Raw genomic sequence first — 144,179 nt, 5'->3', positions numbered from 1 at the left:
TAATTTTATTTACATACATTTATACAAATTGTATTAAAAAGCTAATGTTATAAAATTGTGTATTAAGAAGTAGCCTAATGTTTGTCAAAATAAAAATTTCTAAGGTAAATCTGTTCTTTCTAAATATTAAATTTAATATGAGTGTCTTCACAACAGTATCAATGTCAAGAATTGAGTTGTTTGTTTTAGTCTTTAAGCGGAAGGAGGTTTATCTTAATTTCAAAAACGTCTTAGTATGTCAATTTTTATACATTTATTTGTTAAAATCGATCTGGTTTATATGTCTTTGTTAAAAGATATCTATTATGTTATTGACTATACAAATTAACAAGATACTTCTTTAATAAAAATTTTGATTTGTCTATAATTTATAGGAAATGTATTATCTGTTTTTTTTTTTGTATGATTATTGAACATGTGAACACCAAATGCAAAGACGAAAGCATTTATAAAGTTACGCTTTGAGAAAATAATATATTATATTTTATTAAGTTATAGATATTTCATAGAGATTTTTTTATATGTTTATATTTATAACAGTTAATCAAATATGTTAACTTTTAGAGTTGTGTAAATGTTGAATTGTTGTATTTATTTCTTACATAAACTATTTAACATGAGTAAGTCTATTTTGTTATTTGTAATTATTTATAACACCAAATAGTACCTTTTAATATTAGTAATATGTGAAAATGTAAGCAGTGTGTAGAGGTTTTGTTGAATAAATGTCATGTTTAAAATAATTTGACTTTTTTATTTTTAAACCATTATTTTGCCTGTCTATATTCTATACTGTTATTATATTTAAATAATGGTAGCTAGCAGAGCATACAATGAAAATTATCCAACACGTACGTACATTTGTTTCATGAGATAATTGCCGCTCTAATTATAAGCAACACTGCATTCAATATGCATATAATACAACGACTAACAAAAACTTGAAAATGAAAACTAGCAAAAATTACAATGACAATTCATATAATTGAGGATTAACTTAAAGATTAAAGATTATTATTAACCAAGTTAAAAAAGAAAACGAGTGTGCTTTAGAGCACACGACTGAAGTAAAACTTCTTTAGTTGCCCCCACAGTAATATACGAAACGTAACTCATATCTCCTTCTTAACTTTCGTCCGATCACAATTTTTGTAACACTCCCATCTCGCGTTTATCAGCCTAAACCCCAAGTTAAACGTGCGTAAAGAAGTTGTACTTCAAAAAAATTAGATTAATATTTGACAAACCAAAGTAACAAGAAATTATAAATCTGAAGAGTTTGTTTCATTTAATTATTTATTTTATTAAAAAAAAAATATACGCGTCGACTTGAGAACCGCCTCCCTTTTTTCGTCGGTTAAAAATTGTCACAACTGTTCTAGGTCTCCTGACTTCTCTGCTATTAGTCACACAAATATTTTCGAGCCAGTTAAAAGATCGCATTAAACAATGTGTTGTTGTTACCCTTTATCTGCAAATCTCACAGAAAAACTATATACGACATTTTTATAGCTTGGAAGAATACTTTAAGTGTATTATAAGTATTTTAATAGATCAATAGATTTATGGTCTAAGAGTGTATAAGTAGTATTGTTTAATTAAGTTAAAGGAAACCCACTAACGAAAATTATAAAATACGAGAAGACCTTTCATTTTATAAATGTTTAAATCAGATTTAAATTAGTATAAAAATCTAAAACTTGAAATTTATTTATGTAACGATAATTTGAATGAGATATTCTTCATGATTGTTGTTGATTATTTTGAGTATTGTTTTGGCACCACTGGTTATGGAAGCTTTATAGTATTAGTGACCATAAAAGCTAAAATTTTATATCGGAAACGCACACAACACATTATCAGATGCGGTTATCGAACTCGCGACCACTAGCGTATCTGTCTGTTACTGTGACCACTGTGTCAACGTGTCGTCTTAGTTCATATATATCTGTTTATGGACTATAAAAATAAAATTAAGATGAGTAAATCTTCTAACAGCCGGAAAAAAATAGCAAACATCAGAAAGTATGTGGCTATAAGTCCTCACAGAATGTTATGTGAAGTTATAACGGCCATTATCGTCATAATATCTCGCACTAACAACACGGCTCGTAAACTTGTATTTAATGACGATAGCCGACATCTCGAACTATTGTGGCTAACCTTTTAATGTCTATTATATAATATACACTAAAAATAATATTTTTTCCTAGCCGTTTTCCTGAGTTTTATTTATATGGATTTAATTTATTTGTTTTTCCCTTTCAGTATTCTTGGCAGCATGCTATAATTTATACCATTATTATCTTTAAATATTTAGTTTGTAAGTTTCGCGGTAATAATATGTAATTGTATGTAAAATTCATAGTCATATTTCGAAATAAAGTATATATATATATATATATATATATATATATATATATATATATATATATATATATATATATATCTTCTATTTTCTTAATACATTTTATTTATTGTTTTCTAATTTTTACGCGAATTTTACTCATTTAAATGAAACAACTTTTTTGGACCTTCCGAAATGTCGGGAATCTAAAAAGTTAATAAACCGCGATAAAATCCGAAAAAGTTGTTACATTTTATTTATTTATACGAAATAGGTTGGCAAACAATCGTACAGCTCACCTGATGGTAAATGATTATCGTAGCCTATAGACGCCTACAACACCACAAGCATCGCAAGCACCTTGTCGACCCTAGCCCCAAGCCCCAGGAGCTCTGGTCACCTTACTTACCACAGGAACACAACACTGCTTGAAAGCAGTATTATTTCATTGTGATCTTCTGTAAGGTCAAGGTACTTCCCCAGTCGAGCTGCTCCAGATTTTGAGTAGAATAATTCCTGCTGTGCCCTACCTCAGTTAAAGGTACGATTACAAAATTGTGAAAAGTTTGAAAGCATTAGTACATTTTGACTGGCGACGGTATAGCATTAACACTTATAGTAATAAAACAGTAACGTTTTGTTACTCGATACTTTACGATTGTAGTAATATTAGGCTCAAAGCAAATTATGACAAGTAAAACTACCAGTAAAAGAGGTTACATATGTTTATGAACACTTAGAATCTTTTTGATTGTTTTCTTTAAAGTAGTTTTAAAATTTAATATAATTTTAAATAATTTAGCACACATTCCAGATTATAGTCTGCAACTATTTGTTTATAGAACAAAGCCTAAAATGTATTCAAACTGTAATGGGCAAGAGAGCGTTAATTTCATGATCTCTCATCAAGGGTTAATGGAGGGGAATGGCGGGAAACGCGACCTGTTGCGTCACTCCTCACAAGTCGCTTTATCAAATCCCAACGTCAGTTTATCACACGCCTGTTAGGATATCGCACGCTTTTCCGCCACTCGAGAATACAGGCGCGAAATCTCATATTAACTAGTTCCATGATACTGAAATTTTAAAAGTTATGACTTACACAAACTCTTAATTTCCTTAATATTGGTTATAATTATAACACTTTAATATATGTAACTTAAATCTATCACTTCAATATTTTCTTTGTAAATAATTTAAGACTATAATAAAGTTAAGAAAATGCATATCACAAAGTCTCGCCTATTATTAATGTTGCATATCTTGACAGTTTGCTCCTGTGAGCGGAAAGTGTACAAAATTGGAGTACTTATGGCCTCCAGATTAGATTCTCCATTTGATTTGGAACGTTGCGGTCCAGCGGTGGACCTGGCCCTGGATAAAGTTAACGAGAAGTTTCTGGCTCACCATAATGTGGAGCTGCAGAAAGTGCAGGGCAGGTAAGTTTGTGTTCCTTACTTGTAGAATATTTCTGTCTTCTGTTTGAAAAACTTCACGTGCTTATATTTTGTTTAATATGTCCTACCATGCAGTTTCTTGTTGATGAAACAAAGCTGATGATATGGCAAAAAGTTTATAATTTCTGAGTTGTTCGTAAGTACTTGAACTTGAAAAAATCAATATGTTTGTCTTGGGATTTAAATATTTATGTGTATAAAAGCAGCATACGACTATAAAATGAAATATTTTTTTAAAGATATATAAGAGTATTAAACAGATATCTAAAACTTTCATAAAATAGCCCGTCATTTAAATAGCGATCAAAATTTTAACTGCTTTAGGAGATTATTCTCTTTATAATTATTTTTTTGGATTTTTAGGATGAATAAAGGTTTCTTAAGCCACCAGCATAAGAAATATTTTAAAACTATCTTAATTCGAAAATTATTTTCTTATTGGTCGTTTTTTGTTAAAAGATATTTGTAATTTCTTTCAACAAGATGATATTTTTTTTTATATTATACTATTTTATATTTTATGACCGTCACATTCTTTAATTAAATCGATTTTAAATCGCTTTTATCGTAATATACATATTATTTCTACTTTATACAACAACTAGCTGTTGCCCGCGACTTCGTCTGCGTCGTTTTCTGTTATTATGATCGTAATTAAGAAGTTTTTAAAAGCATATATTTTAAAGTACTTCTGCGTAAATGATATTTTTAGTTTTATTTTTTTGTGGCAGAAGAACAAACTGATTTTCCCCGCAACCCGATCTTGACTACGTGACATATAGCTGGCCGTGTCAGTCTTGATGTAAATCGATTCCTACATATTTAAACGTTTGCCCCTGTGATTTATTAATTGTTACAGCAAAAGATAACTTAACGGGAAATTGGATTCTTTTAACATTAAAAGGTGAATTTTTGAATTTCATTTGGAATCATTGGGATGCGAGGTATAAGCACTGTTTGACCAACTGCTGGTCCAGTCTAAACTATTGCTACGATCACGTTGTTGCTCAGAAATTTGACTTGAAGTCGGGGCCCGTTACATAAATTTGGTGGTTTAAGATTTCTAAGTAAAATTATTAGGGCACCTAAGGGGTTCAAAGAGTTAATAAACTCCTTTGGGTAATGGACCGCATCTTCTTGATCCATTACATTATCGATAAATGTGTAGGTAACTATATATATATATATATATATATATATATATATATATATATATATATATATATATATATATATATATATATATATTTTAATATCTATACAATACACACACGATATATCTCCTGGAAGGGACCTAATATCTCTAAGAGTTCTATCTAGAGCCTCTACATGAACTCTATGGATCATGGTACATTCGTCCCAGACTATCAAAGTGACGTCTTGCAAAACTTTTCCCATTGGGCCATTTTTATGAATAGAGCACACGCTATCTTTCTGTAAAGAAACAGAGGCAGTTTAAAAGTGGAATGATGTTCGTCCACCTGTTAATAAAGTTGCAGCGATTCATGACGACGTTACTGCCAAAGCTAGTTTTCCCTGAAACCTTACTTCTGCTATCAATATCATACCCTTAATCGACAATACATTTTTTTGGATAAGGATTAATAATATTGATAAAATTCTGTGGCTAATAATTGGCATTAATGCATTAATTTCGACCAAATTTGATTACTATAAAAAGGTTAGGTATAGTGAGTAAATCTTAAAAAATAGATATACTATCACGGACATTTTTGTAGATCATTTAAAGAGTTTTTGCTACATTTTCCACTTATTCTTCGCTCCTATTGGTCGAAGCTTTTCATATCTTCAATCTATCTTGGTAAATAGACTATCGAACACAAAAATAATTTTTCAATTCGAATTAGTAGTTCCTGAGATAAGCGCGTTCAAACAAATAAACAAACAAACAAACAAACTCTTCAGCTTTATAATATTAGTTTAGATTAAATACTTGTGAAGAATAACGTATTTATTTAGATAAGGATTAATATCATGTTTATAAAAACACCTTCGCAAATAATGCAATATTTTAAAACAAATTTGGTTAGTATAATAAAGGTTATAGTGAGCCAACCTTTAAAGATAGACATACTGTTGCGGACTTTTTTTTAGGACTTTTAAACGGGAATAATTCTGTCATACATGATTTTTGCGAAACTTTGACTGTTTCCGCAGCGCACGCAGCGAATGCTCTCAAAAGAACCCCCAATTTTGAAACATTCTTCATTGGTGCTCCGCTCCTATTGGGTTTAGCGTGATGATATATGCCTATAACCTTTCTCGATAAATGAGCTATCTAATACTAAAAGAATTTTTCAAATCGGACCAATAGTTTCTGAGATAAGCGCGTTCAAACAAACAAACAAACTCTTCACCTTTATAATCTATCTATATCTATATATTATATAAAAGCGAAAGGTCACTCATCACGAAATCTCCGAAATTATAACAGTTACAAACTTGAAATTTGGCAGGTAGGCTCCTTATAAGACGTAGGCATCCGCTAAGATCGAATTTTACGAAACTCGACCCCTAAGGAGGTGAAACGGGGTTTGGAAGTTTGTATGAAAGTCCTATGTTTTTGAAGTAAGCGACTTGAAATTTAAAATGTATGATCTATAGATGGTGAGGAGGTGTCCAAATAATGCATCGTAATCTATATATATTAAAGAGAAAGGTCATTGACTCACTCATCACGAGAACTCAAAAACCGCTGGAGGGTCCATCCACCCAGGATGGACAAAGATGAAATTTGGCAGGGAGGTAGATTATAGATAGTAGACGTCCGCTAAGAACGGATTTTGCGATATTCCACGGCTAAGAGGGTTTAATTGGGGTTGATAGTTTGTATGGAACATATACAGCAGCTATAAGTTCGCCTGCTAGGTTATTTATACTGCAGACTGAAGATAAAACTAAAAATGTGGTGTATAGAGAGGTTTTATAAAAATAACTAATAAATTATACTAAATTGTGCCTTTTAAAAAATTATTCAGCATGATAAGCATTTCAAGTGACTGAAATAAAAAAATAATTTGCTTAAACATCTTGATAGTAATGCATATCTTCATAACCACGCGAACGTAGTCGCGGGCAACAGTTAGTGTATTATAACAATAAGTCCCCAAAAGTGTATGTGATCGATTCCCTCAAAATTTACTGAACGGCTTTTCATGCGGTTTTACCAATGGAGAGAGGGCTTCAAGAGAAAGGTTTACGGAACGACTAAGCCGATTTTGATGACATTTTGAGTTTCACTGGAACTTTGCCGGGAAAACTTTGTGACTCACTGATTTAAACGCGGGCGAAGCCGTGGGCACAGCTAGTTATATATAAATATATTGTTATATTGTGGAAAACAATAAAACAACAAAAAGCAGTGGACTGACTGACTGACTTGATATAACGCTTAAACAGATAGTCGATTCCGTGTTCATCATCATTATCATCTTCACTTTAGTTTGATACAATCTACTGCTGGACATAGGCCTCCGCAAGTTCAAGCTCCTCATGTGTGTTTGCCATAGTCACCACGGTGGACAGGCGGATTGGTGACCGCAGGGCTGGCTTTGTCGCACCGAAAACACTGCTGTCCGTCTTCAGCCTGTGTATTTCAAATCCAGTAGTTGGATGGTTATCCCGCCACCGGTCGGCTTTTTAAGTTCCAAGGTGGTCGTGGAACTGTGTTATCTCTTAGTCGCCTCTTACGACACCCGCGGGAAGATAGGGGGCGGCTATATATTTTATTGTCGTAACAACACAGAGATTTTGCCCAAATGAAAGTCAAGTAATAAATTAAAAAATAAAAAATAAATAAAACAACTACCGCAGGTTAGCTGGAAGAGACTTCTTCTAGAGTTATCTCTACCGGCTTTCTACATATAAATTATATAATGTGTATAACGCCTGACTGAGCGCAGTAGTCAGTGGTCATCGTCCGGGCTACATCTGACGCCCGTTAGCAATAGTTTTCATTCATTAGTTTTGTTTCATTGCATATTGGAAAATTACTAAAATCGGAAACATTGACATTTTTTTTATTGTCCGCTTAACTTAAACACGCCAATACGCCAACACGCCAACATGCCAAAACTCCAACACGCCAACACGCCAACACTCCAACATGTCAACACGTCAACACGCCAATGCGTCAATACGCCAACACGCCAACACGCCAATGTGCCAATACGCCAACACGCTAACACGCCAACACGCCAAAACGCCAACACGCCAATGCGCCAACACACCAACACGCCAATACACCAATGCGCCAACACGCCAACACGCCAATGTGCCAATACGCCAACACGCCAACAGTCCAACACGTCAACATGCCAACACGCCAAAACGTCAACACGCCAACCCGCCAATGCGCCAACACGCCAACACGCCAATGTGCCAATACGTCAACACGCCAACCCGCCAACACGCCAACATGCCAATACGCCAATACGCCATACGCCAGCATGTCAAAACGCCAACACGCCAACACGCCAATGCGCCAACACGTCAACACTCCAACACGCCAACACGCCAACACGCCAACACGCCAACACGCCAACACGCCAACACGCCAACACGCCACACGCCAACACGCCAACACGCCAACACGCCAACACGCCAACACGCCAATGCGCCAATGCGCCAACGTGCCAACGCGCCAATGCGCCAACACTTTTTCTTAAGTTTACACATTTATATATTACCTTACGTGTTTAAGCACGGCGGCATATAATTAATTTAATATCTTCCACCTTCTGTAACAAACTCTAAAATTCATTGTTGTTTTAAGTTTTTTAGGGTTCCGTACCTAAAAAGGTAAAAACGGACCCTTATAGGATCGCTTTATTGTCCGTCTGTCTGTCAAGACACTTTTTCTCAAAAACGCGTAGAGGGATCAAGCTGAAATTCATATAAAATACTCAGGCCTCCTGACCTTTGAAGCTGTGGAAAAATTAAACCTTTAAGTCAACTCAATTAAGAGATACAGTTGTTTATGCTGTAAATTTTCGACACTCGCAAGGAAATCAAAACCTGCAGAGTACTTCCCGTGAACCCAGAATCTTGAAATTTGGTACAAAGCAACATCTTATAGGCATCGCTCAAAAAAGGGAAAATTGCGAAAAGCATAAATTTCTAGTTAAATCATTTAATAAAAAATATTTTTGCTAATTTTTGTACGGAACCCTCGGTAAGCGAGTTCGATTCGCACTTGGACACTTTGTGGTTTTTTTTAACCGACTTCCAAAAAAGGAGGAGGTTCTCAATTCGACTGTATTTTTTTTTATGTATGTTACATCAGAACTTTTGACCGCGTGGACCGATTTCGACAAATGTTTTTTTAATCGAAAGGTGGTGTGTGCCAATTGGTCCCATTTAAATTTATTTGAGATCTAACAACTACTTTTCGAGTTATATCTAATAATGCGTTTTTACTTGACGCTTTTTTCGTCGACCTACGTTGTATTATACCGCATAACTTTCTATTGGATGTACCGATTTTGATAATTCTTTTTTTGTTGGAAAAGAGATATCTCTAGTTTAGTACCATGATAAGAAAACCAGGATCTGATGATGGGATCCCAGAGAAATCGAGGGAAACTCTTGAAAATCCGCAATAACTTTTTACTGGGTGTACCGATTTTGATAATTCTTTTTTTGTGGGAAAGAAGATATCCCTAGTTTAGTACCATGATAAGAAAACAAACAAAACCGCAAAAATCCGCAATAACTTTTTACTGGGTGTACCGATTTTGATAATTTTTAATTTAATCGAAAGCTGATGTTTGTCATGTGGTCACATATAAATTTTATTGAGATCTGATCACTACTTTTTGAGTAATCTTTGATAACGCGTAGTTACTTAAATATTTTTTCGTCGATCTACGTTGTATTACTCGTCGATGTAATTGAAGTCGGTTTTTTTTCGTTTGCGAGCAAACACAATTATTTCTTTGTAATGGAAAACGATTGCTGCTTAATATTTCAGCGTGGATTGAGATATACCCTTTCTTGTATCGGAATTTTTTATACACACTGGCTTAACAATTTACCAATCACAAAATAAAATTTTAAAAAAGATTTATTAGAAATTTTATTCATACTTGTACAAAATTTGAAATCGTAACTAAGCGTAAAACCTTGGTTTTACTTCTAAAATGTATAAGATAGAATATAATATAGCAGAAAAATGGTCTAATTAATAAGAGTTCCTCATTTGTATCACGTACACAGTAGTCTTAACTTCTCATTTACAATTTTTATGTAATAAAACTCTATATGAATAAAGCAGATTCCTACTTTAATTAATCACGATTTTTTCTTAGTTTAATCATAGGTACTGGTACTACGGTATGTAATTTAAAAAAATGTTAAGGTTTATGTACGCAGCAGTATTTTTATTTCATACTAGCTGACCCGGCGAACTTCGTATCGCCTAACAGTGACTTTTAAGTATTATCACAAATCTTTTGTATGGGAGTATAGAAAAGTGTTGTTTTTAGACTTTTTCAGGAAATTTTAAATTTTTTTTTTAGAATTTTTCTCTCCGTAAGAACCATCCTCGTACTTCAAGGAATATTTAAAAAAAAATTAGCGAAATCGGTCCAACCGTTCTCGAGTTTTGCGCTTAGCAACACATTCAGCGACTCATTTTTATATTATAGAAGATATTACTCCATTTTCCTTTCAATATAAAAATATAACATTAGGTATAAAAGATGATACGATGATAATACTTTTACTCGTAATTTTCTAGACGTAACATTTTCCATGAAAGCCTCAAACTTCACGACACCTATAAAACGTTACTATAAACGTATACAATTTTTTTACTTATTAGGCATTCCACTCACGAAAACCTTGGCTCTATCCTTAAAATAACTTCTGAAATAACTTTGTTTATAATCTGAGATAACTTTGAGAAAAGTTTCTTTGTTATGTGAAGTCATCAATATTGTTTCAAGTTTATTTTAAATAAATAGTGGGTACTAGTAGTTTATTTTAAAAATAACACAAGATGATCAGCGAGTTTTTAAAATTTGTATGTTTGTTAAATAATTTCATATACAAGTATATACTAATATGTGAAGCAAAAACTTTGTACTCTTTTTTAAGAAAATTGCGCGGACGGCGGAGTATGAAATTTTGACATCACACTCACGTGGCTTATATAGAGAAGGAGTGTAGTATGCTTTTAAATTATGCATAAAAAATACATTAAATCAGTAAAAAAACACACACTACCATGTATTTGACATACACGCAAATACACTATTTTATTATTACATAAGTAATGTCTTTGACAACAGAACCTTAACCCTTAATTAGGCGCATTAAGAAAATCACCCAATTAGTCGCATGGGGTCTCGAGTGACCCCAAAAACAAAATTGAAAAAGGAGTGTATGAAATAAATAAAACAAAGATTGGATTATATTAATAATGTTCAGCTTATACTCGTAATTTAAATTAATTATGGTCGAATTTCGACCACTAGGTAACCATTAGTTTAATCAAATTGTCACAATTATTCAATACATGGTTCCGTTGCCTTGTTATTTTTTTTTTGTTAAACAATTAAAGAAGCGTCAAAAGTGACCTAGTTTGCTATAATTTTCATTCATTCGTATTTCAATAGTGTCAACAGAGTGTTATATGATTTCATCTGCTACAAAGGCTGGTAAATACACGGAGGAGATTTATGGTGTGGACTAGATACGATAGATTATAATACTTTCATACATTTTGAATATTTTTTTATTTTTTTTTAATTTAACAGGTTTACCTACAGCTATTTACATTAATATAACTTAAAATTAATGACAAATATTACAAAATTAAATGCAATAACTAATTAAAGGTAAACACCACATGCATAACAATAAAGACATTACACAAAAATTACACAAAAAATTACAATCAGCAAACTTACTAGTTAAACTTGGTTATCTAAAAATATTCAAAACTAGAAAAAGAAAAGTTATCCGCTGATGGTACCAGAATATAATAAAATTACAAAGACATTGTCAAATACTGTACATATATTTTAACACATTTTTACGGTAGGAATAGATGGAATCAGCGTGAAGGTCAACCAAACCACTACAGCCGTTTATAAATTTAGAGATTCGTGGCACAAGGGAACTAGAACCTAGAACAGTTCTTCTAAGAGGGGGGCATAGAGGGGTAATTGGTCTCCTAGGAGTACGCTTGGGAACACGGAGGTTAAAAGAGTGTAACAAATGTGGACAATCAACTTTGTTGTTAAAAATTTTGTAGACAAACATTGCGTCTAATAGTTCTCTACGTTTTTCTAATGATAGTAGACCAAAATACTGAAGTCTACTACTGTAAGAAGTAACTTTTTTTGTCTTTCCTTCGGAGAACGCAAGATGCCACAAAAATCGTTTTTGTATTCGCTCTAAACGTAAAGAGTGTACACAGTAATGCGGACGCCACACCACACTGCAATATTCCAAGATACTGCGAACCAAAGAGTTAAATAATAATATTTTAGAATTTCTATGTTTGAGGTCTTTAGTGTACCTGATCACAAATCCCAACATTTTAGAAGCTTTGTTGCAAATATTCTCAATATGAGGAACAAAAGTAATTTTCCTATCAAACAAAATACCTAGATCTTTAATAGTGTCCACCTCCTGAATCAAATTGTCGTGAATATGGTATTCAAATGTATGATTATATTGCTTTCTAGAGAACGACAAGAAGAAACATTTTTTATAATTCAGTTGCATATTATTTAACCTGCACCATTCGATGAGCTTGTCAATATCGCTTTGCAACAACGTAGCGTCAGAAACTGATTCTATAATTCTCAAAAATTTTAAATCGTCAGCAAACAAATAGGGTACAGAAAACTGAAGGTAATTAGGTAGATCATTTATAAATATGTTAAACAAGACAGGCCCCAAATGAGAACCCTGAGGCACACCTGAAGCTATACTACGAGTGCTAGAGCTAAATCCGTTCACTACTACATAGAAACCTCTGTTCGATAAGTAAGATGATATCCAAGACAAAAATGTCCCTGTGATCCCGTAATGTGACAACTTATCGATTAATATTTCATGTTGAACTCTGTCGAAGGCTTTACTGAAATCTGTATAGATAACGTCAACTTGTTTACCAGCATCGACAGCCTCCACTAAATATTCAGTGAACGTACTAAGATTAGTGCAAGTAGATCTAGAACTTACAAATCCGTGTTGGTGTTTACTAATATACATACGAAAATGTCTCTGAAGGACAGGACAAACAAGTGATTCAAATATTTTGCCAAATGCAGAAAGTATTGAAATAGGCCTATAATTTGAAACACTTTCCTCACTTCCATTCTTGTAAACTGGAACTACTTTTGCTGTTTTCCATACTGAAGGAAAAACACCTGTAGAAAGAGAGGTATTAAAGATTGTTAGTAACGGATTAACTAATTCACCCGCTAATGTTTTAATAAAAGAAGGAGGCACATCGTCTGGACCTGCTCCTTTATTATCATCCAAAGTTACTAATTTAGCTAGAACACTTTCTTTATCCAATAATGGCGCTTTAAGGGACATTGAATTTAATTTTAAGGATAAAAGGAAATCTGAACGGACAACGTTTGTTTTTGTGTTATGATTCTGTTCATAAACAGAGGAAAAATTACTTGCAAACATATCGCATATGATCTTCGTATCAGACGTAGTTATATTCCCATCAGACATACTAGCTGGATATCGACTAGAACCACCTCTTTTACTTTTAACTAGAGACCAAAACAACTTAGGATTCTTGGTTAATCCAACTTCTAGCTTCCCCATGTAATCATTGTAACAACATGTAGCCAGCCTTTCACACCTGCTACCAACAATATTCAATTCAATTCGATCACGAGGGTTCTTATATTTTTTATATCGAAGTCTTATTTTATTTTTTTCTTTGAGATTTTTAATTAATTTTTTACTAAACCACGGCGGATAAGAACTAGTTTTAACTTTCTTTAATGGAACGAATTGCTCTATTGCCTTGTTTAGAACTTCATAAATCTGCCAACCTTCTCATCAACATCATTATTCCTACCAAGCAGTTGTTTCCAGTCCAGTTGATTGAAATATTCACGAATGGAATCATAGTCGGCCCTTTTGAAATTGTGTTCTATAGTAAGTAATATAGAGGAACCTTTTCCAAGAAAGCCTTAACCCGTTAACAAAAAGAAAATCATTAAGGCTGAATAATATTATCCACATTTAGTAAGACCAATGACGAGAATATTGACTGTAGTTTCTTTAATGCTACTGAGTGTACCAATATAATTATAAAAAGAATATTTTCTGTATTATTTAATTATTTTAGGAAACATCACACTGAAGCTTGATTCCATTAAAATTTCAAGTAACATTCTACCTCCTACAGTAAAAGAAAAATGAAGGGATGAAAGATTAAATTTACGTTAAAACTTTTTAAGATGTTTCGTTCCTAACAATAAATGAATTACTTTTTCCTATGAAACGGTTCTATTGTTTTTGTTCATATATTATTTTATATATTATAATATTTGAATTAATAAATTTTGCCGTTTATAATTTTAATTCATATCACCTCTTACCATTTTGTTCTTTAATATATAAAGTAAAACTTTGTACGCAGTTACCCGTCCTGCTCGGGCGCGATAGCCCCCGGCTTGGCTGCGGACATGCATTTTAAAGATGATGTAATCGCCTTCGTTGGGCCCGCCTGTGCCTTCGCGCTGGAACCTGTCGCGAGGCTGGCTGCTTATTGGAATACGCCTATCATCACTGGAATGGGAGATCAGGTAATATTATATACTTATGAATATTAGAAAGCGAATATTTTTATTATTTATCGTATTTCCAGATATTCGAAAGAATACGTTTCATACAGCTTACTACCAAAAATTTGGTACTATATGGTGATACATACATAATATCTACGCAATATCTGCATTTTAAAATGTTAAAGGCCTTAAAAATAAACTTTTTTCTTTTAGAAAACATTCATAACATAAAAACTTTTACTTTGCGACTGATCAAAGCATCATTTTGTGCTAAAAAAAATTAAAAGATGAGAATTTAAACACTATATCAACAATGTTAGTGATATTTCAAATAAACTGACACAAATTGTCCTGAATAATTGTGTTAAGCCGTATTTATATACACTAATAAATCTTATTTTCCTTCCTTGATAAGGGATGAAAACTAATTTTAATTACCGTGGCCGAAAACGTTAGAAATTTATTCATTATTCATATTTCTATATAAACTTTCTTTTTTTAAGCTCAACATATAACACGTTTGTGTTTTCTTTTATATGATAAAAGTAACTTGAACATTAGTGAATTACGTTTAGCGACAGCCGGAGGGCTTTAAAAACCAATACTTTTCAGTACTTTATTTAAAATTAATTAAAATTACAATTAACTTAAGAGAACAAATAGCTAGATCACAATGGAAACGGATAGTTCAAGACCGCGAAAAGTGGCAATCTTTGGAAGAGGACTTCACCTGAGAGGTGTTCCTAAGTAAATAGTTATCTGCAAATAAACATAAAGTGCAGCGTACTACCAGTTAAATAAACTAAACTAAGCAATCTAAAATAAATATAAAAGAGTAACATGTGCAATAATTGTATATAATCTTTAAAAACAATTAATAGTAGTAGTAGAGTAGGTACTTATAAGAAAATTGTAACATTAGGAAATAAATTTTCGTTTTTATTATATTTATTTATAGCTGTACCCGCGATTCGTCCGCGTGGTATTTAACAAAAAAGTTATTGTTTAGTTCGCAGAGCTATAAAATAAATAAATTTCTAAAATACAAATAGCCTAAATTACTCCTTACTATATCAGCTATCTGCCAGTGTAAGTTCCGTCAAAATCGGTCTAGCCGTTTCAGAGATTAGCCGGAACAAACAGACACACAGACAATTTTTTTAAAATGTTATCTTGGTATATGTATCGTGTATATGTCCATATGAATTAAGTAAAAAGCGGTTCTTTTAATATTACAAACAGACACTCCAATTTTATTTGTTTGTATAGATTTAATGAGACTATACCTACTGATCGATGCTTGTATTAGATATTGAATGAAAAATTTAATTAAATATAATTATTAAAGAAAATTTAAGAATGTTAAAATGTAATTAATAATGGGATCACACGTTGCAACAAAACTAGTGGCGGCGCGAGGCGTCAGTACTTCACTTGTAGGTATCGTGTGTAACAAGTCATTTTATTTAAACTTGTTTAGTTTAGTATTAGATTATTTCGGAATCATATATTAATAGTAATTAATTGTCAACAATGTACCTACTGGAGCTTATAACATACGTACAAAAATTAAAAGGTCGGACTTTTATTCATTGGGTAACAAAAGAGACGCGTCTGTTCTATTAGTCCTAAGTTTTTGACATTTCCATTCATCTCGGTGCCTAAAGTATCATATACCTTTTGACTGCGACTTTTTAAAAAAATTTTTATCCATCAAACTTTGTGTGACTGAGTTGGAAGGATGTCCACTTACTGTTCACTTACTTTTGTATGTTTTTAGATATTGTGAAGTATATTTTACCCTACTCACTATGGTACGTCTCATTTGACAAAATCGAGAACTGCGACAATTGTAGTTGATCTCTTATTAATATAGAAAATGTATAAACATCTATAGAAATATGTATAAACTAGTATTGCTCTGCAGTTTCACCCGTTAAGTACGGGTGCTACCTAAAATTGCAATTTTTCTAGGAATTTTATACCGAATAAATTTTATTTCAAACAGTTGTTTAATGGTCAGAAATCGGTAAATTGAGCGTCTGTTGTCGCACTGGGGGTGGAGCAAAAGGAGACAGCATGAAAAAGCCATTAGAAAAAAATCTGCTCCGATGAATTTTATACCGAGCAAAAATGTATTAGGATAGGTATGTTACAGTAGTGAGACTTTTACTGCTTGAAATTCCTTGATACTACAGTACATATTGATATAATTTAAAACTAACACAAAATTAGTAAATAAAATGTGGTGCTTTTTATATTAAATTGATATTATACTTATTGAATTTAAACATAATATAGTTTAAATGTTGAAAAAACAAACAAACAATCATCGTCAGCTGATTGTTTATGGGTGTAAAGATCGTCAGTTTATTTTCCAAATAGACTACAACGCTTAAACGCATTCACACCCCCTTCAAAAATCAACGGCTATAAAAGCTCGTCGCAAGATTTACCTAAGTAGGGCTTTCACTGAGGCAAGTCATTGGCAGGTTTTTTAAAACGTCGTTTTAAATATTTATTTTTAACTTTTTAATTGACGCGACACGTTTCTAAATCCGGTATTCTCAGCAACTTCTTACATTTGATATCCATTTTGTAGGAAAGCGTAAAAGACTTAGCCCGCAATTTTAGAAGCCCGTCATATTGAATTTAGAGTAAAGTCACTTTATTTTTCGAGTTAATCTCAGTGAGTCCTTTTATTTGATACTCATATTGTTGGAATGCATTAAAACTAACTAGTCCGCCACATTGAGTATTCCACTATATTGCATTTGGAATTACATCACATAGCTTACCATACATTGTCATTTCAATTTCGGCTCAGTCAGTTGAAAATACATTAATCAAAATTTAGTTGCAAGATAACCCTAAAAAACATACCGCTTTTACTCAAAGCTTTTAAAATTGACAAAATTCTAAACTTTTGTATCTCAGTAATGGATTATCATAGAGAGTTGGCTCAAATTACAATAAAAAGGATTAGACTTATACTTTACAACATATTTATTGCAAAATGTTTTCTTCGCTTCAGCTTATCGCAGTCCACAGTAGGACACATTTCTCCCCCAGTTTACGCCAAACATCCTAGTTTTCTGCAATCCTCATCTAGACTCCGTTGGCAATCTTATCTACATATAATCTTAACGTCGATCCAGCGGACTCGAGTTCCTGACATGTCCTGACATATTTGCTCCAACGGATATCAAACCGGTGACACACTTGACCAGCGCACCGCCACTTGCACACAACTTGCGGGTTCCATAGGCTATGTCGGTTACTTTCGTCGATCTTCGAAGTGAGCACTCGTCGAAACCTGTTTAATCAAGCAAGCTCAATAGAATTCTATTGCTGGTTTATTTTTGCCTAGTAAGATTGTAAGGTCTTGATAGACATAGTACTAGGGTGCTGTATCAGTGTCCTCTTCCTAGTGCACCCTGAGTAACGTATCCAGCAGCAGTCGCTACTGCGTAAGGCTACCGAATGAGGCGTAGAGGCCGTATGTGGTTCGCTCCGGTTTCATGGCATACTAGCGGAGAAACTTCGGTGTCATTGCACTCAAACGTCGTGAGCTGCGGTGGTTAGATGGGTCTTACCTACACTCACCCAGCAGTCAGACAGATCTTTGGCTTGTCTTACTTGTTTATCGTATTTTCGTTTTTTTTTTTTTTATATCACTAGGTCTTATCTTAACCTTAACCGGTCGAAACGCGAGAACGAAAACCTCTAACACCAACCATCCCTAAACCCAAGCGGCGACGTAGCATCAGAGAATGCATGGCTAAGGTTCACTCTCGACTGCAAAGTCAAATTATCGGTCGATACCTTTTTTTAATGCTGGGAAATGCTTTTATTTGCATGAAAAGAAAGTGCCAAATACCCTCTTCAACCCAGTGGTGCCCTCATTATCGTAGTGAGGCACCACGGGATCACTTGCGCATGCTACCGCGAGGACTTAACTATTGGTCCGCCTGACTGGTCGACACCAGCAACAGGTCACGCTAAGCTTATCCAATTACAGGGAATACTTATATCGAGGCTGTTGCGTCGATTAAGGCAGTTTTGTATGTGTTCGATAAATGGGTGCCATCTGAAGAAATGGTGAGACTCTAAGCAGAAATTCCGCGCTGGGAAGAAGATATCGCGGCTCTACGAGCGGAAGTTGCTGAATGCCGGGAATCCGTGCGTTCTTAATTTGAGTGATTAGAAGTGAAATATATTTAAAAAAAAATATGTCGTTATGCACGAAAAACATCGACACAGATTTTGAATAACATAATAAAACTACGTCATTATTATCAAAGTGCATAGTTTTTTAAATAAAGATAGTCTTAATCTTGAGTTGCTGGTAAATATAAACAGAGCCAACATTTTTTAAATTTTTGTTAGTCAAATTATATAAGTACAAGATTCATCTAATTTTATTTTCAAAAAGGCAATTCCAATTATTTAGACATAAAAAAGCAGATTTGTTTCTAAATAAAATTTGTGGAGAGATAAACCTCTAAATAAATTACAAGCCAAAGTTCTAAGATACACAATTATTTTAAATGTGTGATTAGTAGTCACTCATTCCTAAGTATTATAATTAAGCCAAAATACATCGTAAATTGGTCCCCGCTGGTTAAATCTTGAGTTAAAAAGGCTTTATCTTTCAGTTGTCAGTAATTACTTAACTACGTTCAGTAGAGGTCAAGGTAATTACAATTGGAAACTTTCATTAAATGAAACAAAAACAATTAAGAGTTTACTTTTTTGCTTAATTACTTCGAACAGAGAAATTACAGACTTGAAACAAAAGGCAAACTTTTATATCTCTACAAACATTTCGTTCAAACAGATGGAATGTTGGAACTTATGGTACTTGTTTAAACATGTTTATGTATGTTTAGTAAATAATTAATTTCTCTTTAACAATGTTACGTTCCCTATTTTTTTTAAACAGTATAGAATTACTTTATTAGCCAATAAGAGATTTTTTTATTATTAAGAAATAGAACTACCTACTGTATTTTATGTTACAGTAGATTGACTGTAACATAAAATATTTAAATTATTTTTTGAGAAAAACATCGAAGGTTATTCGCATAGTGACTACGTCACTTATTACGATGCTTTGTACAGGTTACTCTTCCAAAGAGGGTGAGAGTAAACACTTCCTTCCTCATAATTTTCCCTCACATTTTTGTCAAATTCTTGAACTTGTTATGTAAAGGTTATAATATTTATCAAATTTTTTATTAATGTTCTATCTGATAACAGCAGAACGGCAGCCACAAATATCAACATAGTTGAATATTTTTTTTGTAAAACAAACTTTTATTTTTTATATAACAAAATACTCGTGTATTGTTTGCAAACGAATCAGCAAAATAGTGTTAGAGAAAAGCCTCTGGGAGCAGTGATTACGCGCTCGATTCGCCAAGTACCCCGTGGTCAAGGGTACAAACAAATCAGTTTGAGAGCCGGTGGGAATGTTGCCCGCGAACTTGGCATTGAGGTGATGGTAATGGGATTGGATTTAAGTGTAATGGACCGAGAGAACATCTCTGAGGTATTAGGGACAAATAGATTGTCGGCTTCAATAAATAGGATGTTTCGAAAACAAATGAGATAGGTAACTTGTGCTTCGATTGCTTCGGAAACTTTTTTATTTTTAGTTGCTAATCCTTAAGTTTTAATAAAAATTTATTATAATAGTATATAAATTTATTTACTTTAGATCGTCCATATTATTTTAGCGTATTTTAGGCATACACTTACTTTTTTTCATAGTTAAGTTACATTAGAAACCGTTATCGTAATTATTGTGTGGAAATTCACATGCGACAAAAGTTTTTAGTATAATCTTTTTTGCATATATTGTTGATGTTTTGTAACTAATAAATAAAAAAAGTTCGCTTACTTTTCGATACTGTACCGTTTCAGTAGAAAACAATATAGGTAACTTTTGGCGCCAAAAATAAATGTATTGGACGAGCATCATTACAAGTACCCAAGTATGTTTTGACCTACTTAAAATTCGCTCTGTATTTGACATAGACCGAGAAACTGAGATGTTTTCAAATCACTTTTGTTTCTGCATCAGCCTCCATCTGAAGGAGAATTAGCAGCGCCTGCCAGTGTCGTTAGTCGAATGCATAGACTGAGGAACCTACGCAAAGGGACAAGGGTGAGCGTAATGTAAAAATCTATAATAATTAGCTAGGATTTTTCTTGTAAGTGTAACCTTGTAACCGATGTAATATTTTTGAGAGGGAAAGGCCGTCAACACAATACCATCTCCTTTGTCCTTAGGTTGCCTGGAAGAGATCGCTTTTCAGCGATAAGGCTGTCCTTTGTACTTTATGATACTTTGTTAAATCTATTTTGCTGTGTAATTTTTGTTTTTGGTGTACAATAAAGTGTATTATTATTAAAAAGGTGGCCTTATAAGTATCTCATTTTGCAAACCGAATGAATAAACAACTAAAGTAATGAAATATCCCATCATATTTAAAAAAAAAGTAAAATTTATTTTTTATCTGTCACTGTTCGTTAACATTTTTGGATTTCGAATGTACTAGAAAAATATTATTTAGGGATAACATCGTATTAATTGTAAAATTACAAATAAAAAAATCTCTGGCAGCTACAGCAGAAGCTAAAATAATGCTCAAGTAAATATTTTGTTTACAATTACAGCCTCAAACGTTGTTTAATGACAAAGGCAAGTATCCAACTCTGACACGCATGTCGTACTGCCAGTGTCGCCTGCCGCGAGTTTTCACGAGCGTATTCGAGCGCTTCGGCTGGGCACACGTCGCCTTACTACTGGATAAATCTGATCTATTCTCACTCACTGTTGGTGAGCATTTTGTGTGATATATATGTTTTGGATATATTAAGTATTATATAGTTCCTAAATTTATGTGATTGCAATCTTTTTCTGCAATATATGATTTGGACGTATTTTGAAAAAGATTAGAATTATTTACGTCTATATACAGTTACCAATAGTTTTATTTTTAATTAATGAATTTTAACCCTCAATACCCCTTCAATGGTTTCATTATTTAATAACATATTATAATGTCTAATATTGTAAAATAAATAATTTATTTATATATTTTTGTTATGGACTTTACGTTGCTTTATACTGTTGATTGAATAACATTGTACACGTGTATATTCGAATATTTTACAAAGTACATTTCATTTAAATCATTATTTCTTATCTTCTTTTTACCTATCAAACAGGAAAAAGCCTTGAATGGGGCTTGAGGAAAGAGGGCTTACTGAAAGCTGTAAGAGAATTAGACGGCAATGAAAGGGAGTCTTGCGAAGCACTTCTGAAGGATGTCAGTATGTACGCTAGAGGTAAGGTCATTTTATATTATTGTAGACCTAACAGACGGTCTTGAGAGTTGTCAAACGCGTAAAGTATTAGGTAAAAAAAGAAATTCCGTATAACGGACACTCGAATCACCTCACATGAAATAATAATACTATTTAATAAATTTTATAATCTTTTTTCATACCTACCAAAAATACACAACAAAAGATTATAAATATCAGTCGAATCATTTCGGACCGTGACCACAAACACTGTAACACGATTTTTTTTTTATATCTATACTAATATTATAAAGCTGAAGAGTTTGCTTGTTTGTTTGATTGCTTGAACGCGCTAATCTCGGGAAATACTGGTCCGATTTGAAAAATTATTTTAGTTTTAGAAAGCCCATTTATCGAAGAAGACTATTTTTTTTTTCAAATTAACGCATGTGAATTTGCGAGGCACAGGTAGTATAAGATATATATCGAAGTAGTTTCATTAATTAGTAACTTCATTAACCCTTTGTGTTTCTCGAGTCTTAAAAACAAGTTGCACTTTCGAACTAACTGAAAACAAAAACTTGTTTTCTTAAACCTTACTAACAAGTGTTAATATATATAACATTAAACTATCACTGCCAAGCGTTCATATTAGTATTTAACAAGTGTTAATATAGTCGACGGTATAATAATACGTATTTAATATTCCATTTTTAATATACGTGTTAGGCCGAGGGTAGATGTCTTAAATTAAATTATATTCGTACAAGCACGTTCTATGTAAATTTTATAAACCTTAAAAGGGACGTTATATTTATGTTTGGAAAATAGGAATATTTTTGCAAATATTCATGTGTAAGCTAAACTGAATTAGACTGTACAGTTCTACTAATTGGCCTTTTTCTCCATACAGGAAATGGGTCGAAGATTTATACATATATTTGATTGCTTTTTATTATTTAAACACATATAAATAGCTAGTTAAGAATATAAGTACAAAGAAGAAGTATTAACGTTTTATTTCGGTAAAATTCCCTCAATATTACATGATTTTTAAATTAAACATTTAACTACGAGTAATTTATTTATTACTAGCGACCCGCCATGGCTTCGCACGGGTGCAATGCTGATACTAAATATACTACATAATGTCTTTATTTATAGTGTGAAGCTAACTTATAGCATGGTTATTAACATAATAACAACAACATTCAAATATGCGTCGTTAGATTACACGTTGTTACAGAATGCGTTGAAGAAATAAAGGTTCACTGCTCGTTCCCCGTAGGTGATAGCGTGATAATATGTAGCCTATATGTTTTACCCGACTTCTTAATAATATTCGTGCCAAATTTGAAGTAAATCTATGCGATACTTTTTGAGTTTATCCCGGACATACATACAGACAAACAGACAAACAGATAAAAATTCTAAAAACTATATTTTTGGCTTCGGTATCGATTGTAGACCACACCCCAAGTATTCTTTTTAAAAAATATTCAATGTACAGTTTTGACTTTCCTACCATTTTATTATATTTATTTATTATAAAATTTTAATAATAGCTTGCCTTATTGCCATAAAATTGCCTGTACAATAGAAATCACGATATTATTTTTTGAAAGTATACTTTAATAAATTGTTAAAAAACTAAGAACTAAAGTTCTTAAGAAAACGCTTCTAGTGTAGAATCATCTTTCTGACCTCGCAATCTGGAAAGTTCTGAGCATAGTTCAAAGTCAATACGTTCATTGGTTCAAGACTAATTTGGTACGTGTTATGTTTGACGTTAACAGATTTCATTCTTTGCTTCTCTAGGCTTCGATGGCCTTGTATCAGAAATTATTACGGTTGTGTTCGACTTCTAATTTATTTATAATTTTGTTTACTAGATATATTATCTTAATATGGATTCTGTTAGAAATCTGTCGCTATAGTAATCAAAAATAGACAATATCAACGACAAATAATCAGAAATAGACAGATCACCGAAACATACTTCTAGTCCGTATAATAGGTACCTACGCTCTTGGATTTTTGATATTTTACAATGAAGGTTTAATTAAAAGCCGAAAACGATTTAAGCAGGAATGAAAGACGAAATATGTAACAAATTTTGTTTTGTAATAATTTAAGGAACTTATTAGAAATATGTCATTTGAATAAGAGGATGCTGGTACATTTTTATCGTGTATTTGTATGTAGGAAAATGCAAATATATAACTAGCTATACTATTCTTAGCTTAAATTAGTTATGATATGATGTTCTTCGCTGTAGTGGTAATTCTGAGCGTCCGCGGATCACTGGTGCGCGAGTTCCTCCTTGCTGCACACTCCCTCGGCATGACTAGGGGTGACTGGGCTTTTTTGGACGTGGAAATTTTTCAGGTGATTACCTATTTTACTAAGGTTTTCGTAAAAATACACTGCAGAGTGCGTAGCATAATAAGTAATATAACCAAGAAACAAAAATAATATAGTTTGTACATAATATGGTATGTTGTTGGCCTCAAACTAGATCTAAGGCAAAAGAGGAATTAATCAGCGAGTAATAGCTATATACTTGTTTAATGTAACTCTATCTTGTTGGTCCTTAATATTTTGGGACAACTAATTTGTGTTACTAATTGAAACGAAAGCAATTTAATTATGTAACTTGGTAACAACAATATTAGTGTTTTGGTCTGCGAAATCAGATTGTTTTAGTAACATACATTTATTTAAGTTAGTACTAAAGATGAAAAAAGTATTTAAAAAAGTTTGTTTTTAACGCTGTATTAAGAGGTATTATTACAACTATACAGTGTTGTAAATTTTAATAGATATATGAGCATTTGCGCTTTTGTTATGTCTGTCCTCGATACAGCTGTCCATTCAAGTGAAGCCGTTGAGCGTATGGTGTTTATTGCTTATGTATTTGATATTTGCTGGTCAGGGTGGTTACTGGGGGGAGACGGGGTGGGCGGCGGGAGATGAGCGGGACGCGGCTGCACGTGCCGCCTACGAGGCCTTGTTGCGTGTATCTCTGAAGCTGCCCACTGGCGACCGTTTTGACGAATTCGCGGACACAGTACGAGCTCGCGCCAAACTACACTATAACTACACATTCTCCGACGGCGAAGAGGTTTGAATACAAATTGTTGTAAAATAAAATAAATAGCTATAACATACACACATAGTCGTTTATTCCTAAGATAAGCAATATAATGCTTGTGTTATAAGGTCACAGCCGGCTGATATAATTATATTTTTATTTCTATAAATATATAAAAATAATATTTATATAAATAAAAACATATATTACACCCAGACTCAAGACGGGAATCAAATTCACAAACCCCGGTCGAACCCACAAAGCAGCATCATTGCAAATTGCGCCAACGGGCTAATCATTGTACAGTACATTGAACTATTGTGTCAGTAAGGAAAAACAAAAGTAAACTTTCGTATGTAAAACCAGAGGTTTTATTTACTTAAATATTTTTTTACTATTTATTACGTGTATTAATCGTATCGCGGCTAGTGACAACTCTGAGATTATCGAAACTTAATCTATCAATAAAAATTATACATGCACATATAGAAAGTAACTCACGGAACTTCGTACATTTTCATATAATTTTATTTTTAATTCCTAAATCCCTGTAATCTGAAGGCAATTAAAATGTTTATATTCGCGTTTCGTATTTAGGTCATTGGATCTAAATTGCTGGAAGCTTAATATTTCAATGTTGAGCTGACATTAATTGCCTTATTTTATGTATTTTTTCACAGTATTGTTACCATATTGTTTATTTAATACACATACTGGTCAGCAGGTAAACTTCTTCATAGGCGCGTTCTACGACGGTGTGTATTTGTTGGGTATGGCCTTGAATGAGACACTAACTGAGGGGGGGAATATCAGAGACGGACGGAATATAACGCGGAGAATGTGGGGAAGAGATTTTTATGGTAAGAAAGATTTGTAATATTATATTATAGCTCTATATATTTGTAATATCATTTGAATGCTATAACTTATGTGAGGTTATATTTATATTGCATAATACTGTAATAGTCTGTCACCTTCTATTTGCACCACGCAGTTCCAACACGTCTTAGCGGATATTTTCCCTACCAAGAATTTATAATAAAACCCATCGTAAGGAGGTCCACATAGGAAAACACACCCGTAAAACTTACACCCATGGTCATCTATTCCTAATCAATGTTAATGCTGTTCTAGTTAGCAACGACTCTGTTTTATGATCCAATTCATAATTTCACTATTACCACTAAACAATATGGATATATGGACATGTTTGGGAAATATTACGACTTTTTGTTTTCGACAGGTATCACAGGTCACGTGCGTATCGACCCAGTCGGCGACAGGGATGCTGACTACGCTATTCTCGATCTTGACCCTGTTACCGGAAAATTTGAGGTTCGCTCTTACACACTGAAGTTTCTTATTAACAAGTACATTTCAAGAATTGCCAGATATGCCACTTTTGTTATTAGCATTTACTTAATAGGTACTTAAATACAAAGATATTACCCGAAGAAGTAATTTGGGTTATTAATTTTGCCTCACATCTCTATATATAAAATTATAGAGATCGTATTTTCAGCACATCATGAAAAAACTCCTCAATAGATTTTTTTGGAAATTATGTCCACTTTCCTGCGAACCGTCAAAGAGGACTCCTCAATAGATTTTAACCAAATCAAAGAAGATTTATTACTAAGTTTTATTGTATTGTTGTTTTTAAACATTTCCTAACATGTGCGTGCGATCTTTTTGATGTTTTTTCTCTACACATAAATTATACTGTTATAAGAATTGCAGTCTAAGGCACGGGTTTCTCGTTTACGTGATAACTATTGCGTCACTATTACGTCGTAGGTGGTAGCCTTCTACCACGGCTTGAACAGCAGCTACAAGCCGGTAGCGGGCAAGGCGATCCACTGGCCGGGCGGGCGGAGAGCGCCGCCTCCAGACAAGCCTCGCTGCGGATTCCTCGGCACTGACCCTGTCTGTCAGGGGGGTGGGTATTGTTTGTTATTTACTAGACGGCTACGATCCGCTCGATTCGACACGTACTTCTGTTTACTACGACGCTTCGATTTTTCGTCTTCTAACGATAGTACAGCGTGTTTGTTAAACGTAAACTAATATGAAACTTTTAAACCGCACTAAATCTTTTTGGAATTGAAAGTTTAAAGCAAACAAAGTTTTATAATATGTATATTGGTATAGATCTGTTAATGGTAAGTACCTGGGTGACCGAGCTTAGCTCGGTATTTTTAGTAAATCGTGTTTTTTGGAAATCATATTTAAATACGAATTACACATTTAAAATATGAATAATATTTTTTTTTACCGACAACAATAAAAAATATAAACAAATATAAAAATCATAAATAAAAAAATTATTAAAAAATAATAAAGATAAAATATGAAAAATATTTTTAGATTTTACCGACATAATAATAAAAAAATAAGAATTGGCTATTTAAATAAAAATTAACGAGTGCAATTAGAAAAAAAAAGAAAAAATAATTATCGATCTGGAAATTTGAGGATTTGAACCGTGGTACTATTTTCTGTCGCTCGCATCCGGTCGATTTCGCACCTGAGCTATAACAACTTTATTGACGATTGCGAAATTTACCTTCGTATTCTAACGATATTGTAGCCATTTTTTTTCATTGTCTAAAAACTGGGATAAAATGACATGTTCTAAAAATGAATCCTAACTAGATTTATTTTTCTCCTCCGAAATTCTCTGCATACTAAATTTCATGAAAATCGTTGGAGCCGTTTCCGAGATTCAGATTCTATATATATATATATATACAAGAATTGCTCGTTTAATAGTATAAGATAAGATACTGTATTGACAGATTTGGATATGCACATTAGCCCTTAGGTTGTTTCTCTAAAGCACAATTACGAAATTTGTGTAAAACTTTTCATTATAACGCAAAAGAAAAAAACTTACTTTCATTGCTTTTAAATTATATTTAACGAAAACAGCTCAATGATTTTTGCGAAAGTCATTATTTTATAGAAGGTTATAGCAAAATCTAATTCGAATTTCTTACAAACTTTTATACTTAAGAGCTTAAAAACTTTTGATGGGAGATCAAAGATTACACAATTTAGCAATCAACCATTTCGTAGGAAATCCTTAATTTCTTTTATCGAGTTTCAGTGTCTAACAAAAAAAAAAACAAAGTAAGGATGCGTAAGAAAATGTTTACGGAGGCGTTCTCGGTACTCACGTGACTTAATTTACTACCTGCTTTCATGGTGGTAAGAACAAAGTTAAATGTAAATACCTAATTAAAATCTATTTTAAACATTTTTTACGTATTTACAAAACACACACAATCTATCTTGTACACTATAAATATAATAAATTTAACAAATTAACGATGCGGATATACTCAACGCTTTTCATAATATAAAAGTAGCTAGCTGTATAGAGTGCTTCAGAAGCGGCAAATTGTAATTTATTGTCCGTTTTCACGCTGCTCAGAGGCGCAGGCAGTTTTGATATATTGCTTTATCGGCCTGGCTGTGTTCTTAACGCTCGCGGTTACGGCCGCTTGCGTGGCCTACAAGTAAGTATTGAGTATAAATATAGTATAAAAAGAAAAAGCAAGAAAAATGGAGTCTAAAACTCTAAATATCATTATTTGAGTTTAAAATCTTATACATTTTTTAAATTAAGAATTATATTAAAATATTATATTACAATTGACACAATTTAAATAGATGAAAAATTGTAATGTATTTTCTTATGATTGTTTGTTTTATACAACTAGGCGGCAAACAACGCAGCTATTTAGAGATTACTTAAACTGAAACTTTTGTTAAATATTAGAAAGTACTGAGACAGGACCAGTTTTATCAGTTATGGATAGCGCTATTTGACAGACAATGGTATCCAACGGATAAAAGTTTTATTTTTATTTTTATATAATTAGGTCGGCAAACAAGCGTACGAATCACCTGATGGTAAGCGAATCTTACCTTACCTTATAGACGCCTGCAACACCAGAAGCATCGCAAGCGCATTACCGACCCAATCCCCAATCCCTTTAGGAGCTCTGGTCACCTTACTCACGAACAGGAACACAACACTGCTTGAAAACAGTATTATTTAGCTGTGATCTTCTGTAAAGTCGAGGTACTACCCCAGTCGGACTGTGCTATATTTTGAGAAGGAAATATCCTGCCGTGCCCTACCTCAAATATTATGATATTATTCTTTATCACCATCGAATACCACTAGGCATATCTATGGCATACCTATTACCATTCGCAATTGTGGATATAAGAGTTGTAATTTCTTAATTCTAGCGAAACAGGTCCCAATGGCCTATTCTACCTTCTGCTGTTAAAGTCTATTCGTAGCTTATTTGTAGTATAAAATGTATCCACAACGGGTGAAATGGTGCCCATGATTTCAGAATAAGGTAATTATTCTTTTAGTCTGAGGAACGAACAGTGAGTGCCGATGTGTTTTAAAATTTCAGATGCTGATTTTAAAACAATGTTAAAATTAGAATTCACAAATCTTTATTATAATAACATTTTGAAATCTAAAACAATATGTTTATAATTTATTCAGTAGTTTACATTTAAGTTTTCGTTAAGTTTTAGACTCCGTTATTGTGAACATAATTAGTTGTTATTTATTATTGTTTAATAGGATCAGAATATTGCAATTTTAAAGAAAACAACCAAAGCAACATAAATCTTGTGATGTTACGTTGCTAATTTTAAGTGTTTCATTGGTTTAAAATTTAATTTCTTGTAAGATATTATGTATCCGCCAATTAACAGTGACGTCGAGCTACGTTTAATTAGGCTTCTTTTCCTTAAAAGGACATGATGAACGTAACGAAGTATTAGTATTATACTATACCATACTGTATATTTCTGTTGTGTGTGCGTATGTATGTGTTTGTATATATGTTCGTGTGTGTGTGTGTGTGTGTGTGTGTGTGTGTGTGTGTGTGTATGCGCGTGTATATTAGTCTGTTTTTTTAATGATTCAACTTATACTTGAAAATGTTTCACAGGCAAGTTCGTATCGACGCTGAGTTAAACAATACTTCGTGGCGTGTCCGTCCTGAAGAGGTGTTGGTGGAAGTCGGAACGGGTCTAGGTTCAAGTCCTGCCTTGCACAGCATCAATGAAGTTCTCAAGGTAATGTTTATCAAACTATAAATTTACACTTTAGCTAATTATTACATACTACTAGTCTGTAGATCCCGGAATAAATGATTACATAACTTTTCACTTTTAATGTGTAATTACATAAAATATATTTTTACTAAAAACCAATTAACATTCCCTTACAATATCTCTCCATATGTCGAGTAAAATACTGGGAAAACAATGGATTTGATATATGATTTTTATGAAGTTGTTTAAAAATTAAATTATATGCAAATAACCCATGTCATTTGTGTGTACATAGTTTGTGTTAGGTGTGTGTGTATTCCGACTTCGATCAGTTCCAGCAAACAGACGGACAATTAAAAGCCGGAAATTGCAATAGCGACAGCATTTTGTGATTCATTTACTGCATAACTAGCTAATGCTGACACTTCACTTGCGGCCAATAAGTATATTGAGTAGTTTTTATTTTATTTTATAAATCCTAGAATTCTTTTTATCTTACTGTGTAAATAATAATAATTATACCATGTAATAGGATTAATAAGTAATGTCATATTCTAAAATTGAAAAATTAGATCTCCAATAAAACCTAAGCCTTCCATGGATTTAACTTAAAGCCATAATAAAAGAATAATTCACACTAAATAAGTAAAAAAATTACCGACCGTCATTCATGTTGACGTTATTTCAAAATTAAAGCCGTCGTATATATAATTTTAATAATTAATTGATATACAAAAACAGAAGTAATAATAATTTTTTTAGTGGTAGATGCCGGTAGAGCAATTATCTATAAAATGATATGTAATTTATGTGGAGTAATTGGGAGGTTTTTTCTAATAATTGTGTTTGCTCGCAATCGAAAGAAAAACCGACTTCAATTACATACAACGTAAGTTGGCGAAAAAAATTAACAATTGCACGATTTTCGAGGGTTCCCCTCGATTTCTCTAGGATTTCATCATCAGATCCTGGTTTCCTTATCATGATACCACCCTTCTTTTCAACAAAAAAAAAAAAAGAATTATCAAAATCGGTTCATAAACAACGTTGAACATGCATTAAAAAAATATATATATACGGTCGAATTGAGTAACCTCCTCCTTTTTTGAAGTCAGTTAAAAAGCGACGAGATTTTTTGTCAAGAAACCTAGGTAACATTCAAATACTAGGTATAATAAAATAGTATGATATTTTGTTGTGACATTCTGTTTAATAACAAATACAATATTATTTTTTAAATATAAATGTTTTTGGTTCATCGTGTCCTGTTTCATCCACAAATAGCCTTCGACACTTAATTAATGTTATGTAATTATTGTTCTCAGTAATTAGCGTAATTGTTTCCAGTTTGCCATCGCTCTGTTTTACTCATTGTTTCATTTCGAACTAATTAAAGTCAACAGGCTTCGATAAATCGAATTGAAAATACATTTTATTCAACATTATTTAAATATTGCTTTGTTTCATTGGCAACTGTTGAAGTTTCTTAGCATTATTTCTTTTATGGGGAAAGTTGTGTTGCCAAAACTGCCTGGAATTTGAGGTTGGGTTTCATGGTTTCATTTTCAGTTAAAAGTACATCATTGCTCATTTACTTTTTTGTGACTTCGTCTAGAATTTTGTTTTTATTTTATTTTAACATCCAAGGGCTCTTAAGTGCCCATGCCTTTTTTAGTTACATTTTTATTGTATTATTTTCAACACTGACCTCCAGAATTTTGTTACTTGTATAAAGGTTTGCTTTGTATTTTTTTTTTATTTGGATAGTTTAAAGCTTGTTATAACTATATCTATATGAGGATATTCTAGTACGCAAAAATTAGTAAGGTTATTAACAAATTAAGTTACAAAAAAATATTTTCGATTTTTGTTACTAACTCCTAAACTATTAACATTTAGGAGTTTTAAAAAGATTTTTTTAAAGAGGAGAAAATTTTCAACAAAAAAGTTTTACCCTTGGAGTTCTATCTCTATTATTTATAATTTTAGTTTAACGCTGAAAATCTCCGCGTGACCGCTGAGTATTCATATTAATTGAAAACAAAAACATATTAGTGTTTTCTAAACACTTAAATTAATAAATTCGTGGTGGAAAAAAGTTTTAAAGTCCATTTTCCAACAAATATGGCTACTGTTCATTAACATTTTCCCAACCTTAGTCTTCATTACAGATAATAAAAAAATGTTTAAATTATGGCTTAATTTATTTTTCGCTTCTTGGAGCCTTTCATATATATGTATACCTACTCAATAGGACCACATTGCTTAAGTTTTTAAAAATCGTGTATTTTGCTTATAATATATATTTTTAAGTTTTTATGTTTTTGCCTAGACTAAATAGTGTTAATATTTTACTTTAACGATGTTTAGGGGCTAAGAAAAATAATATTGGACGGTTATGAAGAAGTACGTCATCAGAATAGATAGTATATTAAGACAGTAAAAAAAGGATTAGGATTTTTTTTCACATAGGACTTGATCTATAACACCTATAGGAACCCCATTTGAAGGAACGTAGTTAGGAATCAAAATCTATACTAATATTATAAAGCTGAAGAGTTTGTTTGTTTGTTTGTTTAAACGCGCTAATCTCAGAATTCAAAAATTCTTTTTGTGTTAGATAGCCCATTTATCGAGGAAGGTTATAGGCTATATATCATCACGCTAAGACCAAAAGGAGCGGAACACTAATTAAGAATGTTTCAAAATCGGGGTCTTTTTTCCTTTTGAGAGCTTCCGCTGCGTGCGCTGTGAAAACAGTTAAAGTTTCGCAAAAATCATGTATGACAGAATTGATCCTCCTAGAAAGTTCTAAAAAAAAGATCGCGCCAGTATATATTTATCTTTTAAGGTTGGCTCACTATAACCTTTTTTATGCTAACCAAGTTTGTTCTAAAATAATTCATTATTTGCGAAGATGTTTTTATAAACATGATATTAATCCTTATCTAAATAAATACGTTATTTATCACAAGTATTTAATTTAAAATTAATAGCCCACACACATAATTCGATTTCAATGAGTATCTCCGGAGATATTGCAGTTTTAAAATAACATCGCAGCAAAATAACGATCAAGTATTGCGCGCGCCTCTGTTCCACGCGGACGAAGTCGCGCACAGAAGCTAGTCCTATATATATGTCGATTTTTTTTATAACAGAACAAAAATCTGTGTATTCTTAATCGACAAGTTATTTTAAGGCTATTTTTAAGATCCTTTTCGTCCTTATTGTTTCAAATTATATTTCATTAGTATTCTATTTAACTACCGACTTAACCTAGATACGCATAAAGAGTAGATATATTATGGGTCAGGAGCATGGGCGTACCCAGAACAAACCAAGGTTTTGTTGTGACAATCTGACCTATGACTTTGGAAAGTATAGACGACAATTTACAAACATTAATTTTTATTTATTATAGTTGCGTGAAAGTTTATCTGTCGTATTTTCAAGTGTGTGAGTGTAATAAATACTTTTTCCCGTAGTTGTCTCTCGGTTGGAGCACTCGAAGTAATTCGACAGCAGGTGTGGGACCCTCCGTCACATTATCCTCATTCACGGTCGGTCTTTACAAAGGGAATCGCGTGGCTGTTAAGAAAATACACAGAAAAAAACTGGATTTGAACAAGAAGTTGCTATGGGAGATAAAACAAGTACATATTTAGCCTTAATATTATTTTCGTACTTACTATTTTTCTTTGGAATCTTAATAGATTAACGTTAAAATATTTTATATCAATGTAAATTAGAGTGTTTTTGTAATTATTTACACTAAGAGACATAAATTTTGTACAATACAAAGTATTTTTTAAAATTAATTATTCAGAAGATCTTAAGGCAAAATTTATATTTTCAAATTCTTAATCATCGATTAAAGTAAATATTTTAATATTATATTACATTAATCTCTTACGTTATGTATAAGAGGAATTATGTTTGCATTTTGAAATAATTACTAAACCCTTTACTTAACTGATATCAATAATTTTGCTATTATAAAGTTAAGCCCAAACATTAGAAGTGACATAGGAGGTAGGCAACACATCATTCAACCTAAACACTAATTTCGATTGGATGGATGTCTTTAAAACATAAATAACTTTAGAGCATATAAATAGTATGAATAACATTTACAGTTACAAAAAGAGTTACAAAAAAAATTGAACCTCAAAAGCGAAGGATCTATTTTCAATTTTTGTTTAAAATAAATACTAATGTCTGTCTGTCACAGGCTCGTAATGTCTCTCACGAAAACACCGCGCGTTTCATCGGCGCTTGCGTCGATTGTCCTCTGGTCTTCATCCTCACGGAGTACTGTCCGAAGGGCTCCTTAAAAGATGTCCTCGCCAATGAAGAGTTACAACTCGACTGGAACTTCAGGACGTCCTTAGTACACGACATAGTTCAAGTAAGTAATTTTTGTTTGTTAAGAAATTCAATTATGATTTTAATGTATGCCATTTATAAATCGTGTTGTGTCCTATTTTTTATGATCTATATGTTATTAACTGTGCAATAAGTGTAGTAAACACCTAATATTTTATTTGCATTTATTTCAAATCGTTTAGTTTAAATATCACGTGACTCTCTAATTTGTACAAGAAATATACACACATAGCTGTAAAAATAGATATACTTTCGCAGCTCCGTTATTTAAGCATACATGTTTTTTTTTATTATACAATTAGGTCAGCAAACAAGCGTACGGCCCGGCCCACCTGATCGTAAGCGATTACCGTAGCTTATAGATGCCTGAAACACGAGAAGCATTGCAAGCGCGTTGCCAACCCTTCCCCCATTAGCTCTGACATGCTCAACATAGCTTGAAGACAGTATTATTTAGCTGTGATCTTCTTTATGGTCGAGGTACTTCCCCAGTCGGGCTGCCCCAGATTTTGAGCAGGATGTATCCTACCGTTCTCTACCTTTGTTAAAGTACTCCAGTTATTGTACTCCACAAATTAAGTTTTGTCCTACAAAGTAGAACAATCTTAAAATATAATTAAACTAGCTGACACGGCAAACGTTGTCTTGCCGCTAAACGCTATTTAAAAATAGGGGTTGGTGGTAGAAGGATGAAAATTTAGAGTTGTATGTATTTTTCAACGCCAAATCATAATAAAATAAATAATAAATAATTTATCTAAAAAAAAGAAAAAAAAATGATGTGGACTACCCTTAAGATTTAGGGGGATGAAAAATAGATGTTGTTCGATTCTCAGACCTACCCAATATGCACACAAAATTTCATGAGAATCGGTCAAGCCGTTTCGGAGGAGCTTAACTACAAACACCACGACACGAGAATTTTGTATATTAGATTACATGAGATATAGGTACATTTATAGATAAAAATAAATATTTATTCACAACGTTAGCCAAAAACTTAAATTAGGATTTAATGTAATCTAACTTAAGATATAGTTCAAATATATACAAATAAGTTGTGTTTGTCACCCCACACGGAAGTAAACAAAACCAGCTTCGAACTACTGCGTCCTTCGAGGAGAGAACGTTCATTTCATCTAGAGAATAACAATAAGTTTTGATATGATTTTATAACTTTGGTTTGTATCTTGAGCAGCTACTAACAAGGAGTTACCTTTGTTATCTTGCGAAATTATTAATATTTATGATACGGTAGAATTATACACAACCCGCATGGAGGATAGATCTTTGATAACAGAGACATTAAAGAAAAGAGACTGAGTTTAGTTAAATAAACATTACGCAATTTTCTTATATAATTGTTCTTTTGTATTTGGTACCTATTCTTAGTAAAAGGGTCGTAAAAAAATTTATAGAGAAAAATCAATATTATCACTGCGAAAGTTTGCCGGCTCAGCTATGTTTCTTTCTCTCAAGATTTGGATCAAAAGGATAAAAATATCCATTATCTATACAAATAAATAAAATTAAAGAGTCTGCTTGTAATATTAAAATACTATATATATAATTTTTACTAAATGCATATGGATGTATACACGGTACATATAGCGAAATAATTTTTTTTTACAATTTTTGACTGTCTGTCTGTCTGTTTGTTCCGGCTAATCCCTAAAACGGCTAAACCGATTTTGAGGGGACTTTCACTGGCAGATAGCTGATATAGTAAGGAGTAACTTAGACTACATTTATTTTAGAAACATATTTATTTTATATCTCTGCGAACTGAACAATAACTTTGTTGTTAAATTCCGCGCGGACGAAGTCGCGGGCACAGCAAGTTATAGATATAAAAATGAATTCCTATTTCCCTTGCGCCATCACGCGTGAACGTTTGGACAGATTGCGCTATTTTTTTGTTGTGTTTGGTAATGTTCAAAAGAAGAAGAAAGATAAGGTTCAAAAGAAGGTTCTTAGTTATGTAAGATAAAATTAAGAAAATTGCGCGGATAATTAGAAAATTTAAAAATAATTAACGACCATATAAAATTATTTCAAATCAAACCATAGCGCTTTGGACGATATAAAGTTTTTTAATGTTACCTTATGACGTTTGACATATAATTGAGAGAAGATCGGTTATAACACTTTTTTTTTTTAATTTGTTTTTAAATTAATTATACCAATTCGAATTCAATAGATATTCCTAGTTAAGACAGGAGAACTTCTGTTGAGTCAGCTAGTCTATCTATAATATAAAAATGAGTCGCTGAATGTGTTGCTAAGCGCAAAACTCGAGAACGGTTGGACCGATTTCGCTAATTCTTTTTTTTTAAATATTCCTTGAAGTACGAGGATGGTTCTTACGGAGAGAAAAATTCTAAAAAAAAAAAAATTTAAATTTCCTGAAAAAGTCTAAAAACAACACTTTTCTATACTCCCATACAAAAGATTTGTGATAATACCCGGGTCAGCTAGTTCCAAATAAAAGAGAAAGGGAAACGCGGGGCGGCTATAATAATAATATATGACGTACGTAAATAGAATTAACGTATATATGCATTTTTTTGCTAACAAACCTTGTTGAGTTGATTTGATTATATTATTTTTTGCTCTCCTGGAGTCTGATTATCTTTTTACTCTAATCCGCTCAAATTTAACGAAATTACGTACCGACGTCCGACGTGAATGTAAATAAAGAGATAACAAAGAAAAGAAAAATAAATTGGTAAATTTGTTTTGCAAGAATTTTTTAAGCAATTTTTTACTACTTATTTTTTCTATCACAGTCAATGTCACAAAGTTTATTATGTTATGGGTCTCGTCGCCAGAGACATTCGCAGAGAACTTTACTGATATCTTCATAATCCGTGACCTTTGCGTGATAACAGTAATCCCTTCGACCCGGCCGACACTGTGTATAAGCCCAGTATTTTTTCCTATGGATATATGTATTGTTTCAAATTGCTTATTATCTTATTGTCTTTTATTTAAACATACGTCATGGTTATTTTAATATGAAATGTTATTTATAAATGTGTTATAAGTTATTAAGCAAAAATATGGTATAAACTTTTAATGTGTTTAGCGACTTAGAATAATATAATGAAGGTGTGCAAATTACAAAAGCTTATTGCTAGTATACCTCTTCATATTATATTCTTTGCGAATTTATTATTTAATTTGAGTTTTGAAGGGTACGGAAGTATCCCTTAGATTACTTTAGAACCGTAATGTATTAATTATTCGAAAGTTTATTTTAAGTTTTATCAAAGTGTGTAGTAGTAACTAAAACGACAAATTATAATAAAATTAAAATATAGTTGAAAGTTTTTCTTTAAATTTATTTGTGAGTCTGACTCTCACTCTGCTTAGGTTTGATAGCTAAAATGACGAATTTATGAGTTAACAACACAAAGAACGACAACAGAGACATGAAATTAAAATAAATGTACATTACTAGGTATATTATTAAATTACACGAACTACGTTTACGTTAAATTTACATGATTCTACATAAATGTGTTAGTCTTGGTCAAGTTTTATGTGTGTCTTAGTACGTAAGCTAGTGCTTCTGCCTGCGGTTTCATTTATTTTATTCAATTATTATTTTTAATATATCGTTGCAGCTAAATAAGTCTATAGGTAGAGATCACGGATTATATTTAACACTATTATTTTTGAATAGATTTCTATATAATAACCAGTTGAGCTGCTTTTGAGTAATATTAAATTTGTAATGTTATATACACCTATCATTGGTTTCTTTCACATTGAAACATAAATAAATAATCTGAAGAGAAACAAAATTTTATTTATGTTTCGATAGAAAGAAGTTTTAAATCTATTTTAATATTATTCTTTTTCAGGTTATTATTATAAATTTTTGATTAAGATTCTTAGCGTTACAGAACTAAATCTAAATAGTACTCTAATTTTACTAATCGTAAGTAAATCAACCAAACAAATTACCAATAAGCTCACTAACGTTGTAACTTATTGTTTCTTAGGGCATGTGCTACTTACATAGTGGGCTGGGTGCACACGGCAAACTCCGTTCATCGAACTGCCTCATCGATGGACGATTCGTTCTGAAGATATCTGACTACGGTCTCAATACGCTCTGCACACCAACCGACTTGATTAAGGACGACGCCTATTATTACAGTAATTATGTGTTTATTTCTCGTTTTCTTTTTTTTAGTTTCCTTTGAATAGAGGTCGAGCAGTAATCTCTTTAGGCTTTAGTATCTCACAAAGTTTATTCGTAATCATTATATTTATAATACGCGATTGAAAGCAGAAAATAATATTCTGCTGCTGTATAGTTACGTTCAGATGTACGTCTTGTAAAATCCATTGTAATATGTGTACGCATTATTGAGTGAGGTGTCTGTAATCAAGAACACTGGAAATCTTTCTTCTACAACTATCCTCTAATCTAATATATGAAATTCTCGTGTCGCAGTGTCTGTAGTTAAACTCCTCCGAAACGGCTGGACCGATTTTTATAAAATTTTGTGTGCATATCGGGTAGGTCTGAGAATCGAACAATATTTATTTTTCATCCTCCTAAGTCATAATGGTAATAATTTATATGACAAAACAACGTGTGCTGAGTCAGCTAGTATTTACTATAATACTAGCTGACCCCGCAAACGTTTTTTTGCCATAAAACAAAATTTCAAATATTTTTCTCAATTTGATCGCAGCACCAACTGTCGGGACAAACTGAAATTAAAATAGAATAATATTTAATATTTGATGCTGTGATGGTAGCGCAGTCTACCGGATCCAATGTAAAACATTGCAAAATTAACAAATACTTATAAATGAAAAATTAGTTAAGTAAACATTTTCCAGTGGACCAAATTGTAAATCTAAACCATCCTCGAATCCCCTTGAACTCACACAAAAAATTTCATCAAAATCCGTCCAGCCGTCTAGGAGGAGTTCAGTGACATACACACGCACACAAGAAATATATATATAAAGATTATGAATAGGGTAAAATTATTACTTTGGTCTGTTTTATAGTCAATTAATTTTCTGACCACGATATTTCGTCTAATGTAGTAAGTAACAAGAGCTCTAAAACTCACGCTAGAAATCGTCACATTATAAAAATGTAAATTCAGGTGATATCAAGAAGGACTCCTAGTGCAAAATATTTTACATATTTCATTTGCCTCGTTTTCTGATGCAAAGGAATATAGTATATTGAATGTCTGAGAATGATTTGTAGTGGACAGCACCGCAAAATAAAAATTCCAATAAATCTGCCTGGGAAATAGAAAAGCTATCTGATTGTAATGCTATTGCTACTTTTTGCAATGTATAAGTAAATTAAAAAAAAAATGAAATATATATATGCTAAAGTAGCCTACAATTTTACGATTTCAAGTTTTCGTTAAAATGCCTTAAAAACTCCTTCAAATTTTGAGCTTTAGATTTTCGAATTAAGAAAAAAGGTCGTACGATTATTTTTTTACAGAGAAAAATGTAAAATTTAACTATTTTATGATTTATTGACGGACAATACATATTTAAGTTTTATTCATATAAAACTAACAAAGTTCTAGTTTATTGTATTTTGATGAAATATCATTTCTATACTCTTTTGTGATTCAATACTGTGTTATATGTTCTACGTAATATAATATATACTTATACGAGTATAATATAGTTATTTTCAAATTTTTATCCCTCTGTAATCAAACAAATAATGATTCGGGGCAAAGTTATAACTTAACATTTTGAATATCATATCAAAAATTGACCGCTCCAGCGGGGTTCGAACCCCCGTCTCCGACTGACCGTGTCAGCGCTCTAGCCAATTAAGCTATGGAAAGATGTACCCTTTAGATCGAAATTTTTGATATGATTATTTTTATTCGTCTATAGTAAGCTATTTACAGAAACCCGTAACCATTCAAAGTTTCATATTACAATGAAAATCTTTGACAGGAGACGACATCATGCTATTTTTAATATGTATGATTTTATTTTTGGGTTACCCACATTTATATTACACATTGTGTGGGTAACACAAAAATAAAATCATACATGTTATACGACTTGTTCAAACTTCAAACGAAATTGAATTTGACGCCGTATTGTATGTCATGTCGTATCCCTCGTAGAATTCGTAGGACTCGTAGAGGCGACGTAGCACTTTGTATACACCAGTTTTGTAAAATGTATTTTTTAAAGTTATATATTCGTTAGATGTGTGTACCTTTTTATATATGTTTGTTTTTAGAATGATATATAAAATTGTACTGCAGTGCGTTTTATTCATTTAATATTCTTAGTTTCCATGTAGAGCGCAAAAGTCGAGAAAATTATTATTATCCATAGTATTTTATGAGGACATTATTACGATAAAAAATAATGTTCTTTCGTTATTTCAGACATTTTATTATTAAAAATGTTTTTTTTATTATTATTGTGTAGCATATATTTATGTTTTCAAAATAATCCATAGGTATATTTTATGTAAATGCAAAAAAAGGTGGAGTCGGGTACACAATATTGGTTTTTACTCTTTTCCATTGGATTGATATTTAGTGTATACATTCAGTTGTTACAATATGACTGATTCTATTCAGAACTGCTCTGGACGGCTCCGGAACTAATCGCTGGCAGCGTGTACCCGGGAGTGGTCGCTTCACAGAAGGGCGACGTCTACAGCTTCGGCATCATACTTGAAGAGATCGTGCTGCGTGCGGGGCCCTTCTATCACTACACGGGTACCATGACCAACAAAGGTATTTATTTTTTAATTTAATGCTTTATTGTACTCGTTATAATCACAACATTTTGCAAGATTTTAAACTGATGCGCATTAGCAGCCTTATCACTAGAAGTAATATTGTAGATTACAAGAAGCAGTGGTATTATTTCTACTACACAAAAGTAAATGAATTCTGATAAGGATTTTTTTTAATTATTGATTGGTCCAGTCTTTATAACATCCCTCTGCTGGGTACATGCTTCTTTCTCCATGTAGGAAAAGGATCGGAGCTTAATTCGCACGATGAGTAACAATAACAACCGGGAGCTTAACGTGCTCTCCGAGGCACGGTGGGGTACAGGTCTTAAGAGGAAAGGGTACCGGCTCTTTCTCCATACAAACGTAGTCGACTGTTTTCTCACTGGATAATGACACTAGATCAATTATTTTTGTGACATAGAACCTTTTGCTGCCATGATCATGCCCCTATGTTTTGATTTTTTTCATATTCTAATTATCATAGGAAGTAGGAGACTTCAAAAACTCGAAATATTGCATAATTTTTTGTACATTTTCGGACACTCATTAAAAAAATATATGCATATTTTCAAAAAAATGAGAACATAGGGGCATAGCCGAAGGCTTCTTTTATTTTCTAAAAAATTTAAAAAAAAAAAACTGCCATGTTTTGAGGAGAAAACAGTCGACTACGAAACACTGTTTTGGTCAAAAATTATCTACCTAAAACGGTCTGAGCTGCAGTTGTCCCTTTCTTGCTTTTTGGGGGATAGGTCTGGGGGAGGGAAGGGTCAAAGCAATACGTATATACGCCAGCGAAGTGATGCCTCATAGTCGATAATTATATCGATACACTAGTGATGTAACTTTTAGTCGATATTTTCTAAATTTCGTATTAACAAGGTTAAATAATTTCTCTTTTCATAACTACAATAAAATCGTATTTGTATATGCGATTTTTATTGTAACACTGTGCAAACCTGGGCTAACGAAGGGTTTCGCTAACAAATAACAATGATAATAATGGTAAATAACTATGTTGTTTGTTTTTGGTATCAAATTAAAGGGCTCAATACAAGGATTTCAAAAAAGTATATTATGATTATTATTACCGTAATACTAATAAAAAATACAATAAGAAAGTTTAAAAAATTAGGACTCTGCTCTTTCCCATGCCTATGCCAAGCAAGCTGCGAGCCGCGCTTCTTCCTCGCCTCCTGGGTGAAAAACAACTTCGGGGTTTACTCTTTCCAATATATTTTTTTTATCAATTTCGGAATACTCTGTAAAAAGTTATGCATGGTCAAAAATAAAAAAAATATAGGTACGTGGCGACTTTAGAACCTCCAGTTTTTTTTTATCGGTAAAAAATTGCTTAGTTGTTATCTTGACATTACTGAGGAGCAGATTATTAAACTTGATAGAATCTATGTACCTATGCGATTCGTATTTGGACTTCGCAAATAGAATCATATTTCTGAATTGCGTAAAAAATTCAAGTGGCACCAATGGCGTAGCATACTTTTTTTTATGTCATTAGGTCGGCAAACAAGCGTACGGCTCACCTGATAGTAAGCGATTACCGTAGCTTATAGACGCCTGCAACACCAGAAGCATCGCAAGCGCGTTGCCGACCCAATCCCCTACTTTACTAAAAACTTTGTAGGGCCCTGCATCAAAATTAGTTGGGCATTAAGTGACATTGTTGATAACATTTTACTAATTTTTGCTTACACACCTTAGGGGCCCTGTAGATAGGATAGGATATCATTGATACGGCTGATACGGCAGTAGTTACACCCTAAGTGGCACCCAATTCCCTTCTGCAGGAATACGCATATTCTCAACTTACTTTACTCTATTCTTTTTAACCCTGTTGTACCTGCTTATCTAAAGCGACGATTTAAATTTCTTAGTGATTCCCATGAACGCAGTCTTCGTTCTGAGGAAAGCTTACTTCTCGAATTTCGCTCTCACTCCTCTTTCTTTTATACTAAATCTTTCACTGTTCAAGCTTCTCGACTTAGAAATTTCATAGACGTGTAAAATCGGTTTCTATTTTTTACCGACTTCCAAAAAAGGAGAAAGTTCTCAATTCAACTGAATTTTTTAATGCATGTTACTTCAGAACTTTTGACTGAGTGGACCGATTTCAACAAAAACTTTTTCATCGAAAGGTGGCGTGTGTCATTTGGTCCTACTTAAATTTATTTGAGATCTAACAACAACTTTTCGAGTTATATCTAATAATACGTGTTTACTTGACTATTTTTTCGTCGACCTACGTTGTATTATACCGCATAGCTTTTTACTGGGTGTACCGATTTCGATGATTTTAATTAATCGAAAGCTGATGTGTATCGTGTAGTGTGTATATTTAAATTTCATCGAGATCTGATAACAACTTTTTGAGTAATCTTTAATAACGCGTATTTACTTGACTATATTTTCGTCTACCTTTGTTGTAGTATATGTCGATGTAATTGAAGTCGTTTGCGAACAAGTTAAAATCAGTCCACCCAGTCAAAAGTTCTGAAGTATCAAATATACAAAAAAAAAATACAGTCGAATTGAGAACCTCTTCCTTTTTTGGAAGTCGGTTAAAAGTCAATCTGATACGTATTATTGTTTTCTTTTGGTGTACAATAAAGTGTACACCAAAAGTTATGTTATGTCATGTTAATCAACCACTTTTTAAAAAAATTGAATCGATTACGTAATTTGCCTAACTAAAAAAACAGTACCTGGGTGACCGAGCTAAGCTCGGTATTTTTAGTAAATCGTGAAGGATTGGTAGTAGAAGAGAGAGTTAAAATGATTCGCTGCCGGTTTGGATGAAGTCTTTTTTAACCGACTTCAAAAAAGGAGGAGGTTACTCAATTCGGCTGAAGGAAACTCAATATATGTATACTGCACCTTCGGTGCAACAAAGTCACAATTCAGGACACTTTTTTTGTTATGTCTTTTATTAGGACTTTTTGATAATCAATACATATAATAAAATGGTAGGAAAGTCAAAACTGTACATTGAATATTTTTTTAAAAGAATACTTGGGGTGTGATCTACAATCGATACCGAAGCCAACAATATAGTTTATAGAATTTTTGTCTGTTTGTCTGTTTGTCTGTATGTATGTCCGGGATAAACTCAAAAAGTACTGCATGGATTTACTTCAAATTTGGCACGAATATTATTAAGAAGTCGGGTCAACATATAGGCTACAAATTATCACGTTATCACCTACGGGGAACGAGCAGTGAACCTTTATTTCTTCAACGCATTCTGTAAGAACGTGTAATCTAACGACGCATATTTGAATGTTGTTATTATTATGTTAATAATCATGCTATAAGCTAGCTTCACACTATAAATAAAGACATTCTGTAGTATATTTAGTATTAGTATTGCACCCGTGCGAAGCCGGGGCGGGTCGCTAGTTTAATATAAGATTTTTAAGCTATAGCAAAGAAAGTAAACTATTAATTTTATAAAGATTTCAAACCTACCATAAATAGTAATCCAGAAATGAGGAAGTAAAAGCGAAAAAAAAAATTAAAAGTCCTCTCCTGTAAAATTAAGAAATGAGCTGTTTAAAACAAAGTCGCTTTCTCTGTCCCTATGTCCCTATGTATGCTTAAATCTTTAAAACTACGCAACGGATTTTGATGCGGTTTTTTTTATTAGATAAGGTGATTGAAGAGGAAGGTTTATATGAATAATAACATCCATTAAATAGTGGAGAAATACTGTTATTTTTGAGGTTTCTAATGTGATGTCGTAAATAATTACATTTTTTCCGCTTACATTGCAAACGCAGCCTGAACCCTACGAGATTTATTAAAATAATGTACTAAGTATTATACACATTGAAAAGTTCTACAGAAAACTCCGCTACGGTATATGTCTATCTCTTATGGATATCCCACAATAACATTTTTTTGTCATTTACTTTTTACGACAAATAATGGCTAATTTTCAAAGCGATTTTAACCAATACAGCATTAATCCTTATCTAATTAAATACCTTAAATACATTGTTGATTTAATATAGATCTCTATGTCTCTTTACAGCATATGATTTAAATGAATATTTTTGAAGATATTATAGATTTAAAAATAAAAATTGCGATACGTAGCGTTTGCGGCAGTTCCGGCCGGCTTTTACTCTAAAGTTAACGCGTGCGGGCCACGGGCAGTAATGAATAAATCAAAACTACTGGATTGATTTTAATCATTTTTCAGTGAATGACATAGGCTATAATTATATTTTATACCCGTGCGAAGCCGGAGCGGGTCGCTAGTATATAATTTAATGTATGTTCGGGGATAACTTTGTCGTTTATGAAAAGATTTTGATAATTCTTTTTTTGTTGGAAAGGAAATATCCCTGGTGTGGTAGCATGATAAGGAAACCAAGATCTGATGATGGGATCCTAGAGAAATCGAGGGAAACTCTCGAAAATCCGCATAACTTTACATTAACTACATAATACTTAACATACTACTGACTGTACTGATTTTGATGATTTTTAACTTAATCGAAAGCCGATGTTTATCATGTGATCATATTTCATCGAGATCTGATTACAACTTTTGGAGTAATCTTTGATAATGCGTATTTCTTGACTGTTTTTTCGTGTACCTACATTGTATGACTTGTCGATGTAATTGAAGTCGATATTCCCTACTAAGCGAGTAACGATCGCTATCAGGTGTACATGATAACAACCGGGGCCGACAGCTTAACGTGCTCTCCGAGGCACGGTGGGGAGACCCACAAAGACTGCACAAATACCTAGACCACGGCATACACCTGTATGGCCAATACAAATGTTTGTCACGTGCGGGGATCGAACCCGCAACCGCCAGCGCAACAGGTACAATCCATGGCGTAACCGTTGCGCCAACGCGTGTCACACACAATTACAACATCGAGAGTAATTGCTTCTCAAAACTGATAGGCGCTCCAACAAATCGTGTTTTTTTGAAAATCATATTTACGAATTACATATTTATAAAATATGAATAATATTTTTTTTACCGACAATAATAAAAAATATAAATAAAAATAAAAAAACAAAAATAAAAAATAATTAAAAAATAATAATGATAAAATATGAATAATATTTTTCGATTTTACTGCCATAATAATAAAAAATAAGAACTGCCTATTTAAATAAAAAATAACGAGTGCAATTAGAAAAAAAAGAAAAAATATTGATCAGGGACATGGGGATTTGAACCATGATCTTCTCGGTTGATCCCGACCGGCCGATTTCCCACCGAGCTATTGCAACTAACTTGACAAATGCGAAATTTACCTTCGTATTCTAACGATATTTTTTTCACTCCCTAAAAACAGGGATAAAACGACATTTTCTGAAAATGAATCTTAGCTAGATAGATTTATCTCCCCCGAAACCCCCTATATACTAATTTTTATGAAAATCGTTGGAGCCGTTTCCGAGATCCAGATTATATATATATATATACAAGAATTGCTCGTTTAATAGTATAAGATAAATAAAATAATAATTGAAAAAGCCGCCTTCATGATTTTTGTAAGTGTACAGTAGGTACATAATGTGTGAAATTGTTGTGATTTATTTAGCTATCTTTGTGTAATTATTGAATTTTTATCTTGTTACAGCCTTTTCAGTTGACTTCCTAATAGTTGTTCTTCACGCAGGCGGCTTTTCTTTGATTTTTTTTTAAATTATAATATTATTTTTAACCATGTTTATATGGCCGCAATTATATGTTAATTAATACATATAACGTATACCTATGTATTAATAATTGCGACAAATATGAGACATTACAAATTATATAGGTACTAAGACAAACGTTTTATACTATGTATGTACTACATTACATATATATACTATACTTACACTTATACTATATACTACATGTATACACTATAATTATGTATGTATCTCAATACCCATTCTTACACACACCTCAACCATGTAATACATACCTAATTTATAAATAAAGTACCTAAGTTTTTTATATAATTACCCACAAAAATATAGTAATGTATCAAGTCACAAAGAGTATCCAAGTCAAAATAATAAAACATAATAATAAGTAGTTTACGAAATCCAATAATAGTAAGCCGAGTCACAGCAATACGATGCAGAACAAATTCAATAAAACAAGCAAAATTCAGAAAAATAGCACTATGCGCTATATGTATTCGTAGTCAATCACAAACGAAAGATGCGAATACTAAAATATCGTCAACAATTAATAGCTGAGTAGCCGGCACACGCACACTAACAACACGACAGTCACACATAGAAAAAAACGGAGCGCAGATGGCGCGGGGCGCGGTAGCGGCATAAAGCGCGACAGAAACATTTTATTCAAATACCTATTTTTGAAAAGTCTCTGCGGTACCCTTTCCTCTTAATCGGCCACGATGCTCAACTGCGGGTTGGTGGATATATTCTACGCGATGAGTAACGATAACAACCGGGAGCTTAACGTGCTCTCCGAGGCACTGTGGGGTGCAGGTCTCAAAGGTGGCGTGTGCACCAGAGATAGTGTCCCGCGTGGGCGCGCACGAGGCTCCGCCGTTCCGGCCGGCGGCGGGCGGGCGCGAGGTGGGCGCGGCGGGCGGCGCGGCGGCCGAGCTGCTGGAGCTGGCGGCGCGCTGCTGGGCCGACGCGCCCGACGACCGCCCCTCCTTCGACGCTATTAACGCCAACTATATCAAGTTAGCTCCACCTGCCTGTTGGGTCATACCGCTTCAGCCTGTAACATCTCACTATGGGGCATAGGCCTCTTTCCCCGTGTATGAGAAGGATCAGAGCTTAATCTGCCACGCTGCTCCAATGCGGGTTGGCGGATATATACTATGAGTAACGATCGCTATCGGGTGTACATGATAACAACCGGGACCGACGGCTTAACGTGCTCTCCAAAGCACGGTGGGAAGACCCATAAGGACTGCACAAACACCCAGACCACGACAAACACCTGTATTGCCAATATTAATGTTTGTCATGTGCGGGGATCGAACCCGCAACCGCCAGCGCAACAAGTACAATCCATGGCTGTGACCGTTGCGCTAACGTGGCGTCAAATAATTGCTCATTTTTCTTTCTTCTTATTTTTAGGAAATTCAATATGTGTCGTTACATCATATATTTTCGCCACTGTTGCATGCATGTTATATATCAATTAAGTTTTAACTTGTATGTTCATCCACAATTAAATTGTTGGAAACATTTTTGAAGACATTGCAAATATCTACCACACGGTTTTCTTCTTTTTGTTGCACAATATTAGTGATTTGATCTATATCTGACTGATTTAAAAGGATCTTAGAGTTTATTCAATCTTCTATAGTTCTATACTATCTACATATAATTAAGCAGACGTATAATACGAAGCATCAAGAAATAACTATGATTCCATAAAGAAAAATATTCCGAGGTACCTATTCGTTCCTGTCATTAGTTAAATACATATTATTTCAATTAATTTTGGTAAAAAATAAAAAAAACCTTTGACATTTTTTCTACCAGGGGATATTGCGACAATTTAATGGATGATTTATTGAGACGCATGGAGCAGTACGCTAACAACCTCGAGTCGCTTGTCGAAGAAAAGACCGAACAATTGTCATTAGAAAAGAAAAGATCAGAGGAACTCCTTTATCAAGTTCTACCAAGGTAGTATGAAATTAATACCAGTTATTATTTTATCGATTAATATATTTGTTAACCGACTTCAAAAAAGGAGGATGTTACTTAATTCGACAGTATATATATATTTGTTTTATGTATGTTCGGTGATAACTTTGTTGTTTATGAACCGATTTTAATAATTCTTTTTTTGTTGGAAAGGAGATATTCCAAGTGTGGTACTATGATAAAGAAACCAGAATCTAGTGATGATGGGATTCCAGAGAAATCGAGGGACCCCTCGAAAACCGTACTAATGACTAGTGCGTTTGTTAATTCTTTTCGTCAACTTACGTTGTAGGAATATATGTCGATGTAATTGAAGTCGTTTTTTTTCGTTTGCGAGCAAACACAATTATTTTCATTAAATTGATTTTCATTGATTTTATGTTCTTCAAATTTGTTATTCGGTCCAGTAGTCATAGCATATATTTTTTGGATAAGTTTTTTGTTAAGTGAATTTTTCGAACTTTCAAAAACATACATTTTGTATCTTTTTTTGTGCAGTCAAATTGATAATATTGATAATAGTAACGATTTATTTTTCCTCGTGTTGTTACAATGAAACGTTAGTTTGACATAGATATAACTATAACACAAAATGAATGTTTCCTAATGCCTCTAACGTCAGCAGTGACAATATTAAAAGTATTTATTGACACTGTAAATAGGGTCTAGCCCTTTGTTATATTTCATTATTTGATGTTAAACTATTAACAACAAAATTCACTAATACACCAGCATTGGCCTCTTCAACAAATGGTGTGAGTGCGCAAAATACGAAGTCATAAAAATAATATCGTTAATATATTGATAAGTACATACATACTTTACAAATTAGCTCTTGGTCATAGAAAAAAAAGGTTCGGTAAACTGAAAATAATATAAAAAAATCATTATATTTGACATAAGATTCTGGAAATTTAAAAGGCATGTTTCACCGGTTAAAGTTATGTGATGTATTACGATATCCATCAGATAAAAATTTATGATGTATTTTTTATGTCTTGTCAGTCTCTTCAATAGGTATATCAAATGTAATGTTATGTTTATATGTGTAATGAGTATAATCACCCAAATCATCGCCAGGAGCACATTCTTGCATAAGATTCCCCGGTACTTCACTCTTCCACGGAATAATACTTAGTTTTTTATCAAACCAAAATAATTGTGTTTGCAGGCAAACGAAGAAAAACCGACTCCAATTATATCGACAAGTAATACAACGTAGGTAGACGAAAAAATTGTCAAGTAAATACGCATTATCAAAGATTACTCAAAAAGTCACGACAAACACGACAAAAACAACGACAAAGCCAGCCCTGCGGTCACCAACCCGTCTGACCAGCGTGGTGACTATGGGCAATACACATGAGTTCACGTTATTTTTGGCGTAAACTTGTGGAGGCCTATGTCCAGCAGTGGACTGTATAGGCTGTAATGATGACTCAAAAAGTTGTAATCAGATCTCGATGATATTTATATGTGACCACATGATAAACATCGGCTTTTGATTAAATTAAAAATTATCAAAATCGGTACACCCAGTAAAAAGTTATGCAGATTTTCGAGAGTTTCCCTCAATTTCTCTGAGCTCCCATCATCAGATCCTGGTTTTCTTATCATGGTACCAAACTATGGATATCTCATTTCCAACAAAAAAAGAATTATCAAAATCGGTTCATAAACGACGGAGTTATCCCCGAAAATACATTAAAAAAATATATACGATCGAATTGAGTAACCTCCTCCTTTTTTTGAAGTCGGTTAAAAAAGACTACGATTTACATCGACAAGTAATAAGAGATCAAGGTAAGGTAGTCGAAAAATTTAAATCAAATAATCAGTCAATTATAAAATTATTAGGGATAACTCGAAACTATTCGTCAGATCTCGCCCAGATTTAAAAGGGACAACACGACAAGCATCAAGCTTTTGAATAATAAAAATAATCGTAAGTTTTGACGAAGATCAACTTTTGTTCGAAGTTGGTTAAAAATGTTGTATAACGTCCGGGCAGGCCCGTGGCGCAGCAGCTCATGGCGGGCGAGGTGGTGCAGCCGGAGAGCTTCGAGCGCGTGACGGTGTACTTCAGCGACATCGTGGGCTTCACGCAGCTGTGCGCCGCCTCCACGCCCATGCAGGTCGTCGACCTGCTGAACGACCTCTACAGCACCTTCGACAGGATCATCGGCTTCTATGATGTCTATAAGGTCTGACAGATATTTGTAATTATTTCTACTGCCTCTTTTTGTGATTTGTAAGAAAATATATGTTTGTAATTGGGACAAATTGTGAATTACATTCTGTTGTTCTATAGCATACTAGTGCAGACTTTGACTTGTTGAGATGAAAATGTCAGACTTTATGTAGACTTTTTGTGTCTACCCACCTGCTCAAAACCAGTTCAGGAATATAAATTATATCACTATATTATGTTAATATGGTCGGTTTCTTTATTGTATTTTTTTTTAACAGAAGTTGAAAGTGGCTATTTAAAATCAAAACGAATATCTAATATTATCTTATTCAAATATCTAACTGGTCTTTCTATTTTACTTCATATAATATGACATTTAGAATAATATCGATTTAACGCTTTATAAAAATTACTAATTTATAGTTTTGTTCCTTATTCAGAAAAATAAAAGGGTTATACTAATATGAAATCTTTGTTCAAGGTGGAAACAATTGGAGACGCGTACATGGTGGTATCCGGTCTACCGGAACGAAACGGTGACTTGCACGCGAGGGAGATCTGTTTGATGGCGCTCGCCATCGTGGAGGCCGTGCGGACCTTCGTGGTCAGGCACCGACCGGCTCACCGGCTGGAGGTAATCATTGATACGTTTGGGTTTACTTGACCTTGGATTATCGACTTTTAAAAATATTTAATCTCAATCAAATATCGCTTAAACACATTCTAGTTTTTCAAATGCTCCATCTTTTTATTTGTTTAATGTTCCTGATACATTTTATATGACGTTATATTGAAGATTTGTGTCTTACGTCTGATGCGTCTATCTTTGCCATCAAATATTATCAATCAGCGATATAATTATAGCATATAACCATTTTTTTTTCTGTCACATTATAATAATAAACCACTTTATTGCAACTAAAGATAGTATACATAACAAACCTTAATTCTAGATACATATAGTGCAATGGGCGATCTTATCACTAAATAGCGATCTCTTCCAGATTACCCAAATATATATATATATATATATATATATATTTGGGTATATATAATATTATATAATATTATATATATAATATTGGTATTAATAATTGCCCGTATGTGTGTGTGTAGGTACGCGTGGGTGTGCACTCGGGGCCGGTGTGTGCGGGAGTGGTGGGCGTCAAGATGCCGCACTACTGTCTCTTCGGAGACACCGTCAACACCGCCAGCCGCATGGAGTCTACCGGCGAACGTGAGTACATTGTATTGGTCTTCTACGTCTGTCATACATTTCACACGAAACTACGAGTATGTACTCACCTATAACAAGCTGCTTTAAAAATAATCCCATTTTACGCATTTCACAACTGGGATCGTTCATTAATAACGTCTCTCGAAAGAGGGGTTGGCTGTAATGAGATGTCACCTGAAAAAATCAACCAATAAACACCAACAACTTTGATGTCTGTCTTTGAATTGGTATGACAATGCCAATTTTTACCAAAATTTAATCGGATTATACCTCTATTAAGAGATGATATTATTACTCGTGATTTTTGGTCATAGGGGAAGAGGGGTTGTCTAAAACCTCACCACATGTTACCAAGGTGGTAGGGGGTTAAAAGTTACTTAAAAAGACCACGTGATAAACTGACGACCTTTGCATCTTACACATTCATTCATTACAGCCTATACAGTCCACTGCTGGACATAGGCCTCCACAAGACTTTCTTGACACACTCTTACACATACTAGTCTAAAATCAAAAACAGATAATAATATCACTACTAGTTTTTATTTCTATGCTGTTTAATTGTGTTTAATTTTTTAGCTTTACGGATTCACTTAAGCGAAAGCACGCGAGTCCTCCTGGAACAGTGGGGAACGTTTGTGGTAGAGAGGCGTGGAGAAGTCGAACTCAAAGGGAGGGGTCGCATGCTCACACACTGGCTGCTCCACTGTTCCGAGCAGGAAGCGCGGCTGGTCGCTCAAGGACCGCAGCCTCCCCCGCAGTACCCCATACTGTTCCCAACGCTGCCGCAGCCACCGATATTACACACACCGTATTTGGTCGTCGATACTCCGACGTTGGCTGCTTAAGTTATTTGTAGAGACAAGATGTAGCTTTTTATTTATTTCTTTGTTTACACTTTCGCACACCAGTACAAGGTCTTAACAGTATTACAAATGATATATAAAAATAGAATTTGCATCAGTGTGTGTGTACTTTTATGACTAAACCTCGCATGTATTCCTTTTTTATATTTATTTTTATTTTTTTTTTAGTTCTATATTATAAATATTTTTTGTTAAATTATTAATATAACTGGTGTAAACCGTTTAAATTATTATAAGAAATAAATAAATAGCTTGTACGATCGTAAAAACGGTACTGTTGTACAGACAAATGATGTGAACTAGCTAGTCTATGTAGTCACGTTTCGTATGGTGAGGTTGAGAGTTACCGGATAGAAATGGTATGGTTATGGGAGATAGCTGAAAGTCTTTCTGTCAGTATATCTTTTTCTCTTAACACTACTTCATACGGTTCTATATCTAAATAGAACAATGAGGCCATAGCGCTTCTACCTGTTATACTTAGCCTTGCTTGTTCGTTTGCTAGCGCGTAAATCTGATTTACTACTCATGCTCTAATGATAGATCGACAGTTATTGTACGACTTATTTTTGTTTAACACACACCTACGATCGATTGTTCCTAAGATATGCAACTTAATGCTAGTGCTATTGGTAACTGCCGGCCGTTATAGATAATATTTTTTTGATGTTTACATATAGAAATAATACAATGGATAAATAGATAAAAATGTTTGTAATACGAGTATGTTTCTAATGTCATTAACCAATAGAAAATAATTAAGACGTCATTGCAAGCCGGTTATAGTAAACTTTGTACATAATACGTAACACATTCAATATGGTTTACAATACGAAAAGAATACGTGAAAATTACATGTTGAACATTTACATTTAGTTTTAGCTTGTTCCTTATTATGTTGGTTGTTTCATAAGTAATCGCTAAAATGAATAGTAAAAAGTCACTTATTAGCTTTCGCTTACATAGTAGAAGTATAAAAGTAATATTGACCTCAAAGAGATGTAAGTATTTATATAACATAGTAATATATCATGTAGTTAGTTAATAAATAAATCCTATTTGTGTGTAGTAACATCTAAATTAGGTTAATCAAATTTGTACATTATATTCTTCTTTATTAGTAGTACCTAGGTACGTGTTTAAAACAAGAATAGTATTATTAGTAATAATATTTATTATTATACCCTATCAGTATTTATTAATATTAAGGAAAGTATGTAGTTCGACATTTATGTAATAACTCGAAAACGAAATTTTGTCATATCGTCGTCGCTTATGGCAGCTTATTATAAAGTTTTGCTTAAAAAACCTCGTTTTTTTTTTCATTATAAAAGTTGTGTAAGTTAGTGCTTTTAACAAAAGCTAAAAATTGAGAATTTTCGAGTCCGCAGATAAAAAAATGGAATTTTTTTTTCTGTAAAAAAATACAATATTAATTGTTAAAACTAACAAATCTTTGACACTGTATTGCCATTGATAAACAAGTAGCCAAATAAAAGTAAAATATGTACTTAATGATAAACGCTTTTAATACTTTTATTAGATATTTATAGTTCATTTAAGACTAATCGTTGCTAAATATAACAGAGTATATAAATAAGCTGACCTTGATTAGAATCAAATAAAAAAAAAGCAAGACAAAACAATTTAGTTTAATGGAAACAAATTCATTACGATAAAATGCGTCAAGGACATGCGATGAGCGCTAAGGCTTATTCGTTAATTAAAAATTTAACGACATTGTTCTGAACTGAAATAAGAGCGCTAGTTAGTTAGAAACGATAAGGTTCACGTTTACGGTCTGTGCACAAGAATACTACACTAATCACTGCTAAATAGAAAAATGACACTTCTCTTAAATAAAAGTTTGTTAGGGTATGCGTCTGTGGGGTATGCACGTGTCGCTTTAAAACGTACTTAGTGATATACATACTAGAGTCCCATATGTTTTTGTATACTCTTTTTAATCGACTTCAAAAAAAAGGAGGAGGTTACTCAATTCGACCGTATATATATAGATATTTTATGTATGTTCGGGGATAACTCCGTCGTGTATGAACCGATTTTGATAATTCTTTTTTTGTTGGAAAAGAGATATTCCTAATTTGGTACCATGATAAGGAAACCAGGATCTGATGATGGGATCCCAGAGAAATTGAGGGAAACTCTCGAAAATCCGCATAACTTTTTACTGGGTGTACCGATTTTGATGATTTTGAATTTAATCGAAAGCCGATGTTTATCATGTGGTTACATTTAAATTTCATCGAGATCTGATTACAAGTTTTGGAGTAATCTTGATAATGCGTATTTACTTGACTATTTTTTCGTCTACTACTTGTCGATATAATTGAAGTCGGTTTTTATTAGTTTTCCTGCAAACACAATTATTCATAATATAAAGTTACTAAAAATGTTTGCAAACAAATCTGCTTAAAATCCACTGACAAGTCGGTATCTAACATTCGAAATTCGATAAGTCAATAAACTAATTTTATTTTGTTTAGTTGAATCGATGTAGTGGTAAGAATACTTAAAAATATAATTTATAACATGTGCTAGGTATATTTAATTATTATTAAATATTTATTTTTATTAAATATTTATTTTAATTATTATATACATACATATATTTACAATGCAAAACATATAAAATAATTGTATAATAAAATAAAACTAGTCAATAGAGTTACAGAATAATCATGTCCGCGTGGAATGGTAGTAAAATGTTGACAGCATTTCCCTCTTGAATTGCTATTCCGATTTACAATGCAAAAAAATTACCAGTCATCCTGTCACCAGTGTGACATAAATGTTGATTATTTTCACAAAGATGGTAAAAAAATGTTCAAAAAACACGAGAATGAATCATACGAATACAATTGTAACTCAATGTTTACGACTTCGCAAATTGAATGTGTTTTTCTCTAGGACAAAATATTCTTGTGAATAACAGAATCCCACAAAGAGTTTTATAATTGTCATTAAAGCATATTATTTAGTACAAGTAAATATAAAAGATAATGATGTATGGGTTTAATAATCAAAACTTTTACAGGGTACAAAATATAGTTGCATTATTTTATTAATATTTTCTCGAAGATATATTGAGTTTTTTGTTGACAGAATGCTGTTCTTCTCAGCAGTATCGGAATTCGGATACGAATTCTGTTGTTACTTTTTGTAATTGAAGACATCATTCAGTTAATTGAAAACAGCAGTCATTGTATGACGATTTTAATTGTTTCTAAGCCTAATTGTTTCTAAGAAAATTGTAATTTAAAACCTATGTCATCATATAATATATTGTTGTTGGGTCGTGGTGTCGAATTTTTAGGGTTTTTGGCATTATCTATACAAATAAATAAAATTGGAGTGTCTATTTGTAATATTAAAATAACCGCTGGTACATATCCCAAAATAACATTTTTTTACAAATTTTGTCTTTCTTTCTGTCTGTTTATTCCGGCTGATCTCTGAAACGGCTGGAATAATTTTGACGGGACTTACTTTTATTTTAGAAATTTATTTATTTTTCAACTCTGCGAATTAGACAATAATTTTTTGTTACATTCCACGCGGACGAATTCGCGGGCAAAGCTAGTCTCCATAACATATTTCGACAGCAAATAGCTCAAAAATATACCATGAAGTAAGTGATAAATATTTGCGACGCTTAATCGTTCAAGTTTTTTCGCAGACACTCTCGGCTCTTAGGGTTGCCTCTCAGTATGACGGTGACGGTGCTAGGGTGTTGACGCAAGTTGCAGACCTTTCCCAGAGAACCAGCATTAATCAAATGTTTTGCCATTATTATGAATGATTTCAGTATGTTCTATTAGAAGAATTAATGGTAAATTTAATAGTTATTTTGAGAAAATCGCAGCGGACCACCAGCTTGAATTTTTTTGCAATAAAAGCCGTGTAACTTGAAATATGCACCCTCCTTTTCATACTGTGAAATTACTTTCACATATGGGATTTGTATTTGTTCACAATCTTTTTACGCTACCTAAGTTATTTGAAAAACATATATATGAGCCTCTGATTATATATTTTTTGAATTAAGATTAACAGTGATCATATGATTGTTTAATTTCCTATATTACATTTGAAATCTTATTACTAAGAAAACAGAAAATGTTTTTTTTTTCTTGCTAATAGTAAATATAGATTTATCTGTTACTGTCGAAAAGGTTATTGTTTATTAAAAATAGCATTATATAACCTTTTTATTATTTCTTTTTTGCGGTTTTATGATACTGTGTGAGGATTGTACGCAGTAGTGTTATTATAAGATTACTAGCTGACTCGGCAAACGTTGTCTTGCCATTAAACGCTATTTAGGTAAGGCGCTAATAGGGGTTGGTGACAGAAGGGTGAAAATTTAGGGTTGTATGTATTTTTCAACGCCAAATCATAATAAAATAACAAATAAATAATTTATCTAAAAATTAAAAAAAAATTAGGGACTACCCTTGACATTTAGGGGGATGAAAAAAAATGTTGTTCGATTCTCAGACCTACCCAATATGCACACAAAATTTCATGAGAATCGGTCAAGCCGTTTAGGAGGAGTTTAACTACAAACACTGCGACACGAGAATTTTATATATTAGATATAAGTTTTTAGTTTTTAATGTACGTACGATCATTTGACTTTAACACATTACATTAAATTAACGAACAGTATTTTTTATAAATGTAGGGTGTTGTAGAATGATTTGTTAGTGGTAGTTGAGGAAATATTTTTGGATTGTGTTTGTAATGTTAGTAAAGAAACAAAAAAAAAACAACCTATATTTTAGTAATTATATTAAAACATTTTACAATGAAAATGTTAACGTTAAAATGAATTTTAAATATTTATGTACACTTAGGGCTGAGTTCACCGGTTGTGGAACCTTTGTTGCCCTTAACAGCAGAAGGTAGAATAATTAAGACACCTGTTTCTCCTCCATCAATAATAATAGTTGTAGAACTTTTAAATTTATATTTACGAATATAATTATCTCATATATACGTATAATGGAATTCGATGTTAAAAAAGACTAATATACTAAAAACTTACCGTCATATTATGTCAAATAGCGTTAACCACAACTGGCGAAACAGGCCCTTAAAAAGTAAAATTGCGTTCGTAGCTAATTGGTTCTAACGTTCGCTTCGAAGCTACAAACTCAATGAAAATGCAAGTCATACGCTACGAACTGCGTAGAATGCTCGCAATGATATGAATGAACGCTCCATCGAAAGTACATAAGGAAGACAAACAATTTGTCTAATGGGTCTGCAGTATAAGTTTGGAGTGAAATAAATGGTATACATATATAAGATTTTTTTTTAGTGAACGTAGATAAAAAATAGTATATTATTTGTAGTGCATTAGTTTTTAAAAACCAAAGTATTCCTAGGATTGTGTGATATGTGTTTTAGTCAATTAACTATTTCAAAAGTCTAACAAAATTGTATTGGAATTAAAGTTTGTGTATAATATATGTGGGTATAATGGTGGTAACTGTGCATTTTTATTTCTATACAACGAAAAAAAAATGTATGATAGTTCCATACTTTTAAGTCATAACATATAATAAAGAATGTGTATCTTAAGTCTAACTATCGTCTTAAATTTCAAAACAATCAAGAGATGACAATAATAATTAGGTAAGTAATAAACGTCTAAATCTACATCATATCATTTTATCACTATTTCACACAATATTAATACGCTAAGGTTTAAGATGTTTGCCTTCCTTTTAAAAAAAAGCCTCACAATTACTCCATATAAATTACATATCATTTTATAGACAATTGTTTGCTCTCGACATCGACATCAACAACTAAAAAAATATTATTTTTTTTGTAAGTTAATTAATTATTAAAATTATATATATGACAGCTTTAATTTTAAAACAGCGTCAACATGATTGACGGTCGGTAATTTTTTATTGTTCAATTTTAAATCAACTCACGTATAATAATATTTTTTTGTAATTTTGTAAAGTGCTGATTATGATTCTTATTTAGTGCTAATTATTCGCAGGGGTATAGCTAGTTTCATATAATTAATTACGATCGTGTCAACTTTACCGTTGCGGTACGTTCAATCGCTAATGTTTGAACGTTAACAAATATAGAATGATATAGGCCAATATATTAATAGGTTGCCTGGTTTGGTATTTTTCATAAAATTACGACATTTACAAACGGGATAGCTTGTTAAACTACATTAAACCGCAAAGAAAAAGGGTCGGTTAGAAAGTCTTCAAAAAGTACCTAGCTTTATGAAATAAAGTCTAAATTAGAGAATATTGAATGCCACATAAAATAATTATTTTTGATAATCATATGAAAACCGAAAATGTAAAATAATGGTCTTTTTTGAATTTAGTATCGACAAATTCAAATAAATATATTATGATAAAGAACACGGACTCTGAATGAATGGTCAAGACTATGTTTTCAGACGTGTCTAGATTTTTTTTTTATACAAGCACGACGGGAAGAAAAGAGTGTACGGGAGAGCGCTATAACTAAGCCTATATTGCAGAAAAAATATCATACGGCGGAGGCTCTGTTCAGGTATGATCTGGGATTTCTTCCGAAATGCTCACTGAGCTAGTAGTGATAGAAAATGGAACTTTAACTGCAGAAAGATATATCACTGAAATTCTGAATGATACCTTGGTTCATTTTTAGTGGCCATGGGCGAGAATGCCGTTTTATACAAGATAATGCCCGCCCGCATACAGCTCAGGTAGTGTTTGCCTATGAATGACAGAATATTCCGCAGCATTGTCTCAAAAACATAGCTAAGTATGCCAAATCGTATAACAGCGGTATTGAAAGCTCGCGGAGTCAACACAAAGTACCACAATGGGAGGAAATGGCATATCTGTAACCAAGCTACATTTACGAAATACTGAATAAACTACACATCTTTATTTATTTCACACTTATTATAAATAAAAAGTTTGAATTTTTTTTATATTAATTATTTATCCGTCAACCCGCAGTGAAGTAGCGTGGTGGATTAAGCTCCAATCCTTCTCCTACATGTAGAAGGAGGTCTATGCCCAGCAGTGCGATGTACAGGCTGAATCGGTCGATCGATCGAAGCACATTAAAATATCATTTAATTTACTCTTTACTTCATAAAACTAGGTAAGGTATTTTTAAAGATATTAAAGATTTTCTAACTGACCCTTTTTCTTTGCGGTCCAGTTTACTTAACACAATTATTTTAAAAGCATTGGATTCTTATTCTTAAACATTTCCTTTGACTTCCTTAGAATTTTTGCTACTTCACTTTTAGGGTTAATTATTTCAATTATAAATACAATTGTTGACAGCAAATAACCAATAAGAAGACACAGGATGCAACTAAAAATCTGTTTACTATTTAAGGCACTTGGTTCCGTAGATTTTATTGTATTTATGCTAGACATCTTCACCGTATCTTTTTCTAATAATCCACTTTCCAAGAGACGTATAAGCCACAGAGACAAAGGTCTCATAAAAGGTGAATTCTTTCTCATCCATATCACTAAAGGAATTTTCATTATGGAATCAGGAAGGATGTAGCCACATTCATTTTCATTTATCCCTTGTGACATACAGTAGGCTTTCACGTAATCGAGTGATAGGGCTATAACAAACCTTCTCTTGCCTTCCAGAACTTCCTGAAATGTTTTTTCGAAATCATTCTCAGGGATTATTTCGAAATTTTCACGTATAAATAGATCATGTTCAAAATGAACTAAGACACCTGCTCTGCCTCCGAAGGAATAGCCGTTATCGATAGCATCCTTTAAATCAACGAAATTACCAACAATAACATCTGTTTTGAGTGCTCCAATTAACACGCTTTGATAGGCACTTCTGACGACAAATGTGAACCATATCCAAAGACTTAGGATATAAAAATCTCTAAAACGCTTCGGTTCAACCCTAATAGGTTGACCCATCATAACTGCCCAAATCCTTATTGCAACACCGTGCAATTTGTCTGAGTGCTTAAAATTGCTAGAGCAAAATTTCTTAACCGCTTTGATGTACATAGTGAAAGGTATGGATTTCACAATTAAGACGACAAGCAAAAGTATAAACCATAAATATCCATTCAGAGGCGACAGTAGACGCCACCAAATCGGCCCTGGAGTCACAGGTGGTGCCACCCACGCTAAACTTATTCTGAAATAGGGTATCGAGTAGTCTAATACACCGATTCTGTCCATTCCTGGTGATATATTACAAGTCGAAATATTAGAGGTACCTGTTAAAATGTCGTCTAGTGTATCTGACCAATTCTTAGCTCCATCCGAGTCGATGCTTAGATAGTCTCTACTTGAAATAATTGGTGTGAAATTCATAATGTCCCTAAGATATCTAATAATTGCTCTTTTTATTATTTCTAAAGGTATCTTCTGCTCTGTTACTGGATGATATAATTTATTCGTCGACATATAAAGAGGACAACCTTTCATATCCACCATTTTGTCCCGAAATAATTCATTTGTAATTGTTTCATTGTCATCCCAGAATCCAAGGAGAGTAGGTTCTAAATTTTGGCAGTTTAAATGATTTTGGTATGGATTGTAAGTATACAATACTACTTTTTTATCTTTGTTAGTGACAATCGTTACACCGTTAGTCGCGTAGTAATTCCAAAGAAGTCCATATATACGTTGAAGTCGATGCGGATAAGAGAGAACGACTATTATAAAATAAGCATCGCTTTGAAGTATAGTCTTTCCTTTTAGATCTGGTTTTAATTTTCCGAGAATACTTACAAGTGAAAAATATGACTCGATGATAATAACTATTTGCTTCGGCAGCATTTTATCATGTATCTCTAAGACAACAGTGCCTCGGTAAGACATTATAAATTGATTGACTATCGTTTCTTCTACATCATGTGATATTACCATAGTCGCTGTTCTGTATTCGAAATTGGTATTAGCGATAAGTACAGCGCTTTTAATTGCTTTACAGTGCTTTAAGTTTTCATAACTTTTTATATTTAGCTTAGCGTCGATATTATTTATTTTTGATAGCACTGTGACAATAATGATATAAATGAAATCCATCGTAATCCTTTCAATAGCGGATTAAGACTGACTTTTAAAACATTATTCCAATACACATTAAAACATTATTCCAATACACAACAAAATTTCCGTTCAATTTTCATTAGTTATCAATCATGCTTTGTTTTTAAAATTGCCTATTTTATCTGTCGTAAATGCTTTTAAGCTACGTAAATGGGAATGAAAAAGAACGTTAAGGTGCAAAAATAGTAATAGCGATGTATATATGTATATATTGTTCATGCAAATGCTTACCTTTACCTTTTTCGGTTACCTGTTTGTATTATTTTTATCAATTTGAGCAACACAATTATAACAACGATTTTTATTTAGATATGTTTTATAATCGAATTTAAAGTATAATGTTCAAAATCTGGAGCAGCCCGACTGGGGAAGTAATTCGACCTTACAGAAGACCAAGGCTAAATAATTTTGCTTTCAAGCAGTGTTGTGTTCCTGTGAGTATGATAGCCAAAGCTCCTGGGGGAATTGGGGGTAGGATCTGCAACACGCTTGTGATTTTTCTGGTGTTGCAGATGTCTATAAGTTATCAATTAACTTCTGAGCGGAAAATGTCTCCACGTATATATCTACACATTATAAGCATATATAAACTTATACATTTGTCAGTGTTTGTCCTTATTATGTAATGAACTCGTTTATCCACGTTAAGAATATATATTCCCACTACTAATGAACATGAATGAACATGTGTGTGCTATGAAAAATGTATTTTACGCAGAAGAGCAGATTAGCATAATAATATGTTTCAACAGTAAACTTTGATTTTGATTTCATTTTTCAAATTTTAAATTATAACAAACTTCAAAACAAAAAAAAAACAAAATTAATTAATTCTAGAAATAGTATCGCATTAAAATATTGAGAAAATATTTCATTAATGGAAATTATTTATCTACTGCTACCATTTACAAAAAATATTTTTTATTGGAACGAAGTTCCTTACGGCAGGCTTGACATTTGGCTGGGCGACCGAACTGAAAAAAATATGATACTAAAACCGTAAGAAAAATATATAACGGAAGTGACGTAATATCAGTCACACGACTGTATAATATGACGTTTGTAAAAACAAAATATTACTACTAAACTTTTTTTTTTTAATTCTTGGAACGAAGTTCCTTACGGCAAGCTTGACATTTGGCTGGGCGACCGAACTGAAAAAAATATGATACTAAAACCGTAAGAAAAAGATATAACGAAAGTGACGTGATATCAGTCACACGACTGTATAATATGACGTTTGTAAAACTTAATAATTGTGTTTGCTCGCAAACGAAAAAAAAAACCGACTTCAATTACATCGAAGAGTAATACAACGTAGATCGACGAAAAAATAGTCAAGTAACTACGCGTTTTAAAAGATTACTCAAAAAGTAGTTATCAGATCTCGGTAAAATTTATGTGACCACATGATAAACATCAGCTTTCGATTAAATTAAAAATTATCAAAATTGGGACAACCAGTAAAAAGATATTGCGGATTTTCGAGAGTTTCCCTCGACTTTACTGAGATTCCATCATCAGATCCTGGTTTCCTTATCATGGTACCAAACTAGGGATATCCCCTTTCCAAACAAAAGAAGAATTATCAAAATCGGTACATCCAGTAGAAAGTTATGCGGTATAATACAACGTAGGTCGACGAAAAAAGCGTCAAGTAAAAACGCATTATTAGATATAACTCGAAAAGTAGTTGTTAGATCTCAAATAAATTTAAATGGGACCAATTGACACACACCACCATTCGATTAAAAAAAAAATGTCGAAATCGGTCCACCCGGTCAAAAGTTCTGATGCAACATACATTAAAAAAAAATACAGTCGAATTGAGAACCTCCTCCTTTTTTGGATATTACTAGTTAATTTTTTTTAAATTATGTATGTAATTTTATACTATCGACAAAAATAAATAAAGATATACCTATGTCTTTTTATTTCACTTAATAGTTTGAATTATTATTATTATTATTATTTTGTTTGATTTATTTTATTTTACGGTATTTGTTATTTTCTAAAATACTAAATTTCGTAAATACTTTTATGTACTTAATTAAAAACCAATCAACAAAATTAAAAAAAAATCAAGAACTAGAAAATATATATAAAATTCAACATTTTTTTTTTCAAATTGTGTTACTTCTATACTATCCGAAGGAACTTCGTTCCTACCTGGTATCCCATAACACCACACAATTTTTATGTAATTTTATACTATCAACAAAAATAAATAAAGACATGTTTTTTTATTTCATTTAATAGTTTGAATTATTATTATTATTATTTTGTTTGATTTATTTTATTTTACGGTATTTGTTATTTTTTAAAATACTAAATTTCCTAAAAACTTTTATGTACTTAATAAAAACTAACCAACAAAATTTATAAAAAAATCAAGAACTAGAAAATATATATAACTTCAACTAGAAAATATATATAAAAATTCAACTTTTTTTTCAAATTGTGTTGCTTCTATACTATCCGAAGAAACTTCGTTCCTACCTGGTGTTCATATATTTAGAGATTGTATTATAATATTTTTGTATGAAGATATCAAATATTGTTTGATGTCTGCTCCCCGCCAGCGCGTGCGTCACCAGGCAACCCTCAGTAAGAAACAACGTAAACAAACGACGATATAAATGTGTTATTACGACTTAATACGGATTCCCTGTTGTTTGTTTTGAATTTGTCTCATGTATTTTGTTTCATATAATTCTATGACGTCGTCATATTTCGATTGAGATTCAGTGACGAAACAAAAAAGAACTAAAGTTTCGGAAAGTTTACTAGACAATTACATAATAACATTCTTATTTAACTAGCATTAAAATAAATAGTACTATAGTCCTTTTGTGTATATATTTACCGACGATATGCTCACATTCTTAACTCACCAGCTAGTTATTTTTATTTTATACGGTTATATTAGAGGCTACAAATTGCCAGGGAGTTGTGATTCCGGTCAGTTCTATGAGCCGAGTATGATGGATTGCCTGACCTGTCCTGCTAACGTATCGTTAGTCACATCTGCTGATGGTAAGATTATTTCATTAATTATATACGACTAAAATAGTACGTGTACTACTATGTAAATTTGTGACAAATTATATAATTGCTCAAGTAACATTGCAATGGCTAAATAGTTACATAACTTAGTTATTGTTTTATTTATTTATTCTTTTCGTCAATTTTTTATAAAAAACCTATACGGCTGCCTAATTTCAAAACACAGTAAAGGACAAATTTCATTTTTTATATATATCTATATATAATATGTTCACACGATTCCATTGAAATGACAAATGCTAAAAAATCGATTTCGAAAAATTTGTCTCTTTGTCTCTTACTGTGTTTTGAAATTGGGCAGCGGTATAGCCTAAGATCTTTTGAAGTCCTTAACAAATGTTTACAAAATAACTTATTCATTTTCTACAAGCAAATTTATTGCAATTTATTCAAATTTATAGTAATACAATTATAGTTATCGCTTTTAACGTTTTGAATAGGTTTTGCTTGCACATGCGAGGAACACAGTATAGCGACAGGCATTGCTCGCTGTAAACCTTGCAATATGACTGAAGTCGTTTCATCTGATGGAACCATGTGTGTCCCTCGACGGTGCCAAAGCTCCGCTGGTCGAATAGTTTGTAGGAAGTGTCCCCTTGATTATTTAACTGGTAAATATAAATATTAATATTACTTAAGTCTTTGAGAGGTAGCATAGCCTATCAGGATCTGGTTCTCCTCAATTAAAAAACTATAACTCACAGACTTTTAAAAATATATCTTAAATTTAGTGGAATCGATGGTAAAAAAATAATGTCTTGAAAACTTTTATCTTTTGGATACCGTCATTCATCAAATAGCGTTATCCATAACCGGTGAAACAGGCCCATAGAAATTTATAAAAACCAGAGTTTTAATAATTTAGAATTAATTTTCAAAAAATTTTAGTGACTCAAAATTTCGACGGCTCACCGATGAAAGAGGTCCAGTGTATAAAGTGCACTCGCGGCTATAAAGTTATCAATAACCGTTGTGTAAAGTGTGAAGCTTGTTCGTGTAAAAAACACGAAATAATCGTCAAAGGAAGATGTTTACCGAAAAAATATGTCTTGGATAGGCCAAAATACTTAGAAAATAATTTACATCCAAATGAGTTGCTAGAGATAGTGAAATTGGAATATTTGTGTATGGTAAGTTAATAACATATTTTTTATTATAGAAATGATAATATATATATATATATATATATTATACGACCAGGTTGGCGATAAAAGTACGGCCCATCTGATGGTAAAGCGGTACCGTAGCACAAGACGCTTGGAACACCAGAAGCATCGCAAGCGCGTTGTCAGCCTTACCCCTGTCCCTACCGAGGAGCAGTAAATATATGTTTCGTTTAATTGCAATTAAATATTCATAGTAAATTTCTGTTGGTTTTAGCAACAAGAATATAGATCGTGTCGTACTTTAGCGAGTTCTTGTGTTCATAACTTCTATACAACAGACCCAGGGGGACCGTGCAGGCTTTGGATTCAACGTAATTTAGTGAAATTTAAAGGTAATATTGCGCTGAAAAGATATTTTTATGAAAGGAGGGATGCTGGAGCAATATATTGTGTTTAGTTTTTACTTCATATGATAATAATGTATACTAAAAGTGTTTCACGTTTTTTTACTTATAAGCCGATCAGAAAATTGATTGATAACAAATAGTAAATAACATGACTAATTTTTTTTTGTAACTAGCGTAAATGTAGTCTGTTGTTGTATATCGCTAAAATTGTTTCTAGGTCTTCCGTTGCTCACTCTAGATAGCTCGAAAAGTGGTAAAATTGACGTACCTTTACAAAGTGGAAAAGTAAGTACCTAATATTAATTTCCTTTTAATGAAATACAAAAAGATATGACATTTTTGTAGCACACGATTTAAGTACAATATACGATTACGTAGTGACCGCTCAATGTAGGAGATTCGTACATTGGTAACGAATATCTTCGAATTGTAAATCGAATGTATTTCTTTTTTTTTGCATTCGTTTATATTTTAAAAAATTAATTTCAAAAATTGTCCGATAGTAATTTCCCTGAGAAAGTAAGAGAATTGAAATAGAAAAAAATTACAGTTTTATTTTTTTTTAAGTCTACATAAAAAAAGATTGTAAAGAAAAACGATCCTACAATAATAAAAATAATAATAATAATAAGCAGTAGATGGCTCTCTGGAGCCACACTGTACATGTCCTACATTCCCACAATAGATCTGCTAAAAGTAAAAATTACTGATTGCAGATAATTCACTATAAAAAAAAGTTTTATTTTTTAATAATAATAATACTTAATATATTAATAAAATAGTATTTATATAATTTACATTATATGAATTACCGCAGAATGATTTGAAAATTGCAACGGCAATACATACAAAGAGCGGAGGGTTAAAAATATTTCGAGATCCAAAAGACATTGTAAATCAATGTCCTGTTACTTGTCTACCACCAATCTTCATTAAAATCGGCAACGATTTTACGTAAGTTTATGTTAATACTGAAATTCATATCTTTATAAATAAAAATGAATAGCTAAATAAATGTGTGTGTGTTCCTCGGTATTAAATTCAAGAACGGCTGTAACAGATGGGTGAAGTCCTTCCCTAGTTTGGATCTCCTTGTAATAGATACCTCATAGAGATCATTATTTACGATAGGAAAATTATCAGCCAAAACGAAGTGATACAGCGTGTTGGTCTAAGCCTTAACCTTTCTCCCATAGAGATAAAAGACTTAAATTATTCAAATATAAAATTTTAAATAAAAGACCTTTGCCCAGCTGTGAGATATTTACTGACTGTTTCCGATATTCAGATACTTCAGATATATAATCTAACGTTTATAAAATTAATATGAATTACAGACTAAATTGTTCAAGAAATATAACGGAATTTACAGATGAAGATTTTATAGCGTTATTCGAACTATATCTTTACAATGAAACAAACTTCGACCCACTCTCTGTTACAATTCTCAAGCCAAATAGTTATGAGGTTGTGGTAAGTATTATTTTAAGTATAGTTATAAACTTTAATTTAATTTTAATCAAACCTTTTGCTTATAATGTCTTTTTTACATGCGCTACTTTCGTAATTTTTTTAAATTATTGTTAGCAATTCCTAGTGAGCCATTCAAAATTTTACTACTTGTGGTCTCACTCCGGTATTATATATTTTTTGGTTGGGTTTATATAAATAACACTTATTTAAAATTTTAAAGACATCATATCAAACTATTTCATTACAAATTCATTACAGATTGATGCTTAAGCTTATAAAAGTCTGTATTACAAGGTCAATGACCCTCTCTTTCCCTTAGCTTCATATAATAATATTATCTTCTATATAAAATTCTTGTGAGGGGCCTCAGGGTGATGGCCAGACAGTGATGTCGATAAGCTAGGACATCACGGTCTGTCATGCCTAAAAAGTGCAGGCCGCTTCTCGAGACATGCCGCACTTAACGATATCATACGCCGGTCCCTTGCCACCGTCAACGTGCCAAGTCTACTTGAGCCGACTGGTATTGCAAGAGACGATGGCAAGAGACCGGACGGTATGAGTTTGATTCCATGGAAGATGGGCCGGGTGCTGGTATGGGATGCAACCTGTTCAGACACGCTGGCCTCTTCCCATCTACATGGAACCAACAACAGAGCTGGTGCGGGCTTGTGAAGCGGCGGAAAAAACAAAAGCAGACAAATACAGGGGTCTAGGCTCCGAATATGATTTTGTCCCATTCGGTGTCGAGACCCTTGGTCCGTGGGGTCCTAGTGCTATAACACTATTTAAGGAAATAGCAAAAAGGTTAGTCGACGTCACAGGAGACCGAAGAGCTGGCAGCTACTTCGGACGAAGAATTAGTCTAGCTATTCAAAGGGGGAACGCTGCCAGTATCTTCGGAACCTTGCCTAAAGGGACTCCTTTTATTAATATTTTTTAGTTATTATATTATGTATATATATATATATATATATATATATATATATATATATATATATATATATATATACTTAAGGTTTTTTTTTTAGTTTAATGTAATTTATCTGTTAAATAGAAGATAATGTAATAATATTTGTATAATAAATGTAAATTATAATAATATATTGTGCTAGCTAAAAAAAAAAATATCTGCGTCACAATGTTAGTTACAATACTCCTCCGAAACAGCTGTACCGATTTTTATGGAATTTTGTGTGCATATCGGGTAGGTCTGATCGAGAATCGGCCAACATCTAGCCTCATCGGCTATTTTTCATATCCCTAAGTTATAAGGGAGGGGGGGAGGGGATTAAGGGGGTTTATAACATATATAGCTAGCTAGTTATATATAATATATTTTTTAATAATTTAGACATACTTATTAACACTTTTTACTTATTATATTAATGTGGCTTATTTTAATTATTTATATTTGTTAATATGAATGTAAAGCAATCTTTGTAGCCTTTACTTTTTTTAGTAACCTTTACTAGTAAATATTCAGTAATTTACACTTTAGTAGAAATTTATGAAAATATATAACTACTAAACAAAATATTGACTCGATTTTAAATTTCAAATTTTTTCGTAGACATGTATCAATTTTTTAAATTACAATTTTATATATAATGCTATATTAAAACTTCAACGTAGGTACACTATCAATTTATTTCTAAATAACAAGACGATATAAGCCGTAAATCTCTGGCTTTAATGAAATTGTAAGCTTCACTCGGTCGGAAGATTACCTTGTTCTTTTCTCTATGTATAAGGCTGAAGAAAGACTTAAGCATTTAATAGACTTGTGCAGTTTTATGATTTCAAAATGACGCTAAAAGTTGCGATCAAAACAGACAAATAATAACATGTTTTGGGAGTATTTTTTGTTACTTAATATTTCAATATCTTTTATTAGATGTTTAGTTCGAAAATCAAAAATACTCATTGAAAAGCATTAAAAACTGCTTAAAATCGTGATACACTATGGTAAACGCAATGTTCAATTCTGAGGTTTTGGAGTCAAACCAGCCTACAAAAAAATCTCGTGTACAAAACTTTTGTTTTTAAATATAATTACTAAATTCATTTATCCAAGTGTCTTAAATTATAATAAATAAGATGAATCTTTTTCAGAAAGGAAAATGGCCTTCAAAGCAATTTAGAAAGTTTTTTCTAGTAAAAAATTCTATCTCAACGATTACAAACACAACTGATACCGTTTATTTGCGGTATCTAGTTTTTCGAATACGGTAAGAAAAAATATTTAGTCGCTTTGTTATTATTAATATATATATATATATATATACACCTATATATATTGTATGATTGTATATGGTGAAAAATATGAGCTCAACGGTATTTTTTTCACTTGACCATCATTATTGTAATTACTTTTACTTAAATAAAACTAAATGAAGTGAGGTAAAGAGTATTTATATAATTGACGAAAATAAAAAAGTGAAAAAAAAACGAGTGTGCTTTAGACCCGACTAAAGTAAAACTTTTTTAGCTCCATCTAATTTATATTTCCCTCTCAACTTCCGTTCGCCTCACCGGATCACACTTTTCATAACGCTCTCGTCACGCACCGAGCTTACTCCCCAAGTCAAGTGTAGGTAAAGAAGTTTTACTACAAAAACATGTAATACATTATTGTATGTATATATATGTATTATATGTGTATATATATGTATTATATGTAGTATATTTACTTATTTTTATATCATATAGCTTGTAAACTCCATGCCAATTCTTTATCAACTATTTGTACACTTCCCTACCGCTTCTCATTTTATATGCCCTGTCCTATACCCTAAGGTTGTCTGGAAGAAATCGCTCTTAGCGATAAGACCGCCTTTGTACATCTTTCTTCGTATGTATCCCTTTTTGTAACATTTCTTTGTAGTGTACAATAAAGAGTATTTATTATTATTATTATTATTATTACATTCACTTACAGGCTAGAACGCGACGCGTCTGCAATAAGTTCTCTACGTCTACAAATGAGTATCGAAGCACAATACACAACGAAATCACCACTGACAGACATGATAACAACGTCGATCAGTGTAAAACATGAAATGCCAACAGCGGGAGTGCTACGAGGCTTAGAAGTTAGTATTTCTTTTACGTAATTAAGTTAAAAAAATGACAAAGTATTTTCTGTGTGTAAATCATTTATTAGTGAATAGTGTGAACATATAATTACAATAAATCGACTGTCCCTACGTACAGTATCGAAACTGAAAATTTTCTATTTTTTTATTGCATGAAACTACTTTTTATGTATATTTTCAAAGAAAAAAGACAAAAAGCTATAAAATACACATAAAATCACATTTTTCATGAGTTTATACTCATTATCGATGCTTAACAAATCATTCAGCATAAAAAATGTAAAGTGCCTTTTTTCAATTTCGATATTATACGTAGGGACAGTCGAAATATTAAGTGTATTTACCAATTACCCAGCATATTCAGTTTTTTTGTATCGCTCTAATAGATTGGTTACCTCACCAAAAGAATACTGTTTAATTGTAGGACAGCAGCACAGATGAAAATGACTAGATACGTAATTATAATAATTGCAGTACTTTTATTATTTTTCCATTTAATAATAAAATTCGTAGTAAGAGAAAATGTAAAATTTCTGTGTATCAAAACATGTGGACAGGAGAATGCCTATGGGTTCAGATACTTTCAAAACCTATCATCACCTTGTCAACGGTATTGATAAAAATGTGCTTTTAGATATGCGGTGGAGTATTTTGCTCCCTTATGACATTATACGCCCTGGTGCAATGGCGGGGAATTGTGAAGCGAGGAGGATTGGTATTGGTTGTTATACCTATTTTGGCGAGTTATGTTGCGAATGGTCTTTACTTTGTAAGTACTGATTTAAGAATTTTTGTATTTACCGGCCCTGGATGTAAGGTTTTCGACATTCAACAGAAATGCTTGAGATAAATTGTTAAAATAACTGACAAATGTAGAATAATAATAATTTTTATCATTTATTTAAGACGATTTACAGTCCACTTGTTAGTTACAAAGAAACCTTACAAATATGTTTGAAGTATTTGAACTTAAATAAATAAATTGTCAAAATATATGTAGATACACGTATAACTTCTGAACGATCTAAACGTTTACGAACGAATCTGTTCCTTTACTTGCGATTGTCAAGATGAATTTGTACAAAAAAAAATTTAAAAAATAAATCGACTTATTTACATAAAAATGGCGCTTCGAAGTTCGCGCTAGTATATCATAAATACAAGTAACTTATATTAAAAGGCGGCGCTATTTTCGACTCTACATGCGCTGGCAGCGGAAGCGGGAACCCTCGCGCTGACTCTTCCGTTGTCGCAAACCGAGGAACGTGTTATAGAACTTGTTATCTATATCGTCGTTTGTTTGAAGGTACAAAACTTTATGTATGTCCCTTAATGTGCCTTAATGAGCCTCAAAAAGAAAGAGCCTTTTTGAATTACCGATTCGTTAGTTATACTTTATATTTAAATGAAATTTATATAAGCGTAAGGTATAAAAAAATCAAATATATTTTCTCAGATTTTTTTTTAGAAAAATATTATATGCTATTTCTATATACTGAGAATTGTTATAAGTGTATTGTAAAAAAAATAATACTTTATTTACTCAACACATTTTAAACTTACAGGCTCTCAAAATATTATGGATAAATTGGAATCAATGTCGTTGTGACATATTTTTCGTCGATTGGTCAAAATATAATTTACCCACCAAAGGTATGCATCAAATAAATATAAAGTTCTCTTGATTCTCCAAATTTATTTTATAATTTTAAACACGATTAAACACTAATTTTGCAGTAAGATAGAAGTTAATGGGCTTTATCTCGATTGACCCAAGAAATACTAAGGGTCAGGTTCATACTACTAAATTAAAAATATTAAATTATTTTTACATCGAAAAGTAAATATATTTTTAAGTAGTGTATTATAATATTAGCCATATGAATAATAATTTTGTATTTAGTAACCTGCACTCTAATACTTTTGATTTTTAATAAAGATATAACGATACAAAGTAAGTCGAACAATTGGAAAGAAGCCTTCTTAGCCAGAGAATGGATATCGATACAAACGAAGCGACGTGTGTCACCTGGCTTCACAGCTACCAGCACTTTATTAATACTACATGTAAGCTTTTGATAGAAATTATTTCGTTTTTAACGAGCAATTATTATTAAAGTTTTTCATTCGAATGTGACATGTATGTACGTTGATATTACGGGTGCCTAAGATAATTATCCTAAATAAATATAAATCACAAAATAACAAACTTAACCATTTCACCTATATTTGTATAATATTTTTGAGATTTTAAATAAATCGACAAACCCAAGGATTACCTGCTACGGCCAATGTGTTTTAGATATTTTCTTTCTTTAAGCGAAAACCGTTAATAAAACGTCTTATTAATAAATTAGTACTACTGCTTTGACTTAATAAAAAAATATACGTATTATTAAAATTTATTTAGTAATGCAGCAATTATTATCAGTACTTTTTATTAGAAGCTCCTACATACAAATGTATACCTATGATAAATTGCTTAGAGGCTTAGTCCTTCGAGAAATCGAAAAAAAAAGAATCGTAATAGAAAACGTTAATTTAAATGACATCGAATAAATAAATTATTATGTAATAAATTTCTATAGTGTTACAATTTCTAGTGTGTTACTTGTCACAACTATATTTTCTCAGCTTTTAGAACCGAGGTATTCGAATATATTAAAGAGTCAGGGGTACAAATGGGTGATTTCGTCGTCAGTATGGTGGTGTTCCTATATTATATTTTACTGTATAAAATTCTTAATGGATAAATTGAATAAATCTCAATCAACCGGATTAATAAAAATCTGCACAGACTTGGAACTTTCGTTGCTAGTATTTCAATATGAATACTATGGACACTATGTGGATGGAAGGTTAGTAAAGGATGGTTAAAAATTTTGTAATCCTTATCAAGGTTGCTGATTGGTTTTATTTAAAAACTAGCTGACCCGGCGAACTTCGTATCGCCTAACACAAACTTTATCGTATGGTATTAAAGTTCAAATTGATTTTTAAGTATTATCACAAATCTTTTGTATGGGAGTATAGAAACGTGTTGTTTTTAGACTTTTTCAGGAAGTTTAAAATTTTTTTTTTTAGAATTTTTCTCTCCGTAAGAACCATCCTCGTACTTCAAGGAATATGTTAAAAAAAGAATTAGCGAAATCGGTCCACCCGTTCTCGAGTTTTGCGCTTAGCAACACATTTTGCGATTCATTTTTATATTATAGATTAATATAATTTAATATAGTTTCTTTAAAACTTTAAAGGGACCTCTGGCAATAGCTACTGATTAATTGTTGTTTTTTAGTAAAATAACGATTCAAAACTTAATGCAAATACTTTTCATATGTGTATGATATACCTAATTTACTAAACTGTTTATTTATACTCTTTATTGTACACAACAAAAATCAAAACAATAAAATATTACAAATAAAGAACAATATACAACAATAAAGAACAATATGTACAAAGGCGGTCTTATCGCAGAAAGCGCGATCGCTTCCGGACAACCTTTGATGATATAGGACACGACATAGTGAAAGCGGTAGAGAAGTGTGCCACAGAGAAGTAACGAATACTGTTACATTTCGTGTAGGTCTGAAAATATACATGTAATTTAAATGTGACTATACTTTATTTATTTTTTATTTATTTTATTTTGTGAAACAAAGGGTAATACATCAATATACAGAAATACAATAGCATCACTTAACCAATAGTTTCCGATAATAAAAAAGAGTATATAACAAAGTTCAGAAGAGACGCTAACATTAAACAGTTCCATATCAAATACTTATTATAGCTTAGCTGTACAAATTTATTTTATGCGTAGACACGAAGATTTGATGGACTTCAGATCAAGGACTCACGCCTTACAAACCTGCCGACTTGTTTGTTCGCCTCAGCTGAGGTAAGTTCAAAATAAATACCCTATGGAAAAAATATACTATCATAAAACATGGACAAATGCAGATCGAATTCTGATACGAGTAGTGAATCATTATAATTTTCATAGATTAAATATTTTAAATATTTATTGTGCTGTGTGGCTACGGCATTAAAATAATATAGACACCCCCTCTCTTCCCGTGGGTGTCGTTAAAGGCGACTAAGGAATAACACAGTTCCACTACCACCTTGGAACTTATAACGCCGACCGATGACGGGATAACCATCGAAATCTGGTTTTGAAATACACAGGCCGAAGACGGCGTTTTCGGTGCAACAAAACCAGCCCTGCGGTCACCAACCCGTCTCTCCAGCGTGGTGACTATGGGCAACACATATGAGTTCACACCATTTTTGGCGCAAACTTGTGGAGGCCTATATGTCCAGCAGTAGACTGCGATAGGCTGAACTGATGAACTGATGAAATATTTTATTAATACTTTAATTTATCACCTCCTTAATATTAAACTACTCATACATTACATACTACACTTAATCAAATGTCATATTTTATTTTCAGGGACGTATATAAAAAGCTTACTACTAATGGTACGTTATAACGTTATTTATGTATCTTCAATAGATAAACATAAATTCTAAGTTTTTGTATTATTATCTATACTAATATTATAAAACAGAAAAGTTTGTTTGTTTGTTTAAATGCGCTAATCTTAGGAACTACTGGTTCGAATTGAAAAAATCTTTGTGTTGTATAACTAAAATTGATCGATAATATATTTTTGGGGTAGGTGGTTAAGGTGTACATACATAAGTGTTTTAAAGGGAAAGATGCTAATTTGTTTGAAGGCCATGTTTTTGTAAAATAATTAAGTATATTATTTTTTCAGGTTATCTTGACAACCATAAATCAAACCATGTACTTTTATCTCAATTTTTAAGTGCATTTTTTGAACGAGTAAGTAGTATTTATTGCAAATAAATAAAGTAGATATACGCAGTAAGATAATAGAATAATTCATAGTACTGTAATTTTTAATGTGAATTGAACTAAAATATACAGTAAACCGCCTGCGCAACAGGTACAATCCATGGCTGTAACCGTTGCGCCAACGCGGCGTCAATCAACCGTGCCTCGGAAGAGCACGTTAAACCGTCGATCCCGGTTGTTATTATGTACACCTGATCGTTACTCATTGTAGGGAATATATCCGCCAACCCGCATTGGAGCAGCGTGGTGGATTAAGCTCTGATCCTTCTCCTACATGGGGACAGAGGCCTATGCCCAACAGTGGGATATTACAGGCTGAAGCGTATACAGTAAACCTCTCAATTTTTTTGAAGCGGGAGTCCTCCCTGCTGTAAGTTCCAAATGAAAAACGATGATTTGTACGGGAAGCTATTGTAACCTATTGTGTGCTTGAAACAGGGATTCTGGATCCAGATAGCCCAGATAAAAACAATTAAAAATTGTATGAAAATTTTGATGTCCTGTTTCAAACACAATAGTTTACAATAACTTCCCATACAAGTCATCGTCTTTTATTAGGAATTTTCAGCAGGGATAGGACCTATAGTGTTAGTTGTTTTTCGTATCGCAACGACGTGCCATACCAACTTCGACACTTAAATGAGTGTTGATTAGTGTCTGTTTATATAATTGTGTTAAGTAAACGAAAAAATTGTCAAGTGAATACGCGTTATCAAAGACTACTCAAAAAGTAGTCATCAGATCTCGATCAAATTTAGATGAGACTGTACATACACGACAAGCACCAACTTTCGATTAAAACAAGAATCATCAATAGGTCTACGAAAAAGTTGTTACATAATTATAAAACACGAAAATTACTTGTCAAATCTCGATAAATTTAAATGGGACATGACATTGATTTAGAGCCTCTTTTTTTAAGTCGGTTAAAAAGGATCCATATTCAACCTTGTAAACAGGGCCTATGCCCATTATTGGCGTCTTACAGACTGAATCAGTCTCTTCAAGTGATATTGAATGTAATTTATTTTTTCTGTGATAAAGGAGACTAACACTTTGATTCCACAGGCATTAGATGGACTAAATTGGGTTGCCAGTGAAAGGACGCTATTAGAGAAATTACTTGACGTGGAATTTGTGACAAGAGAGGAAGGCAACACTAGTATACTACTGTACGATAATGACGTCACAATACCGTCTAGTTACGCGGTCACGTGGTTAGTTGTCAGAACATGCTTGTAATTTATTTAGTTGGTATAACTTGATGGTTATGACTATGATCTAAAATGATCGTGCACGCTTGCATTTTTATAGCAATTCTAGAAGAAGAGTAATAATTATTCTTCTAGAAGGCATATCGTGACGAATCCTATGATCAGTTGTAGGAATGACAACACTCCACATTCAATGCTGTATAACCTGCATTTGACTGATAACAGAGCAAACGTACTTAATAGACACTAATCCTAAAAAATATATAGTATTCTAGCTTGTATTATCTATGTATGACTTTCTGACATGTCCATTTTTTTTTTAATTTATAGTAGGTGCTACATCCACGAGCTCTTAATTAGCCGTGTCTTTTTTAAACACATCATAACATCATTTTACTGCTTGTCCGTAAGCGGTTTTTTGTTATATTGACGCTTTATCTCCAAAATATTGCGTACCCGTTTTTATTATGGTGGTGTAAATGTAATTATAATTCAACAAACAGGTGGGGTGAAGAATTGACACTGGCAACATTCGACAGTATGTTATTTGGCTGCGTTTTAATGATGACTGGTCATTTAGTTTTAGCTACATTAGTTACATTAATTATATGGCAGGTATGTTATTGTAAATCATATATGTATATCTACATGTATCTATTACAATATTTTTGTGTATATTTTTTATACTTTGTTTTTCTTTCAGATAATGAAATTCGCTCGCTATTATTTCGGATGTATAAATGTTAAAAATAAGATAGGTTTAAACGATTAACTACATTAGAAGTCTTTTATTTATAGGAACATAATTAATAAAATTATAATATTTTTAAACATACTTATTGTAGTTTCAATATTACCGAAGGTATTATATGATGAAATTTATTTGAGGTATCCTGAGCATACTGACTGGAATTCAACTGGGGAAGTACCTAAACCTTACGAAAGATCAAAGTTAAATAACACTGCTCTCAAATAGTGTTGTGTGTGTTCTTATGAGTAGGGTAGACAGAGTTCCTCGGGAGGGTCGGGGATAGAGTCGGTATAATGTGCTTGCAACGTTCCTGGAGTTGCAGGTGCCTGCAAGCTACCATAATAGTCTACTATCAGGTAGAACAGGAAAATAATCATGATTTTATTTTTCGTGATGGAAGTAGTTTTTAAATTGTTATCACGACAAGATTTTTTAAAATTGTTTGTCTGATGATTAAAACACCTAATAGTTTTTATTTTTCTAGAGCAACAATATTCAAATATATTCGTTGCGGCATGCTTCTAATGGTTTCCAAATTTTACTGAAATTATAGAAAATTATAAACTTAAAAGTTGCTTACATATCTGTAAAAACGTGTCCAAAATTGTCACTATAATTTCATAGTATAACGAAAATTATTAGCGATAAAGTTATAAAAAAAAATTTTTTTTACATGTTTTGAGCTATTTATTTTCTATTGTTAAATAAATAAATAGTAAATAAATATCTATAACATACACACACGGTCGTCTGTTCCTAAGGTAAATAACTTAATGCTTGTTATAGGTACCTAACCAGTGGCTGATTAGCTACTTTTTTTCGATAAATATACATACAAATAATACATAAATAAATAAATATAATACATATTAAACCCAAAGTCGAGGCGGGAATCAAACCCACAACCCCTAGACCAGAAAGCAGGGTTACTACAAACTACGTCAACGGGTTATTCAAATTGCTCATTAACGAAAGTAGGTAAATGTTGAGACGTAACAAATAAGCAATAACGTTTTTTATTTCCGTCAAATCCTATTAAAATTTTGTCATCATCATATCAGTCTTGACAAACATTGTAATTGATTACGTCTTTGGACCGTGAAATTAATGTTCATTGCAAGCCAATGTTAAATAAAAAGTTTTAGGCATAGAAGCAAAAATGTTGCTTTCAAAAACACGCGCGTACATAATATTTGCATTAACTTTTGTAGAATTTACTTCGAGTATCAGTATAACTGGAATTATAGATGCAAGAAATCCGAATGCACCGAGTATTCTACTTCCTGGTATGAAAAAAATTGATCTTAGATCGAAAGGAATATTCGAGACCTTTCTTCATAATTTGTTAGATCTCTTGACGACTCAATTCCCAACGAGAAAGTTACCAAGGTATTGTCGAATCCTCAGCAGTAGTGTTTGTGGTATAGAAAATAAATACGCTCAGAGATTCGCAAAACATTTTAAATATATGTCACGTATGTACCCAGAAGACTTAAAGAAGGAATTACTATTTTATAAAGACGAGTTGAACAAGAGAAGACCACATCGAGTAGAGTTCTTAGACGCTATGAACTCACTTTTTAGTTTACAAGAGTATGTCAATTTTGATGATTATGTTTACGAGGTGAGAAACTATGGTACCGATGATAAACGCTTTATAGATGATGAAACAGACAAAATTGTAGAAGGCATTATTATGGGTAAGATTATGGAATTGAGGTCAGGAGATCGTGAAGATTTGCAAAGGAAACTGCGAAAAGCTCTTAAGGAATTTAATAATAATTGGGAATGAAATTAATATACAGTAAATATCTAATATAGTTGCGGTACACATGCAAATACATGGTACATATAAATTCCGTTTTTATTGTTTCGATATATCCATAATTAATTAATTAGTTTACCTAAGTAAATAGATGTTAAATTTGTATGATTTTCTTTACAAGAAAAAAATCAATATTATATCTGTGTTTTCAAAAACTATATTATTATAATAACTCATACATCATCACTTCATAAACTATTCTAGAAACAATCCTTTTACAATTTTTTATTTGAATATCAAAAATACACGATATTCTTATTTAACAAATATAATAAGTACAAAAACAACATTAAAATGAAAAGTAATAGTAGGTAATACCTACCTATAGTTTTTTTTCCATATAACAATAATAAATTGTGTATTGTTCTACAGAATACATAAATAGAATTGTCTTTTGGCCCAGAGAGGAACTATTTATTGATTTATTGTTTATTCATATATTTATACACTTTTTATTACTTACAGAATAGATTAACATAAAAATATTAATAAATAAATGAAGAGATGAGCAAAATGCGGCCTTTTCGCTAAAACAGCGATCATGTCGCTATTGATCTGGTCTGGTGTAGTTGTACTTGGAGACACCAGCGACACCGGCAGTTGCAGGTTCAACTCACGCTCGGAGTAGGCATTATTTTGTATTTTTACAAAGGCCATCATGCCTTGAGGAACACATAAGACTACTGTTCCCGGTTGTTATCCTAGACACTTGACAGTGACCGTTACTAGGAAAATTATCCTCCAAGCTGCAGTTTAGTACCGTGGTGTGTTAATCTCAAAGCAATTTCTAACGTTGATATAGAGGATTTTGCGAGTTTGTGGTGTTGAAATGTGTAGAACCAAATACTACATAATAAAATACAAACGTCTCATTCACAACGATCATCTGTATGTGGCTATACAATTTCTCATGTGCGAGGATCAACACTTCACGGCTAGCGCATTAGCAAGTTAATTCGCTATTCCGACGTTATCATAAAAAAAAACATTTTTATTAAATATTTATTTTCCATAAACAATATAATTTACGTTTATTGTTTCTGTGTGAAATATGTTAAAATTCATTATTTTGTCATGATGTGTCTTTGCCTTGTGATTATTCTCCAAGAAAGATTTTTGAAATAAAGAATAAGTTTGAATCATAGATCAAGTAAAAAAAGGTAGATAACGCACCTAGAACAGAAAACTGAAGCCACTTTTTTAAAGATGTGTGAGTGAGTGAAGTGTTGACACCTTTTAAAAAAAGTCCCTAAAATTTTTATTAAACAATTAATTTAATATAGGTAAAATGGGTATATGAAAATAAAAACCTGTTTATAGTTTTAAATAAATTTACTAAAAATAAAACAAAAAATCGGTAGAATAATAAAAATATATATTCGTAAGATAATCGTATGAATGGACACTTCCTATCCCCTCTGTTTATCTCTTTTCAGTTTGCAGTCGGTTTTTTTTAACTATTTTTCTTAAACCTAGAATCCTTTATGTTGTATAAGATGTGGTTCATTTCGGCTCAGTCTTACAGCCGCTACCCATTCACCTCTTATTAAAATATTCGTTGGAAACCTAAAACCATGAAATTTGATAGTAAAATGTGGGTACCTAGTTTACTCAAAAATCGTAAAAAGTTAAAACATAAAACAAACGAGTTAATAATTCATAAATATATTTTGATTTTTTTATTTTCAATTTATGTAACATAAAATAACACGAGAAAAAAAACAATAACTATGTCTACTTTTTACTTAATTATTTTTCTGATTGCGTACAATTTACTTACCCACATTTTGGGGTATTGAAAAAAAGAACTACTGGCAACACTCCCGTGGTACGTCATTTCGTGACATTGAAATTATAAGTTCCGAATAACCTCAATATTATTTGGAATAACAAGAAATATAAAATTTTATATGTACTTACGTGTGAAACGATATTCCTTCAGATTTTTTGTTTACTTTGGTATTGTTTTTGCACCATTCAATCACACAAGACGGCATTTTATAAGCAAAGTTACTGTATGAAGCCTCGTGACATACTAACGAAAATGAGCGTAGTTTGATGCATATGTGTGCGTGAGCGCGTGTATTTACTTGAAGGAGCCGAGTTTTGTGGCTTCACTAACAACAAAGGCCGCGCATTATCTACTTTTTTTTTACTATATCTATGGTTTGAATACTAATAATATATTGTTATTACTTTTAGCTTTGTAAAAATGTTTATTAAAAACTAAAAAAACCGATAAAATACAGAAAATCTTTAGCCATAGACAACATAATGAGTTAGCAACACTGCTCTTATCGATATAGAACAAATGAAATACGGCAACGTCACGCACAGCAGATTCATGAATAGTGTTGAAAAGTGATTAAACGTTTGGCGTTACAAATTATTATTAAATTTACGAATTTTAAGCTAAATTAGTTATTAAAATGGCAGATAATAAGAGGTGAGATTGTAACTAATTCTTCTTTAAATTATGAAGTGTTCTTCATGTGATTTTCATAAAATGTAATTTCACACAAAATGATATTCGAAAATTGGCTTGTCATCATGTCTAACACTACAGTATAATACAGCAATTTATTGTTATTTCGACTTAGAAATATGCTGAAATAAGATGTAACGTTGTTGTTATTACGCTAAATTTATAATTTTCGGTAATTTTTGTATTATACGAGAACGCTATTGATGCCGCCGGGCGTTTCCTTAATGTGATGGGGTTTTGTTTAAGCTCTGATGATCTCTCGACCGCGATCTTGCGCCGCAAGGATAGGCCAAACCGTCTGATCGTCGAGGAAGCTGTGAGCGATGATAACTCTGTCGTCGCCCTTTCACAGGTTATTTCTTTGTCCCTTTTTCATACTAATCGTTTTAATGCTTGTGCAATAAGAATCATTATTAAACAATTTTTTGCACAAACTAAGCTTATTTATGTGATTATTTGTGTGTGAATGTTGGCACCACAGTTCAAGTAATTGATGATACATAAAAAAAACCTTTCTTCTTTTTTTGAAGTTGGATAAAATGCAATACATAATCAAATATAAAACAGAAGTTGAGAAGTTCAGATAAATAAATTAGGCAAAAATTATAATGATAGTCCTATATGTCAAAAAAGTGACTAACTAGAATAGAATTATAAACATGCCAATTCATGCACTTATTGGAAGAATCGAGCTGTTGAATTGAAAGTTTTGCTTGACAATAATATCTTAAGTATTGTTGTTCATATAGAATTAGATTTATTCAAACCATTAAAATAATGATATTTTTAATAACATTTAATCAATTGCCTTTTTTTATCTATCATGTACAAATATTATGCATTAGCAAAACTATTAATATACACAATAAAAAAACACAAAACAATATTAAAAGAAATAAGTAAAATATTAATATTATTTATCATAGGCTAAAATGGAGCAGCTACAGTTATTCCGTGGAGATACTGTACTATTGAAGGGTAAACGCCGCAAAGAAACCGTCTGCATTGTACTCTCAGATGACAACTGCCCTGATGAGAAGATCCGCATGAACCGTGTCGTACGGAACAATCTCCGTGTGCGTCTCTCTGACGTTGTATCCATTGCACCGTGCCCCTCTGTCAAATATGGCAAACGTGTCCACATTTTACCGATCGATGATTCTGTGGAAGGTCTGACTGGGTAAGGTATATAATTAATAGAATAGAACAATTTAAATAAATGGTTCTATATTTTTTTTAATAGAATTTTTTTAATCATTAATAGATTTTCTACTTAATTACATTACCTCTTAATTTATAAGCATATTATCGGCCATTCTACGTTTCAATGCCCAAAATTTAGTGTAAATTCAGATTAAAATATAAAATTTGAAATTTTGATGATGTGAAAGGATTTAGATATTGGAAATATATTACCATAATGTGTGCTAGTGTAGCAGTGAAGTTTTACTTGCACTTATGATTTATTTCAGTTTATAAGAAGTAGAAAAGGGTGGGCAAATTAAAACATTGCATTACTAAGTTCTAAAATATTTTTTTTTTTGTTATAGCAAAATACAAATCAGATTCATTAACGTAAATATTCTCTAATCTAATATTAAGTATTAACTTCTTAAGTCAATTCTTAAAAAATATTACCACAGATTTTTTGTGCCTGCATTACCAAAACTAAGCTTAGGAACAATATTTTAAACAAAACTCAAAATAACAGATACTAAAGCTGTGTATTCTTAGAAATAATAGATTTCTGTTATTTTTACAGATACCTTCCAAGTATAACAGTTTTTTAGTATAAATAGCCCAGTTACTATTCAAAACATTAACTGGAATTTGGGCACAACAAAGTAACATAATTTTAACATTAGTAACACAGTTGTAACATTAGTAACACAGTAATCTTTATATTACATGTTAGGTTCTTTTTTTGAAGTGACAATATCTAAATACTAATATAAATCTCTAAATTGTTAATTATAGAAATAGACATTTATGCTAACATCTTAAACAAGCATAAAAATCAGCATTTACCTATAATCAATATTAAGACAGTAACCCGTAAGAAAACCTAGCTAAAAGTAATTGTGTATTTACATTAATTATTGGTATTAATATATTTTTTAATTATAAAATAATAACACGTAACAGTCACACTTTTTTCTCGTCGACCTCTGGATTAGGGAGAAACGGGAGACTGACCGTGGTGTTGAAGATGTAGATTGAAGATTTTTGAGTACACAGACAGATCGTTGATGTTCTCTATCCTTTTGGGTTTAGCGGATCAATGTGTTGTTTCTATCATCTCTCTAACTTCTTATTGGCGTGATATTTCTCTTGACGTTTTCTTTTAGCTTCTGCACACTTTTCAAGATTAAGGCTGTAAGGTTGTTGTTCCTCAGCCAGTGTTAACGTTATCTTGTAAGACCTGTTTTAAAATCTATAAATTTTGTCTCAGTTATGCGTTTTACCTAGGCTTCAAAAATTAATTACAAATTACCGCTGATTTACTTTTTCGTGGTAACGCAGTGTAGCGGTAACGCGAGGGCAAATATAAAACAATTTATATGAATTACGACAGACTATAAATTACACTTAAGAATAGAGTGGTTTTTAAGATGTGGGCACATAGAAAAATAACTAAATAAATTAAATTGTAATAGTCACCGTCTGCCGACGGTAACGCTGCGTTCTACGAATAAACATACGCACACATTGACGCCTTTCGATTAAGTTACTCGGATGTTGTACCGCGTGGGTGTAACGTGACAAAAAAAAAAATTTATCACCTAAATCGCCTAATGGAAACAATATTAAAGTGATTGATTTAAAGTGTGTTTTTCTATGGTAACCAAAGGTAGTAAACATTTTACTCCATGCTTCGCGTCAAGGATTTCGTTCATTACATATAAAGTTAAAGTTCTTTTGCATTATCTAAAACCATTAAATATTATTCCGTCTTAGGAGTTTTTTTTCTTAATTTAAATTTTAAAAAATGACACCATACATTGATATATTTAGTATGAAAAACAACTAAGTTACCGAACAATACAACTGAGTTACCCTAAATATGAGTACATATAATTATCACTATTAAATAAAACACAAAGTTTCGTAGGGATACTTCAATAAGTATAAAATAGCATATTAGCATATTTTTTCTGTAAATTAAATATTTGTGTTAATAAAAAAGTATTTTAAAGGAGAATTTTTTTTAGATATTTAAAAAGTTGAATGGTCTATACATATACAAATATAGAATGGTCTCACTTAGTACTTACCCGAACTTGTTAGTTACGGTACTAATTTTCAGTAAATTTTATGAAACAAGATGTGTATTTTTAATTATGATGTCAATACCTGTCAATTATATTCAATGTATACTGGTTTTGTCTAGAAACCTTTTCGAAGTGTACCTGAAGCCGTACTTCATGGAAGCATACCGGCCCATTCATCGTGATGACACCTTTATGGTTCGTGGTGGCATGCGTGCCGTAGAGTTCAAAGTAGTGGAGACGGATCCCGCCCCATACTGCATTGTAGCACCAGACACAGTTATACACTGTGAGGGCGAGCCAATTAAGAGAGAAGTAAGTCAAACTTTATCTTTGTTGTTTTTTTTTCAGTTCCACATTAAGTACAAAATTTGTGAAGTAAAAAGAAAAATGTATAATGAGGCAACCAACGATTGATAATAATAATAATAATAAATTGTTTATTGGGATCAAATTCTTTTACAGTTTCTTAAGAGCGATTTTACAAAAATTCCGTCTGCAAGTTTAGGTAAATTTGGTCGCGTCCCGCGAGTCGTACGAGCCGCGCGATCTTCGTGCTACTTGGTATAGTGTGCCACCAAAAAAACCATCTTGATCTTATTTTAATGTATAATAAAAATTATTAACTATGTTATAATGTGTATATAATTAATTTGTTAAAAATTTCAAGTATATTATATAATAACAGTCAATAAATTTAAAATAAAAATAAAAAATCAATTTTATGCAACTATTTCTTTAAATTGATTTAGTTTTTTAGGTTTACGAATAAATCGAATATTTATGATATAAATAAAATAGCATTTTATTATGCTCTAGAAAATCTGAGTGTGAATGTGAGTTGCCATAAAATTTTGCGGGTTTAATTTTTTTATAAACTCAATAAAACACAAACAGATTTAAATGTCTATTTGTATTGATAATGTGAGAAAAAATAAATAAATTATACATTTGCTTACAGAAACCATCATTAGATTATTTAACAGTAATTTTCGCATATTTTTATGAAAGTATCAAATGCGGTTTATCACACTATAACAACAGTCGTTTGGCGCGTGTGAGCGCAAGAGACACCTGGGCAGAATTTGGCGTAGACCTTACCTGTAAGAGCGCTGGCGCTCGACTGATTTATATACCTACTATCTTTTTTTTTTTAATACAAAAGGTGTTAAAAATAATTGAACATTTTAATTATTTTTTTATGTTCCTAAATGATGTAAGTTTACTTTGGCATAGATAGTTCCTTAAAATTTCTTTGTTTTCTAAGAAAAATAACGCTTTTAAAATTGTACTTATTTGGAAAATATTTGTAACTTTAAAATTTTATTACGGATCAACGGAGATACAAATGGAAAAAATCTGCATAATGTATCAACAAAAACATATTCCACATATTACTATTTTTTTTTATACAGTTTTAAGGTAAAATAGGACTTCAAAGTATACATTTCAACCGTTTACCCAGGGAGGTGGCTGATGAAAAGGTTAATAATTTTGTACACAAAATATAAATCAAAATTCTGATTCATTATGTTACTACAACAGAGGTGGCTCTATTATATATCAAAAATATAAATTACATTATCCAATACTGAGATTAACGTCGTCAAAATATTACAATTTCGTGATTTGTTGCCGATTTTTGTGAAATGGCTCTTAATATGTTATATACATTTGAAATAACAGATGGAAACAAGCAAAGGGCATTTAATTAAACCACATACTACGAATACACAACAAAAATAAAATAAAATAAAATTGAATTAGAAGCTTTTAGTACTTTAGGAACAAGACAGGTTTAAAACTGAACTTAAACCTTACCTCTCAAAAATAAAATTTATTTTAAATTCATCAAATTATTTGTTTCTTTATTTACTTTAGTGATTATATTATTAATGCAGTTAGGCCAATTAAGTTATAAACTAGTGCTTATAAGATATGTTTCAATTGATAATTACTTTTTTTTACCAAACACTTATCAGTATCACTTATCTAACATAACATTAAGGTTAAAGTTTTATAATTATAATAATGGTATAGATTTTTATACTTAAAATTGTCAATGTTACTTCTTATTTTTATTACCAAAACAATAATTGAAATTATAAACTACATTCCATTTCTAAGCTAAATCATTGTATACACTTTTTCTTTATAATTTATACTAGATATAACTTATTGAACAACATAATTATACAACATACTACTTCTAAGGTCATCAATGTGTTCTTATCTTATATTATGTGGTCTTATGCATGATACTAGTTATTTTTTTTATAGCAACATCCTTGGGCTCTTTGTTTTCCATGCCATTTGTACTACATAAATATTTTGTTTTTTTACTATAGGCGTGCGTTGTTTTTTTTTATTACGATAGCTTAAATTCAGACCAGCCAGCTTCATTATACTAGTTACAACTATTATGTTCTTTTCAATAGGAAGAGGAAGAAGCATTAAACGCAGTGGGTTATGATGACATCGGTGGATGTCGCAAACAACTCGCTCAGATCAAGGAGATGGTAGAGCTGCCCCTGCGACATCCATCATTGTTCAAGGCCATTGGAGTGAAGCCACCGCGTGGTATCCTCATGTACGGACCTCCGGGAACTGGAAAGACTTTGATTGCTCGCGCTGTTGCTAATGAGACAGGTATTTTATCAATTTCTTGATCTTTATTTTTGAATGTGCTACACTTACAAATATTATAAACGCTAAAGTTTGTGAGAATGGATGTATAATTGTTACTCTCTCACCCAAAAACTGCTGAATTTATTATTAATTGATTTATTGTTTTAATGGCTTTCATTTGGCTGAATTAATTATGATGAAACTTGTTATGTAAATAGAGCTGGATATCCTGATTAACACAATGGCTATTTTTTTTTTTTTTTTTTTGGAAAATTATCGGGCGAGGCATTGTTAAGTAATTATTTTTCACAAGTTTTTATCATTAATAACAGATAGAGAAGTGTTGTAAATCTTCCCTTAGTAAATAACCCGTTGTTAATATTATGTTACTAACAGCACCTGTTTTGTAATGTGACTTACATTATTCTCGTAGTGAGAACAAATGAAAGGTTCATTGTTCTTGTATGACATTTTAATGTTGCGTTGATAAGGTTTTTTTTTGTGATTACAATCACACTGATTTTTATTCATGGGAAAATATTGCAAATATTTTTTTTAATGGTCATTTATTTAATTAATTTGAAGTCCATGTTCCAATATAAATATTTATATTATACTATTTATATATCCCACTATTATTTACAAATTATTCTTCTCCACAAAGGTGCATTCTTCTTCCTAATCAATGGTCCGGAGATCATGTCCAAGTTAGCCGGAGAGTCAGAGTCCAACCTTCGCAAGGCGTTCGAGGAGGCCGACAAGAACTCGCCCGCTATCATCTTCATTGATGAATTGGATGCCATCGCTCCCAAACGTGAAAAGACACACGGTGAAGTCGAGCGCCGTATCGTGTCTCAGCTGCTAACGCTTATGGATGGTAAGGAAAAACTATCTTCATATCATATATTAAGTATATATGGCGCGAACTTGTGGAGGCCTATATCCAGCAGTGGACTGTGATAGGCTGATGTGTGTGTGTGTGTGTGTGTTATAGTAATTATATTCCTACCTATATATACATATCCACTTAAAGTTTGATTTTTTACTCCAAACATTGTATAAAATCTATAAAATAATATGATATTAAATACCATTATATTCCACGGCTGACCTATGTTGTTACCTGGCTGGATACTGCAGTAAAGTAAAAATTTTTTTTCAATCTATTAAATTAAAAAACTCTTTCTAAAAGTAACATCTCATACGAAATTAAAGCAACCATCTTACACGCAATAGTGCTGAATAAGAATAAGTAGGATAAGTTCTTTTTTTATTTTCTTTAATGTCATAACAAAATTTGTAAAAAATAAAATAAAATAAAATATATTTACAAAAAAAAAAAAAAACTAAAACATAACGATATAAGTAATAAAAAAGCAGTAGTAACAATAAACATTAATGTGAAACAGCTTTACGAGTAAGTCTAATATAAATATCACCGACAGGTATGAAGAAGTCGTCCCACGTGATAGTGATGGCGGCTACGAACAGACCGAACTCCATCGACCCCGCGCTGCGTCGCTTCGGTCGTTTCGACCGGGAGATCGATATCGGAATCCCGGACGCCACCGGGCGATTGGAGATCCTTCGTATCCATACCAAGAATATGAAGCTAGGAGACGATGTCGATTTGGAACAGGTTAGCTGGCGTTATTTTTTAGAAAGAAAAGAATCTTTGGATGAATGTGGATGATTTGTTTCTGTTAGTACTTATTTTTTTTTTAATACTATTAGTCTATACATAATAACTTCTGCTGTTTGCATTTTGTACTATAGCAGATTTTGTTCGTGCGTTAGTTTAGATAGATAGATAGATAGACTAATTCCGCATGATACCTTTCGTGAGCTCGTTAGTACGGCAGCTATATTTTACGAGAAAAGGAATTCGTTTCCATGTGCGGTTCTTTAGTTGTATGCGGCAGTTAGTAATAATATTTCACTTCATCAACGGTTTTTAGGTCTAAGAAAAATAGTATGGGACGCTTATGTAGAAGTACGTCGCCAGAGTAGAGCGTATACTAAGACAAAGTAAATTTAAAAAACTGACTATGATTTTTTTTTGACATGGAATTTGAAAGATTTTTTTAGAAATTACTCTTTTACGGAGGCCCCAGGCTGTTCTCCCATAATCTGCCCCCCTGCTAAACCCTGTCATGTCCTCAGATCGCGGCGGAGTCCCACGGGCACGTGGGCGCGGACCTGGCGTCGCTGTGCTCGGAGGCGGCGCTGCAGCAGATCCGCGAGAAGATGGACCTCATCGACCTCGAGGACGACCAGATCGACGCCGAGGTGCTCAACTCGCTCGCTGTCTCCATGGACAACTTCCGCGTGAGTTACCTTTACTTATTTATTATATATTTTTGAGATTGGGCATTGCAGGAAATATACTGCTCAAAATCTGGAGCAGTCCGACTGGGGAAGTACCTCGACCATATAGATCACAACTAAATAATACTGCTTTCAAGGAGTGTTGTTTTTGTGGTGAGCGAGGTGGCCAAAGCTCCTGTTGTCAACGTGCTTTAGATGTTTCTGCTGTTGCAGCTGTTGGTAAACTACAGTAACTGCTTACCATCAGGTGGGCGGTACGCTAGGTTCATATATATGTGCACTATCGTTAATTTTCATATACATAAATAAAAGAATAGTTTGTGTAAGTTTTATTTCTTTTCAGTGAATAGTTATAAGAATTAAAATAGTGCACCTTTATTTTTATTGTCATTGTTTGTCTGCAAAATATTAGAAAACTTTTTACGTTTTGCATGTAGCAACACATTTAACTATTTATATTGATTTATATAAAATGAAAAAACAAACAAACGTTTAAACCATTTATTGTTTCGAAAGAGAACAACCAACGATTATACTGGCTGACATTAACGACGAGTTGGCGCAGCGGTCACAGCACTGGCTGTTGCGCTAGCGGTTGCGGGTTTGATTCCCGCTCACGACAGTCTTATATATTGGCCATAAAGATGTTTGTCGTGGTCTGGATGTTTGTGCTTGTGTATTGTCTGTTTGCGGACCCCCGACACGATTAAATACTACTGGGGCCGTTGAGTGTGAAGCCTTTATTTATTCATTATTTATTGTGAATGCTCAGTAACTTCAATTATGTTCTGAAATCTCGAGAGATTTATTACTTTCCCTAATAACAAACCATTTGTCCACAGTATGCGATGACAAAATCATCACCATCAGCTCTGCGTGAAACAGTAGTAGAAGTCCCCAATGTGTCGTGGACAGACATCGGAGGCTTGCAGAACGTGAAGAGAGAGTTGCAGGAGCTGGTCCAGTATCCCGTGGAGCACCCCGACAAGTTCCTTAAGTTTGGAATGCAGCCATCTCGTGGTGTGCTGTTCTATGGTCCGCCTGGTTGCGGTATGTTTGTGGATTTTTTGATTTACCATTAGGATTAAAATGTATTTTTAATGACAGTGTAAAACAGTATTTCATAACAGTCGTCATTTCGAGTGCTAATCAATTTTTTTAAGTTTTTCATTATATTTTTACTATTCTATGTCAATCTAATTTTGTAGATTTTTAATGGGTATTGGGCCAAAGTTGATAAGTTATGTGTTATTTCTACAGGTAAGACGCTGTTGGCTAAGGCTATTGCTAATGAATGTCAAGCCAATTTCATCTCGGTAAAGGGTCCAGAACTGCTTACCATGTGGTTTGGTGAATCAGAGGCTAATGTGCGAGATATTTTCGATAAGGTAAAGCATAACTCTGTTTAAAAATTAATGTAAATATGTATATAATCACATGTTAACTTAAAGTTGAGTTCACTTAATGTAATTTTGTAAGAAAATGGATATGAAATACTACGTTAGACTATAATTGTATAATATTCTAATGTTAGTTGAAAACCGAAAACACTTAAATTAAAACGTCAGTTTATTTCTATTGACTTTGAGAAAGTAATATGTTGTTATTCTCTCGCTTTAAAGTATTATTTACTGAAGTGTAATAGTTAATTTATGCCTTATGTAATAAACAAATTACTAATGAGGAAATTTAAAATATTATGAAACTATAGTGACAACACTACATGATTACTATAAAATGGCGCGTTCCGAGATTTTTTAATTGTCACATTACCATATTTTTATATTTATTCTGAGGCAGATATAATGTGTGACGTTGTCCGCAGGCCCGCTCCGCCTCCCCGTGTGTACTGTTCTTCGATGAGCTGGACTCCATCGCGAAGTCCCGCGGGGGCTCCGTGTCGGACGCTGGTGGCGCCGCCGACCGTGTCATCAATCAGATCCTCACTGAAATGGACGGCATGGGAGCCAAGAAGAACGTCTTCATTATTGGTATACTAGCTATATGTTTTATAACTTAGCCACTTAAAATGCATGGGAGTGGAAAGATAAATAAATAGATATACATTCACATGTATAAATATTTTTGACATACACACAAGTTTTGTCTATTAAAATTTTTAGTTCTAAGATCAACAAAACAATAATTTATTAATTTTTATATTAAAGTTATATTAATAGTTTAAAGTTACTTGCAATGTATGCATGACACAAGTCATGTTATCAATATTTCGTTTATACATATGGCTTATCCATAAGAAATCACTACCAGTGGAGTACTCTGTTAAGTTTGTACATTGTAATTTTCTTTTATGGTAAAATCAAAATGAGCAATAAAATATTAAATAAATAAACAATACTTGCCTAATTAAAAAAAATATTGACCCAAAATTATTATTATCAAATTTAAGTCTGATATATTAATTTTGATAGAATCGTTGCACACCTAACTTCTTTTATCATTTCTTTTAACAATATTTTTCTATAGGTGCCACTAATCGTCCGGACATCATCGACCCGGCTATCCTCCGACCGGGGCGTCTGGACCAGTTGATCTACATCCCGCTGCCCGACGAGAAGTCTCGTGAGGCCATCCTCCGCGCCAATCTGCGCAAGTCGCCCATCGCTAAGGACGTTGATCTGTCTTACATTGCTAAGGTAAGTTAATAGGGATGTAAGTCATTGGGTTATGATATAATTATGATTTGCTTATATGTAATTATTGTAGTATAATATTTGTTCAAAATTGGTCTATACCATTTTAAAAAAATATTGATATATATTATAATATTACTTTATAAAAATATTATACATAATATAATAGGACATTGCTGATAAGTAATGTCTGTAAGTGAAAGTTCTTTGGTTAGAAGAGTTATAATAATTTTGTTTTTGCACAAATCACTAAAATGGTATACGCTATGTAAATGGTATGGTTATGATTGAAACACGTCCTTTTATCAATATTGTGCTCATTGCCAGACATAGTGTTTCCAAGTCTTAGATAGCTTAGTTTAGCTCCTGCTATATGATCAAATACAAAATGTGCCATTAAACGAAAGGTGACAATAAAAAGTATATCAGCATACAGTTAAATATCCCTAGCCAGTAACGTAACCGCCGCCCGTGACGCAGGTGACGCAAGGGTTCTCGGGCGCGGACCTGACGGAGATCTGCCAGCGCGCCTGCAAGCTCGCCATCCGCCAGGCCATCGAGGCCGAGATCCACCGCGAGCGCGCGCGCCAGCAGCAGCAGCCGCAGGCCGTCATGGACGTGCGTGCCCTCGCCTCACACGCAGTGCCTCTATCTCTTACACACAGTGCCTCGGAATCTCTTTCTTACACACAGTGCCTCTATCTCTTTTTTACTCTCACACAGAGCCTCCCAATCTCTTTCTTACACACAGTGCCTCTATTTCTTCATACTCTCACACAGAGCCTCCCAATCTCTTTCTTATTTACACACAGTGCCACCATCTCTTTCTTACTCACACACACACACACACAGTGACTATCTCTTTTTTACGCATACACCCCGCGCCTCTATTTCTATTCTTGCGAAACTAAAGAGAGAGTGTAATAATAAGTATGTCACGGTCGTCAGATGGACGAGGAGGACCCCGTGCCGGAGATCAGCCGCGCGCACTTCGAGGAGGCGATGAAGTTCGCACGCCGCTCCGTGTCCGACAACGACATCCGCAAGTACGAGATGTTCGCGCAAACGCTGCAGCAGAGCCGAGGCTTCGGGACCAACTTCAGGTGCGATCCTCTCACTACCTTTTTTGTACTAGTATTTGTTGTATATATTTTGAGTAGCCTATTGGCGCAGTTTGTAGGTAATCCCGTTTCCTGCTCCAGAGGTTTTGCTTTGGTTTTTTGTTTTTTTGAGGATATTTTTTTATACATGTAATTTTATCAAAAATAAAAATGTTAGCTACAATCGGCTGTTACGTATAACAGAAGCATTAAGTTGCTTACTGAAGGAATAGACGAACGTGTTGTGTGTGTTATAAGATATTTACATATTCTGCTGTTGATATTTCATACATGCATTGATCGATATACAAACATAAATGCTATGCTAAATAGTATTACAAATTTGTCGATGAGTGCTATCTAAACATAAAAACATTTATAATTAAAAAAAAAAAACTAACAGCGATAATTTTTTTTTACAAAATTTATTTTCTGAACTCTTTGCAATGATACAGAAGACTTAAAGCAGTAAAATATTAATTAATTATGTACTGGTAAATGTTATGTGTAGTCGAACATTTTGCTAAGGATCAGAGTAGTCAGGGCAGTAAATATAAACTTGATTAAAATCGGCTCGCTTACTAACACAAATATGTCGTCAGGTTCCCAACAAGTGGCGCGGCGTCAGGCGGAACTGGTACGTCGGGCGGCGACCAGCCCACCTTCCAAGAGGAGGGAGGCGATGACGACCTCTACAGCTAGACGCCCGGCGCGGCCTGGCGAACAACACGGCGTAGCCACAGCGAATACTAGTTATATCTTTACTGGCAACACTGGGGATATCCTCACAAGTTTATATATCTACTGGCAACACAGCAGCCCTACGCGCGTGTCAATCATCTGTGAAAATTTAAAAAAATAATTATTTCAATATTATGAATGCTCACGATCTACAAAAAGTCCCGGCCGATCGGAACGTCAGTGAAAATTGAACATTTAAAATCTAATCCATGTTGTTTTCATTACAAAAAAAAAAATGTGTGTAAAAGTAATGCGAATGTGAAAATGATGGTCATAAAGCTAGTGAGTGGTGACATTCGATTATCTGTCAGAATTTAACGTGAGTGGATGGGGATGTCCTCAGTGTCGTCTTATTGGGATGGGATTTTCGGTTTTATCTGACTACGATATAAGTCAATAATAAATATTTACTTGTAATAGATGAAGTGTTACACATAGTACATTTTCTTAACTAAAAGTACGGTTTGCGATTACACCGTTTTGTTTGCCAGTATTTTTTTCCCGATAGAAGATAGCGTCGGCGGTCTGACCGTCGTCGATACAAAGTGAACATGTAATGTATTTATTTTACGGTTCGTTTAGTTTCGCTTATGTTTAGTGTCGTTTGAATGCACCCGCTCGGCCGGGCCGTATGACCCTATGGTATATTGTATCTCAGATCCTTTGGGCGACGTCGATATGTCGACATACACAGTATCGCAGTGATTTTTAATAAATAAAAGATTTTTATAGTCGTATATTATGTTTTATTTATTACGTTCCATTTACTAGTGTTAGCATACAACCTTTGCTACAAGTCTTTTACTCTTTAACTGCCATCGCAGTGTATTATGTTTCGAAAAAAAAAACACCATGCTTGTAATATTTTACGTTATTATTTTTTATTTATTTTTATTTGGGAAACAAACAGTACAATATAACACAAAGTAAAAAAGAACAGCAACAAGATAGTGCATAAACCAGTCAAGTTTCCACTAACAACTAACACATATAATAAGCAGAGCGCAAATATTAAAACAAAAAAGTTTATAATTAGAAATAAAATATCTAAAACAAGAAACAAAATACAAAATCAAAATTAAATTAAAATCAAATTATAATTTAAATCAAAATAAATTAAATTAAAACACAAAATTGAGTAACTTAACAATTGAAAAATGTTAATAAATAAAATGAAAATCAAAAAAATAATAAAAAGCAAATAAAACATAAAATAATTAAATTCATTGGTTCATTAATTGATTAATGTTACGTCTAAAACTTATCAATGAACATGAGAATATATCAGTGTTATAAAAAAATTTATTATACATATTGCAGGAACGACGAATAAAATCATTCATCATTTTGGCCATATTTAGTTCTAGTACTGGGCAAATAGAAAAGATCATTTTTACGTTTAAAAAATTTAGGGACATTAAAGTTTAAACAACTTAGTAAATAAGGACTATCAACAACATTATTAACTAGCTTATACAGAAAGATTGATCTTTCAATGTACGGCGAACTTCCAGTGAATTGAAACTAGGCAAGTAATGATAAGAGTGACAAAACCTATAATTCAAATGTTTAAGGAATTTAGCTTGTATTTTTTCAACGGACTCAACATATATCTTATATTGAGGGTTCCAGATAGTAGACCCAAATTCCAATAAAGAGCGCACCAGGCTATTGTATAGAATAATAAGAGTATAGTAGTTTTTAAAATCCTTACCAACCCTCAGTATAAAGCCAAGTATCCGATAAGACTTAGCAACAATTTGATCTACATGACTCTCAAATGTTAACTTATTATCCAAGTAAATACCCAGATCTCTCACCCCCGCAACGCGGTCAATAATTTTGTCGTTTAGATGGTAGTTAAAAGAAATCGGCGTTTTTTTACGAGTAAATGAGATAACGCTGCATTTTTTAACATTTAGAGAAAGCTGATTATCCTCACAATACTTGCATAATTTATTTAAGTCTTCTTGTAATAGCAAATAACCTGACAGCTCAGATACCCTTCTAAAAACCTTCAAGTCATCTGCAAATAATAATATCGAAGAGTGCTCGAAAACTTTACAAATATCGTTTATAAAGACATTAAAGAGCAACGGACCAAGTTGAGAGCCCTGTGGTACACCAGAAGAAACAGGAGTAAAAGATGAACAAAAGCCTCTTATTGTCACTGCCTGACTTCTGTCCCGAAGATAAGACGATAACCACCTAAGTAGGTCACCGTGTATACCAACTTGCTCCAGTTTATTTAAAAGTATGTTATGGGATATTTTATCGAAAGCTTTAGAGAAGTCGGTATACACGAAGTCCACCTGGCCACCACCATCCATAGCTTTCAGTACACGATGAATCAGCTCACACACATTAGTTTCAACGGATCTTCTATCGACGAAACCATGTTGTTCATCAATCAGAATACCCCGTACAAATGGATAGATGTTATCGTAGAATTTTTTTTAGCAATGGTACATAATTTAGATATCGGCCTATAGTTCTGAACGTTATGTTTATCGCCTGATTTGAATACTGGTACCACGAACAAACGCCAAGCAATAGGCACAGAGCCAGAAAGGGTTAAAAAGGAGAAAAATAGGGTAGGGTAATGAGTTATAACAATTCTTTAAAAATATATGTGGTATATAATCGGGACCATAGCCCTTATTGACACTCAGTGATTTCAAATAATTTTTAACAGTAGATACTGACAAATCTATATGGCTGATATCCAAACCACCACAGCTATGAGTTTGTTTCTTAAATGTTACATTTGTGGATCCATCGCTGTAAACTGATTTAAAATAGTCATTAAGCAATGAACATACCTCCTCATCGTCACTAGCAGTTTTGTCTAACCAAAAGAGACTGTCAGGAAGGCCAGAGGATGATCTTTTACTCTTAACAAAAGACCAAAAGAGTTTACTGTTGTTGCGTATCCTGACCTCCGTTATATGAATATAATCATCATAGCACTGTACTTGTACTAATTTTTGTCGCTCTCGTAAAAGGACAAATGTGTGGTAATCAGATATCTTATTATAAAATCTTCCATTTTTTATGGTATTTTAACTTTTCTGCTATAATTTTTTTAAAGGCCGGGGTATACCAAGACGGATAGTTTCCAACAGACTTTATAATCATAGTGGGAACCATATCAGAGATATGGAATCCATGTTCTGATAGAAAACATCAACTGCCCGGGATATGTCATGGTCATTAAGAATGTCATACCAATCAACACTTCCCAGAGCAAGGTTACTATCAACTTAGCTTGACGGAATAAACGTATTGAACGTGAGACTGAAACAATTGCATGAAATGAATACGTAATATCCCAAATTCTCTATAACGACGAACAACTTATCATTGTAAATGCTATATCTGTAGTTATATTGGCAAGTAATTGTATTTTGATAAAATGGTAGCTGGAACTTCTAGATAAAACAAGTAAATCAAAATGGACCATTATACTATTGCGGATTCAAAATAGAGTTAATAGGACTCAATAAGTCATGCATTTTTAAGAGATATTTTGAAACGTAATGTTCGTTGTCAATATTTATAGGCATTGAATTTTAGCTGAAAAAGACCGTGGTATTTTAGTATTTTCAAAAAAACTAACGAAAACATGTTCTTAAAAAACTACTTATGCGTGGGCCATTAGTAGGTAGTATTGGGAAACCGATAGAGTAACTCGATGCCGGAAGTATGGGTCACTCATTGCTGGAAATCTGGATAACTTGTTACAAACCGATCTGGGCCTCATAATAGTTTGCTCAACTGACGGACCTTTGGCAACCTCTATATATGTAATATGTATATCTAATGCCTTTTTGATTGATTTTAGTAGGTATTTTCTGACTTTTCAAACTGATAGGTAAGTCAATTGTTAAAATACAGTTTACGTTGATTAAAAGTAGGTATACCTTAATGAAGCTTAAATTTACTATAATCATTTTGTCCAGCCTATTTCCAAAGAACCATTCGGCGTAATTGATAAAATATATTGATTGTAGAAATTAATGAGTTTCTGCCTATACAATATTCATTTATTGAAATAATAAGTATGACATAGACATGGTACAAAGCGAATAAAATATTTCAAGAAAAAAAAGAGCAATTACAACCTATTTTTAAAACGAATATAGTGTCAAGTTTAAAAAAAAGTTGTTGCTTTTATTTTGCATATTTTGGTGAGTAGGTATTGATTTTTGTTAAAATACAATTATATTAAATATCAATGCCAAAATTAAGCGAGAATTATTATTTGAGAAAATATTATCTTAAGAATGAGAAAGTTCCAACTCAAAGCGTCATAAAGGACAAAATGTCACCAATACTTGCTAATGTTTATTTTAAATCAATGACGCCAAAATTAAAGGTGCTTGCTGGCCTCGAGCCTCCTATGAAAGGCGGTGGAAGTGATTGGTACCTACCACCGAAAGATTTACTAGACGGAAGAGCTGTAATGAAGCCCTTACACAGAAAATATTTATCGAAATTGGGTTTTAGCGGCATTGACTATTTCGGCGAAAAAATAGTTCAAGATCATAAACAGCAAATGGAAAAAGAAAAGCAACAACTTTTACTTGAAAATGATATAAGGTGGAAAAAATGTATTGAGATGGGCTGTCATCAACAATGGGATGAGTCTTCAAAGGAACAATCCAAAGAAAATACTGCAAAAATTCAACAGGCATTTCAAGAATTCACCACATTGTATATGACGTCTATAACTAAAATAGAGTGTATACTTTCAAATGCAGCTCCAACACAAATAGAACGAGTTAAGCAGGAGGCCTTTGATAAAATGTCATCAAAATTTGAAACTCTACTAAAGAAACAAGCAACGATGTTATATGACAGATATACGAATAAACTTGAAAAGGAAAAGAATAAATTAAAAGACGAGTTTATTTCTGCAATTGAAAATTTACGTACAGATATGGGAAGTAAACTTCACGATATAAATCTTGAAAAGCATGTTGCAATAGAAAAACTACGAGTTCTGCTACAGTGCCAAAATTTAGCTTGTCAAGTTTATGTGGCTTTAAAAGAACGAGAAGAATGTAAAAAAGAAATGGAACTATCGAAACATGAACATGAAAAGAAAATGAAACTTTTTGCCGCGAAAATGAAAATGCAAGATTTTGAAATCAGATTGGCAAAAGAAAAAGAAAAGAAACAAAAAGAATTCATTCTGGTGTGGCAAAAGAAAGTTTGTCACGTTGTCAAAAGATTTCAGGAATTTGTGAAATATTGTTTACATACTTTGCCGGATCATGCAGAGTTTTTTATAAATATGGAAAAACTGATGCTTTTACAACTCAGCGAAACTCTAGAAAACCCTAGTGTTGAAAATATATTTATTCTCGAAGAAGAACCGATTCAAACTCCAGTTCCAAAGCCTCACCCTTTTTATTTATTTTGTGATAAAGGGTACAAAGCAAAGGTAGAAGCGGACTTATGTCCAAAACATTGTACATCTAGTGCTTCTCAGTTTCCTGTTATTGTTGTCAATAAAAAATGTATTTACTCTGTTTGTGATAACTTCTACAAATTTGCAGAAAATGTTAATCAAGTATTGGAAAGGCGACGCGGAAGCGATGACGACTTTACTGATGACCACGATTATACGTACGATATTCCAATTAAATGTACTGCATCGGACCAGTTGAGAGAATTGAAATTGGAAAGTTCATTGATGCAACTTCTCCAAGAAGAATTTCCTAATCATAGAGATGTTCAAATAGAATGTTCCGTTTGTAAAATACCAACGTGTTATTGTGATAGCCAACCGAAAAAAACATCTACCCAGAAAATGATAGAACCAAATGAACCAGAAACTCGGCACAAAAAGGATTTTGTTTCGAAAATGGTTCCCAGAAGTGTAGAATTAGAACACGAGCGGGAGCCAAAATGGGATAGTTACATTGAATATGTACTTCCTAAAAGATGTCATTGTGCAAAGAGAGCTAAAAAAGATTTGAAAGAACATCTCCCTGCTTACATGAGAAATATGTCAACATACAATAGTCCTGATTTGCCATTTTACGAAACATGCACAATGGATAGGCTTAAAAAGCTAGTCAAAAGAACTCACGGACTACGGTCTCCAATAATCGTTATGGAAGAAAGTGAATCTAAAACAAGAAATATTAGCACGCAGTGTTCGGATCAAGAATTCGAATATTTATGTACTTGTTTTTCTGAGGAAGAAGCAAAAAAACTTCTAAAGAACCTGTTGAAAGACATAAACATTGGTCAGAATATAACAAAATTTAAAATAATGGATGATTCACTTTCTTCAACGCAACTTCAAAAAAGTCCTCGGTCATTTGCGCGCGATAGAGCACGTTCTTTGAGACATTTACTCGATGATGCGCCAGAGTTAGAGGAAATATTTATAAAAGAAAATTGTGGTTTGTTTGATAATTTTAGATACTAGTATCAATAATAAAGACAATAAAGATATTCTGTAGTATATTTAGTTAGTATCAGCATTGCACCTGTGCGAAGCCGGGGCGGGTAGTAACTATATTTTTATAACTTAAGATTCTATTAATATTTACAAAGATAAGACCAGGAATTGTTCCCTTAACTATTAATAAGGAAGTCATTTTTTCACAAATTGCATATTTTAAAAAAATACATTTATATCAAATGAAAGACCTCATGTGAAAATAACGTTTATTTAAATATAAAATTATAAATACCACTTTTACTTAGCTCTAATAAATTCATGTCCACTAAGACTATGTCACTTCACCGACTGCCATTTTTTGTAACAGGTTCATAACATGGCAGAATCTTTCTTTAATTTCTATAGTGGTACGATGAGGCAGTAACTCTCGTATTCGGCAAAAAACTTGCTCAGACCCCGGTTCCCCTTTCAACACTTCCAACATTGTTTTATCTTCGTCACGGGTCCAATTTCTGCTTTGTACTTTTGGGACATCTATTTTAGCTTGTTTTATTTTAGGCCCCTCGTCTTTTTTCGGACAAGGTGTTTTAGTATCGTGCCGTTCTTTTTTCTTTCCCGCCACATCATCTTTTTTGCAATTTTTACTTTTTGAATGCGACTTTCCTTTCATTTTAGTGTTTAATGAGTTTGTAATTGCATTTTTCGTGTTATCGTTGACATCCTTGACATTTTTAGTTGGTGATTTCAGTTGTTTTCTTGGCCTTTTCTGTGGTATTTTGCAGACTGTTTTGGCGTTTCTTTTTGGCGAAGCTCTTTCAGAGTCAGATTCAGGTGGCGATAAACAATGGTCAGGCGCGAGTCGTCTTGCGTGGACTCTATAGGGTTCTTTACTATAAGGATATGTAACACATGCTGTGCGTAAAAACCTTCCATGTTGAAGAAAAACTCGACCGTGTAAGTACTGAAAAAGAAAACATAAATAAAATCTCGATTATCTTAAAAATATGTTTTTTATTTATGAAGTAGGGTATAGCAGAAAATATATATCTCAAAATCTTGAGCAGCCCTGGGGCAATACCTCAACTACACAGAAGATCACAGCCAAATAATATTGTTTTCAAGCCATGCCATGTTCCTGCGGTGAGTAAGGTAGCCAGAGCTTTAAGGAATGGGCTGTGTCGACAGGGATTTAGAGTCCTAGTGTTGCAAATGTCTAAAGGCTAAAATAACTGCTTATCATCAAACGAAGACTTTTTTTATACAACTAAACCGACAAAAAAGCTATACTCACCTCATGGTAAGCGATTACCGTAACTTATAAGTGCCTGCAATACCAGAAGCATCGCAAGTGTGCTACCTATTCTAACCTGGTTACCTTACTCACCACAGGAACACAACACTGTTGGAAAGCAGTGTTATTATCTTCTATAAGGTCGAGGCAATTCTCCAGTCGGGCTGCTCCAGGTTTTGAGCAGGATACTTTCTGCTGTGCACTTACTACCTCAGTCACTTTTGTCACTCTAAGGGGCAAAAAAAAAACTGATAAGATTTCTACCATAGTAACATACCTCAGAATCTAGAACTTTCGCGTCTGGTTTTCTTTTGTTATCCTTGTCTTCAATTTCCCATACATCGTAGCCTTTATCCGAAGTTAGGAAACTCTCATGTATAAGGTCTGTGCCAGTTTCGTAAACGCTGTAAATACATTGAAATATAACAACAAAATTGTAACAAAAAAATCGTTTTAGATTTTATTTATGTTATTTAAAAAAATAATCGAAAAATCATGAGTTAAGTTTTACTCAGTATTTTTACTAAATTCTGTTCAACGAGAAGAGATACCAAACGTAAACAAACCAAATGCGAGGTCATTCAACTATGCAGGGTTTTGGAACCTTTTTTTACTTACACAAATTTTAAAAATGTAAAATATATTTATATTTTGATAATTACTTAATTTAATATAATTAATTAAATACAATTATTTGTATAAGATTTGATACTTCTTAAATAATAATTATTAAAATATAAAAATCACCCCGAGCACTTCAGGACACGGAATGAAATAAATAATACAAAAATCAAAATGCCGTTCGCGATCCGAATGTTTTCAAAGCCAGTTAAAATATCGTTCGACCTTGCAGAGAGACGTGCAGAAGATAGCAAACAAACAAGATAGAAAGAGATAGATTATATTTTGTTTGTTACGTCGTCGCTACGAAAAAATGATGGGCTTTGTTTACGTTTGGTACCTCTTCTCGTTGAACAGACTTTAGTGACATTTTTTTTGATCCCGTCGATGCATTATTGTCTGGATAGACCGATGTACGATTTCTGTATTCAGAAAAAGATTTGCTCACTTGAAATTTGATTTTTTTTTAATATAAGAACCGGACATAAATAGTGTCATTAAATTTTAAGTTTAAAAATAGGTCATTAAATAACTGACTTACAGTCTATACGCTTTACGAAAATATTAACTCATTGCTGTGACTTAGATTAGCCACGCCGCTTGACCAAATAAACCATGGTAAATTAGACCGCCCGTCTGAATGAAACAATTCAAACTGGTCAATTCTGTAACTGGTCAATTTCCAAACGTTCTAGTTTACTACGATTTAATTGGTCAAAGGACGTGCCTATGCTAAGCTACAGCGATAACTCCTTTTTTGAAGTAAAACTTCTTTACGCACGCTTGACTTGGGGAGTGAGCTGGTGAATGCGTGACGAGAGCGTTACGAAAAGTGTAGGCGAACGAAGCAAGAGTGAGAGGTGGGAGCACACATTTTCTTTCTCTTTCTCTGACAGCCAGATACGTTTCGCATATCTAAGACACAGTGCAGGCCTATTGTGCAGAAGTTTTACTTCAGTCGTGTGGTCTAAAGCACACACGTTTTTTTTTTCTTAACGCGAATAGACTATAGAAGGTATTATTGCTCTTGATGATTTTCTACAATATCGTAGTTTTAAACAATTATAGATCTTGAAGCTTGATAAATTAACCTTACCTGTCTGGCGGCCGCTCATCAGGGAAAAGACTCTTGAACATCTGTGTAAGGCGAGGGTTGGATCTGAGATGAGGCAGTACCCTCGACTTCAACTCCGAACTGTTGCCGCTGTTGATACTGGTTGTGATCGCTCGTATTATTTTCCTTAGGACTGTTGGTTTACGACTGAATGTTGTCTGGAAAAAAAAATTGATTTTTCATGAATCGGTTAATCTTAAGGGAATGGTTGTTAAATTTGACAAGTGGTAAATTACCACTCTGGCGTAGTAGTGCGTGTATTCGCACAAAACTTCGACGGTCTGCGGGTTCGCAGTCGGGATCGATATTCGTATTTTTGTAAATATTTCTTTCCGGTTTGGATGTCTGTCATTGTGGGCCTTCCCACCGTGCCTCGTAGAGCACATTAAGCCTTCGGTCCCGGTTATTATCATAAATACCTGATAGCGATCGTTACTCACAGCAATTACAGTACTATCCGCTAACCCGCAGTGGTGCAGGTCTAATCCTTCTTCTGCGTGGAGAAAGAGGCCTATTCTTAGCTTTGGGATGTTACAGACTAAATACAAACTTAAAATTCGTAGGCAAACTAATCTTTAATGAGGCAGCAGCATGGCTGATTGAAAACCAATGCGTCTCTTTAATATGAGAAATATTCTTTACACTTTGCTGTGCAACTTGTGTTTGTAAAGAGTTGTTTTCCTTTAAGTAGGGAAAGGTAGGTTTAGGAAAGGTTGTAGCCAGTAACAGTCCACCACGATGCTCAACTGACGTTTGGTGAAAAATTTCGATAAAATATAGTATCGTTCACGTTAACAAAGTTAATCAGGATTGATAACTTGGATAGATAACTGTTGGAAATGCAGCTAAATAGTACTTATTCGAATTTGTATTCAGTTTAGGTTTAATATAATATGATGGCGTGATCAAGATTGCGGAGTCGAAATATTTGGCGAAAATTTAGTATGTCTATTTTACCACAACAGACTGCAATAGGCTATTGTCTACATTGAATGTGATATGTCATAAAATAAAAGTTAAAGATTTTAATTGTCAGAACACGTCCATCTTATTCGTCACATTTATTGAGTTAGAATCACCAAACTGATATCGGTCCGATCGGTTCGACCGATTTTTTTTATGATAAGCCTTTTTAACCGTATATATTTCACGCCTCCAAGGAGGCTGTGCTTTATTTTCGACTACCTAGTTATTTACGTGGTTACTTGTTGATATAATTTTTTTTTTAAAGGTTAAACGTTTGAACAGGTATTACGTTTTAAGTGTTTTAACCTGTTAAAAAAAATCGTGAATATAGATATTTGTCGCTGTGAGTAGTGAATCACTGGAAGTTTTCAACACTATTTTTCGTGTTTTGTGATGTTAGTACGATTGTATTGAATTTCACAATTAATTTTCAGTACATTTTTCGTGAATACTTGATGTATCTAGAGTTATATATTTTTGAATCTAAAACTATCGTAAGCTGGAAAAATTCACGTAAATTATGTGTATAGGGCAGTAAAAAAAATAATAATCTAAAGGTTATATTCTAAAAGTTAATAAAACAAAAGGTATACCTTTTGTTTGATAAACATTCCGCTAAAATCTTTAATCTAGAGATTACACAAATACAAGTTATAGGTATAAAGTAATTTAACAGTACAAGTATCATTTGTCACATAATTAAACACTTAATAACTATGCAAAATGATACACCTCAAAATTTTTTCCCGTAAACTACCTTTAAAATTAAATATTTACCAAAGTAACTTAATTTTATATTGAGAGAGAGTGTTTACTCTACAAAAGAAGATACTCAAATTGAACCAGGCCCACTTAGTTTACTAACAATAATTTTTTGAAAACTTGTTTTTGCTTTCCTGTAAAATGATGATTTTCGACTTGTATCACTTGTCACAGGAGGCTCAGATATATTCCTAAAGTAAACCTAATAGACAAATGGCTCTTTAATCATTTTATATTTTTTAAAACATGAAATTCTGATGGTTCTTACGAAATAAGAATCGATTTCGATTGTGAATCTATAACCAACTACAGGCCTATAATATCACTACTCTCAACACTGTGGATGGTATTCGAATTTTTGCTGCGCCCAAATTTTTCACGCCACGTTCACCGTGTACTCTAAGAATCTCAACACGCATTTATTGGCTGTAGATCTACCATAACAAATGTAGTTAACAACTACTGGTGGCAAAACTCTCAACTTTTGGCTTAGTAGTGCCTCTTTTGTCTTGGATATCTTCATATTTAGCTAAAAGACGCTCATACGTAGTTAGCAAAGGTCATTGTTTTATCACGTTGCGTCTGGTGTTCCTCGAGGATCAATTTTAGGACCGAAATGGTTATTTAATATTTTCTTTAACGACATTACCAATTGCATCAAGAATTCCAAATGTTTAATCTATGCTGACGACTTAAAGCTTGCTAAAGAAATCACCAATAAGCATGACGTTAAATCTTTACAAGAAGATATCAACAGAGTTTACCTATTGCAGAAATTAGACTGCGTTTGCGATTTAGGTATCGGTATTGATGCTAAGTTATGTTATAACGTACACATTGACAACGTATGCAGGTCGGCACGCAAGATGTTGGGGTTTATTTTTAGAAATTCTAAACAATTTAAAAAACTTAAAATCAGAAAATAATATTCACTACATTAGTTAGGAATAAGCTAGAGTACGGAACGCCCATTTGAAACCAAAACTATCAGATCTATAAAGATAGATTAGAAAATATACAGAGACGTTTTACAATTTTACTACAGTGGACAAGACAATAGAATGCCTACTACTTGCGGCTAAGTTTTGGTTAAACTCACTCTCAAAGCCGCGCAAGCTACTTGATATGGTTTTCTTACGCAAACTAGTGAATGGAACTGTGGATAGTTCAGAACTCCTAAGCAAAATTTCAATTAACGTTCCCTCTCGCATAGCACGGTATCCTATTTTACTATTTGCTTATAAAACCCAGAAAACAAACCTCGGTTATGATTCCCTTATACCTAGACTGAGTAAGCTGTACAGAAAATATGCAGCTAAAAACGAGTTATTAGATATCTTTGCAGATAACCTAGCTATATTTAAGAAGAAACTGTTTGAAGTTATTTGATTCCTCAATTCAAAAGCTATATAGCACTAATATTAATTCATAATATTTTGTATGTATTTTATTATTTAAACACTGAATGTTCAAAATTTTTAGAATAGGCAGGCACAGAATAGGCGACTTAATTCTCTAAAGCACATGCTGTAACTACCTAAAAAATAAAAAATAATAATAAACAAATCAAGAATTTATTAACATTAACAAAAAAAAAAAAAAATACTAACCAGATCTCGATTAATTGTGACAAGCATCAGCTTTCAAATAAAAAACAAAATCATCAAAATCGGTACACCCATTACAAGATCTTGTACTTAAAAACAACAAAAAAAAAAAACAAAACAGTCGTATTGAAAAATCTACCTTTTTAAATCAGATAAAATAGCACAACGTTCCACACATTGTCATTCAGAATGTTCCCGACAGTTTGCTCAAGATTATAACATTTATAAAATGTAAATTTATACCAAACATTAGCTACGAAAATTGAACGAGATTTTTCAACAGACAGGAAAAACCGTAAATTGTTTAAGGGTTTTTTTTCATTGTTTTTGTTAGTCTGGTAAATTATTGGTTAAGTTATGTTATGAATAAGTATTCTTTAACATACAAACACGGTAGTTTGTACCCTAAGGTTTAGAATTAGAAATACATATATTTTTTGGAATCAATCTACATAAAAACAATGCATAGGTATATAAATAAATATTTATTTCAGCCAGTGTGCCAGCGGGTCAAGTATACTCGCATATTGGTTCTAGGTATTTCATAAGAGATTTTAATTGTCAGAAATATTACCATATAATATGATCCCCACAACGTATTATATCAAGACATCTCTCTGGGCTGTCTTAGACTAGGGAGACTGGGTTTTCTTAAACATAGAGAAGCACACTTATAACATACGTATAAAATATCCACGATTAAGTAATTTATAATAATAATGTATCAAATATGTTATATAATATATTAATAAAATACTTCGCCTGTCCACAGTTCCTATATTCAAACACATGTTCGAATTTTATATAACATGTATCCGTTTTTAACCGGCTTCCAAATAATTGTGTTTGCTCGCAAATGAAAAAAAAAAACCGACTTCAATTACATCGACAAGTAATACAACGTAGATCGACGAAAAGATAGTCAAGCAACAACGCGTTATCAAAGATTACTCAAAAAGTAGATATCAGATCTCGATAAAATTTATAGTAGTATAATTATATTATTAGTGACCATATGACAAACATCAGCTTTCGATTAAATTAAAAATTATCAAAATCGGTACACCCAGTAAAAAGTTATTGCGAATTTTCGAGAGTTTCCCTCGATTTCTCTGGGATCCCATCATCAGATCCTGGTTTCCTTATCATGGTACCAAACTAAGGATATCCCCTTTCCAATAAAAAAAGAATTATAAAAATGGATACATCCAGTAGAAAGTTATGCGGTATAATACAACGTAGGTCGACGAAAAAAGCGTCAAGTAAAAACGCATTTGATATAACTCGAAAAGTAGTTGTTAGATCTCAAATAAATTTAAATGGGACCAATTGGCACACACCACCTTTCGATTAAAACAAAATTTGTCGAAATCGGTCTACCCGGTCAAAAGTTCTGATGTAACATACATAAAAATAATTGTGTTTGCTCGCAAACGAAAAAAAAACCGACTTCAATTACATCGAAGAGTAATACAACGTAGATCGACGAAAAAATAGTAATACTTTGTTCGTATTCCATATAACGCGACATTATAAAATTGTAGAATTATATAATGTTCTACTGTTATTTCTAACATTTTGTTAGCGATTGTAGGCAGAAATTTCATAAAAGGCCCGTCGTCGATTCGCACGAAGCGCTGACATCGCTTATTACGGCGGGTTTTTTAGTTGAAGCGGATTTATATTGAATTACGGTTTATGTCTTTTTTATTAAAAATATGTAATGTTCATGTTTTCACACAGCTCCGATGCACGACTGGAGTTTACCCCTTCAGATCAACTGTCTGAATAGGCACAAAAAGGCTTACTAGTCTAAGAAATATATTATTACTATATCAAATTATAAATAAATGAATGCAATAACGCCATCTATCGGAACCTAATTGCGTTATTAGAAAACGTCTGAACGCCATCTCTAACAAGGTCATTCGTTCAGTAAATTTTACTGTTCAATTTTTTCATTCCGGGGCCTTAAATGAAAATCGATTCTTAAGGAGAAAACTCCAAAAACAGTCAAGTAAATACGCCATATCAGATATAGCTCAAAAAGTTCGAGTCAAATCTCAATTATATTTAAATGGGACCACATGACAAGCACCACCTATCGATTAAAAAAAGAATTATCGATATCGGTCCACCCAGTAAAATAGTAATGAGGTTAATATAACGTTGGTCGACGTAAAATAGCCAAGTAAATACCCAGTATTAGCGATAACTCAAAAATTAAAAGCTCAAATATATTTATAACGAATAAACTGCTACTCTCTACTCTAGTGGAATATTGTAATTTGATCGATAGTGAACGAAGTAATTTCATTACATTTTGATAGATGGCGTTGTGGCAAAGTATTGAACATGACCACAGTCGTCTTAACATCGTCATGTAAATACGTGTCATCAAAGATTACTCAAAAATTGCTCATTATATCTCAATCATATTTAAAACGGACGACATGACAAGTATTAGCTTTTGATTTATACAAAAAAGATCAAAATCAGTACACCCAGTAAAAAGATATAACGTATAATACAACGTAGGGTGACGAAAAAACCGTCAAGTAAATACGCAATATTAGATATAACTCACAAATTACGAATCAAATCTCAATTAAATTTGAATGGGACCACGTGACGAATAGTAGCTTTTAATTTATATAAGAAACGTCAAAATCGGTGCACCCAGTAAAAATTTATGAGGTATAATACAACGTAAGGTGACGAAAATAATGTCAAGTAAATACACGTTATCAAAGATTAATCAAAAAGTAGTTATCAGATCTCGATAAAATTTATATGTGACCACATGATAAACATCAGCTTTCGATTAAAGTAAAAATTATCAAAATCGATACACCCAGTAAAAAGTTATTGCGGATTTTCAAGAGTTTCTCTCGATTTCTCTGGGATCCAATCATCAGATCCTGGTTTTCTTATCATGGTACCAAACTAGGGATATCCCCTTTCCAACAAAAAAAGAATTATCAAAATCGGTACACCCAGTAGAAAGTTATGTGGTATAATACAACGTAGATCGACGAAAAAAGTGTCAAGTAAAAACGCATTATTAGATATAATTCGAAAAGTAGTTGTTAGATCTCAAATAAATTTAAATGGGACCAATCGGCACACACCACCTTTCGATTAAAACAAAATTTGTCGAAATCGGTCTACCTGGTCAAAAGTTCTGATGTAACATACATAAAAAAAAAAAAAAAAAAAAAAATACAGTCGAATTGAGAACCTCCTCCTTTTTTGGAAGTCGGTTAAAAAATACAGTCGAATTGAGAACCTCCTCCTTTTTTGGAAGTCGGTTAAAAAGGATTAGGTTCTCAATTCGATTGTATTTTTTACCCGACTGCCAAGGAAGGGTTATGTTTTTCGCGCGTATCTTGTATGTATGTATGTAATATTCTTTACTACCTCATATTTCCAAAACCACTGAACGGATTTACATAATTGAGGTATCGTTAGGTTCGTCTTAGCTGCCCAAGTGTTCTTAGATAGGTGACATTAAAAAAAATCATACATGGCGGCTGCGCGAAGCCATTGTAGTTAATGAAAAAAAAAATTTTTTCTCGAATACTACAATATGGGTATCAAATTGAAGGGCACAATACAAGGATTTTAAAAAAGTATATCATGATTATTATTACCGTAAAACTAGTAAAGAAATACAATATTAAAGTTTAAAAAATGTGGACTTTGCTCTTTCCCACGCCTATGCCATGCCAAACTCGCCTCCTAGGCGACGATCAACTTCGGGGTGTAGCCTTTCTAATAAAATATAATGGTTAAAAAAAAACATACAATTAAAATTACAAATAAAAATTAATAAATGTCACACCAATTTACAATTACATTAATAAAATCGATAACAAATACATAATACCAAATACAAACAAATAATTTTAATAATAATTTCATTATATTAAAACTAATAGTTGTTGACTTAAGCAGTCACCTATTTGCTAAAGGTCGGGCTTACGTTGCTTTGAGCAGAGTGAGATCTTTCTCCGGGCTTGCTATCAGTTCTCTTGGCCCTAAAAAATTACTTAATCAACCACATGATGTAAACTGTTTTAATGAATTGAACCGATTACGTAATTTATCTGACTAAAAAGACATAAATAAAATAATAATTAAAAAAAAAAAAAAAAAAACCCGCCTGCGTTTTGCGCCTGTTTTTTAAATTATTATTTATGTATGTTACTTCAGAACTTTTGACTGGGTAGACCGATTTCGATGTTTTTTTTTTTAATCGAAAGGTGGTGCGTGTTATGTGGTGCGTGTGCGTGGTCCCATTTAAATTTAATTGAAATATGACAAATATTTTTCGAATTATATCTAATAATTCGTATTTACTTAACTATTTTTTCATCGACCTACGTTGTATTATACCGTATAACTTTTTACTGAGTTTACCGATTTTGATGATAAACTTTTTTTAATATCATATCCAAAATCGACCGTTCCAGCGGGGATCGAACCTGCATCTCCGACTGACCGTGTCGGTGCTCTAGCCAATTAAGTTATGGAACGATGTACCCGTTAAATCGAAATTTATAATATGATGATTTTATATTCGGTCTAAGCAACCGTGGTCTATAGTGAGTTCTTCACAGAAACTTGTACCTGGTTAATTATTAGTTAATTGGCTAGAGCACCGACACGGTCAGTCGGAGATGCAGGTTCGATCCCCGCCGGAACGGTCGATTTTTGATATGATATTAAAAAATGTTTAGAATTTCCTAATGTGTGGGTAAGACAAAAATAAAATTGTACCCATTTTGATGATTCTTGTTTTTTTTTATTGGAAGGTGATGCTTGTCTCGTGGTTCCATTTAAAATAGATTGAGATCTGATGACTACTTTTTGAGTAATCTTGTGGATATTTATGAAATAAATAAGTATCTCCCACTGGGACATTTGTTTTATAGTATGTTAAAAAAAAAAAAAAACAACTAGTCTCTCAATGAGAAGACAAAATCAAAAAACTATGTCGGTAAAAGACAAACGTAATAAAATTCTAACGCTCAATCGAACTGTTTCCGTCGATTATTTACTATCGACAAACTTCCATTATTTATATCTTATCATTTACATGAATGTCTCGTTTGCAGTTTATTTGAAAATACAATTGTTGGTAAGGGCAAATGTTGTATAGAAAATTGTCACCTGTTAATTTTTGAAAATTTTCGGAAATATTAACACGTGTATTATAACAACGATTTTTAAAAAAAAATATTATTCATTCATTTTCCACGACTAGCCCATTGGCATAGTTTGTAGTGGACCTGGTCTCTGTCCCGCGAGTTGCGGGTTCGATTCCCGTTTAAGTCTGGGTGTAATATTTGTAATATTTCTATGTATATTTATCAAAAAAAAGAAAAAACTTATAATAGTCGGCTGTTACCTATAACACCGACATTAAGTTGCTTACCATGGGAACAGACGACCGTGTGTGTACATTATAAGTTATTTATTTATTTTGATGAAATGAAATGTATTTCTGCAAATTGGATATGTTTTTATTAACAGGACAAGGTGCGAGTAATCGCATTAATGCTTTTGTTTCCGATTTTGGTGTATGTCCTTATGGGTCTCCCCGTCGCGCTTCGACAACACGTAAGGTTGTCGATCCCGGTTAATATCATACATACCTGAGAACCATCGTTACTTATGGTACGAAAATTACCTGCCAATAAGCAGTGTAGAGTAACAATAGCTGCCGTGTGTGTGGTACGCGGGTTCGATTCCCGTTCGGATGTCTGTCCTTGTGGGTCTCCCCACGTGGCTCGGAGAGCAGGTATATTTCAGAGGTAACACTCGTCTGACGTCGGTTTTGAAATACACAGATCGAAGACGGGCAGCAGCGTTTTCGGTGCGACAAAGCCAGCCCTACGATCACTAACCCGCATGCGCAACGTGGTGCAAAACACACGAGTTCTCGCCATTTTGGGCACGAACTTGGGGAGGTCTAAGTCCAGCTGTGGACTGCGATAGGCTGAAGTGTGTGACTCGTCTGACAAAAGATCCGAAAGTAATTTGTTATATCCGTATTCAAATTACGTAATGAAAATTTGCCTTAGTAGTTTTATTTATTATAACAAAGGTGGCAAACAAGCGTACGGTCCGTGGATAGTGAGCGGATACCGAAGCTTATGAACGCCAGTAGCACCAAGGGCATTGCCAGCGTGTTCCCGACCCTATCCCCGACCTTCCCGAGGAGCTCAGACCATCTTGCTCACCACACGAACACAACACTACTTAAGAGCAATATTATTTAGCTTTGATCTTCTCTAGGTGTAATTTTGAGCATTTTCGGCAAATTTAAGGCACGATATTTACTGCAGATACTTCAATAAAAGAAGAAGTGCACATTGACCTATTATTCACTAATCGAGACTATATATACAGCCTAAACTACTTCAAAAACGGCCCACCTAAAAGTCGGTTAGGTCTGAACAATCTGTTAGCGTCTCACTTTGGACAAATTCTCTTTTCCATATATATGGGAGAAAGGTTGGTAGTTAATGCACCTCACTTCTCGGTGGCATGGTGGGGAGATCAACAAGAAACAAACGAAAAATATTTTGTTCCAATAATACTGTTTCTTTCAAACAGAAATCGAACTGGCGAATATGGTATTTCAGAAACTTTCACGACAGTATACTAGATTGTCCTAAAGGATAGTACCCTAAAGTGATTCAGCTGTTGTAATGCACCGGATAATGCTAGCACTGAAATATAGGTCATTCTAGTTGTATCACTAGGGTCTAGATTATTGAGACGAGTATAATGCATGTGTAACTAGACTGACGTGATTCATTCTTGTTAAGTTTTTTACTTGAAAATAAGTCAGTGATTTTATACGCTACATTATTTTTGAAAAAAAAGAACATTATTGTTTAAAAAAAAAAAATTAAAATTAACTTTCGTCTTACGGGTTCGCTCGCGTGGATTACACGAGTTTGGCTGTTCTGTATTTTCCTTTTCAATTATAGCCTATGTCACTAATGGTAATATAGCATTCTGGTAAATAATTTTTACAACGCTTTTATTAGCTTGGGTTGTATGTATGTATGTATGTATGTATGTATGTATGTATGTATGTATGTATGTAATGGAATCTTTGAGCAGATTTTTCACCAATTTCCAGATGTTTAATTAATTTGAAACTTTGCACACGGATCGATGACAATGCAATAATTCAACAACAGTTTACCAATATCCTTATCAGGACCGTCAGGATTAATAAATTCTTTCGTGGATGGTGTGATAGATATAACGAAGTAAGAGAGAAAAAGCTAGCGCGCGATCTGCGCATGCCATGTACGTAAAATAATTAATTGAAAAATCATACTAAAAAATAAAAACTAAATTATAGTTTAAAAAAACTAAAAAAAACCACGCTTTTAAATCTAATCGAACTAAAAAGTAGAAAATAATCTTTAATTACAAAGAGTTTCTATTACAGTAGTAGAAGATCGAACAATTATGAAATTCATTACTTCAAAATAAAATTATAATAAAATTTAAGTTATTAAGTGAATAATTCAATATAGAGTAAAAAGCGTGGGGTGCTTGATATATTAAATGTAACAATTATTCTACTTGTAACTATATTTGTGCGGACAGTTATAAAAACTGTAATAAATTATGAAAATATAGTAAAGTGCACCCCTATAATTTATTAAAATCTGATACCAGTAGTTTTGATATCATCATTAAAACAATTACAAATACATATCTTTCCCTTTTATAATATTAATAAAGAGAAACAAAATCCGATCAATAGGATCTGTGAGTAGTTCATTGAAACAAGTAAACAAGCGTATGGATCACCTGATGGTAAGCCATTACCGTAACTTATATATAAGTGTCTGCAACGCCGGAAGCATCGCAAGCGCATTGTCGACCCTATCCTCATTTCCCCCCAGGAGCTCTGTTCACCTTACTTACCAACAGAACAACACTGCTTGAAAACAGTGTTATTTAGCTATGATCTTCTGTAAGGTCGAGGTACTACCCCAGTCGTGCTGCTCCAGATTTTGAGCAGAAAATTTCCTGCTGTGCCCTACCTCAGTTGCATCTAACCAATAATATCCCCGACTAGCACATTGAACCTTTTGATTTATAATATTAACATACATATCAAAATGCATTTAGGCAATACAACACTTGATAGAATTAACACGAAATAAATTACTATAAATATTACCTTAGATTACCAACATAATATGAACTCTAGGAGCCAGAATAATTTTACTACACACACACACACACACACACACACACACACACACACACACACTTTTTTATGAAGTTTTCATCTATAATAGTAAAGAGCAAGAAGTACAAAGCCATTTATTTAGAAAGTACAGATTATGCTCAAGCAGTCCTATTAAGATATCTAACAATTCAAAATCATAAACAAGCAGATTAGTTAAGTTTCTATTTATATGAAAATAGAATTAAAACCAAAGATACTTAGAACTAATACCTGTACATTAAACAGAGAACTCTACAATGTAGAGAGATGTATGTTAAATTGCACAAACATTGTATAATTTGTAACAATTCATTACCTAAGAAGCTTATTGATTAAACTGGTAACTACATGAAGCTATCAGATGTGTAAAATGTATGTATACAGGTATAGAATAAATAATTAATAAATTTCAAACTAGTTATAGATTTTTTACCGATTTGTTTTGTGACCATCCATTTATTTCAAATGATACATAATATAAAATGTAACTTAATAAAACTTATTTATTGTAAAAAAAAATTGATGTGCAATCTATAAAATATAATATTCTACAATTCTTTATGTAAATATCTAAATCAACATCAGGAAAATAAATTTTACCAGTTTCCATTAAAACATAAGCAAACAACTACATATTATAATTTAAAAACATCTTTGATCATTATCCAAAATTTAAAACTAATCTTTGCTTAATAATTATTAAAAACTTTATCTGTATCAAGAACAAGATGAAAGTAGGCCAATGTCTATATCAATGAAACAAAAATAGATAAGCTATGTTTTTGCATATTTAAATTATTATAAGCATGAAATTGAAAAGTCATTCTAATATTGTAAAAAAATAATTATCCAAACTTACAGATAACCATTGTTAAAATATGTAGTACTCAGCTTAGTGTAATTTTTTTAGCTAGAATAAATTGACTTACTAGTCAATTTCCACATCCACTTTTATAATAGGAGAGTGGTATTAAACAAGTGGTTCTTGAATTTTAAGATACCAAATAAAGAGTTTATATTCCTATTTGTCTACATTAAAAAGTAGCTTAGAAACATGTCAATATACACATTTCATAAGCAAACCTAGTAAAATAGGAAGTCTTGCATATGCATTCGGGTAAAGCTTTAGACTAGGTAAAACCGAATTTCGGGACCGTGGGGGGATGGGGGGGAGAGGGTGGGGAACGTTACCCCTGGTACCACTGTCACACCTCGGAACCCCATGGTTATGGATATCTATCCATGGTTAAAGTTTTGAGGTTAGAAGAAGAATTTCGAAAGTTAGAGGAACGCTTGGCTCCGGCGCTACGGGAAGTGCAGCCCTTCCGCCCTTGCGTGCGAAAGCACGCTCACTCATGCTCCGTTCCGCAGGGGAGGCTGGTCGCCGAAGGCGACCAGCCTCAGCCGCTCCTCTACGCATTCGTTCGCGCGCTTTCGCACGGCGGGCGAGGGCTGCCCTCCCTCCGCGCCTCCGCGGCACAAAAAAAAACACTCTAGGGGTAGGACAGACCAATACCACGTGGACAGTGGGGTGCTCCGATTCGGTTTTAGGTATTTTTCGAATTTCTAAACCTATATTCTAGCACGCAATGTTACTAATTTTATTAGAATATTATGTCTGACGCGTTATTTTGTTTAAAAGTGTCGATTTGTCACACAATGCAAACAGTACGAGCTCAAAGGTATTATAATAGCTTTAAATTCTTCTTCTAACCTCAAAACTTTAACCATGGATATCTCCATAACCATGGGGTTTTGAGGTATGACAGTGTTATCTTGTATAGATTCCCCTACACGCTCCACCCTCCACACCCAAAAACCCCATAATTCGGTTTTTTTTGTACGGAGCATGAGTGAGCGTGCTTTCGCACGCAAGGGCTGCACTTCCCGTAGCGCCGGAGCCAAGCGTTCCTCTAACTTTCGAAATTCTTCTTCTAACCTCAAAACTTTAACCATGGATATCTCCATAACCATGGGGTTCCGAGGTGTGACAGTGGTACCAGGGGTAACGTTCCCCACCCTCTCCCCCCCATCCCCCCACGGTCCCGAAATTCGGTTTTACCTAATCTAGATCTTAGCCTGCATTCGTTATTCGAAGTATGTCATTCGCTATATGCTTCAATTATGAAGAGTAATTGACAAACTATTATAATTTAAAGTACCATTTCAAACCATTAGTAAAATAGACTATAAGAATAATTAGAAATTATTGATATAGTAATTCCTTACCTGCAATAACTCTATAAATCTGGTTATCTGAGTAATCATAAAGTGATCCATGAATCTGCCAACTTTTAAAGCTTGTCCGGGTTTTAAAAACAGTAGAAATTCCTCAAATATGTCTTTATGCTCATTTCCAAATAGTAATTCAATCTTTCTATACAGATCCTCTGGTGTCTCCTTTGACGGGTCAAAAGTTTTTAAAATGTCTCTAAACTGTACAAACTTGTTTGTTGGAACCGATGAATTAGAAGCAAATCTGGATTGGACCTTTGTATAATATGCCTTTACTAATGCTGAAACAATATCTTCATTGGAATAATTTATATAATAATAAAAAATATCAGTCAAAATTAATACAACTTCCATAGAGAAAACTGACAGTAAAAAAATGTATAAAACTTTAAATTTGTATAACTGACTACTCTTGTTATGTTGTTGTTTATAATTTTATCTTAATTAGCATTTACACATAGTACATTTTAGCAACATTTAACTAAATGTATAGTAACTAGACTTCTTTCATATCAGATACAGTTTTATTTAATGTTGTAATAATAATAAGTATAATATTCTTAAAAAAAAGTATTGTTTACCTGCTTCCAAAGGCTTGTCATCACTTTTAGTTTTCGTTTGCTCTTCTTTCTTTTTAACACTCGCCTTATTTTTTGTATCATTATGCGCATCATTTTGTTGTTTTGGTTCTGTTTTCGAAAAATGAGCCTAAAATTATATACATCGCAATTAAAAGAAATTATCAGTAAAGTAAGATGGCAGACATCTACTCAAATACGATACGCTAATGATCCTTTATTTTCACAGTATTTAATAAAAATAACAGTCATTTTAACCACAATAACTTTTCTTTACTTATATAATGTCAGTAACGATAGATATTAGAAAATATATTAGTTATTTGGAAAAGAAAAATGGATAAAATAACATGCATTCTGACTCACCTCTAATTGAACGACGGGTTTTACATTTTTATTTAAAAAACTTTTACTCGGTTCTATTTTATTTCCAAATGCATCTTGGCTATCCCTTGTAAATAAAATTGGCATAGAAGGCAACATCTGGCAGATTTATATACAGTTACCTAAAAATCTCAAAACAAAACAATCGAATCAACTTTGCTCTCCACTTAATGAACACTGTTAAAATTAAAATATAACACTTAATAAATACTTTTCGTAAATCATTATAAAACTAAAGTGGTATTAATAATACTAAATTACCATTTATTAATCATTAACACTGAAAAATATGCCATAGAAGATATGGAAATATTTTTGTTTGACAGACACAGTTGTAACACAACATCAACGACGCGGAGCGGGCGGGAAGGACAGTTTGACTTTGGACGTTTCATTTTATAAATTTAAAAGTTATTATATTAATAAAATAATAATATGAATTTTAGTAGGATACATTCAAATCAATAACTGATGTAATAACGTATTTATCAAAAGTGTAACCTATTATTAAAACAAAAGAAAATAGGAGAAAAATATGAAAGCGCGAGTTTTAAATATTGGTACTCAACTTTTTTTTTCTGTAAATCGTTTAACCATTATATATAATAGTATTTACCATTGTATTTTCAATAAAAAATAGGTGGCTTACATTCTTGGTAATATTTTGTTTAGGCTTGTTTTTCAATTTAATGTTTCTTTAAAAACAGCATTTAGCTAACAAAATAAAAAAAAGGAAGAGCGAAAACAAAAGCGCTAAATTGCGAAGTATTGTAGTAATAATTTATGATTACAGCTATAAATATTTACTTTCATGTATTATGATAACGGTATATAATTTACACTTAAGGTCTGATGAGTGAAAAGTTACTAGTAAACGAATAAATTTGCGTAGAAAAATATATTCTAATTTTTAACATTCAAGTTAGGTTAAATATAAAATAATTTGATAAGTTTATACAGTTTTTCAAAATTATTATAATATTTTGGTATATATTGTATTCATTCATTGAATTTGATTTTTATCTGTGTGATATAAACTCACAAAATAATAAAACGTTAAAGTTTTGAACTTTATAAAGTTCAATACTTACAACAATAAGTTGAAATTTACGTTGCTTTGTTGATCGTCGTTGTCAAGTATCATCGATTTTATTATTTCTCTTTGTTGCTTACGTATGAGACAAAATGCATTGTCTTGTAAATTCTTAATACGGTTAGAAATGAGAAATTTATATATTGCGAATTATCTACTATCAGATATTTTAGTTTTTTTTTTTGTTAATTGGTTAAATTAAATAATTATAATTATTATCATAAAGTTAAGATATTATATCTGACAACATGGCATCAATTTTTCCAAGTGGGATTAGAAATGGGGTAAGCATAGTTGTTTTTATAAATTATTTCAAATATTTCAATCAATTATTAGTTAAATAGTTTTTTTTCATAATTAAAGGTTTTTCAAAAATATTATAATATAAATAGAGGAATATACCTATTGAACCTTTTTGAACAGTATTTATTTTAAATTGATAAAACAAAGTATCTTTCATATAAAATACATGGTGGTTTATTTATCTAAAGATAAAGTTGTTATACTTCTTTGTTTTTTTTCTGGATTTAAGGCATTATTGTGCATGTATGTCCGTCTATCACATCTTATTTGCTTCGATACTATTGGATCAATATTGTACTATGTATACTTTTGTTAACACCGACAAAACTATTTTTTTTTATAATTAGCATTAATCGAACAATTATTGAGATAAAAAATATTTGCGCTTAAAAGGTCAAACCAGTATTTTATACATCGTGAGATAAAAAAAACAATGTTTATACATCACCTGTTATTATAAGTAGGTGTCTACTCAATGTGAGATCTGGCAAAGCAGAGTTTAATAAACACCTTACTATTCCTATTATTAAACCCATGTAGATACTATATTATATTAGAAAAAAAAAACTCTAAGATGGTGTCTGTTGCAACTATTGCAATGACTATAAATAAAGGTGCATATTGTGCAAAGTTACTTGAAAGTAATTTTTAGGGTTCCATACCGAAAGGGTAAAAACGGGACCCTATTACTAAGACTTCGCTGTCCGTCCGTCCGTCTGTCTATCTGTTACCAGGTTGTATCTCAAGAACCATGATAGCCAGAATGTTGAAATTTTCACAAATTATGTATTTCTGTTGCCGCTATAATAAAAATACTAAAAACAAAATAAAATAAATATTTAAGAGGGGCTCAATACAACAAACGCGATTTTTTTGCTCTTTTTTTGCTCGATGTCAATAAAAGCAACAGGTAGGTACTTGAAATATTCACAAAATACTCAGAAATATTTTTACTTTAATAACAAATAATAAAATTGAAGTAAAAAATATTTAGACAAATTTTTTTTGTTGGTTTGTGGTTCGAAACCCTTCGTGCCCGAGTCCGACACGCACTTGGCCGGTTTTTATTTTGTTATAATAATCTTGTCTTTTTTTTGTAAACTTCCTAATTTTTATTTAACTAGCGACCCGCTCGACTTTGCACGGTTGCAATCATCATCATCATCATTACAGCCTATACAGTCCACTGCTGGACATAGGCCTCCACAAGCTTACGCCAAAAATAACGTGAACTCATGTGTTTTGCCCATAGTCACCACGCTGGGCAGGCGGGTTGGTGACCGCAGTACTAGCTTTGTCGCACCGAAGACGCTGCTGCCCGTCTTAGGCCTGTGTATTTCAAACGGTTGCAATGCTGATATTAAAATATAAAATATATTTGCAATGTAAGCGCAAAAAAAATGTATTTACGAGATCACATTAGAAATCTATCAATGTTCCTCTAGTATATTATGCATGTATAACCCTTCCACTGGAATCACTCTATTTACTAAAAAAGCCGTCTCTCCATTTATTAGTTTAGATTAAAAAATAATTAATCTATATAAATACAACATATGATAATAAAATACCTAAGTGAGGAAGTAAAAGTTCAAATTATAATATACTAGCGACCCGCTCCGGCTTCGCACGGTTGTAAAATCTATCAGTGTTGTTCTACTATATTATGCATGTATCTATACTAATATTATAAAGCTAAAGAGTTTGTTTGTTTGTTTGTTTGAACGCGCTAATCTCAGAAACTACTGGTCCGATTTGAATAGCGCGTAACGCGTGTGAAACCGCACGGCACAGCTAGTTATACATATAAACCTTCCTCTGGAATCACTATATTTACTAAGGAAAACCGCATCAAAATCCGTTGCGTGTTTTTAAAGATCTAAACACACAGACAGTGGGAAGCCACATTGTTTTTTACTAGGTATGTAATGACTAATAGAGATCCCTGCTGAAAATTCCAAATAAAAAACGATTCCAGATAGCCCAGATAAAAACAGATAAAAATTCTATGAAAATTTTGGAATCCCTGTTTCAAACACACAATAGTTTACAATAACTTCACATACAAGTCATCGTTTTTTATTTGCGATTTTCAGCAGGGATGGCTCCGGCGAGTTGTGCACAGTTAAATATTTAATTATAATACGTTGTATTTGTCCTTAATAGGTTCTATGCAAGAGAAATTATACTTATATTAACATTTATGTCGTAAAAGAAAAAGTATAAATCTTTTTTATTATCTATTACCAAGGTTACAGAAAAGCGTACGATTCGCCTGATGTTACGCGGGCACCGTAGCATATGTAACACCTATAATGCATTGCAAGCTCAGGAATTCTCTCTATCATTCTCCCCACAGGAACACAAAACTACTAGAGACTAATGTATAGTTGTGATTTTCTATATGGCTGAGGTACTTCCCCAGTCGGGCTAATCCAAAATTATGAGCAATTATGACATTCCCTGTAGACCCCTAAAACTCATATTTGGAAGTAAATACATTTTATTATAACAGATTACAAGTGAATAATAGTTAAATTCTCTATCTTTTCATATTTGCATAACAGAACCCTATCTATTATAAGATTTATACATCCGATGCTCGTTAGATTTTTCTGATAATAGTTACCGGATGGACTTTTAAATACCTAAAGATAATTTTCAAGGCACGTAAAGGTTATATGGGCAAAACATATGAGTTCGCACCATAATGTTTGGTGCGAACGCATATATTTCCACTCCACTGCTCTACAAGTTCACGCCAAAAATGGCGTGAACTCATCTGTATTGCCCATAGTCACCACGCTGGGCAGGCGGGTTGGTGACCGCAGGGCTGGCTTTATCGCACCGAAGACGCTGCTCCCCGTTTTCGGCCTGTGTATTTGTGGTTCATCATTACAGCCTATACAGTCCACTGCTGGACATAGGCCTCCACAAGTTTACGCCAAATATAACGTGAACTCATGTGTTTTGCCCATAGTCACCACGCTGGGCAGGCGGGTTGGTGACCGCAGTACTGGCTTTGTCGCACCGAAGACGCTGCTGCCCGTCTTCGGCCTGTGTATTTCAAAGCCAGTAGTTGGATGGTTATCCCGCCATCGGTCGGCTTCTTAAGTTCCAAGGTGGTTGTGGAACCTTGTTATCCCTTAGTCGCCTCTTACGACACCCACGGGAAGAGAGGGGGTGGCTAAATTCTTTAGTGCCGTAGCCACACAGCCAGCAGCCAGCAGTATTTGTGGTTAAACAGTGATAATACAGTTTAACTACTACTTTGGAATTTAAAAAACCGACCGATGGTGGGATAACAATCCAACTGCTGGTCTAGACTGCGATAGGCTGAAGGGATAAATAATATTATTAATTTCAATTCGTAATTTATTAGTTACAAAATCCAATGCCATTGAAATCGACACTTATTTAAAATAAAATAATGCATTTTTATTAGAAATATTAAATAACTAGATAAACATTTTGATTAATCAATTTACGCTTAAAAAGCGAGAATTTGTGCATATTTCCGGAAGCTACTGGCCTTGTTTAAAGGAAACCAATTGTACGGTTTCCGTTAAACGTAACTAAATCTTCAGTTTTTATTAGCACGCAAACTCGTGTAGTAAACTGTTGAATATACGTATATATAAAATTATTTACATTTAGATAACAAATATGGACGAGAATAAAAATAAAACCGAGTCCAACACTAGTGACAAAAGTGAAGTGAATATAGATGATGCGTTGACCAATCAAGATGCATCGACGGAAGTCTATGAAACGGTAATTTGCTTAGGGTCTGTTTCACAGTTGTGATATTTCTATTCGCAAGTATTAACCTAAAAGCTGTAGTTTATTAATTGAGGACAAACAGGTCCTAATGGCCTATTCTACCTCTTACTGTTAATGTCTACTCGTAACTTACTTGCAGGAGGAAAATTTTTATCCACAACCGTCGAAATCGGCCGTTAAACTTCGTTATTAATAGACCAGTGATACTTTTTATTGGAGTTTTTGTAAAATTGTTTAATGTACCTAGTCCGAATCTTCAAAATAAATTTTTCACTCAATGAAATTTTATTAAATGTGATACTCATTTATTTATGTTGTACCTCATATAATTAAGTTCAATAAGTGCTATCATTATTCATATTTTATTTTGGGAAATATTTTACGTGGACATCGTAAATCCACATGAACCAAAGTAAAAAGTTCTCACTTTTTACTTTTTGTTAATGTTTATTTAATTTCTTTGTAAAATAATTAAAGTTCTTAAATATTTTTGGTTGTTATGTATATACGAACGAGACAAACTTCGACAACCTAAGTACTTGGGTGCTAAAGGACTTGGTGCTTTTGTGGGATGCAACCTACGCTGACACACTTGTTTCGTTCCTAGTCAGGGAGACAGCTTTAGGAGCAGGAGGCGCCGCGGAGAAAGCTGGATTAGCAGTAGTCTTATTGCCTCCACAGGTGACAAGAGGGCTGGTGGATTTGTGCCCAGAGAATCGGAATAGCGATTATTCTTAGTACCATTCCGCGTGGTTGTAGGTTGTTTAGGGAAACAATGTAGGCATTCGAAAAATAATCAAATAAATACATTATTAGGCTTAAATCAAATAGCAGTATAATTATCAAGCTGTCATATCTCGATCAAATTTAAATGGGAACATACGACAAGAAACATCTTTTGATCAAAAAAGAAATCATCAAATCGGTACACAGTAAAAAGTTATAAGGTAATGTACATAAAACACAGTCGAATTGAAAAGGCCTCAAAAGGGGACTCCTTTTATTCAACTCAGTTAAAATATCTCTCTATTGGTAGGTGTAGCCACTTGTAACTTTAATTTAAAAAATACTAAAATATTATTACCTTAAAAGTATACTAACAAAAAATATATTTTTCTTTCCTAAACAATGGGTCATGCCAATTTTTTAAGTTTTTTTTTTATTATTTATGATTACAGATGAAGGGGCTGGATGCCAACCGATATGCTACCAAGAAAACCGTCGCTCAGGGTATGCTCGACATCGCCCTATTGACATCAAATGCTTCACAACTCAAATATGTACTTCAAGTCGGCCCTAAACACGAATTTTACATGCTGTTGGTGGTCCTTATATCTATCTCTATAGTATTACAGGTTAGTATTAAGTAATTAAAAAAAAATCGTATTACGACTATTACCTTTGCCTTGTATATATTCTTCTTCCTTCCCTATGAAATCCCTTTACATATGAAATTGGCGTTTCGTAGTAGTTGTTGTTTGTATAAAGTCGAGTTTTTTTTAATACATAATATATTTAATTAATTAAAGTATGTACCATTGTTGTCTAAGCACTTTTGCCATTTTATAGGTAGTTCAATAATACCTTTACTAAAAAAAACATTCGGACTTGAATCAATAAACTGTTTGAAGTCGGTTTGGATTGCCCCATCGGACTTGAATTTTTTTCCCTTATAAGAAGTTGTCAAATTTTCGAAAAAAATTGTAATCTGTCGGAGCAAGGTCCGGGGAGTACGATGGTTGTCTTAGACATTCCAATCGTAGCTCCTCTAATTTGGTAGCCGTTTGTTGTGTAGTGTGTGGTCTAGCGTTGTCCTGAAGCAGCAGTGGCCTAGAGCGATTAACTAGCCTCGGTTGTTTAGCAGCTAGCTTTTCTTCATGGTTTGCTGTTGCTGACAATAGATATCTGCCGTAATCGTCTGGCCAGATTTAAGAAAGCTGTAGTGAACGACACCGGCATTAGTCCACCGAACGCTCACAAGTAACTTTTTTTCGAGTCAATTTTCGCTTGAGGCAGGATTTGGCTGGCCCCGGGGTGAGGTGGCGAATGCTAGCGCGACCCTATCTCACCTCACCCAGGCGGACGATTGCTCACACGTGGTAGTTTTTTAGTCAGTAGGAGTCTGACATAACCCTCTGGCGCCCCCGCGCTGGAGGGTATCCATGATAGATTTTCCCCACGTAAAAAAACAAAACGATTTGGCTGGCTCGCCAGGGTTTTTTCCATTCCGATGAGCGCTTCCGATTATCGTACATGATTCACTTATCATCACATGTAGTGATTCGACTTAAAAATTTTCAGTATTATGCCGGTTTTGTAATGTAATGCAGCAGTCTTAGCGTGTTTGTCGGCTTACTTCACTCAATTCATAAGGTTAGGTACCTTATCCTTTCAATCTTTTTTACCTTCCCAATTTGCTTCAAGTGAATTAAAACAGTTTATAACTAATACCTGCAACTAACACGGACGTGATTTGTGATGGATCCACTTCCACAATAGCCTTCAATTCTTCATTATCAACTTTGGTCTCCGGCCGTCCACGGGGCTTGTTCTGCAGGTTGAAATTTCCAGAACGAAAACGTTGGAACTAAAAACGATCTATGTTTTCTTTTACTACACCGCAGCCATAGATATCATTGACCTTTCGAGCCATTTTTGCGCGCTGGTGCCACGGTGGAACTACGGAAATAACACGATAATTCAAGTTTTCCATTTTGTAAACTGAGTGACACAAAGATGAAAAACAAAAGAAGAAAAAACAAATGAATTACAATTTTCGAAACGTAAATGCATGAGTAAATAGCTGTATAAATTTGAATGTGGAATTCTTAACCAAAAAGAGGAAATATTTGAGATCAGTGGCCAGTACGACAAAACGCCAATTTCACATGTAAGGACCTAATATTATGTCGGTAGGTTGCCTGGTACAGTTACTTCTTCACTCTCCTATAATCTTTAATAGAGAATCATCATTCCAGCCTATTGCAGTCCACTGCTGGACATAGACCTCCACAAGTTCGCGCCAAAAATGCGTGAACTCATGTGTGTTGCCCATAGTCACCACGCTGGGCAGGCGGGTTGGTTAATAGAGAAAGAATTACTTAAATCGATCAAACCCCGCATTGTTTCTGATTTTAATAATTATAGAAAGAAACAAAAATCCACTTAATATTAGGTGAAATATTACATTACTGAAGTATAGTAAAAATATCAATAACACCAACCCCAGTGCGTGTCGGTTAGGGTAAATGTTAAGGTTTCCAGGTGGCGATGGGTCTAGTGCTGCTCACTCTGAACCTGCTTCGAGATTGTCATTTCCATAAGCCACAACATCGGACGTCGGCTCTCAATATTAATTACGCAACCACAGCGATTGCATTTGTTGTCACTGTATTGAATATTCTTGTATCTGCTTTCGATTCATCTCTTGCAAGTTATCTGGAATTTGATTAGTAATTATACAAATGTATACGTAAGGTACAGTACAAAAATGTTCAAAGTTGACGAAGCATGAAAGCTAACGCTAATATTTAATTTCAAAGCGAGTTTCATATAGAGCAACTAAACATTTTACATTTTACAAAGTTCATGTATCAAAGCTATTCGGCCTCAGTACGTTTTTCTATGTCTGACTGTCGGGTCTTCAATCTGCTCTTGGCTTTGCATTACAATGACGAATGAGGTGGTTAGCGACATAAATATAATTGGGTTTGAATTAAAAAGTTGTGCTTATTCGTTAGAGCAAACGTTGCCATAACTACCTACATTTTAAAAGACGCTTGATAGGTACATCGATACTTTAATTTCCTTTTAATTTCATTCTTTTAGCTTCTCGTTGGATTACTATTCGTAGTGATCGGCGGGTTGGACCTGAATGACGACAACGACCAGCCCTCAGCAGTCATACTTAATGACGTCATAGTTATATTTATATTCGTTATATCCGTTACAAATATCGTGATATCCGCTTTTGGGATAGAATATTCAAACAATCCGCTGATACTTGAACGGCTCAAATATATAAATAACGAATATTTAAGGAAAGGAAATGCGACATCGAATTAAAACTGAATAAAATTATTCAATAAGCGTATTTTCGTCCAAATCTCTTTGGAAAAAGTGCAAATCGTTATTGCTTACGTATAATTTCTTTAGTTAGTTTAATCTTACAAAACTTATCTATTTTTTTTTGCTTTTAAGCAATATAGTAAAGAGTAAGAGAGTTTCTCAAGAGAGGACTAAGAATAGAACTAATGTTTTTTCTTATATAAATAAAAGATAGTTATGAATTTCTCAGAATACCAAATATGTTAAGGATTAAAATCATCACGGAACTTATGTAAAAGTTACCTCGGTGTAGAACACGGAAGTGACGTGAAAAGCTGATCGTCAAATCCCAGCTTAATCTTATAATATAAAAGTGAATCGCAAAATGTGTTGGTAAGCGCATAACTCAACAACGCCTGCAGGCCTAGCATGCGCGCCACGACAAAATTTTGTCTACCCCTTTTCTCGTATTATCTCTCTATGTCTACAGTAGCTAACATGCGTGCACGCGATACTCTTCTCGTTACGTCAATAGAAGAGATAATCATTAAATTTTAGTGATCTGTGATATTTATCTCTACGGAAGCTAACATGACATCGTAATTTTGTCGAATTTTGTCGTTTTAGGAAGAGAAACTTCTCGTTTTCAATATTATCGACGAGAAAGACGATAAATAAAAAATAAATAAAACCGGGTGCCTATTTTTTGTATACCATGGCGTTTCCCTATTATAATTATATAATTTCGGTATACGAAGAGCGGGAAATGCAAAAAGTCGAGTGAAGTGTGCCATATAATGACACAAAAAACGTATTTGCGCCCTGTTGCTTCTTATTCTAAATAATAATAATAATAATACTTTATTTCAGACCAAAGTATAAGTCCATATTGGGTTAGTACAACAAGACAAGACAACATTCAGAATAAAAAACAAAACAAAATTATATTAAAAAAATCAATAAGTAAAAATAAAATTAAATAGAATAAAAGTAAAATCTATAATCAAAAAAAAAAAAATCAAAAATTCAAAAAATTTTAAAAATTAAAAATAAATAAATAATGCGTGATAGAATTACAATTATCTAATGTGCAACAAGATATAAAGCACAACACGAGCATATTGTTTTACATATATAATTAAATTCATTTACTTACGCCGTTTTATTTTCCATATTAGATTTTTTAAATTAGATATACACTTTTTATCTTAGCCAAAAGGCCGAGAACATTGTTAAATAAAACATGTGTCACTCGTTTGAAATTATACAAACGTTGGCTCATCCCGGTTTGGCACGATTGGTCAATAACCTTGTAAATTCAACTTTACGACATAAGAAATAAGAATGATATTCAGTTGTGATTATGGTTGATAATGTTTCTCTACTCGACAAGGCGAAGTCTTCGGAAGAGAATTTTGTCTCTCGTAGTGCGCATGTTAGGGTAATCGAGAAAATACTCGATGTAGACATTATCTCTCTCTCTCGTCAAGAGATATCTCGTTGTATGCATGCTAGGCCGGCTGGACCAATTTTACCAATTCTTTTTTCTAAATGTTCCTTGAAGTCCAAGGATGGTTTTTACAGCCAGAAAAACTTGAATCATTTCCGGGAAAACCCTAAAAACAGCCCTTTTCTTTTTCCCATACAAACGGTTTCTAACTAAAATGTAGAGTTAATTTGAACTTTATTGCTATTCAATAAAGTTCATATTAAATTACAAGAATCACTGTTGTCTAAGCAATGTACGTGTGTTCCTAACTTCAAAGAGTCAATTTGCACTTTATATCGCTGTACAAAATTCAAATTCAATCATATCTATCAAAACCGTGTGCGTGTTCGCGTTGGAGGACCTAATGTCGCGTTCTGAAACTCAACAAAAGTGATAATATCGCGTACCCGACCAAATTGAATAGTCAAAAAATGTAAGAGCTATGATCATTAGTACTGATTTTTATTTCGGTTGGCTTCGCGATATTATTTCTTTTTAGTTTCGGCACGTATCTTTAATTATTAATTTAATATCACGTCACGATCGGACCAAATCGCGTTCTGTGACGTAGACTTGCACCACTTTTAACTACAATCATGTCAGTTAATTACCCGTCTATCTCTATGTTATGTCATTGAGGCACACAATTTTTAAATATTTGTCAACTTTAGGTTCCCACTGTCCCTTTATATTATTTTCCAATCAGGTTTGAACCCTAAGTTCACCGAGAGTTTGAAGCCCTCTAGTAGACATCCCACTAGGGTTTTTTTAGTGGGTTACAGAAGGGTGGCCAAACTTCGTGGAAGCAAAGATATTTTGGTCACCCGAGCTGAACCTCACACACTGCCTATCATCAGGGTGACGGTTCTGTTCGGATTTTTTTTGCGCCGACTATACTAATAATAGGTACGAACAAAAAACTGCCACATTCCAAATCTTTTTGACAGAACGAAGTCTGACGGGTCCGCTAGTGATATATAATTATGATAAACTAGCTGCCCGGACAGACTTCGTTCTGTCAAAAGTTAACAGTATTTTTTTTTTGTTTAGTATCAAAACCTTCCGTGGGCCTTAAGGAACATACAAAAAATAAATTAGCCGAATTGGTCGAGCCATTCTCGAGTGCGCTTGCTCTTATATATGCACTTAACAACATTATTTTTTATTTATATAGATAAGTCTAGAACACTTATTCCGTGATAACTTTGTGAACCGTATAATGCTAAGTACTCCAGTCTCGATAATAATTAATACTCACAATTATAGCTCATCTGTTTGTACTTATAGTGTGTAATAAAGTGTAAATAAATAATATTTTGTAATTTGCGTCGTATATAAAATGTCAATTATTAATTCAACTGCTGTGTGCTGCGTTTGGTCAATAATTATTACTGCCAACCGAGAGACAGTTTTTTTATGTCTTAGAAGACTACAGGAAGAAAAGTAGAGAGTATAAAAGAGTAAAATATAAAAGGCAACATGGTACAGACGACTGTTTAGAAGCCAACTTATAACTTATTATATCTTCTTATATAATTAACATTAGATTTGCTTGTTTTAATGCACTTACATACTTCCTAGTTTCTAGATCTGCATGATTTGAATAATTTGTTTTTGCGTTTGTAAACTTGATTATTAATGGAGACTACATGATGTCATGTCAAGACTCATAGAAGGCAATTAAACAGAAAGTAAGACTTATTTGTTGATAACGGATCTACGTATTACGTGCATCGCAGTATACGCTTTTGATATTTGAATTTTGGGAATTGTGTTCCATAGTCTCGTGATCGTTCAGCGCTTATATAATGGTGGTTTCACATTAACTTACTAAAACATATAATTATGGTTCGGTGGTTTACTACAGCTTAGATTTTGATATTTCCTTGATGCAGGTGAGTGCGGGAGTACTGGCCTTAGTTATATCGACTCTAAACGAAGATTGTAATGTTAAGGAGAAGAAAATAGCAGTTTGGCTTTATCATGTCTCTGTTGGTATGATGACATGTGTAGTATTCTGTGACGTCATCAAAATGACATTCGGTCTTGATCCTGCACTCTCCGAACAAGACCACTTTAGCGTGCCTTCATAATTAAATTAAAAAAGAAATGTGTTAGGCGTTTTGTTTTAAGTTATAGCACTTTTTCTTTTTATATTTTTGTTTTTTATTTTTTTTATTTAAAGATGCCTTTAGGGCTCACTGACCTAGGCTCTACTTTTTCATTTTTTTTTTACTTTTAATTATTTGTTACTCGTTTGTTTGAATGTAAAAATTGTTCGTCTTTTATTTATTTATAACTAGCTGTCCGGACAGACTTCATTCTGTCAAAAGTAAATAGTGAATTTTTTTTTACTGTTAAAACCTTCCACAGGCCTTAAGGAATGTACAATAAAATAAATTAACCGAATTTGTCAAGACATTCTCAAGTTATGCACTTAGCATTACTTGAGAATCATCAGTCATTTTTATTTATATATAGATAGATTAACTAAACAAATGTTCACCCTTGGTGTGGTGAACATTTGTTTAATTAATTATAAATGAATAAAAGACGAACAAACAATTTTCACATTCGAACAATAACGAACAAATGATTAAAAATAAATTCAAAAATCAAAAATAGTGGGGCCCAATTCAGTGAGCCTGCCTTCAACAGCTAAAAAGTAAAACAGCTTTTTGTTATTTTATTTTTTTTATTTTTTTTAAGGTAATTTCAGCCACAGCTTCCGTGATTCTTGCTATAATTTTCGATATCAACAACGAGCCACAGCAGCGCAAGGCGGTAATTTTGAACAATCTCACGCTAGTATTTAAAATTTTAAGCACAGCAATTAACGTTATTATTTGCATTTTCTATACAATTGCTTTTGACACTACAATTGTTGGTTAATGTTTTTGTTCTACTTTATTGCTATTTTTTTGTTTATTATTATTATTTTTTGTTATGTTAGTTTTAGAATAATAAAAAAGTACATATTTAAAACACAAATTGTAACAGTAACTTTAGCGCATAAAAAAGAAATATTATATAATTGTGTCTTTTTAGGATATACTTAATAGATATTTGATATTTTAAGATATTACGTAACTGTAAGATATGTTTAAAATAAGTTATTTATATGAAAATAAAGTAATTTAATTTGCAAAAATTTTATTTTTTATTTGAAAACCAATGCATGTGTTTTATGATATCTTACAAGTAAATTATAAATTTTTATCTAACCTATTTAACTGGAGGACAACATAATTATAACTTGTTGTTAGATTTTTTTATTGATATACAGAAATAAGAATTTTTAGTAAGGGTTCATTCAAGTATTACGTAAACACTGAAAGGGTTCTTTGTTTTGCTTATTTTTGATGACAGGGGGAGCCGGGGAGTCTAAATGGTGGTTACGTCAGCAGTGTTTTTTTTATTATTTCTTGTTTTCTTAATTTGCATAATTTGGTAGGTTTTAATTGAACCATCCATCTGGCTATTATTTATTGCACAATTTGTTAGTATTCCAATATTTAATATAGACTTTTAAATATTGGAATACTAATTGTGCAATAAATTCATTTTCACCTTGGAACTTAAAAGCCGACCGCTGGCGGGATAGCCATCCAACTGCTCGCTTTGAAATACACAGGCCGAAGACGGGCAGCAGCGTCTTAGGTGCGACAAAGTCAGCCCTGGGGTCACCAACCAGCCTGCCCAGCGTGGTGACTATGGGCAACACACATGAGTTCATGCCATTTTTGGCGCGAACTTGTGGAGGCCTATGTCCAGCAGTGGACTGCAATAGGCTGAAATGATGATTATGATGAATAAATTCATACGAATAACAATAAAGAAATCTGAATACATTTAAAAATGTTTATACCTATGTACGGGTAGGGTTAGGGTTTTACTGACTTTCACTGACAAAGGGGAGGAGGTTATAAAAAGTTACTGAAATTCTGCTTACGTAATACTAAATAAAACAGAAAAAATGCGATATAATACGTGTGCGTTTGAATCATAAAATATTCCATCAATTTCAATATGGTAGTCTGGCGCACAAAATTTGAATCTCAAAATTTTACATGGCAACCTTAAAACAGCTTTGTAACATAAAGGTCATTCAAAGATTCAACTTGCATTCAACCTCTGTTAATGCGTGAGTTTAAAGATAACGAAACTAAATAACAGACAGACAGAAAGAGAGACAGACAGACGGACGGACGGACGGACGGACAGACAGACGGACAGACGGACAGACAGACAGACAGACAGATCTAGAGATTTAACTTCCATATGTCAACTTAGCATTCTAGCCACAGTCTTCTACACAGGTCGTGCAACAACAGTAGTAGGGGTATGTGTAGAGGCATGACGATAGATTATGTTTTAAAATATTATAACCAATTACAATGAACCGTCCCTCAATATACTTAACCAATTACAATGAAACGTCATTCAACCGGCGTGCGCAGTTCGAACTACGTTTACGTTACGCACCGCACTACGTTTGCACTACGTTTGCACTACGTGACCGCACCCATCGATAGCAGTGACGTACAGCGTCGTTAATCCGAACGAAAAGTTATGACACTATCGTACTAATCTCTCGCTATTGAAATTGGGCTAAGTTGCATGACCGTGATTCTAACGCTGATATTTTCTGGGTTGCTACTTGGTAGTGTGATGTCATATGAAGTCGCTTAAAATTTAAATGCTTACAAAGGTTTCATAAATTTTAAAAGAATGCATCGAATATGTTCAGAGAAAACATTATGGAAGTTTAATTTTTACATTACAGAATTTGTGACGGTATGAGACCAGCCGGCCTAGCATGCATACAACGAGATATCTCTTGAAGAGAGAGAGAGTTAATGTCTACATCGAGTATTTTCTCGATTACCCTAACATGCGCACTACGAGAGACAAAATTCTCTTCCGAAGACTTCGCCTTGTCGAGTAGAGAAACATTATCAACCATAATCCCAACTGAATATCATTCTTATATCTTATGTCGTAAAGTTGAATTTACAAGGTTATTGACCAATTTCAAACGAGTGACACATGTTTTATTTAACAATGTTTTCGGCCTTTTGGCTAAGATAAAAAGTGTATATCTAATTTAAAAAATCTAATATGGAAAATAAAACGGCGTAAGTAAATGAATTTAATTATATATGTAAAACAATATGCTCGTGTTGTGCTTTATATCTTGTCCCACATTAGATAATTGTAATTCTATCACGCATTGTTTTTTTTTTTTTTAATTTTTAAAATTTTTTGAATTTTTTTTTTTTAATTGATTTTACTTTTATTCTATTTAATTTTATTTTTAGTTATTGATTTTTTTAATATAATTTTGTTTTGTTTTTTATTCTGAATGTTGTCTTGTCTTGTTGTACTAACCCAATATCGACTTATACTTTGGTCTGAAATAAAGTATTATTACTATCATTATTATTTAGAATAAGAAGCAACAGGGCGCAAATACGTTTTTTGTGTCATTATATGGCACACTTCACTCGACTTTTCGCATTTCCCGCTCTTCGTATACCGAAATTATATAATTATAATAGGGAAACGCCATGGTATACAAAAAATAGGCACCCGGTTTTATTTATTTTTTATTTATCGTCTTTCTCGTCGATAATATTGAAGACGAGAAGTTTCTCTTCCTAAAACGACAAAATTCGACAAAATTACGATGTCATGTTAGCTTCCGTAGAGATAAATATCACAGATCACTAAAATTTAATGATTATCTCTTCTTGACGTAACGAGAAGAGTATCGCGTGCACGCATGTTAGCTACTGTAGACATAGAGAGATAATACGAGAAAAGGGGTAGACAAAATTTTGTCGTGGCGCGCATGCTAGGCCTGCTGTAGTTAAATAATTAAAAGAAGTATTGGCACACAAAAAATAAATCTAATAATTTCGTTTTTAATTTTAAGTGTGTTATAAAGATATAATAAAGCAATTAATTGCTTTTAAATTCTTTTAATGAAAATAATATTTTATTTTAACATATTTTTATTATGGGCTAAAAAATCGACTTGGCAGATGGTAGGGATGTCGGAAGTGGCAAAAACATTAATATGCCGATGTATCGATATTTATTAAAATATCAATAATTACATCGATATTTCGAGGAAAAAATATCAACATATCGATAAAAGTCTATTTAACTCACTATTATTAATAGTAATTTTTAACAAACTGTATATTATTTTAATGTACAAAAATTCAATCAAAATTAAGACATTTCTAATTCATATAATTTATTTTAGAGTTACCCACACATTAGGAGATTCTAAACAATTTTTGATATCATATCAAAAATCGACCATTCCAACGGGGATAGAACCTGCATCTCCGACTTACCGTGTCGGTGCTTCAGCCAATTAAGCTATGGAACGATGTAGCCGCTAGATCAAAATTTTTGATATGATGATTTTATATTCGGTCTAAGCGACCGTAGCATCGATTATTAATATGATATTAAAAATTGTTAAGATATTTTATCAGTATTTCTTTTTATTAGGCAATAATTACTAAAAATCAAAAACTAAAAAGCCAACTCTAACATATATTTTTAAACCTACTCGTTGTATCAGGCAAACCAATATTTATCCCGTAGCGAAAGTAGAAAAACTCTGCTCTTTACATGCTCCGCTGTCAGACGGCACCTATTGTTAGGAAAATTAGCGATAGAAGCTACTCTGTCGGAGGGTAGAGAGGAGATTGTAGGTGTCAAGTATTTAAATGCTAGATTCGAAAGAACTGGGGTAAAATGTCTCGTGTCTATCCAAAACTTTATTAGGATTTCTTTATGAGATAGATTTGGAGCATCTAGGAATTGCTTCAACTCGTCTGGCATTCTATTAGTTCGACAGGCCACATTAGCAGCATTATTGTTAGCTGCAGCAGCTAGTTATTAGCTTTTCGTGTCAAAACCATAATTAATCTGATTCTGAGCGATCATTCTGACTGAACACAAATACTAGTACAAAGACAATATATTTGTAAGCGATTAATAGTTAAAATAACAGTCGCCAGATGTCATGATCGACTTGGTCAGTTGCCAATACAGTTACTTATTTCCGTTCGTTCTTATCCTTTACGGTTTTGGGTACAAGCGATTTTAGTTACATAAATAAAAAAACATATATATCGTTATTGGATATTTTGTATCGATATATCGAATCAAAATATATCGGTTAAAAATATCGATTTATTGTATTAAAAATATCGATACATTGATATACCGATACTTTTTTAACAAGCCTTAAGCCTAACCAGTGTTGCCGTTAGGACAATCTAGTTTGTGGCTACATCAAAGAAAAAAGTTGCCAGTTTTGTAAATAAATCACTTTCGAAATTCCGCTAGAAGTGGCTAAAGTGTGCGTTTTCCAATTACAGAGCATGTGACTCAGTCCAATTAAGCATCAGCACAATGCTAAATTGTGCTGATGCTTAATTGGAACTTGAATTAGTTTTGAAATACACCTAAAAAAACTACGACGACTTTACTTTGAATTACTAACTATAATATACTAGCTGTGCCCCGCGGTTTCACACGCTTTAATTAAAAAAAAATGCGTATTGCGTATGCGTAAACATTAACAACATTGCGCTCCGTTTGACATTTTGACATGAGTACTATTGACGTTATGCAAAACAAACTAGGCTCAACATCAATAGCAATACGGTCCATTTTCATTCGATTGAACCTAAATTACGTCAAAGATAAACATTCATTCGGGAATCCCCCTGCCATAATGCGGACATTATTGGTGCTGCCTAAAATTAACTATGTATTTTAGTTTGATAGTATTGGTACCGTATGTATTAGTCGGTAGACTTTTTATAGTAATAAAAATATGTATGTAGTAACAATCTAAAAAGCAGCCAGAAGTAGCTAGATTTATTTTGGTGGCTAAAATGGATTGTTTTTTGGCTAAAACCGTTGAAAATCCGCTAGATCTAGCCACAAAATGGCTAAAACGGCAACACTGAGCCTAACAGATGGCAGCCCTCAGTTCTAATAACTTGTTTTTTGTTTGTCATTAATTTATTGTTATTTAATATGATTTTGCAATTGAATTACGAATAATATCTTATTGAACTAAGATAAAAATATTCAATATACTTTATTTGAATCAAACTATTCTCACGTTCTACTACTTAAAACAATCTTGAATTAATTTTGCGGTTTTATAGTCATCTGTGTTACGGGATTCGATAAAAAGTGAGAGTCGAGGTTACTTCACGCTGCGTTATTGGCTCGTAATTTGCGCAGACCTGTTGCATGACAGGCCGGACTGCCTTAGTCGATTTGAATCGTGGAGTGAATAAGACGTCGAAATGGCTAGTGGAAGGATCGTTGTTTACGGCGGACGAGGCGCTTTAGGCGCAGCCTGCGTCAGTCATTTCAAGAAAGCTAACTTCTGGGTTGCTAGCGTAGATCTCAATCCGAACGAGAGCGCCGATGTCAACATCACCGTCCCCAAAGACGCTTCGTGGGTCCAACAAGAGGAACACGTAGTTAACGAACTTGGAGCAGCGCTACAAGGTCAAAAAGTGAATGCAGTGATTTGCGTTGCCGGTGGCTGGGCTGGAGGTAATGCGTCCAAGGATCTTAGCAAACAGACCGACCTTATGTGGCGGCAGTCGGTATGGAGTTCGACTATTGCTGCGACTGTTGCATCAAAGTACCTCAGCCCTGGTGGACTTCTTGCGCTAACCGGAGCTAAAGCTGCCCTAGAAGGTACCCCAGGAATGATCGGTTACGGTTTGGCGAAAGCAGCAGTTCACCAACTCACCAAATCCTTAGGTGCCAAAGATTCAGGTTTGCCAGAAAATTCCCTAGCCGTAGCCATATTGCCTGTCACTTTGGACACAGAAATGAACAGGAAATGGATGCCTAAAGCTGACTTTAGCTCGTGGACACCCTTAACTTTCGTTGCTCAGTTATTTGATAAATGGCTGAAGGGAGAGGAACGACCTCCGAGCGGCAGCCTTGTTGCTCTCGTTACCAAGAACAATGTTACTGATTTAATTGTTCAATAATTTTCAAAAAAAAAAATAAGTACTTGTAACAATATTGCTATTGATGTTGTACTGTTGTCTTTAGTTTAAGTTATTATTTTTCTTGTCTTTATGTAATAAGAATAGATGTATTAAGTTAACGGGAACAATCTCAAAATATCACATTTAGAAAAAAAGTTGAAAAGACATTATATTAAACATATAAACTCGATGTGATATACAAAATAAAAGCTTTTATTTACTGTTATATTGATTTTTTTTCCACTTTCCTTAATTTACATCATTATATTTTATGTTAGTTTTCATTTATGGAACATTTTGTCAATAAATATATAACATAAACAATAGAAAATGTTGAAAATGTATTATTACTGTTATTCAATTTGTAAGTTAAACTAATTTATTTAAAAATTGCGATTATCATTAGAGACTTTTATTTCTAATAGTTACAAGTTCTAATAGTTATTTTTAAAAATTGTACTCTCAGCCTACTCAGACTCACTCAATTAAAACTGGAATTTTTTAAGGAAAAAGTTTTGTTAATGCTTATGACACATTGGAATTCCATGACATGCAAAAAGTCCAACAAATCATGAGTCGTGTGTGAAAAAAAAGCTACAGCTAAACCACTGGATTTCACATACACATACACTTGATTTTTTATGTTTCCCATTGACATATTTTAGTTAATTTGGCTAGCTTATCTTAATACAAATAAATTACGCGTCACGTTGTTTGTCCACGATGGACTCCTAAACTACTTAACCGATTTTAATCAAATTTGCACACCGTGCGCAGTTTGATCCAACTTGGAAGATAGGCTATATTTTATTTTGATATATGTAATTATTAGTGTTAAGAAAAAAAAGGCGGTACGAAGATTTCCGGTCTGGTTGTTAGTCCTTGTGGGTCTTCCCACCGTGCCTCGGAAAGCACGTTAAGCCGTCGGTCCCGGTTGTTATTATGTACACCTGATATCGATCGTTATATATATCGTATCAGTGAGTGAGTGTATTCACACTATCCCTAACAGTCAAGTTCCGATCAAATCACGCGTGAATTCGTCCCCAACATAATTCCATAGACGAATTATAATCATAAAAATGTAGCTTGTTATTGTGATGCATGCTAATAATTATTTGCAAACAAACAAACTTACTAATCATAATTACTAATAATAATAATAAGGGTATATGGTAAGTAGGCCAAGTAGGTCATAAGTGCACATATACGGTAACTAGAAAATAAGTGTACACTCTTTAATGCCAATTTTGTGGCACAGATAGTTAATTATAATTATCATTATGTTTGACTAAAGTAATGAAATAATTGTGTTTGCTCGCAAACGAAAAAAAACCGACTTCAATTACATCGACGAGTAATATACAACGTAGATCGACGAAAAAATAGTCAAGTAACTACGCGTTATCAAAGATTACTCAAAAAGTAATTATCAGATCTCGATAAAATTTATATGTGACTACATGATAAACATCAGCTTTCGATTAAATTAAAAATTATCAAAATCGGTACATCCAGTAAAAAGTTATTGCGGATTTTCGATAGTTTCCCTCGATTTCTCTGGGATCCTATCACCAGATCCTGGTTTCCTTATCATGGTACTAAACTAGGGATATCTTCTTTCCAACAAAAGAAGAATTATCAAAATCGGTACATCCAGTAGAAAGTTATGCGGTATAATACAACGTAGGTCAACGAAAAAAGCGTCAAGTAAAAACGCATTATTAGATATAACTCAAAAAGTAGTCGTTAGTTCTCAAATAAATTTAAATGGGACCAAATGACACACACCGCCTTTTGATCACAGAAAAATTTGTCGAAATCACTCCACCCAGTCAAAAGTTCTGAAGTAACATACATAAAAAAACAGTCTAATTAAGAACCTCCTCCTTTTTTGGAAGTCGGTTAAAAACTATAATTATTATAGTTATATTAATGTATAATATAATTACAGTTTTTTTTATTGCTTAATTATTTATCGCTGCAAACCGCAGTTAACAATAATAGCTTATCAATAAGTTTCAACTCGATTGGTTTCATGAAACTAGTATAAATGAAAGTGAGTTACTCAACCAGGTTTTGTTACTTTAAAATATACATTAGCTTTCTCCTTTAATAGAAAGTGAACTTATTTTGAGTTAAAGTATAGCATTAATTTTGTAATTATTTAAGATAAGTACAAAATATGTACCTACTTAGTTACGGAGGTTAGTTTTTTTTATGGTATCGTAACAAAATGTTGATAACGACACCTATAGAATCACTCGTGTTGGTCTGTTTGTCTATTATATATTTTAATAATTTGAAAATCTTAAAAAATAAAATAACACAAAAGGATCTTCCTACGTATTTATTTCAGAAAAGTAATTTAAAAAATATGGTAAGGAAAATAAAAACGAATTGTGATTAATTCTTTCCTCATAGATTAAAAAAAAAAGGTTTTAAGAAGTTTCAAAGTTTCTAATATTGTGCGTACAAACACATGCAGTTGGAATGCATGAAAAAACTACTAATTTTCAAATGCAATGATAAATTAATAAAATACAATTAATAGTCTAACTATTTTAAATTATACGGATTGTGAGTTGTACGATGTACTTTAATTGTAAAGAATTATTTATTACAATTAACGTAAAAAAAAATGCTATGAAAAAATATGTGTTTCACCAGGTAATGTCAACCTAAAAATTAAATAAAACAGAAAAATTGGGGATAAAATTTACATAACAGAAATTTTATGCTGGTATTAAATCTTGTACCAGAACTAAGCCATTTGAAAGTGTTATGCCAAAAAAGGCTTCATTATTACAGCCTATACAGTCCACTGCTGGACATAGGTCTCCACAAGTTCACGCCAAAAATAACGTGAAATCATGTGTTTTGCCCATAGTCACCACGCTGGGCAGGCGGGTTGGTGACCGCAGTACTGGCTTTGTCGCAAAAAGGCTTAAGTATTAATAATTTTAGAGCATACTTAAATTTTAGTAAGTTCCACATTATGTTAATATTTCATCGGCTATTAGTTCGCCATGACACCCCAATGTTACTCACACCCCTCTGGTTTGTGGTCACAAATAACAATACAATACGGTACAACACAAATACTCATTCTTGTAAAGTAACAAAGAAATTAACATTAATAACTGATATTTTATTTATGTAATTCTCAAATATATGACAAATATCTCAACAAACTTATGACTACAATAAATATTTTGTAATCATGATAACTTCATATATTGTTCCTGAGATAACCTTTTTAAGACTCCAGCGTAGAGTAGGACAACCGTGTGTTAGTGGCCATGGCTAGTGGCCAACACCATTGTTATCATCATCTATATAAATATTGTGTAATTAAGTAGTGTAGTATTGTGTAATGTAAGGATTAATGTGTATTATTTGAAATGCTGTCTTTCTGTTCGTGGGTTCGACCGCGTGGATTACACGATTTAGGCTGTTCAATTCCTGTAAAAATATGTAGGCAGTATATTTCACTAAGAATTTTCGAGTTTTCGTCCGTAAGGTAAGGTCTTTACCTTACAACACTTAGACACAAAGTCAGGAAGTTAACTCAATTTTTGAAGTTGTTAATATATCCTTGGGTGTAACATTGCTATATGCAAGTTCAGGCGCAAAAGGATTTTATCTATTTGACGCTACATTTTATATTATTTATTATATGTATTTATCAGTCGATTGAATTTTTCGTACCTCGTTAAATATAATTATTATGATAAATCTTATAATTTTGAACATATATTTATACATGACATACATATAAATGGACATATACATAAAATGGAGTTCAAAAGTGTCATAACATTTCAAAAAAGAGTATTTGGTGATAAAAATATATATATACTTTTAATTTGAAAAATGACGATTGAAAAGTGCGTTTGAAGCCTATTTGAATAAAGTAATATTTGATTTTGGTTTGTTTTATTTAAAATAAGTGATGCTTTTTGGATGTTAGTGCTTTAAACATAATACTTCAAGGCAGTTCAAAGTAAATTTCTGAAAAAAAAAATGTATCCAGACAAGTAAAGCAAATTATTTATTGATATTATAGGTATATTTAAAGACGACCTAATTGAGAGAAATCCTACTTATTTTAAAAATTGGTACAAGATTTTTGTTAAAAAAATCGTAATACAATACTTATTGCCTCCACTGGTGACAAGAGGGCTAGTGTATTTTTTGCCCAGAGAATCGGTATAGCGGTTCAATTCCGCTTGACCCAATTCCACGCGGACATGATAGTTCTTAAGTTGTGAATTGTAAATATGTATAATATTTGTAAAATAAACGCTTGTTTATTTTATTATTAAAACATGTTATTGGCAATATATTTCTTCTAAATGAAAAAAAATATCTTAATATTTTTTATTTAGTAGGTATGCTCAAACCTTATACGACGTTGCGATAACTTATCCTCTGGGTCAACAGAGGGCATGTAATATTAAATTAAAAATTGTTTATTGGAAGTTTAAGTAAATATCTAAAAAGTATATTTTTTTATCGTTGTCAGTCGTATTAATTTTTCTTTGAAATTGTTACTCTTAGCCCTTAGTGGCACTTTCAGCGTCACTGGTTATTTTTTTCAAGACTAAACCGACACACATGTTAGAGAAGAAGGACTTATTTGTTTAGACTCATTCATGCCATCAGCGTCACAAGTTGGGGTTTTATTACAGAAATCAGAAGAAAAATGGGCTAACCTATAGACAATGGGGCGCCGATTTATAGGGTTTTGGTTTTGGGG

The 144,179-nt window shown here is 32.9% G+C and overlaps 8 protein-coding genes across 8 annotated transcripts; 6 read left to right on the top strand and 2 right to left on the bottom strand.

Annotated features, from left to right (window-relative positions):
- Window positions 1-3,202: 3,202 nt before the first annotated feature.
- LOC123661819 (atrial natriuretic peptide receptor 1) lies at window positions 3,203-53,231 on the top strand. The gene is made up of 23 exons (XM_045596759.1): window positions 3,203-3,350; window positions 3,618-3,786; window positions 14,453-14,618; window positions 20,689-20,772; window positions 21,285-21,447; window positions 21,840-21,959; window positions 24,196-24,305; window positions 24,853-25,041; window positions 25,736-25,871; window positions 26,255-26,346; window positions 26,809-26,950; window positions 28,448-28,532; window positions 30,000-30,126; window positions 33,594-33,761; window positions 34,340-34,516; window positions 38,505-38,661; window positions 41,106-41,264; window positions 47,796-47,973; window positions 48,788-48,934; window positions 50,967-51,159; window positions 51,628-51,780; window positions 52,263-52,383; window positions 52,963-53,231. Exons 1-23 carry the CDS (start codon window positions 3,203-3,205, stop codon window positions 53,229-53,231), a joined length of 3,453 nt encoding a protein of 1,150 aa, XP_045452715.1.
- Window positions 53,232-60,487: 7,256 nt separating this feature from the next.
- On the bottom strand, window positions 60,488-62,338 carry LOC123661818 (glutamate receptor ionotropic, NMDA 3A-like). The gene has a single exon (XM_045596758.1). It carries the CDS (start codon window positions 62,336-62,338, stop codon window positions 60,488-60,490), a length of 1,851 nt encoding a protein of 616 aa, XP_045452714.1.
- A 2,897-nt stretch (window positions 62,339-65,235) lies between these two features.
- LOC123661817 (meckelin-like) lies at window positions 65,236-78,449 on the top strand. The gene is made up of 21 exons (XM_045596757.1): window positions 65,236-65,398; window positions 65,869-66,039; window positions 66,317-66,558; window positions 66,809-66,926; window positions 67,159-67,226; window positions 67,759-67,895; window positions 68,279-68,414; window positions 70,530-70,645; window positions 71,356-71,509; window positions 72,147-72,281; window positions 72,693-72,818; window positions 73,078-73,187; window positions 73,290-73,300; window positions 73,452-73,579; window positions 74,147-74,370; window positions 75,336-75,413; window positions 75,972-76,000; window positions 76,300-76,367; window positions 77,469-77,617; window positions 78,118-78,229; window positions 78,318-78,449. Exons 1-21 carry the CDS (start codon window positions 65,236-65,238, stop codon window positions 78,384-78,386), a joined length of 2,544 nt encoding a protein of 847 aa, XP_045452713.1. The 3' UTR covers window positions 78,387-78,449.
- A 4,248-nt stretch (window positions 78,450-82,697) lies between these two features.
- LOC123661759 (transitional endoplasmic reticulum ATPase TER94) lies at window positions 82,698-96,132 on the top strand. The gene is made up of 14 exons (XM_045596700.1): window positions 82,698-83,027; window positions 83,602-83,855; window positions 86,067-86,259; window positions 88,383-88,593; window positions 89,237-89,449; window positions 90,018-90,211; window positions 90,736-90,900; window positions 91,743-91,950; window positions 92,161-92,288; window positions 92,726-92,891; window positions 93,388-93,557; window positions 94,035-94,172; window positions 94,503-94,657; window positions 95,257-96,132. Exons 1-14 carry the CDS (start codon window positions 82,905-82,907, stop codon window positions 95,354-95,356), a joined length of 2,418 nt encoding a protein of 805 aa, XP_045452656.1. The 5' UTR covers window positions 82,698-82,904; the 3' UTR covers window positions 95,357-96,132.
- Window positions 96,133-99,632: 3,500 nt separating this feature from the next.
- On the top strand, window positions 99,633-101,840 carry LOC123661816. The gene has a single exon (XM_045596756.1). The coding sequence runs from the start codon at window positions 99,633-99,635 to the stop codon at window positions 101,838-101,840; it is 2,208 nt and encodes a 735-aa protein (XP_045452712.1).
- Window positions 101,841-102,068: 228 nt separating this feature from the next.
- LOC123661555 lies at window positions 102,069-120,017 on the bottom strand. The gene is made up of 7 exons (XM_045596511.1): window positions 119,975-120,017; window positions 119,629-119,823; window positions 119,266-119,392; window positions 118,679-118,965; window positions 104,825-105,000; window positions 103,385-103,511; window positions 102,069-102,777 (listed from the first exon to the last, which is right to left on the bottom strand). Exons 2-7 carry the CDS (start codon window positions 119,743-119,745, stop codon window positions 102,148-102,150), a joined length of 1,464 nt encoding a protein of 487 aa, XP_045452467.1. The 5' UTR covers window positions 119,746-119,823; window positions 119,975-120,017; the 3' UTR covers window positions 102,069-102,147.
- A 970-nt stretch (window positions 120,018-120,987) lies between these two features.
- LOC123661815 (ninjurin-2-like) lies at window positions 120,988-128,890 on the top strand. Its single transcript, XM_045596755.1, has 3 exons — window positions 120,988-121,023; window positions 126,004-126,180; window positions 128,654-128,890. The coding sequence occupies exons 1-3, from the start codon at window positions 120,988-120,990 to the stop codon at window positions 128,888-128,890; spliced, it is 450 nt and encodes a 149-aa protein (XP_045452711.1).
- A 9,725-nt stretch (window positions 128,891-138,615) lies between these two features.
- Window positions 138,616-139,643, top strand: LOC123661897 (dihydropteridine reductase). Its single transcript, XM_045596833.1, has one exon. The coding sequence runs from the start codon at window positions 138,713-138,715 to the stop codon at window positions 139,415-139,417; it is 705 nt and encodes a 234-aa protein (XP_045452789.1). The 5' UTR covers window positions 138,616-138,712; the 3' UTR covers window positions 139,418-139,643.
- Window positions 139,644-144,179: the final 4,536 nt, after the last annotated feature.

This window comes from Melitaea cinxia, chromosome 17 (assembly GCF_905220565.1).
Source record: "Melitaea cinxia chromosome 17, ilMelCinx1.1, whole genome shotgun sequence".
In the NCBI taxonomy this organism is placed as follows: Eukaryota; Metazoa; Arthropoda; class Insecta; order Lepidoptera; family Nymphalidae; genus Melitaea; species Melitaea cinxia.
This window is presented reverse-complemented; position numbering and strand designations above follow the sequence as displayed.

What these genes read in the sequence shown, in the direction of transcription:
- LOC123661819 (XM_045596759.1), top strand. Translation starts at nt 3,203, where the DNA reads ATGTATTCAAACTGTAATGGGCAAGAGAGCGTTAATTTCATGATCTCT. An exon ending in TCACTGGAATGGGAGATCAG is followed by an intron (nt 14,619 to 20,688) that starts GTAATATTATAT and finishes TTTCTGCATCAG; the next exon opens with CCTCCATCTGAAGGAGAATT. An exon ending in CTTTATCAAGTTCTACCAAG is followed by an intron (nt 48,935 to 50,966) that starts GTAGTATGAAAT and finishes ACGTCCGGGCAG; the next exon opens with GCCCGTGGCGCAGCAGCTCA.
- LOC123661818 (XM_045596758.1), bottom strand. Translation starts at nt 62,338, where the DNA reads ATGGATTTCATTTATATCATTATTGTCACAGTGCTATCAAAAATAAAT.
- LOC123661817 (XM_045596757.1), top strand. Translation starts at nt 65,236, where the DNA reads ATGCTCACATTCTTAACTCACCAGCTAGTTATTTTTATTTTATACGGT. An exon ending in TACCTTTACAAAGTGGAAAA is followed by an intron (nt 67,227 to 67,758) that starts GTAAGTACCTAA and finishes GAATTACCGCAG; the next exon opens with AATGATTTGAAAATTGCAAC. An exon ending in CAAATAGTTATGAGGTTGTG is followed by an intron (nt 68,415 to 70,529) that starts GTAAGTATTATT and finishes AATCTTTTTCAG; the next exon opens with AAAGGAAAATGGCCTTCAAA.
- LOC123661759 (XM_045596700.1), top strand. Translation starts at nt 82,905, where the DNA reads ATGGGGTTTTGTTTAAGCTCTGATGATCTCTCGACCGCGATCTTGCGC. An exon ending in CTGTCGTCGCCCTTTCACAG is followed by an intron (nt 83,028 to 83,601) that starts GTTATTTCTTTG and finishes TATTTATCATAG; the next exon opens with GCTAAAATGGAGCAGCTACA. An exon ending in GCTGCTAACGCTTATGGATG is followed by an intron (nt 89,450 to 90,017) that starts GTAAGGAAAAAC and finishes TATCACCGACAG; the next exon opens with GTATGAAGAAGTCGTCCCAC.
- LOC123661816 (XM_045596756.1), top strand. Translation starts at nt 99,633, where the DNA reads ATGCCAAAATTAAGCGAGAATTATTATTTGAGAAAATATTATCTTAAG.
- LOC123661555 (XM_045596511.1), bottom strand. Translation starts at nt 119,745, where the DNA reads ATGTTGCCTTCTATGCCAATTTTATTTACAAGGGATAGCCAAGATGCA. An exon ending in AACCCGTCGTTCAATTAGAG is followed by an intron (nt 119,393 to 119,628) that starts GTGAGTCAGAAT and finishes ATATAATTTTAG; the next exon opens with GCTCATTTTTCGAAAACAGA. An exon ending in GATGAGCGGCCGCCAGACAG is followed by an intron (nt 103,512 to 104,824) that starts GTAAGGTTAATT and finishes ATGTATTTACAG; the next exon opens with CGTTTACGAAACTGGCACAG.
- LOC123661815 (XM_045596755.1), top strand. Translation starts at nt 120,988, where the DNA reads ATGGCATCAATTTTTCCAAGTGGGATTAGAAATGGG. An exon ending in CAAGTGGGATTAGAAATGGG is followed by an intron (nt 121,024 to 126,003) that starts GTAAGCATAGTT and finishes TTATGATTACAG; the next exon opens with ATGAAGGGGCTGGATGCCAA. An exon ending in CTATCTCTATAGTATTACAG is followed by an intron (nt 126,181 to 128,653) that starts GTTAGTATTAAG and finishes TCATTCTTTTAG; the next exon opens with CTTCTCGTTGGATTACTATT.
- LOC123661897 (XM_045596833.1), top strand. Translation starts at nt 138,713, where the DNA reads ATGGCTAGTGGAAGGATCGTTGTTTACGGCGGACGAGGCGCTTTAGGC.